General features: G+C 52.0%; 1 long non-coding RNA gene and 2 pseudogenes across 1 annotated transcript; 2 read left to right on the top strand and 1 right to left on the bottom strand.

Annotated features, from left to right (window-relative positions):
* The first annotated feature begins 3,410 nt into the window (after positions 1-3,410).
* Positions 3,411-3,835, top strand: LOC137468021 (uncharacterized). Its single transcript, XR_010995699.1, has 3 exons — positions 3,411-3,544; positions 3,657-3,738; positions 3,817-3,835. It is a non-coding gene; the product is annotated as an uncharacterized lncRNA (long non-coding RNA).
* Positions 3,836-25,987: 22,152 nt separating this feature from the next.
* On the top strand, positions 25,988-110,910 carry LOC137468024 (zinc finger protein 135-like; annotated as a pseudogene).
* Positions 57,471-63,848, bottom strand: LOC137468022 (zinc finger protein 418-like; annotated as a pseudogene).
* Positions 110,911-142,333: the final 31,423 nt, after the last annotated feature.

Genomic DNA, 142,333 nt, shown 5'->3' on the forward strand with positions numbered 1-142,333 from the left:
CCCGGGAGCCCCGCACCCCTTTCCTGGCCATGCCGCCCCTCCAGCCCCAGCACCCCCCATTGCCGGGGTGCCGGCACTGCCAGGGGTCCCCCCCCTCTCGGGGTCCCCGCTGGGGCTTCTGGGGCTCTTCTCTCTCTGGGCTCCGGCTCAGGGCAGCCACGGCTTTCCCGGGGCTCTCCAAAACCGGTGTCCCCCCGCCGGGGCTCTGCTGCCCTCACCGCCTACCGGGACCCCCGGAAAACACCTCCCGGGGACCCCCCGATGTCCCCCCGAGGACCAGCTGTGGCTCGGCTTTGGAGCCCTGCCAGCTCCAAACATCCCCCAAAAAAAAACCCAAAGCCAGGGAGCCCCGGGATATTTGGGCCGAGCTCCCCCTCCCCGGGCACCTGCGGGATGGGGGCGATGCTCCCGGGGTGCTGCGAGCTCAGGCAGCGCCAGGGCCACGCGATTCCTTCTCTCCTCTCCTCCGGCTGCTCCCTGCTGCCGCTGCGCCTCTTCCTCCCTCCCTCCTCCTCCTCCCCCGTTCCGGGATCCTGAACCGTGAGGGGAAAGGGCGCGAGGAAAGGACGGAACCGTGAGGGGAAAGGAGCGGGGCCAAGGGGACGCGCTGTCCTAAAAAAGCCCGGTTTGACCCAAAATCACCCAAAAGGGCATCAAATGTAGTCTATATCCACATGGTTCAGCCTGACATCAACCAAATGGGATTAAAAGTATCCAGAGGGCTCTAAATTCCAACCAAAGGGGCTTAAAACTGCCCCAAGTGTTTTATAACCCTCAAGAAATGGCTTAACATCACCCGTAAATCTTTCAAATGTGACTAAAATCCAGCCTGAAAGTATCTGGTCCAGCCTAAAATCATCCAAAGGTATCTAAAATCACCAAAATGTCCCTGACACCAACACAACAAGACCTAAAATCACCCTAAAAAGGCTTGGTTCAAACTAAAATTGCCCAAAGAAGCAAAAAACCCTACTTAAACGGGCCCAAAATACCCAAAAAAGGGACCTAAAATCACCCACACAGGATTAGGATTCACCCATATGGGCCCAGTTTTTCCTAAACTCACCCAAATGGCCCCAGCCCCACCCCCATGGGCCTAAAATCATCCAAAGGGGTCTGAAATCCCCCCTAAACCCCACCCGATTCGGCCTCAAATCAGCCACAGGGGCTGAAAATCCACCCGAAAAGGCTCGGGATCCCCGCAAGGGATCTGAAGCCCACCCTAAACCTGCCCGGTTCGGCCCAAAATCCTCCAAAGGGGCCGAGCCCGAGGCCGAGCCCGGGATCGGCTCCGGGGTCGCTCCGGGACCTCCGCGTCCGCTCCGGGCAGTTTTGGCCGCGGCCCCGGACGGGCCTGGGCGGGACCGGGAGGGACCAGGGAGGGCTCGGGAGGGGTTTGGGCATCTGGGGCTTTTTTGGGCTTTTGGGAATTGTGTTGGGAGTTTATGGGGAATTGTTGGGGTTTTTGGGGAGAATTATTGGGTTTGGAGGCAGTTGGGGGATTTTGGGGAGTTTGGATTTTGAGGGGTTTTATTGGTGCTTTGAGTGAGAAGTTGTTTTCCTGGGGGTATTTGGGGGTTAATTGAAATTTTTTGTGTTGTCTTTAGAATTTTGGAAGGTTTTACTGGGATTTTGTGGGGATTTTGTGGGATCCTCTGGAATTATTTCTGGGTTTTATTGGGATTTTTAGGGGATTTGGAGGCAATTTATTGGAATTGTGGGGGCATTTAATGGGATTCTTTGGGGAATTGGGTTTGTTAGGAATTTTAGTGGGGATTTGGGGGGGTTTGTAGGTTTTTTTTAGGTTGTTGTCGAGATTTCTTTGGTCTCGTGAGTATTTTGTGGGGCTTCTTGTGGTTTTGGAGACATTTTTGGTGGGGATTTGTGGGTTTAATTGGGATTTTGTGGGCTTTTATTGGGATTCGAGGGTGTTCTAATGGGAATTTGTGAAATTTAATTGCGATTTCATGGGGTTTATTGGGACTTTCAGGGGTTTAAAGGAGACTTTGGTGCCTCTCAGCTCTTCCCCACACCCTGGGACAACTCCAAAGCCCCCCAAAATTCCACTAAAACCCCCCAAAATCCCCCAAAAATCCCAATTAAAAACTCCTAAACACCAAAGAATCCCACAAAATCCCAATGGAACCCACCAAAAAAAAAAAAAAAAAAACCAACAAAAACAAACAAAAAAACCCGCCCAAAAATTTCAATAAACCCCCCAAAAAATAACCACCCCAAAACCCTAAAAAAATCCCTAAAATCCAAAATCCTCAAAACCCAAAAAACCCCCATAACCCCACAAACCCAGTAATTCTCTCCAAAATCCAGTAATTCCCCCTAATCTCCCAACAAAATCCCCCAAAGCCCATACATGCTGCCAAAATCCCCCCAAAATCCCCCCAGAGCCCCCCAGACTCACCGGGGGCCGTCCTGGATCAGGGGCCACCAGCCGGTGGAACAGGAGCCACTTCAGGGGGCCCGCGGAGCTTTTTGGGGAGGGGGCACCATGGGAAACCTCCCAAAAATGGGGGAGGGGAACCCCTGTGGCACCCCCTCCCCAGAAAGCCCCCTCCCCCGGTTCAGGAATAGCCAAATTCAAGAAAATGTAAACCAGGCTTGACTTTCCAGAAATTATTTTTGGCAGGGTTTAGCTGCACCCTCCAGGCTCAGGATCACCGGTGTATTTGCAGGTTTTGCTCTGCATCATCAGCCTGCCCAGACTCTGCTCGGTGTTTCACAAATGGAGAAGACAATGGACATTGTGCCAAGCTTCCTTGCAAACAGCAACACCTGCATCAGCATGACAGAAAAGAAGGAAAAAAAAAAAAAAAAGAAAATATTCACCAGTTAGAACAGAGCCAGTGTCCCACCATCTTCCCCTCCACTGTTATTATAGAGGCAAACCTGGGCCTAAAGCTTACACCTCCCAGTTCCTGATGCTATTTGACTTCAGCCTTGACTCCCCCTGATCTACCTGACTGCTGTCCAAGTGGGGCTGGGGATGCTCAGCCTGGAAAGAGGAGACACTGGGGAGGCCTCACTGCAGCTCTGCAGGACTGGAAGGGTCCCACGGGAAAGACGGGGACAGTGTTCAGCCGGGCCCGTGGCAACAGGACAAGGGGGGATGGCTTTCAACTGCAGGAGGCTGACTGAAGTTGGATCTGAGGAAGCTGCTCTTTTACACTGAGGCTGCTGAGGCACTGGCCCAGGCTGTGGATGCCCCATCCTTGGCAACAGGGCTGTGAGCAGCATGGGCTGGGGAAGATTGCTCAGCTCGGAACAAGAAGCTCTTTAGATCCACTGTGATGTCACAGATATGATGTTCCAGCAGGAACCTCCAGCGTCCAGCACAGAGCACAACACAACCACTGGCCCTTGTGTCAGCCCACCCTGTGCCAGCCCTCGTGCCAGCTCACCCTTCACCATGCTCCCTGTCACCCTTCTCGTCACCTGCGCGCTGATACTCCCATCAGTCCTGAAAGCTCTCTGTTGCCTGGATTTTGTCATCCGTCCCTGCAGGATGCTCACATTTGTCCTGAGGAAGGTACGGTGCCATTCCATGGAGGTGGACACCCCCCAGCTGCCCGGCTGGGCTGGAGTTCTGTGGGGATGGGGTAGGACAGGGACCCCACTCTGAGGTGTTGCTACCTCTGCAGGCTGTCCCAGACAGAGAGGACGAGATGGAGGTGGACATGCAGGCTGATAGAGAGGAGAAGATGGAAGTGGATGGAGAAGAGAGTGGAGACGATGCAATGGAAGTGGACATGGAGATTGATACAGAGGAGAAGATGGAAGTGGATGGAGAAGAGAGTGGAGAGGAAGAGATGGAGGTGGACATGCAGATGGATACGGAGGAGGATATGGAAGTGGATGAAGAAGAGACTGGAGAGGAAGAGATGGAGATAGATGTGGAAGAGGGGATGGACGTGGAAATGGAAGAGTACCTTGAGGACATGGACATTGATGAAAAAGATGAGGAAGAGGCCATGATCTTGGGATGAAGAGCAATACCAGCAGCAGGACAGGCATGTGGTCCCCACAGGCAGAGTGGGTCCCCTGCTGCCAGGCTGGGACTGGGCTGGGTGGTCCCTGCTCAGGGATGTGGGACCCAGTGCATTGGGTTCTGGTGGCCATCCCCAGCCTGTGCTGCGCTTGCTGGGCCAGCCTGGGGGCACATGGAAGAGCCCTCTCTGCCTGATTGGAGTGACTGTGCCTCTTGCTTTTCCTCAAGGACCGATGGAGATCCTGGACAGAGACGCCTCCCTTTTGTACATACGTTGTAGAGTTTGTTGTTGTCTTTAGGCCATAGGTTTCAGGGCTTCTTTTTGGCTTCTGTAAATATGTTTCATTGACTTTTGTTGGATATGCTGTTGTGGTTTGACATGGAAGTGAATTCTTTCAGGAAGTTGGGTCAAACCAATCAGTAGTCAAGTTTGGATATTGGCACCTAAAGTGGCCACTAAAGGTGTGGATACGCCTCTGAGAACACAGGGGGTTAAAAGCAGGAACTCCCAAGAGCTCGCTCTCTTTGGTTCCGGTCAGGGTGCAGTGCAGATCTCCCCTGCCCAGCCATGGGGCTGGGTGGGGGAGGGGAAGCCATGTGGCCTGGTCGAGGTGAGCCGAGGGGGCTGAAGGACTGGAAACGAGCCAGCTCCTGTGGATGGAAGGGTGGAGAGAAGTGGAGATGTCTTTGTCATCACCCCCAGCGGGAAGAGGCAGAAAGTGCGGATGGCACCTGTAACTTTGTCGGCGTGGAGGAGAAGGAGAGGGGGGGGAAGGTGCCCAGCCTTGGCCTTGGGAATCGGCTGCTGGGCAGAGATATCAGCCGTCCAGGGAGTCTGAGCTTTTAACCCTTTCCTGAGAAATGAAGGCTTTGTAAAATATTACTCCTCCTTGATTTGAAGTAGAAGAGAGACAGTCTGGGATCCGAGATGATGGAAGAAGAAATTCTTGAGTTGGAAGGAGATGATGGAGTGGCTTGTGGCTGGACTTTTCTTGTTAGCCATAGACTGAACCAAATTCTCCGGACAGAAGCTGCACTTAGGGGGGTGGTTTGGTGAGCCAAGAGACCTTTTTCAGTGATTACCAGCAGAGGATTAGAGAGAACAGAGGAGAGTTGAAGAAGGTGTGGAGAAGCCCTCTGTCTTCGGGGAAGAAGAAGAGGAGAAGAAGACCTCTGTTCTTGGACCCTCAGCCCCAGGGGAAAATGGGGGGGACTGTAGTCCTGCAATGAGAAACTGAACTGTTGTCTCTTTTGGTCCATGGCAAAGCATCCTTAAAGGAGCCCTATGAGCAGTCTGTCCATGCACGGTGGTGAGAGCACTGTGACATGGAGAGGAGAGTTTCACCACGGCAGATTTTCTCTGGGCAGTTGCCATGTGTGACATGGAAACACAAGGGTGGCAATTGTGTTTCCTGGGGGGTCTGTGGCACAGGGGAGACTCCTGTCTCCCTTGAAAGATTGAGTATTTGAATATCTGAAGGGTGGCAACTTGATCAGGATCCCGGGTGGTGTCTCACTGTGGTTCCATTTGGAAATTAGGTGGGAATTAGTTGGGAGGAGGAAGAGTGTTTTGGAAGGTCTTTGTCCAGGATTGAGTGTCTGTGTTTTTATAGTAGTAGTAGTTTAATAAAGTTCTTTTCTTTGTTATTAAGCTTGAGCCTGTTCTGCTCTGTTCCTGATCACATCTCACAGCAATTATTTTAAAAAGTGCATTTTCATGGGAGTGCTGGCATTGCGCCAGCGTCAAACCATAACATATGTACTTAGGTATATATGTTCTATAGATTGTTGTTGTTACAAATATTCTTACAATGTAAATGTGTTCTGTGTTTTCACTGCTGTTTTTCTGAAAATAAACAAGCTTTATTTTTCACACCCCAGTTCTCTTTCCATTTGCTAAAGGCACAGGATCCCGAGAGGATCTGGGGGTACCCGGGTGATGCCGATGATGGTGATGGGGATCCCGTGCTGGGTATAAATTTCATGATGAATTCCTGGGGGGGTTTTGTCTATCTCCAGGGTTTTTGTGGTCCCGGTGGATTTTTGGGGGTTTCCAGGGGGGTTTTCAGGATTCCCAAAGAGGGGGATTGGGCAATCCCAGGGGGAACCCAAGGCTGGTTCGGGGTACCTGCCAGTGACAGAGATGGGGACCCTCTGCCATGTAAGAACCTTCTCAGGGGCATCTGGGGGTGCTGGGAGCTCTTGTGGGAATTTTGATGTCCTGGGATGGTTTGGGGGGTGTCTGTGTGGGGTTTTTGTGAGCTTGGGGAGTTTTTGGAGGGCCCAGGGATGGTTTGGGGTCCCAGGGAGGTCGGGGCGTCCCGGGGGATTTGGGGGTTCCCGGGAGGGTTTGGGGGTTCCTGGGCAATGCCGGTGACAGAGCTGGGACCCCGTGCCGGGTATGAACCTTCTCACTACGCACGGGCAGTGTCAGCGTGTTCAGGGAGATCCTGGGGGGCCCGGGGGTCACCCCAAAACCCAGGGGATCCCAAATGCTCAGGGACATCCCCCCAAACTCCCCTCCCCGCTGGATCTGCTGCAGGTAGGGGGGCGCCAGCACTCGGCCCCCACCCCCACCATCACAGGGGGCTGTGGAAGAAATCTGGGGGTGCACGGACAGGTCGGGGGGCCCCCCAAAGTCCTGGGAAACGGGGAACACAGGGGAACTCCCAGGAATCCCCACTGGGGGCTTAGGGGAGATCCAGGAGGAGTTTGGGCGAGCTTAATTGTGTCACTATCGTCAGGAAAGGGGACTCCAAGGGTCCCCGGTGTCCCCATTCCCTGCAAAAGGTGGGAAAACCCAGGCTGGCTGGGAATAGGGGTCCCGGGCGTCCTCGGTGTTGAGGAAAGGAGGGTCTGGGCGCTGGGAAAGGCAGGAATAGGGGTCCAGGGGTTCTCTGGGTGAAGGAAAACTGGGCTCTGGGGGTTGGGAGAAGCGGCATGGCCGGGAAAGGGGAGCGGGGGTTGCCGGTGCCGGATAAAGGGGGTGCGGGGTGGAATCCCAGCCGGGAATGGGGGTGCAGGGGGATGGTGGTGCCCGGGAATGGGGGTTCAGGGGCCCCTCGGTGGTCCGGAATGGGCGACCAAAGAGTCCCGGTGCCGGGGGTCCCCCTCACCTCTCGCTGCCCCCCCGGGGCCCCAGGAACGCCCCCAGCCCCAGCGCTGGAGCCATCGCGCTGCTCCTCCTCACTCCCAGTACGATCCCAGTATGATCCCAGTAGAACTCGGTCACCCAGGAGCCGCTCCCAGTATGATCCCAGGACAGCCCAGGCACTGCCACTCCTGGCATCCCCCCAGCCCTCTCTGCGTTCCGATCTGTCCCGGCTCCATCCCCGCACCTCCCGCGGATTCGGGGGCTTCTGGAGCGGGGGAGGAGGAGGAGGGAGGGAGGAAGAGGCGCAGCGGCAGCAGGGAGCAGCCGGAGGAGAGGAGAGAAGGAATTGCGTGGCCCTGGCGCTGCCTGAGATCGCAGCACCCCAGGAGCATCGCCCCCATCCCGCAGGTGCCCGGGGAGGGGGAGCTCGGCCCAAATATCCCGGGGCTTCCTGGGTTTGGGTTTTTTTGGGGGATGTTTGGAGCTGGCAGGGCTCCAAAGCCGAGCTGCAGCTGGTCCTCGGGGGGACATCGGGGGGTCCCCGGAAGGTGTTTTTCGGGGGTCCCGGTGGGCGGTGAGGGCAGCAGAGCCCCGGCGGGGGGACACCGGTTTTGGGGAGATCCAGGAGAGCCGCGGCTGCCCTGAGCGGGAGCCCAGAGACAGAAGAGCCCCAGAAGCCCCAGCGGGGACCCCGAGAGGGGGGGACCCCTGGCAGTGCCGGCACCCCGGCAATGAGGGCTGCTGGGGCTGGAGGGGCGGCATGGCCGGGAAAGGGGTGCGGGGCTCCCGGGGCCGCCAGGGGCTGCTCCCAGCAGGAGCCCAGTTGCTGCCAGTCAGTCCCCGTTATGATACAATTTGCCCCCAGCATAGTCCCTGTTGCTCCCACTTTCATCCAGTGTGTTCCCAATTGCTCCCAGTCACACCCAGTATGGGGGATGATGTGCCTGGTGTGTTACCAGTCACTCTCAGACACTCCCAGTATTAGTCCAGTCCTTCCCAGTATGGTCCAGAGATGAGCCCAGTGTGCTCCCAGTCACTGCCAGTATGAACCAGTTGTGCCCCACATGGTTCCAGTTGCTCCCTTTCACCCTCACTTTTGTTCCAGTCACTCCCAGTCTCTCCCAGTGCACCCCAGTTCCTTCCAGCATACTCCCAGTCACTCCCAGTTCCTTCCAGCATGATCCCATTTGTTCACAACCACTCCCACTCAGCCTCAGTGTAGTTGCACTCACTGCCAATATGATCCCTGTCACCTCCAGCATGATCCCAGTTGATCCCAGTAAAAGCCCAGTTGTTTCCAGTCACCCCCAGCATGCGCCCAGTGACTCTCAGTTCCTCCCACTTGCTCATAGCATGATCCCAGTTGCTCACAGTTGCTCCCAGTCAAACTCAGAATGATCCCAGTCACTCCCAGTGTATCCTATTTGCGGCAGCATGGTCTCAATTGCCCGCTGCAGGCTCCTACTCTGTCCCAGTGTGATCCCAGTATGATCCCAATATGATCCCAGTCTCCCTCAGTGTGACCGCAGTCTGCCCCAGCATGGGCCCAGCTGCTCCCAGTATGATCCCAGTACGATGCCAGTATAAAAAAGTCACTCCCAGTGCTGCCATTCCTGGGATCCCCCAGCCCTCTCTGCGTTCCCCCCTCCCGGATCTCCCGAGAGGAGCCCCAAGGGCTGGCAGTCCCCTGGCAGGGTCCCCAGCAAGGCCCAGTTTGGATGTGCAGCCCCCAGTTTTCCCAGTTTGCCTCTCCTTTTGCCCGGGCCGGGTTCCCCCCGCCCCCAGCGGGTGGGAGCAGCCGTGAGCCCCGCGCTGCCCATCCCGACCCGTCCCGGCTCCATCCCCGCTCCTGCCGCAGGCTGTCAGGGCTGCGGGAACGGGGCACCAAGGGTGTCAGTGCTTCTGGGGGACGAGAAGGAGGGAGGGAAGAAGAGGGATGGAGGAGGAGAGCCAGAAGGGATGGAAGTAGGAGAAGGAGGTGGGCTTAGGGAGGAGGAGGAGGGATGGAAGAGGAGGAGTGGGACGAAGAGGAAGAGGAGGGACAAAGGAGGATCAGGAAAAGAAAAAGGAACCACGAGGTCGAGCCCTTCCTGAATTCACAGCCCTGCTGGGACCATCAGCCCCCATCCCATGGGTGACCAGGGATGGGGAGCTTGGCCCAGATATCCTGGGGGGGTCCCTGGGTTGGGTTTTTTGGGGGGATGTTTGGAGAATGAAGAACTGCAAAGCTGAGCGGAAAAGGCCCCTTGGGGGGACACTGGGGAGTCCCAGTGGCAGCTGCTGGCAGAGGCAGCCTGGAGGAGCAGAGCCCTGTGTCCCCCAGGAGCCCAAAGTGGGGAGCCCAGAGAGGGGGGAGCACCGTCATTGGCAGGACCCTCAACAGCCTGGAGAGGGGCAGGGGGGACTCCTTGGAGCCCCTGCAGCCCAAAGCAGAGAAGGAGGGGAGAAGGCACCCCGGGAGCCCAAAAAGCCCTGGCATCCTGTGCCAGGAAGGTGGACAGAGCTTCAGCCAGAGCTCGGAGCTGGTGGGCCATGAGCAGGTTCACCATGGGGAGAAGCCCTACAAGTGCTTGGAGTGTGGGAAGAGCTTCAGGCAGAGCTCCCAGCTGATCCAGCACCAGATGATCCACACCGGGGAATGGCCCTACGAGTGTGGGGAGTGTGGGAAGGGCTTCAGCTGCAGCTCCCACCTCGTCACCCACCAAGGCATGCACACTGGGGAGAGGCTCTACGAGTGTCCCCAGTGTCAGAAGAGGTTTCAGACCAGCTCCAGTCTCCTCAGGTACCAGCGGATTCACACGGAGGAGAGGCCTTTCCGCTGCCCCAACTGTGGGAAGGGCTTCAAACAAAAGTCCCACCTTGTCACCCACCAGCGCATCCACACTGGGGAGAGGCCCTACGAGTGTCCCCAGTGTGGGAAGAGCTCCAGAAGCTCTACCTTGACCCAACACCAACGGAGGCACCGGTAAGGGAAGCCCTGCAAATGCCTCAGCTGTGGGAAGAGCTTCGTGCCCTGCTCCAACTCCATCCCCCATGGGAGGACCCACTTTGGTCAGAGCCCTGGTGACCCACATTCCCAGTGATCCCTGCTGAGAAGACACCTGGAAGGTGGTCTCCACGTCCTCCTGGATCCCCATAGGCACCTGTATGAACACAGGGGCAGGAACATCCATCAGGACTCTGATCTAAACTGGAAATTCACTGGCAGAAAGCGATTTGTTGACTTTACACCCCAAATAAATCTCACCCGCTCTGTCCAGTTATTTCTTCTGGTGGCATCAAGCAGTGCTGCATGATCTTGGAGGTCTTTTCCTTTTCAATAATTTCTTTCTTCACCCTGTCTAAACAACCAAAACTGTGGTGAAAATAAAAAATTGAGCAAAGAGATCTAAAGCTGCACCATTTACCTGGATTTGGGGGTGAATTTAGGGTTGGTTCAATAGAATATTTGGGAGGATTTGGGTGTTCTGAAGCTATCAAAGGCAGGGGACATGTCCACAATCTCATAGGTGTGCCGGCAAAAGGTGTCCACCTGAGCCCGCCTGTTCTCTAAGAATTCTAATTGTCTGTCCCAGTCCCTGGCCTGGCTCTCCCTATCCGGGATGTTCCCCCAAAGTGCCCAAATCACTGCTGAAGTGCCCGAGCTGATCCTGGCTGTAAATGTTCCTGTCCACCAAGCTCTCCTGGTCAGTGCCATGGGAGGTGGGAGTTTAGGGGCTCCTGGGGGGACTGGGAAGGGCTTCTGTCAATCCTGTGGGCATTTGTGGTGCTGGGAGGGGGCTTGGCAGGGTCTATGAGGGAGATTTGTGTCCCTGACAGGGCTGTGTGGCTTGCAGAGAATTTGGGTGGGTCCTGGGGGAGATGGAAACGGGTTTTGGTGGTTCTTGGGGTCATTTATCTTGCAGGGAGTAGTTGGGGGGGGTCCTGGCTGGGAGCTGTGGGGTGGTTTGAGGAGTCTGGGAGTGGCTGTGGGGCTGGGAGGGCGTTTTTGGGTGGTTGTGACTCCCCCAGACTCCCAAAGCTGCCACCAGACCTCACCCCCCAAGATACTGCCAGAGGTCAGTGGCTCCATGGTGGGGTTCATCGTCCTGGCTCTGCAGAAGATATGGGGGGGTCCCCGGGGCCGTGCGTGTCCCCCCAGAGCGTGTGTGACACCCCCCATCCCATTGTCACCCCCTTGTCCCTCCCCACAGGGCTCCAGCCCCAGCTCCTGCTCCCCCAGAGGGAATTTGGGGAGGGGGCAGGGGGGTGTGCAGCCCCCGCCGGGGGATGGCCCCGGCTCAGCCCCTTTGTTCAGCACCAAGCTGGGCTCGGGGCCGCAGGAGGAAGAGGCCGGTGGGAAGCAGATCCTGCAGCTGGGACAGTGCTGGGGGTCAGGGCAAGGGCCTGCCCTGCACACCTGGCTCAGGTGTGACCCTGGCCCGGCAAGGGAGCGGGACATTCCCATCCCCAGGGATCAGGGCTGGGAGCAGCACTTGGGGCACGGACATGGAAACACTGGGAGCGACTGGGAGCACACTGAGGGCGTGAATTATTCCCCCGCCTCCACCTTCTCTGGCCGCCCTGCCAGCTGAGAAATGCTCGCTGGGCCTCGGCCTTGGCCAACAGCCCCTGGGCTCAGCCCCTTGGAGCTCATCACAAACACTGTCTGCTCCAGGCACTGCTGCTGCCCAACCAGCTCCTGGCTGCTTTAGGAGCAGCCCCGGGAAGTGTTTTTGTTCCCTCGGTGGCACAACAGCCCTGTTCTCACCCTGCCAAAGAAAGCTGTGGATGCCAAGTGCGGCCAGGATGAAACATTGCTGGCACTGAAGCCCCTCTCTTGGGGCCCTACAGACAGCGCTCCAAAAGGAGCCCCTTGGAGCTCTCCTGGGCCAGCGACTCCCTCGGAGTGGGGCCTCTCCGAGCCGGGAACTCTCCCGTTTGCTGCACTCGGGGATCCCCAACAACGAGGGAGCCTGGGCCGATCCCCCCACTCCTCCAGGCTCAGTCCTTCCCCCGCTGGAGAGATGCCAAAGCATCGGCAGGGAGCATTTCCCTGCCCTCAGGGGAATTTCTCACAGGGGCCTTGCACTGACTCTTTGTGTCTGTGTGCACACAGGAGTGCCTGTGCTCGGGAAATGTGGCAGAAATGCTGCTCTCTGAGGGGTCTGAGTGCCTTGGATAGCTGAGCCAGTCAGGCCTGTCAGTAGGGTTAAATCACAAGGTCTAAGCTAAGTTAATTTGTGCTAAGAGTTGTTCTTTGCTAAGTTGTTAGGTTTAAAATATAAGCCAAGTTGAATATTGTTAAATGTTATTTCTCAGTGAAATTGCAAAGTCATAGGTTATAAGTTTGGTTAAATACTGTAAAGTGCTGTTCTTTTGCTAAATTGTGAAGTTGAAGGTGGAAGTTAAGGTTAAGGTATAAGTCAAGTTCTGTTAAGTTTGAGCTCTGTAAGCTCTTGGGCCTGTATTCCTTTTATCCTTGCCCTCATTTCCTTGTGTCTCACACACTCACAGGGACAGTTCTTGGTTCATTTCTGGTTTGATTGCCTGGATTCTGTTTGGTTTTGTTGTTGCTTTGTTTCCTTGGTGTGCCTGAAGTGTCCAGTCAGGAGCAGAGTGACTCTTGCCAAGGAACTTTGTGGTGCTGTTGCTCAATATTAAATCTGGTTTTTGCTGCTCCCTTGCCGGGGATTTTTTCAGCGCTCTCAAGCCCTCGTTGGTAACAGGGTGCCCACCAGATTTGGGCGGGGAGAGGGGGAATAACTGGGTTCTTAGGGGGGAATTTCTGGATTTTGGGGGGAAAATACCAGATTTGGGGGGGGGGAGGAAATACTGGACTTCTTAGGGGGGAATTTCTAACGTTTTGGGGGGGAGTTACTAGTTTTTGGGGAGGTATTTCTAGATTTTTTTGAGGGGGAATTTCTGGATTTTTTTGGGAATGTTTCTGGATGGGGAACGGGGTTTGGTTTGGATTTTTTTGGAGGGGAATATTTCTCGATTTTCTGGAGGATTTTCCTAGTTTGTTGGGAATGTTCCAGGATTTTTTGGAGCATCATTTCTGGATTTCTTTGGGGAAAATTTCTGAATATCTGGGGGAATATTTCAGGAATTTTTTTTTTTTTTTTTTGAGAGCATTTCTGGATTTGTGGGGAACATTCCCGGGTGTCTGGGGGAAGGTTCCCAGCTGTCTGGGGGAAGGTTCCCGGGTGTTTTCGGGCTCTCCTGACCCCGTTCCCATCCCAGGTTCCCGGGTTCAGGAGCTGCGCTGGTGCCCGGGCGCCGCGACATCGCCTTGATGCAGTTGGACACCGGGGTGCAGGCGGGCGCCGCCTGCGAGGCCCTGCAGGGCTTCAGCATCACCCAGAGCAACGCCATGGAGATCTTCACCAAAAAGTTACCCAAAATGCCCAAACCCCTCAAAAATAACCCCAAACTAAAAAAAGGGGCCTGAAATACCCAAAAATCCCAAAAAAACACATCAAACCCACACCTAAATAGCCAAAAACTGCCCCAAGCACCCCAAATCCCACCAAACCACCCCCAAATCCCATAGAAATGTCCTGAAATCCCACCAAACCACCCCAAAACCCCTCAAAACTGCCCCTGAATACCCTAAAGCTGCCCCAAATCCTTCAAGCTGCCCCAAAATCCCATAGAAACACCCTAAAGACCCTCCAGACCAGCCCAAAATCCCATAGAAATACCCTGAAATCCCTCAAAACCACCCCAAATCCTTCCCTGTCCACCCCAAATCCCCTTTTCCCACCCAGGATTTTTCCCCATCCTGAATCCCCCAATTCCCAACCCAATCCCCCTTTTTTCCCCAGCGTTGGACCCAGGGTCTCTCTGCAGACATTGCACCTGGAGCTGCCCCAAACAAACACCAAATAAACCCAACAAACTCTAAACAAACCCCAAACAACCCAAACAAACCCCAAATCACCCCAAATAAACCCCAAATAACCCCAAACAAACCCCAAATAAACACCAACAAACCAAAACCTCAAATAGTCCAAACAGACCCCAAATAAACCCAAACCCCAAATAAACCCCAAATAACCCCAAACAAACCCCAAATAAACACCAACAAACCCCAAATAAAGCCAAACAAACTCCAAAAAAACCCCAAATAACCCCAAACAAACCTGAAATAATCCAAACAGACCCCAAATGAACCCAAAAAAAACCCCAAATAAACCCAAACAAACTCCAAATAAACCCAAATAACCCCAAACAGACCCCAAATAAACCCAAACCCCACTGTGCCCCCCAGGCTGGAGTGGGTTTTGGGGAGGGTGGGGGATTGGGGACTGGGGGGGTCATGACCCCAAACTTTGGGGATTGGGGGTGTTTGATCCTAAAATTTGGGGTTTGGGGGGGGGGTTGACACCAGGGTTTGGGATTTGGGGTTTTTGACCCCAGGATTTGGGGATCAGGGGGTTTGACCCCCAAACTTTGGGATCAGGGCGGTTGGGCACCCCAGATGTTTCAAACCCCAGGATTTGGGGTCGGGGGGATTTAACCCCATCGTTTGGGAATTGGGGAGTGTTTGACACCCCAGGATCTGGGATTTGGAGGGTTTGATCCTAAAATTTGGGGTTCGGGGCTGGGGGGGTGGGGTAGGGCTTGACATCCCAGAGTTTGGGTTTGAGGGTGTTTGAACCCCCAGGATTTGGGGTCGGGGGGAGTTGACCCCAGGATCTGGGGTGTTTGACCCGCTGGGTTTGGGGTCGGGGTTGAGAGCAGAGCCATATCCTGGAAACAGCGGCGGGACCGGGACTGGGAACAGGATCGGGATCAGGAATGGGAGTGGGATCGGGGTCGGGAATAAGATCGGGAACGGGAACAGAAATGGGAATGGGATTGGGATCGGGAACAGGATCAGGAACGGGATTGGGCTCGGGAAGGGGAGAGGCCCTGGCCCAATAATGGACCCCTCCCCCAGGGAGCGACCCTGCCCCAACCCCGGGATGGACCAATCCCCTCAATCCCAGACCCCTCCCCAATTCCCAAACCCTCCCCAATGCCAGCCCCTCCCCCAGTGCCAGACCCCTCCCCAGTCGCTGAACGGACCCTCCCTCAATCCCAGCCCGCCCCGATCCGGATCGGAGCCATCCCCGGAGCCTCCCCCATTCCCGGACCGGACCCTTCAATCCCTTTTTGGGGCGGCTCCTGCCGCTTCCAGCCCATTTTTGGGGGATCCAAACGGCTCCGGGGACCCTCCCCACTTTGGGGGTGTTGGGGTGGCCCCAGGGCCGCCCCGAGGGCCGAGGGGGGATGGAAACCCCCAAAGCCGGGGGGCTCCGGGGGGTCCCCAGTTCCTCCCGTCCCCACCCCAAAACAGCTCCTGGCCAATCAGAGCGCGCGGCGCTGCTGACAACTCAGTTGCCGGGCCGGCGATTTTCAGCCAATCAGCGCCCGGGTAGCTCTGACTCATCGGTTGCCAGGCAGATCACAGCGCTTCTCAATGCGCTAGCCAATCAGAGACTGCGCGGGGCCATTTCTAGCCAATCAGAGCGCTTGTTCTCGATGACTCCTCAGTCGCCAGGCGGACCCGCAGCGCCCAGCGCTCCCCGGGAGCGGAATTTGGGGAGGGGGGAGGTGACCCCGGGGATGGGGATGGGGCGTGCGGGGGCAGCTGGGGCCGGACTGGTGGCACTGGTGGTGCTGAGAGCCCCCCCGGCCGCGGGGGTCGCGGTGAGAAGGGGTCGGGGGCCCCAAATTAAACCAAAGAGGGATCAGGACCCCCCCACGGAGCAGGAGGGGCCTGGAACCCCCAAAACCAAACACGGGGGAGGGGAGCGGGGATTGGGGGAACGATGGGGAAGGCGGGGGAAAGAGGGGGATGGGACACCCAAAAAGGATCAAGACAACTTGAGGTGGCCACCTTTATATGTGGATGGTAGCCAATGGTAGCCAATGCTTTTTCCCAGTCCATGGGATCCCAGTCTGTGCAATCCCAGTCCATGTGGTCCCAGTCCATATAATCTCAACCCAGTTTATCCCAGTGTGTACCGTCCTGATCCCTATGGTCCCATTCCATATGGTCCCAGTCCATAGGATCTCAGTCCAGGTGATCCCAGCCCATGTTTGATCCCAGTCTGTGTGGTTCTGCACACACTGCCAGGGTCTGAAATTCCAGTCACCAGCCAGGAAAAAATGTTCCTACCCTTGAATGTCCTTGCTGTCCTCTCAACGAGTTATAATAAAACTAAAAATCAATAAATTTTAATTTAAATAAAATAGAATAAAAATGAAATTTAAAAATTTCAACTCTTACTTACAGTACTCCAATAATGATTTAACCCAAAACCACCTTTTGCTGGGAATGGAGACACCGGGGACCCTTAGAGTCCCCTTTGCTGACGATAGTGACACAATTAAGCTCGCCCAAACTCCTCCTGGATCTCCCCTAAGCCCCCAGTGGGGATTCCTGGGAGTTCCCCTGTGTTTACCCTTTCCCAGGACTTTGGGGGTCCCCCCGACCTGTCCGTGCACCCCCAGATTTCTTCCACAGCCCCCTGTGATGGTGGGGGTGGGGGCCGAGTGCTGGTGCCCCCCTGCCTGCAGCAGATCCAGCGGGGAGGGGAGTTTGGGGGGGTCCCTGAGCATTTGGGGTCCCCTGGGTTTTGGGGTGACCCCCGGCCCCCCCAGGATCTCCCTGAACACGCTGACACTGCCCGTGCGCAGTGAGAAGGTTCATACCCGGCACGGGGTCCCAGCTCAGTCACCGGCATCGCCCAGGAACCCCCAAACCCTCCTGGGACCCCCAAACCCCCCGGGACACCTCGACCTCCCCGGGACCCCAAAACCATTTCCAGGCCCTCCAAAAACTCCCCAAGACCGCAAGAACCCCACACAGACACCCCCCAAACCCTCCCAGGACATCAAAATTCCCACAAGACCTCCCAGCACGCCCCAGACTCCCCTGAGAAAGTTCATATCTGGCAGGGGGTCCCCATCTCTGTCACTGGCAGGTACCCCAAACCAGCCTTGGGTTCCCCCTGGGATCGCCCGATCCCCACCTTTGGGAATCCCGAAAACCCCCCTGGGAATCCCCCCAAAATCCACCAGGACCCGAAAAACCCTGGAGATAGACAAAACCCCCCCAGGAATTCTTCAGGGAAGTTTATACTCAGCACGGGGTCCCCATCACCATCATTGGCATCACTCGGGTACCCCCAGATCCTCTCGGGATCCTGTGCCTGATGCAAATGGAAAGAGAACTGGGGTGTGAAAAATAAAGGGGGAGTCAAGGCTGAAGTCAAATAGCATCAGGAACTGAGAGGTGGAAGCTTTAGGCCCAGGTTTGCCTCTATAATAACAGTGGAGGGGAAGATGGTGGGACACTGGCTCTGTTCTAACCGGTGAATATTTTCTTTTTTTTTTTTTTTTCCTTCTTTTCTGTCATGCTGATGCAGGTGTTGCTGTTTGCAAGGAAGCTTGGCACAATATCCATTGTCTTCTCCATTTGTGAAACACCGAGCAGAGTCTGGGCAGGCTGATGATGCAGAGCAAAACCTGCAAATACACCGGTGATCCTGAGACTGGAGGATGCAGCTAAACCCGGCCAAAAATAATTTCTGGAAAGTCAAGCCTGGTTTACATTTTCTTGAGTTTGGCTATGCCAACTTCACCAGTCATTCATAAAAAAGCAAACATAAAGCTCAAACCAAAACAGCCAAAAACCCAAACAAACAAACCCACGCAAACCAATCAAACAAATAGATAAAAAAACCTAATAAAACCAAAGAGAATGAGGAGTTAGTATTAGTTGTGAGGATATCACAGCAGGCAAATGGCTGCTTCCCACAGGATCACCATGAAAAGCCACATATAACAGCTGCTCCAAGATATAGCCAACAGGAGAACTGTAAAAGTGATACATGGCCACTTTGGGGGCAGATCCACATTAAGGTGAAGGATGAGCACACAGTGGTACAGATCCAGCATTCCCCACCCTCCAGGCTGCTGTGTGCTCCTGATGATGCAACTGAGAGCTTGGATAGCAGCAATGACAAACCTGCCTCTAGAATCAAAGTAGCCCCTCCTTTCTCCCCTGAACAATCAGCAAATTCTTGGTTCACTGACGCCTCTGCCAAACGAGAGGGGAAGGTGTGGAGATACAGGGCAGCAGCCCCCCACATTTCCTCTGGTGACCTAGTTATTACTGGGGGAGAAAGAAGTGCTCAGGCTGGGGAGCTGATAGCTGTTTGGAGTGTTTCCCAGCGTGTGGTACAGAATACCTCTCTTGTCTGTATCTACTCTGACTCCTCTGCTGTGCACCAAATGATCCTAACAATCCAGCACATTACCCTGGCCAACCTGTGCTGCTGGACCTCCCTTACTCTAGGGCTAGTACCACTTGTGCTAACACCCCCTCTGAATAAATATGCATGGGAAGCCTCTGGTGCTCTAGGGAAAGAGCATCGCATCAATACATGCTGGATAATTCCATCATTCTAACTTTTCTGCCTCTCGGGGGCAGGATTCTGTTGTGTTTACTTTTACGGAAGAACTTCTCCCGGTGGAACCTAGTGAACTTTACCTATGACCCCACCACAAACATAGCCACAGCTTTTGTGTTAACCGTACGTGATACCTCAAATGCATTTGGTATTCCCCATCATTGCACTAGGACTGGGACACATATGGAGCCACTGGGAATGTGCTGGGGGCAACTGGGACCACGCTGGGGGCACCTGGGGACAAGGGTGAGCGACTGGGGCCCTGCTGGGAGAGACTGGGATCATACAGGACTCATACTGGGATCTTACTGGGAGTGACTGGGACTATTCTAGGGGCAGCTGGGAGAACTGGGAAAACACTGGATGGCACTGGGAACAACGGGGACAGCGCTGGGGGCAAATTGTATCATAATGAGGAATGACTGGCAGCAACTGGGCTCCTGCTGGGAGCAGCCCCTGGCAGCCCTGGGAGCCCCGCACCCCTTTCCCGGCCATGCCGCCCCTCCAGCCCCAGCACCCCCCATTGCCGGGGTGCCGGCACTGCCAGGGGACCCCCCTCTCGGGGTCCCCGCTGGGGCTTCTGGGGCTCTCCTCTCTCTGGGCTCCCGCTCAGGGCAGCCGCGGCTCTCCTGGGGCTCCCCAAAACCGGTGTCCCCCCGCTGGGGCTCTGCTGCCCTCACCGCCCACCGGGACCCCCAGAAAACACCTCCCGGGGATCCACCGATGTCCCCCCGAGGGGCAGCTGCGGCTCGGCTTTGGAGCCCTGCCAGCTACAAACATCCCACGCAAAAAAACCCCCAAACCCAGGGAGCCCCGGGATATTTGGGCCGAGCTCCCCCTCCCCGGGCACCTGAGGGATGGGGGCGATGCTCCCGGGGTGCTGCGAGCTCAGGCAGCACCAGGGCCACGCGATTCCTTCTCTCCTCTCCTCCGGCTGCTCCCTGCTGCCGCTGCGCCTCTTCCTCCCTCCCTCCTCCTCCTCCCCCGCTCCCAGATCCTGAACCGTGAGGGGAAAGGGGGCGAGGAAAGGACGGAACCATGAGGGGAAAGGAGCGAGGAAAGGGCGGAACCGTGAGGGGAAAGGGCCGGGGCCAAGGGGACGCGCTGTCCTAAAAAAGCCCGGTTTGACCCAAAATCACCCAAAAGGGCATCAAATGTAGTCTACATCCACATGGTTCAGCCTGACATCAACCAAATGGGATTAAAAGTATCCAGAGGGCTCTAAAATCCAACCAAAGGGGCTTAAAACTGCCCCAAGTGTTTTATAGCCCTCAAGAAATGGCTTAACATCACCCGTAAATCTTTCAAATGTGACTAAAATCCACCCTGAAAGTATCTGGTCCAGCCTAAAATCATCCAAACGTATCTAAAATCACCAAAATGTCCCTGACACCAATACAACAAGACCTAAAATCACCCTTAAAAGGCTTGGTTCAAGCTAAAATTGCCCAAAGAAGCAAAAAACCGTACTTAAATGGGCCCAAAATACCCAAAAAAGGGACCTAAAATCACCCACACAGGATTAGGATTCACCCATATGGGCCCAGTTTTTCCTAAACTCACCCAAATGGCCCCAGCCCCACCCCCATGGGCCTAAAATCATCCAAAGGGGTCTGAAATCCCCCCTAAACCCCACCAGACTCAGACTCAACTCAGCCACAGTGGCTGAAAATCCACCCAAAAAGGCTCGGGATCCCCGCAAGGGATCTGAAGCCCACCCTAAACCTGCCCAGTTCGGCCCAAAATCCCCCAAAGGGGCCGAGCCCGAGGCCGAGCCCGGGATCGGCTCCGGGGTCGCTCCGGGACCTCCGCTCTCGCTCCGGGCAGTTTTGGCCGCGGCCCCGGACGGGCCTGGGCGGGACCGGGAGGGACCAGGGAGGGCTCGGGAGGGGTTTGGGCATTTGGGGCTTTTTTGGGCTTTGGGGAATTGTGTTGGGAGTTTACGGGGAATTGTTGGGGTTTTTGGGGAGAATTATTGGGTTTGGAGGCAGTTGGGGGATTTTGGGGAGTTTGGATTTTGAGGGGCTTTATTGGTGCTTTGAGTGGGAAGTTGTTTTCCTGGGGGTATTTGGGGGTTAATTGAAATTTTTTGTGTTTTCTTTAGAATTTTGGAAGGTTTTACTGGGATTTTGTGGGGATTTTGTGGGATCCTCTGGAATTATTTCTGGGTTTTATTGGGATTTTTAGGGGATTTGGAGGCATTTTATTGGAATTGTGGGGGCATTTAGTGGGATTCTTTGGGGAATTGGGTTTGTTAGGAATTTCAGTGGGGATTTGGGGGGTTTTGTAGGTTTTTTTTAGGTTGTTGACGAAATTTCTTTGGTCTCGTGAGAATTTTGTGGGGCTTCTTGTGGTTTTGGAGACATTATTGGGGGGGGATTTGTGGGGTTTAATTGGGATTTTGTGGGCTTTTATTGGGATTCGAGGGTGTTCTAATGGGAATTTGTGAAATTTAATTGTGATTTCATGGGGTTTATTGGGACTTTCAGGGGTTTAAAGGAGACTTTGGTGCCTCTCAGCTCTTCCCCACACCCTGGGACAACTCCAAAGCCCCCCAAAATTCCACTAAAACCCCCCAAAATCCCCCAAAAATCCCAATTAAAAACTCCTAAACACCAAAGAATTCCACAAAATCCCAATGGAACCCACCAAAAAAAAAAACAAAAAAAAAAAAAAAAACAAACAAAAAAAACCGCCCAAAAATTTCAATAAACCCCCCAAGAAATAACCACCCCAAAACCCTAAAAAAATCCCTAAAATCCAAAATCCTCAAAACCCACAAAACCCCCATAATCCCACAAACCCAGTAATTCTCTCCAAAATCCAATAATTCCCCCTAATCTCCCAACAAAATCCCCCAAAGCCCATACATGCAGCCAAAATCCCCCCAAAATCCCCCCAGAGCCCCCCAGACTCACCGGGGGCCGTCCTGGATCAGGGGGCACCAGCCAGTGGAACAGGAGCCACTTCAGGGGGCCCGCAAAGCTTTTTGGGGAGGGGGCACCATGGGAGACCCCCCAAAAACAGGGGAGGGGAACCCCTGTGGTACCCCCTCCCCAGGAAAGCCCCCTCCCCCGGTTCAGGAATAGCCAAACTCAAGAAAATGTAAACCAGGCTTGACTTTCCAGAAATTATTTTTGGCCGGGTTTAGCTGCACCCTCCAGGCTCAGGATCACCGGTGTATTTGCAGGTTTTGCTCTGCATCATCAGCCTGCCCAGACTCTGCTCGGTGTTTCACAAATGGAGAAGACAATGGATATTGTGCCAAGCTTCCTTGCAAACAGCAACACCTGCATCAGCATGACAGAAAAGAAGGAAAAAAAAAAAAAAGAAAATATTCACCGGTTAGAACAGAGCCAGTGTCCCACCATCTTCCCCTCCACTGTTATTATAGAGGCAAACCTGGGCCTACAGCTTCCACCTCTCAGTTCCTGATGCTATTTGACTTCAGCCTTGACTCCCCCTGATCTACCTGACTGCCGTCCAAGTGGGGCTGGGGATGCTCAGCCTGGAAAGGGGAGACACTGGGGAGGCCTCACTGCAGCTCTGCAGGACTGGAAGGGTCCCACAGGAAAGACGGGGACAGTGTTCAGCCGGGCCCGTGGCAACAGGACAAGGGGGGATGGCTTTCAACTGCAGGAGGCTGACTGAAGTTGGATCTGAGGAAGCTGCTCTTTTACACTGAGGCTGCTGAGGCACTGGCCCAGGCTGTGGATGCCCCATCCTTGGCAACAGGGCTGTGAGCAGCATGGGCTGGGGAAGATTGCTCAGCTCGGAACAAGAAGCTCTTTAGATCCACTGTGATGTCACAGATGTGATGTTCCAGCAGGAACCTCCAGCGTCCAGCAAAGAGCACAACACAACCACTGGCCCTTGTGTCAGCCCACCCTGTGCCAGCCCTCGTGCCAGCTCACCCTTCACCATGCTCCCTGTCACCCTTCTCGTCACCTGCGCCCTGATACTCCCATCAGTCCTGAAAGCTCTCTTTTGCCTGGATTTTGTCATCCGTCCCTGCAGGATGCTCACATTTGTCCTGAGGAAGGTACGGTGCCATTCCATGGAGGTGGACACCCCCCAGCTGCCCGGCTGGGCTGGAGTTCTGTGGGGATGGGGTAGGACAGGGACCCCACTCTGAGGTGTTGCTACCTCTGCAGGCTGTCACAGAGAGAGAGGACGAGATGGAGGTGGACATGCAGGCTGATAGAGAGGAGAAGATGGAAGTGGATGGAGAAGAGAGTGGAGACGATGCAATGGAAGTGGACATGGAGATTGATACAGAGGAGAAGATGGAAGTGGATGGAGAAGAGAGTGGAGAGGAAGAGATGGAGGTGGACATGCAGATGGATACGGAGGAGGATATGGAAGTGGATGAAGAAGAGACTGGAGAGGAAGAGATGGAGATAGATGTGGAAGAGGGGATGGACGTGGAAATGGAAGAGTACCTTGAGGACATGGACATTGATGAAAAAGATGAGGAAGAGGCCATGATCTTGGGATGAAGACCAATACCAGCAGCAGGACAGGCATGTGGTCCCCACAGGCAGAGCGGGTCCCCTGCTGCCAGGCTGGGACTGGGCTGGGTGGTCCCTGCTCAGGGATGTGGGACCCGGTGCATTGGGTTCTGGTGGCCATCCCCAGCCTGTGCTGTGCTTGCTGGGCCAGCCTGGGGGCACATGGAAGAGCCCTCTCTGCCTGATTGGAGTGACTGTGCCTCTTGCTTTTCCTCAAGGACCGATGGAGATCCCGGACAGAGACGCCACCCTTTTGTACATACATTGTAGAGTTTGTTGTTGTCTTTAGGCCATAGGTTTCAGGGCTTCTTTTTGTCTTCTGTAAATACGTTTCATTGACTTTTGTTGGATATGCTGTTGTGGTTTGACATGGAAGTGAATTCTTTCAGGAAGTTGGGTCAAACCAATCAGTAGTCAAGTTTGGATATTGGCACCTTAAGTGGCCACTAAAGGTGTGGATACGCCTCTGAGAACACAGGGGGTTAAAAGCAGGAACTCCCAAGAGCTCGCTCTCTTTGGTTCCGGTCAGGGTGCAGTGCAGATCTCCCCTGCCCAGCCATGGGGCTGGGTGGGGGAGGGGAAGCCATGCGGTCTGGTCGAGGTGAGCCGAGGGGGCTGAAGGACTGGAACCGAGCCAGCTCCTGTGGATGGAAGGGTGGAGAGAAGTGGAGATGTCTTTGTCATCACCCCCAGCGGGAAGAGGCAGAAAGTGCGGATGGCACATGTAACTTTTTCGGCGTGGAGGAGAAGGAGAGGGGGGGGAATGCACCCAGCCTTGGCCTTGGGAATCGGGTGCTGGGCAGAGAAATCAGCCGTCCAGGGAGTCTGAGCTTTTAACCCTTTCCTGAGAAATGAAGGCTTTGTAAAATATTACTCCTCCTTGATTTGAAGTAGAAGAGAGACAGTCTGGGATCCGAGATGATGGAAGAAGAAATTCTTGAGTTGGAAGGAGATGATGGAGTGGCTTGTGGCTGGACTTTTCTTGTTAGCCATAGACTGAACCAAATTCTCCTGACAGAAGCTGAACTTAGGGGGGTGGTTTGGTGAGCCAAGAGACTTGTATTAGTGATTACCAGCAGAGGATTAGAGAGAACAGAGGAGAGTTGGAGAAAGTGTGGAGAAGCCCTCTATCTTCAAGGAAGAAGAAGAGGAGAAGAAGACCTCTGTTCTTGGACCCTCAGCCCCAGGGGAAAATGGGGGGGACTGTAGTCCCGCAATGAGAAACTGAACTGTTGTCTCTTTTGGTCCATGGCAAAGCATCCTTAAAGGAGCCCTATGAGCAGTCTGTCCATGCACGGTGGTGAGAGCACTGTGACATGGAGAGGAGAGTTTCACCACGGCAGATTTTCTCTGGGCAGTTGCCATGTGTGACATGGAAACACAAGGGTGGCAATTGTGTTTCCTGGGGGGTCTGTGGCACAGGAGAGACTCCTGTCTCCCTTGAAAGATTGAGTATTTGAATATCTGAAGGGTGGCAACTTGATCAGGATCCCGGGTGGTGTCTCACTGTGGTTCCATTTGGAAATTAGGTGGGAATTAGTTGGGAGGAGGAAGAGTGTTTTGGAAGGTCTTCGTCCAGGATTGAGTGTCTGTGTTTTTATAGTAGTAGTAGTTTAATAAAGTTCTTTTCTTTGTTATTAAGCTTGAGCCTGCTCTGCTCTGTTCCTGATCACATCTCACAGCAATTATTTTAAAAAGTGCATTTTCATGGGAGCGCTGGCATTGCGCCAGCGTCAAACCATAACATATGTTCTTAGGTATATACGTTCTATAGATTGTTGTTGTTACAAATATTCTTACAATGTAAATGTGTTCTGTGTTTTCATTGCTGTTTTTCTGAAAAGAAACAAGCTTTATTTTTCACACCCCAGTTCTCTTTCCATTTGCATCAGGCACAGGATCCCGAGAGGATCTGCGGGTACCCGGGTGATGCCAATGATGGTGATGGGGATCCCGTGCTGGGTATAAATTTCATGATGAATTCCTGGGGGGGGTTTTGTCTATATCCAGGGTTTTTGGGGTCCCGTTGGATTTTTGGGGGTTCCCAGGGGGGTTTTCAGGATTCCCAAAGGGGGGGATCGGGCGATCCCAGGGGGAACCCAAGGCTGGTTTGGGGTACCTGCCGGTGACAGAGATGGGGACCCTCTGCCATGTAAGAACCTTCTCAGGGGCATCTGGGGGTGCTGGGAGCTCTTGTGGGAATTTTGATGTCCTGGGATGGTTTGGGGCTGTCTGTGTGGGGTTTTTGTGGTCCTGGGGAGTTTTTGGAGGGCCCAGGGATGATTTTGGGGTCCCGGGGAGGTCGGGGTGTACCGGGGGATTTGGGGGTTCCCGGGAGGGTTTGGGGGTTCATGGGCAATGCTGATGACAGAGCTGGGACCCCGTGCCGGGTATGAACCTTCTCACTACGCACGGGCAGCATCAGCGTGTTCAGGGAGATCCTGGGGGGCCCGGGGGTCACCCCAAAACCCAGGGGACCCCAAATGCTCAGGGACCCCCCCAAACTCCCCTCACCGTTGGATCTGCTGCAGGCAGGGGGGCACCAGCACTCGGCCCCTACCCCCACCATCACAGGGGGCTGTGGAAGAAATCTGGGGGTGCACGGACAGGTCGGGGGGACCCCCAAAGTCCTGGGAAAGGGGGAACACAGGGGAACTCCCAGGAATCCCCACTGGGGGCTTAGGGGAGATCAAGGAGGAATTTGGGTGAGCTTAATTGTGTCACTATCGTCAGCAAAGAGGACTGCAAGGGTCCCCGGTGTCCCCATTCCCTGCAAAAGGTGGGAAAACCCGGGCTGGCTGGGAATAGGGGTCCCAGGTGTCCTCGGTGTTGAGGAAAGGAGGGTCTGGGCGCTGGGAAAGGCAGGAATAGGGGTCCAGGGGGTCTCTGGGTGAAAGAAAAGGGGGCTCTGGGGGTTGGGAGAGGCGGCATGGCCGGGAAAGGGGTGCGGGGGTTGCCAGTGCCGGATAAAGGGGGTGCGGGGTGGAATCCCGGCCGGGAATGGGGGTGTGTGGGGGGATGGTGGTGCCCGGGAATGGGGGTTCAGGGGCCCCTCGGTGCTCTGGAATGGGCGACCAAGGAGTCCCGGTGCCGGGGGTCCCCCTCACCTCTCGCTGCCCCCCCCGGGGCCCCAGGAGCGCCCCCAGCCCCAGCGCTGGAGCCATCGCGCTGCTCCTCCTCACTCCCAGTACGATCCCAGTATGATCCCAGTAGAACTCGGTCACCCAGGAGCCGCTCCCTGTATGATCCCAGGACAGCCCAGGCACTGCCACTCCTGGCATCCCCCCCAGCCCTCTCTGCGTTCCGACCTGTCCCGGCTCCATCCCCGCACCTCCCGCGGCTGCGGGGGCTTCGGGAACGGGGGAGGAGGAGGAGGGAGGGAGGAAGAGGTGCTGCGACACCAGGGAGAGACCGGAGGAGAGGAGAGAAGGAATCGCGTGGCCCTGGCGCTGCCGGAGCTCGCAGCACCCCGGGAGCATCGCCCCCATCCCGCAGGTGCCCGGGGAGGGGGACCTCGGCCCAAATATCCCGGGGCTCCCTGGGTTTGGGTTTTTTTGGGGGGGATGTTTGGAGCTGGTAGGGCTCCAAAGCCGAGCCGCAGCTGGCCCTCGGGGGGACATCGGTGGATCCCCGGGAGGTGTTTTCTGGGGACCCGGTGGGCGGTGAGGGCAGCAGAGCCCCGGCGGGGGGACACCGGTTTTGGGGAGCCCCAGGAGAGCAGCGGCTGCCCTGAGCGGGAGCCCAGAGAGAGAAGAGCCCCAGAAGCCCCAGCGGGGACCCCGAGACGGGGGGACCCCTGGCAGTGCCGGCACCCCGGCAATGGGGGGTGCTGGGGCTGGAGGGGCGGCATGGCCGGGAAAGGGGTGCGGGGCTCCCGGGGCGCCAGGGGCTGCTCCCAGCAGGAGCCCAGTTGCTCCCAGTATAAGCCCAGTTGTTTCCAGTCACCCCCAGCATGCACCCAGTGACTCCCAGTTCCTCCCACTTGCTCATAGCATGATCCCAGTTGCTCACAGTTGCTCCCAGTCAAACTCAGAATGATCCCAGTCACTCCCAGTGTATCCTATTTGCGCCAGCATGGTCTCAATTGCCCGCTGCAGGCTCCTACTCTGTCCCAGTGTGATCCCAGTATGATCCCAATATGATCCCAGTCTCCCTCGGTGTGACCGCAGTCTGCCCCAGCATGGGCCCAGCTGCTCCCAGTATGATCCCAGCACGATCCCAGTATAACAAAGTGACTCCCAGTGCTGCCATTCCTGGGATCCCCCAGCCCACTCTGCATTCCCCCCTCCCGGATCTCCCGAGAGGAGCCCCAAGGGCTGGCAGTCCCCTGGCAGGGTCCCCAGCAAGGCCCAGTTTGGATGTGCAGCCCCCAGTTTTCCCAGTTTGCCTCTCCTTTTGCCCGGGCCGGGTTCCCCCCGCCCCCAGCGGGTGGGAGCAGCCGAGAGCCCCGCGCTGCCCATCCCGACCTCTCCCGGCTCCATCCCCGCTCCTGGCGCGGGCTGCCAGGGCTACGGGAACGGGGCACCAAGGGTGTCGCTGCTCCTGGGGAAGGAGGAGGAGGGAGGGAAGAGGAGGCATGGGACGAAGAGGAAGAGAAGGGACAAATGAGGATCAGGGAAAGAAAAAGGAATCATGAGCTGGAGCCCTCTCTGAATTCGCAGCCCCTCTGGGACCATCACCCCCTCATCCCATGGGTGACCGGGGATGGGGAGCTCGGCCCAGATATCCTGGGGGGGTCCCTGGGTTGGGTTTTTTGGGGGGATGTTTGGAGAATGAAGAACTGCAAAGCTGAGTGGAAAAGGCCCCTTGGGGGGACACTGGGGGGTCCCAGTGGCAGCTGACAGCAGAGGCAGCCTGGAGGAGCAGAGCCCTGTGTCCCCCAGGAGCCCAAAGCGGGGAGCCCAGAGAGGGGGGAGCGCCGTCATTGGCGGGACCCTCAACAGCCTGGAGAGGGGCAAGGGGGACTCCTTGGAGCCCCTGCAGCCCAAAGCAGAGAGGGAGGGGAGAAGGGACCCCGGGAGCCCAAAAAGCCCTGGCATCCTGTGCCAGGAAGGTGGACAGAGCTTCAGCCAGAGCTCGGAGCTGGTGGGCCATGAGCAGGTTCACCATGGGGAGAAGCCCTACAAGTGCTTGGAGTGTGGGAAGAGCTTCAGGCAGAGCTCCCAGCTGATCCAGCACCAGATGATCCACACCGGGGAATGGCCCTAGGAGTGTGGGGAGTGTGGGAAGGGCTTCAGCTGCAGCTCCCACCTCGTCACCCACCAAGGCATGCACACTGGGGAGAGGCTCTACGAGTGTCCCCAGTGTCAGAAGAGGTTTCAGACCAGCTCCAGTCTCCTCAGGCACCAGTGGATTCACACGGAGGAGAGGCCTTTCCGCTGCCCCAACTGTGGGAAGGGCTTCAAACAAAAGTCCCACCTTGTCACCCACCGGCGCATCCACACTGGGGAGAGGCCCTACGAGTGTCCCCAGTGTGGGAAGAGCTTCTCCAGGAGCTCTACCTTGACCCAACACCAACGGAGGCACCGGTAAGGGAAATCCTGCAAATGCCTCAGCTGTGGGAAGAGCTTCGTGCCCTGCTCCAACTCCATCCCCCATGGGAGGACCCACTTTGGTCAGAGCCCTGGTGACCCACATTCCCAGTGATCCCTGCTGAGAAGACACCTGGAAGGTGGTCTCCACATCTTCCTGGATCCCCATAGGCACCTGGATGAACAGAGGGGCAGGAACATCCATCAGGACTCTGATCTAAACTGGAAATTCATTGGCAGAAAGTGATTTGTTGACTTTACACCCCAAAAAAATCTCACCCGCTCTGTCCAGTTATTTCTTCTGGTGGCATCAAGCAGTGCTGCATGATCTTGGAGGTCTTTTCCATTTCAATAATTTCTTTCCTCACCCTGTCTAAACAACCAAAACTGGGGTGAAAATAAAGAAATTGAGCAAAGAGATCTAAAGCTGCACCATTTACCTGGATTTGGGGGTGAATTTGGGGTTGGTTCAATAGAATATTAGGGAGGATTTGGGTGTTCTGAAGCTATCAAAGGCAGGGGACATGTCCACAATCTCATAGGTGTGCCGGCAAAAGGTGTCCACCTGAGCCCGCCTGTTCTCCAAGAATTCTAATTGTCTGTCCCAGTCCCTGGCCTGGCTCTCCCTATCCGGGATGTTCCCCCAAAGTGCGCAAATCACTGCTGAAGTGCCCAAGCTGATCCTGGCTGTAAATGTTCCTGTCCACCAACCTCTCCTGGTCAGTGCCATGGGAGGTGGGAGTTTAGGGGCTCCTGGGGGGACTGGGAAGGGCTTCTGTCAATCCTGTGGGCATTTGTGGTGCTGGGAGGGGGCTTGGCAGGGTCTATGAGGGAGATTTGTGTCCCTGACAGGGCTGTGTGGCTTGCAGAGAATTTGGGTGGGTCCTGGGGGAGATGGAAACGGGTTTTGGTGGTTCTTGGGGTCATTTATCTTGCAGGGAGTAGTTGGGGGGGGGGTCCTGGCTGGGAGCTGTGGGGTGGTTTGAGGAGTCTGGGAGTGGCTGTGGGGCTGGGAGGGCGTTTTTGGGTGGTTGTGACTCCCCCAGACTCCCAAAGCTGCCACCAGACCCCACCCCCCAAGATACTGCCAGAGGTCAGTGGCTCCATGGTGGGGTTCATCGTCCTGGCTCTGCAGAAGATATGGGGGGGTCCCCGGGGCCGTGCGTGTCCCCCCAGAGCGTGTGTGACACCCCCCATCCCATTGTCACCCCCTTGTCCCTCTCCACAGGGCTCCAGCCCCAGCTCCTGCTCCCCCAGAGGGAATTTGGGGAGGGGGCAGGGGGGTGTGCAGCCCCCGCCGGGGGATGGCCCCGGCCCAGCCCCTTTGTTCAGCACCAAGCTGGGCTCGGGGCCGCAGGAGGAAGAGGCCGGTGGGAAGCAGATCCTGCAGCTGGGACAGTGCTGGGGGTCAGGGCAAGGGCCTGCCCTGCACACCTGGCTCAGGTGTGACCCTGCCCCGGCAAGGGAGCGGGACATTCCCATCCCCAGGGATCAGGGCTGGGAGCAGCACCTTGGGCACGGACATGGAAATACTGGGAGCGACTGGGAGCACACTGAGGGCGTGAATTATTCCCCCGCCTCCACCTTCTCCGGCCGCCCTGCCAGCTGAGAAATGCTCGCTGGGCCTCGGCCTTGGCCAACAGCCCCTGGGCTCAGCTCCTTGGAGCTCATCACAAACACTGTCTGCTCCAGGCACTGCTGCTGCCCAACCAGCCCCTGGCTGCTTTAGGAGCAGCCCCGGGAAGTGTTTTTGTTCCCTCGGTGGCACAACAGCCCTGTTCTCACCCTGCCAAAGAAAGCTGTGGATGCCAAGTGCGGCCAGGATGAAACATTGCTGGCACTGAAGCCCCTCTCTTGGGGCCCTACAGACAGCGCTCCAAAAGGAGCCCCTTGGAGCTCTCCTGGGCCAGCGACTCCCTCGGAGTGGGGCCTCTCCGAGCCGGGAACTCTCCCGTTTGCTGCACTCGGGGATCCCCAACAACGAGGGAGCCTGGGCCGATCCCCCCACTCCTCCAGGCTCAACCCTTCCCCCGCTGGGGAGATGCCAAAGCATCGGCAGGGAGCATTTCCCTGCCCTCAGGGGAATTTCTCACAGGGGCCTTGCACTGACTCTTTGTGTCTGTGTGCACACAGGAGTGCCTGTGCTCGGGAAATGTGGCAGAAATGCTGCTCTCTGAGGGGTCTGAGTGCCTTGGATAGCTGAGCCAGTCAGGCCTGTCAGTAGGGTTAAATCACAAGGTCTAAGCTAAGTTAATTTGTGCTAAGAGTTGTTCTTTGCTAAGTTTTTACATTTAAAATATAAGCCAAGTTGAATATTGTTAAATGTTATTTCTCAGTTAAATTGCAAAGTCATAGGTTATAAGTTTGGTTAAATACTGTAAAGTGCTGTTCTTTTGCTAAATTGTGAAGTTGAAGGTGGAAGTTAAGGTTAAGGTATAAGTTAAGTCCTGTTAAGTTTGAGCTCTGTAAGCTCTTGGGCAGAATCTGCTCTATGGCCTCATACCCAACTCTGTGATGTCACAGTCCACTCTCTGATGTCACAAAACCCTCCCTGTGATGTCATACTGCCACTCTGTGATGTCACAGCACACACTTTGACCTCACTGCCCGCTCTATGATGTCATACAGCCATGCCATGATGTCACAGCCTGCTCTGTGATGTCACACAGTCCCCTCTATCACGCCTTAGCTGCTTGATGACCTCACACAACAAACTCTGTGATGCCATAACCCAATCTGTGACAGCAGCACCTCTGTGGCTGTGTCATGGAGGCACAGAGCAGCTGTGATGTCAGAGAGGGGCTGTGTGACACCACAGCGTGGGTTGTGTGAGGTCACAGATTGGGCTGTGACATCACAGAGTTTGTTGCATGAGGTCATCCTCACGAGGGGATCCTGCGGCCCGAGCATAGCATTCCTTTGCACTGCGCTGGCCGCCAAACGAGCCCACTTGGCCTCAAAACCTCAAACTGCACAGAGTCAAAAAGAGCACGTGCCGCAGAACGGATGTCGGAAGGTGTCAGCATCTCAGCAAGGAGCATTCCGATCGTCTGCATAACTTCAGCAGACCCGACACCATGCTGGGCAACGGTGTCACGGATTTCTTTCACCATCTTAAACGATAAAGGCTGATGGGTGCTGTGAGTAACGCCCCTAAGCACAGGGAAAGCCTGGGGACCCCCTGGCAAGGTCGCATCACCTGCCGTGTCCCGTCCTGTGGGCTCCACAGGGACAGCAGCAGCCGCCTGACTGCGAGGCAGCGCAGCATCACTTGACACCACGCTCCCCGCAGCAGCAGCAGAGCCAGAGGAGCCTCCTCCGCGATCCTGCAGGCGCTGCGAGGAGGCAGAGTCGCACATCTCCTCAGCCTTACCCAGGACCTCCTGCCAAAACCGCCCGCGGTGCCTCGGACGCACGGTCACCTGGCAGGCGGGGAGGGTCCACAGAGCCGACGGGGAGGGTCCGCGGCCACGGGAACCCACCGGTCTCCCGCCGGCCGCGTCAGCAGCCGCGCTCAAGGTGAACAGCCCCGCGCCCCGCCGCAGCCTCAGCCCCCGCGGCAGGCGGGGGAGCGGGGCCGAAGCAGCCGGCAGCTCGGCGGTGCCGCCCGCCGCAGCGCTGGCAGAGGGCACCGCGGCGGACACAGGCGCCGGCGCGGAACGCAGACCCGGCGCGGCGCCCCCCGCCCCCGGCGCGGGGCAGGGATGGGGCGCAGAGAGAGACGCGGTGTGCGGAGCCGCGGCACCGCGGGCCGACACGAGGGAGCCCGGCACGGCCCAAGGAGCGGCGGAGCCGTGCCGCGGAGCCGCGCAGCGGGCACCGCCCCCGCCGGGCGGAGCGGGGCGGGCTGCCCGCCTGCTGGGCCGGGGCCCGACGGAACAGCGGCCAGCGCCCCGGCTCCGGCGGCTCCCACTGCCGCCGCACGCCCAGCAGGCTGCGCAGGCTCGGGAACGGGAGACGCCGCTGCCCCGCAGGACGAGCCCGGGGTCGGAGCGGGCGAGCCCGCTCCCGCCGCCCCCAGGGCTATGTCGTGGAAACATTGACATGACAGCTTTTACTGAGTAAAGCTCTGTGGAAAATCAGAAGTGTGGCAGCTTCACCATTTGTTAACTAGAACAGAAACTCAAGGGGAGAATGACTTGCAAGAGAAACTGTTTTGAAGGCCCAAATAGCTGTTTTTTCACCACTCTGACCCCTTCCCCTGCTGAGCAGATTGATAGCCCAGATCCCAAGGTGCACTATTTCCACTCAAGCACAGCCTCCTGAAGGTGTTAATGGCTGACAACGTTTTCGTGTGGAGCAAGGAGATGTCTCCTCCCTGTTAATTGCAATCGATGTACGATGTTTCTCTATCAAGCACTGAAATGCTTTAAAGAGAAGTGTTTGATTCCTGGTTTAAAGAACTGTTTCAGCCATGACCTGGGAGGCAGAAGGTGTCTCAAGGAATGCTCTGGAGTGCTTTATGTAGGAGTCAGATAACGGGATTGCAGTGGCCCCGCTCAGGGAGGAGGTAGGGTGGATGTTTGCTGCTGTTTTAAAGGTGTGAACAGGCGATAAGGAGCAGCAGAAACACGGGGTTTACAGATCCATTGATTATGCGATCACTCCATTCAGCCAAGTAAAGGTTTTTGTGATTTAGACAATTTACCTTTGAAAGGAAGAAAAAAAAAAAAAAAAAGGTTGAAGAAGATACAGATGGGCACAAACACAGGAGATGAGCACTGATTTTAGGGTATGGGGAGAAGCAGAAGAAGGCAATTTGAAGGAAGATGAGGGAAGCTCTCAGGGTGTCAAGAGGCCCTTGAAAGGGACCCATCTGTCTGCAATTTCCTGCCCTCTCAGGTGGAAGGAGTGATTAATGACCAGGAAGGGATATGAGGGATGTGTAGAGAGCTGAGGGTCTTTTGCAGAAGTTTGTGAAGCTTTAAGTAGTCTGCTGAGTTTCTTGCAGCAGAGAAGCTGAGCCTTGGTTGTTGGTAAGCTTTGAGAAGCTGATGTTGAGCTATCTCAATTGAAAGAAAATCTGCTGTGGTCTGAAATGTTTTCTACCACTGAAGAACCAGTACTGGGGTAGAAATGTGTTCTAACCAGGTAGGAAGCTTTTCTCTTTGTGGGGCAATGTGAAGTGGAGAATGAGAGAAGACCTAGTAAAACTGGGAGGGGATAAGGCTGGAAAACTGTGTGCTGAGATGTTGATTGGAAAATACAGGGATGGGGCAGCAAATGGAAGTTGCTGTTGGAGAAGAATAATATGATTGTGTTAGAAAGCTAAGTTTTTGGGACATGGCCTAGAGAAATGAAAGAGCAGGCAGGGGGAAATGTGGGAGAAGGTGAGGTTTGTGCATTGGGGCAGTACAATCCAAATAATAGGTTTTAATAGTGGTTTAAGATCCAGGACTGGCTCAAAAGTCACTCTAGAAGAAAAAGAACATTTCACTCTTTTAGATGTAAATAGCTGGATTGATTTCATGCAAAGAGAGAAAGATGATCTTTTTGAGAAAAAATGTTGGTTTTGTTCTATTGGGGATTTTGGACTTACCTGATGTAGAAGCACTGGCTGGTAACAAGAGATGCAGACAGAGGATCAGAGCCAGGATAGAAGTAAAACAGCCTGATTATGTCTTGGTAAAAGAGCTTGGTGGAGATGATAAGGAAACACATTGGCAGATATTAACACTGTTAATTAACATTCAGCCTTCATCTGCATGAAGAGCTATCTCACAGTAATTTGGTAGTGGCAATGGAGATGAAGAATAGAGGCAAGATTGGATGCAGCTGGCAAAGAGCACCCTAGATCCTCAGGATGAAGGATAGTCTGCTGGCTGTGATGCAAGGCATCAAGGGGAAGAGGAGCTGTAATAGGAGGGATCTGGCACTTGAATTAAGAGAATCAATCAGTGGTTGGTAACTGGCCATGGTAGACATCTGGCAGCATGACTGTACAGCTGTGACCCTTGCATCTGGAGACAGTTACATGGGTTTGTGTCCAAAGCAGGAGTTTCAACAGGAATCTGAACTCGAGTGCAAAGTCATTCCTCACTGATTGATGGGTGTGCAGTAAGTCAAGGGTGCACCAGAGCAAAGCTCCCCCCTGGCTGTCTGTTCTGGCAGTTTTAGGATCATGTTGGCCAAAGCAGCAAGCCTGAGGGTGCCATCACGCTGGGGATATATCTGGCATGGTGGAGGTGGATTCAACTCCAGACCTGTCACCTGTCCCCACTCCTTGGTGATGAGCAGTGACACAGCCATGGCTTTGCCTGTGGATTTGTGGCTTTCCAACCTTCCTTTGCTTGTCCTTAGAAGAAAGACAAGAGATGATTCTTGTTCTAAAATTAAATAGCTTTGTTCCATTGCCAGTGAAGAAAAAAGCAAGAGTTCATTTTTTTCATCTCCCTTAAAGGATGCCAAACATGGACTGAATTCCTCAGGGCATCTGTAGCACTGCCACTCTGTCTTCTTGTTACTCTGACCATCTTCATCACCACATTTGATGTGCAAATGTGGAAAGCAAGGCTTGGGTTTATAATGGCTAATGGCTGATTCTTTTTAACTGCTCTACTCTATTAGAAAAGGAAAAACATGTTGGCGAGTTGTTTTTTTTTTTTTTCCTTCCTGAGCTGCTCACAAAGTGGAGTGAGACAGATACCTTCTGGTCATACACCTCACAGAATGGTTGAGCAAATGTAAAAAGAGCTGTACATACTGACTAGGCAAAGAAAATCAGCTCAAGCTGCTTCTTGGGACTGTCCTTATTAGTTTGAGGGTTGTCTGGACTCTGATGCTAATGGTGCACAATGTTTTGGGAAGCGTTTAGGCCAGCTGGATTAAGATACATTAGTGTTCCCAACCAATGACAGGACCAGTCTTGCTGGCACTTGCTCACCAGTTATTTCTGATTCAGTGAGATGAAAAAAAATCAGGTGATAGGGAAACCTGTAGGTTATCTTTTGTCATAACTAGTATTAATTATTACTGATCAAAAGAAAGATGATGTAACAAACCCATTTTGCACCATAGTATACCCATTAACAACCCATTTTGTATCATCCATGTGAATGTAAGTGCTAAAAATGAAAATAGCCACAGCCCCAGGGACATAGGTCTGAAAAAAATTAATCTTTAACAACAAAATGGAGACGGAGTAGAAGTAAGCATGGAAATGAATTTTTTGAGAAGGATTTGCTAGCATCAATATGTTATAGACACAGTTCTGGCAGAAGCACAGCTGTCCAGCTTTCAAGGTCTGCCTGCTGCAGCACCAGGCAGAGGGACCTGCAGGGAATGTGCCCTTTGTAGCAAGGGACTCAAATTACACTAATTATTCCTGTTTCTTGAAAGGGCTAATTAGCTCAAGAGTTGTGCAGAAGGGCTACCTGCCTTCCAGGGGCCTCCTCAGGCCCCTTGGTTTCACCTGAGGCCATTTGGACATAATGGCTAATTGAAGCAGAGTGGGTTCAGATACCTGTGTATCATGGAGCTTTGCCCCTAGCAATTGTCAGCTTTCAGAAAAAGAACAAACAACGAGTAATTGGCCACTTTTTACAGACTGATTGTTCTAAGGGACCTAAGCAGAGTGGTTTCTTTAAATTCAGGATGGACAGGTGCATCTGCCAGTTACTTCTCACCTAGGAGAAGTATCCAGCAAGCACTTGTCTTTGCTCATATTGCATATTTTTGAGTAATTAATTTGGCATTAAATTTTTGGTGGTTGTGTTCTGCATACTGGTATATGTTTTCTTGGGAAAAGCAAAACCCATATTGCCTGTTTAGGTAGTTAAATCAGAAAGTTTGACTGTGTGGCTGAGGAAGAATTGCTGTGGTGGACTCTTCCTCGTGGATAACTCTTCTTGAGTCTGCTGCCATTGCTGTCTGCATCCTTACCATGTCATGACATTGCAGTTTGATAATGCATGTGATTGTGAAAGTGGAAAAGTGTGACCTTGAGAAGGGTGCAGTAGGATAGGGAAAGAAATATGGAGTTGAGGGGACAATAAAGAATTGTGAGTAAATATGAATCTTCAAAACGACACATTTTCTGCCTTGAGATTTTGTATGCATGTGCGCCGTCCATGTACATCTAGCTGGTCTTGTTTTGGTTTTTTTGGGGGTATTTTTTTTTTGTGTTGTTTTATGTTTTTTTGGGTGGGTTTTTTTTTGTTTTGGTTGGTTTTTTTTTTTTTTTTTTTGTCTTATGGGCTTCAGATAGTGATTCTCAAGAGAAATAACACTGGTTGGAAACAAAATTGGATGTCTTTGAGCTCCAGGACTGATGAGTAGTGAATAGTTGTTTCATTCCATATTTTTGTTACATTATTTATAATCTCTTAAAACCTTACTTTGTGCTTTAAATGACAGGGGAAAAAATCAGTTATTTGGGCTGATGTTTTCCTGTAGCTTCTGATTTGGTGTATTAACCAGAGGCAAAAATGTTATGTTTTGCAAAACACTAAAAAAACAAAAAAGATTAACCTATTTCTTATGTGTAGTTGAATTAGGACAAATACAAATATTTTGATGAATGGAAACAGTGAAGAGCTCAGTCCTTTAAAAAAGATATGCTATTTTGAAACATTCAAATTTCTGATATTAAAAAAATGTGGAATTGTAGAAAAGTAGAGCTGGAAGACATCATGAGAGCTTATACTGCTGATTTCTTCCCTGTGGCCAGAGCAACTCAACCTGAACTATTTGGGACAGAAATGTATCCAGCCTATGCTTCAGAAGGTCTGGGCTACTGAGAATAGAAAATTTCAGGAACCTGTTCTCACACATCATTGCTATTGCTGTCAGGAACTTTTCTCTTAATACTCAGTTTGCATTTTCTTTGTAGGGACTGCAGGTTTTGATTCCTCTCCTGCCCATGACAAACCTGAAAAGAAATTTGTTCCCTTTTTGAAACAGCCCTGCTCAAACCCGTCCTAGATGGGATTAGGATAATATATTAGGATGATTTAAAGCATTTGAAACAATTCTAAATTCCTTTTTTCTTTGTGGGCTGAATACTCAGCTTTAAGAAGATGCAGTGTGGGAAAGGAAAGAGAAGCACCAAGAACTGAGCAGGCTTATGCAGCTCAACAAAGCCAAAAGCAGAGAAGAGCCTTCTTAACTCCAGATTTGATTCCTGGTTTGTTACACAGACCATCTTCCTTACCTAAGAAGTACTGAGCTTCTCACAAGGGACACTTGTCATTTAAAGCAGCATAATTTAGAGACATTGGTCAGTTTTGAATCCAGCTGCTCGTGGTTCCGTGTGAGCCGGTTTCCGTGAGATTGGATCAAGACTCTTTGCAGTGTCTCTGGTAGATGGGATATGCAAAGGGGCACATGGTTTATATATGGTGAAGAGAAGCACTGAAAAGAGATGCTGCGAAAACCCTAAAAGCTGTCTCTGAAATTCCATTGTTTTTTACTGCATAATTAAGCACTTTTGCTGACACATGCTCCCTTATGATTCCCTTTAAGGTGGAGCATCTGGCCGGGTGTTGCACAAGAGCCCAGTTTTCTTCTCCCTATACAACAGGGTTTTGATTAATTAATCATTGCTTCTGTTTGAATAATACATTAAAGATGCACTTGAATGTTCTAGGACAAAAGTAAAATTAAAAAAAAGAATGCACACAAAGGGAAATACTGCTCTGTTTTGTGAAATGACACGTTCTCTTCAAATGGCAGGACTGTTCTAAATGTGTTACTGGTCAGGCTGTATTTCTTTTCCTGCTTGTTTCTTTTCATGTCCATTTCACATGGTGATAGTCACTTGCCTCAGCAGGCTTTTAAGTCACCAAAATGTTGAATTTTAACATGATATGGAAGAATGCTACAGTTAGGACAAATATGCTTTTTGAGACAATGCTTTGCTATATTAAAAACCAAGGAATTATGAAGCTTTCATGTTGTTGGCTGCTGTCCATTTTTATTCATGACTTCACAAGAGCAGCTTCGTGCTGATATGACCAGAGCAAGTTGAGTAGTTGTACTTCTACAAATTTCACTATGGTTTCAAAAGTGCAGGGTTTGTGTTTGCTCAGCGCTGAACCTGCCCCTTCACAGGAGTTATTGCTGTTTTTGGGTTTCTGTAAGGACCTTAGTTCTACTCTGTGCATGTCCTCCACAGTCTGGAAGCAGTGAGACAAGATCTGAAGCCACAGAGAAACACTGTCTTGTATCCAAAAGCCAGGCTGTCCTGGTGCTGTGCTTTTCCCCAGTATCTCAATGCTGTCAGGATCTCCAAAGGAGGACAAAGCCCTGCAGTTGCTCTCATCCTTCATGCAGTCTTTAACATTGTGAATACTTGTTTCTTGAACACTGGATGTCAGCTCTTGGTCTGAGATTTTTTAAAAAAATACTGAGGGTTGGACTAAGCTTGCCTTCATGTAATTTGAGCTTTTTGGAGTTGCTCAGTGTTTCCTGTGCATGCTACTGAAGCAGCATGCTGATGTTGGATCATGCATGTTCAGTGTGTCTGGTAAATAGAGCTCTTTGCAATCCTGTTCTATTGACACTTTTTAAAGAGGTCTTAGTAGCAGTGACAGAAGAGAGAATTTGGTGCTGTGTGTTGAAGTGAGAGCGAGGGCCTGGCTAGCTCTTACTGCTGAAGAGCTGGGGTGTGAGAGGAGACCACTGCTGAAATCCTGGCTGTGCAAAGCTAAGGCAGCTTCTGTCCCTGGCCTAAAGAGACAAAGTGCTGCATTTTCCCCAAATGAAGGACCATGGGGAAATCAAGATTTCATGAAATTGTTTCTGTGTCTCTCAAGTGGTGATAGCAGTAAAGCACAGGGTGCACCTGCAGCCTCATTTGGGTCTGCCTTCCTAGGTGACTGAGCAGGAGAGCTTTCCAGTCTTTATATGCTGTCAGATGTGACACTTGGCCAAAAGCCCCTACTCTGAAAATGTAACAAAGTGAAGCCCATATGACTGCTGAGATCTCACTAGATGGAGCAGGGAAGCACTGCTGGATGTTATCCATGGAGGCTCTTTCAAGAGCTTTTCTCCCTTTCTGCCCCCTTTAATCCATTTTCAAGCCTAGCAATGCCTCATGTTTACCCAGCAGGCCCACATGAAAAGGTCACTTCTATTTCTTTGACCTTTTTCAGCTCAGTAAACATTGGCAGCTGGAAATCCTTTCTGTTGACATGTGAGCTGCAGTGAAATGGTGCTGCAGGTAGTGACATGCATACAGAGCATCTCTGACCTCTGATGTTGTTTTCCCAACATTTTAGTCCTTGTGACACCAATTGCTCTCAGGAGCTTGTGGAAGGGTTTTCTTTCCCTTTTCCCTTGGCATTGTTTGGGTGCTCTCCTTATTTTGAAATGAGATAGTAAATATTTGCAATCTTGAATTTGTAGATGTGCCGGTTATCACTAATGTGTGGTCATGGGTTTTATATCCCTCAGGTGTTAGTACCAGTTTGTTGGGATGGGAGGAAAATCTTTTCCTGACAGTTTCTTTCCTAAATTTTTCTGTGAACTGGGAGACCATGTCTAAGACCTGGATGAACTAGTTTTGGTGAGGATGAAGGGGAAGGAGAACAGCAACCTACAGGCTGAATCTTGAATTGTGACCTTATACCCAACATCCACCAGAACCAACTGCTGAAATTAATGCCCCTGCTGTGGAAACACAGACACAGTGTGTGCACCATGAGTAGAGCTTTGTCCTGCTTTGGTTTAAGAAGTTAGGTTCTAGTAGCTCTAGTCCAGCTTTGGATGTTCTTTCTAAAACAGAAGTTAAACTACAACGTGTCTCTCCAATGCCAGCCTTAAGCCATGGCCAGGTATTGCCATCAGTCTCTGCTGCAAATCCTGGAGAGTCTCATTAGCCAGAAGGCTCGTGGGAAGTGATGAAAAGCAAGTTGTCATGTTGTGTTCAAATTATAAGTGCTTTTGGGTGGAGCATTAGCTACACAATTCCCATGAGGCAGGTGATGTTTTTCTGCACATCCTGTGCAAAGCTGAACCTCATTTCCCCTTATTTTAGCAATTTGGCCTTGTTTTTTGAGTTTTTCATAATACTCTCAATGTGTAAGAAAGTTTTCATAGGGAAGTATTTGTGCAATCTTGCTGCCTCTGGGAATTGTTACAGGTGGTTGTAAACCGTAGGCTGTGATTTGTACTTGCCCTATGAACTCTGCATCTATCACACCGGGTAATACAATTACTCCTTTTTACTTGTTGACGACCTGGCAAGTAAAAGTCCTCCGACTCGAGACTCAGCACTGAGCACAGGGCCTTTTACTTCAGCTGGAATCAATGTTACCTCTTTGTTGCTCAGGGTTGCCTCTACTGTGGTTGCCACGTCCACTCCGAGACTCCCTCGGGTGGCTGGGACGCGCTGGTATAGGAAACTGTATTTTTCATCTGTGTCAAAGGGGTGTGCTGGATCAAAGGGGTCTGTACTTGTGTCTTCACACGGAGACCCCTCATGCTGCTCTGCGTGTTTCCCGACAGTCTGCGAGTACAGGCAGCAGTAGCATGAGCATCAGAGTTACACACACGACACCAAACAGTTTTGGAACAGGTTCGCCACATATGACCAAATTCAGCACATCAGAAGCGGGTACCAGTTTCAATCTTTTTGTTACTTTGACCTTTTATTTTAGTTTGCTTGCCTCCGCTTCCAGACAGAGCAGCTGCAATTACATGACTATTGGGGTTCCCAATATTCCGACAGAGACCTGCCCGGGCTTGCCTTGCTGCTGAGTCCAATGGCGGCAGCTGGGATGTTTCCTCCCCAGTGACACCCTTGGGTTACTCAGAGGCTGCGAGCGATATTCCTCAGTGGAGAGGCTTCAGGCAATGGTGAAGAAAGGAGGCACTTCCGCTAGAGCTTGATCCAGAGTCTTTATTTCAGCTACAGAGTTGTGGACCTGGTGGCAGCTCCAACAGAAGGGGCGGCCACGTGGCTGGATTGTCCTTTTAACCCGGGGGTAAGGGGAGGGGCAGGGACAGGTAGCCACCAACCAGGTGAGGGGGGCGTGCCAGGGGAGAAGGGGCACTTAGGTCTACCAATAGCCACAGGGGGCAGGGGGTATCTTCAAATCTGCCAATCACTCGACCCCCTGGATCCCCTGTCTCACAGCCAGGGCTCATGGGTGTTGGGGTGGGGGGAGAGGGTTACCTTTGGGAGGAAGGAGACACACCGCAACACATGACCTTGTTCCTTTAATGTTTCTTTCATCGCTGCCGTGGAGGCGGCTGTCTGATTATTCTGTTCTGCCCGAGTGGCTCTCATAAGCATTTCGTCAACTGGGCTCCCTTGTGGTAATGTTGCCAGGATTGCTCTTGTTCTAGGATTTGCTCCTTCAAAAGCCAGAGTGTGGAACATATGTTCCTGGAGTTCAGGTGGCAAATCTGCATTTTCTTTTATTGCTGCTGACAAACGGTCTAGGAATTGTCCACAGGGCTCTGTGCTTCCCTGACGGACAGTGGTATAGGGTACAGTTTTCTTCTTATCAGGTACAGACAAAAGAGCTCGGTGGGCTAAAGTCTGTACAATTTGGTGCATTTGAATAGGATATTGTAGCTGAACTTGTGTGTTAGAATAGGGTCCTTGCCCAGTTAGCATATCTGCTTGTATACCATACAGAGGGTCTCCTACTATTAAATGTTTATTTGCTTCTTCAACTGCTAATCTTTTCCATTCTCTTTCAAACAACAAATACTGAGACGGAGTGAGGAGAAGGGAAGCAACTCTTGCACAGTCAGCAGGGGCAAGGACATCTGCTGTAAAAATCAACTGAGTAATTTGTCGGGCAGCTTCTGATCGAATACCATGGGTAGTAACTGTTTGTTTTGCTTGTTGCAGTATTTTCCAATCATGAGGTTCCCAATTTGCTTGATTATTACTGATTATTACAGAGCAAGCAAGAGAACTGGCAGCCTGCCACTCACTTTCTATGACAGCATCTCGAATCACACCCGACCATCGTTGTTGAATTGGATTTTTTCTGGCCTTGGTGCCTGCAGGGGTATTGCAAGGCATCTGGGCATCGGTGGAGCAGTAGGCTCCACAGGGGGTGTCACTGGGATTGGGACAGAAAGGGGTGTAGGAATAGTTTTTAGCACTGGCACAGTCTCTGTTTTTCTAACTGTTCCTGCGGTATGGATAATTCTGCTAATTTCTTTAAGACTTCTTGAATGGAGTCATTAGAATTTGATTTTTTTAACTTTGGTCTTAGATTCAGAGCATTTTGACCTTCTAACTGTATCTTTTTCCTCTCCCTCGGACTCAGCCGACGGCATAGATTCATCTGACGCTTTGTGAGGCAAAGGAGGGTACAGGGAAGGGCGGCATTCTTTTCTTTTTCCTTTCTGCCCACAAGCTGAAACTCCCTTTTTCAGCCTTGAATCACCCTCTGCCTGAGGAAATTCTTCTATTACTCCTGCTTCAGGCACTGCTTCCATATCTATTGCTTCTCCTGAAGGGGGATCGGTTACTTTTTCTAATTTTGGATCAGCTGCAGCAGACTCTGATGGGGCAGCCTCCTCTTTTTGTGATGGATTATTTAGCAACTGTTGCAAATTAGAGCAAACAGGGGCAGAGATTCCTTTCATGGGGACATTTCCAACTCCAAAAAAGTTAGCAAGACGTGACAGTTTGGAAGGAACTGGTTTTACATCGCCTCCCAAAGCCTCAATGGCTGTGGCAGCCACCTTTTTCTCAGCTTTCATAGTCTCTAAAGTTTTGATGATGGATTTCCAAGTAACTCCTAACTCTCTGGCTTCTTTTCCATTTTTTCCACCTTCTATCATAATGCCCCTGAGGTAGTTTCCTACCTCTTGCCACTCAGATTCACTAAACAGCACAGCAGGGTCAGAAACTTTCCTTTTTTATGTGGCCATTTTATTAGGGCTATGACATCTTCTTCTTTGGTGTCCTCACCTCTCTTAGAGAAGATAGTTGTCAGTAATTTAATTGCCGTGTCTAATTCCATCGTGGTCTTACCTCAGCAGGGACTTGATCAGCCGCTTAAGCTCTGGACTCTGGTCTCCTTCTTCACCAGGCCTCTCCTGCCTCCAGCTCTCTGGCTCCCAAATCAGGTGCTTGCCTGATGCTTCAGAGTCTTCTGCATTTAAGCAATCCGCATTTAAGCAAAGGTGTCCCTGTTCATGGCACCAGTATGAAGAGGGTCCCACGGAGAGCCGGCCGGAGTAATGACACTCAAACCACTGTGGAACCCCTGGGACCAAATGATAATACAGGACAACAGATTAAAGAGCTACCACGGGATGTGTTGATTGACATCAAGAATGCAGCATGCAATGCAATTTTACAAACTCCATCAGCAGGAACACCTGAAAACATCTACACAGGGATCAGGCGAGGACCTTCAGAACCTTTTACTTCATTCCTTGAGCGTCTCACACAAGCAGTGAACAGGCAAGTGAATGAAGAAACAGCAAAACCACACCTGATTTGGGGTCTTGCATTTGCAAATGCCAACACAAAATGCAGACAAATCATCAACACGCTGCCTGGTCAACCCTCGTTGGAAGAAATGGTGAGGGCCTGCAGAAGGAATGATACACCTCAACACACTGCATCCATTCAGGCAAACATCTGAGGAGAGCAACTTGAAAGGATCCTCCAAGTTCGGGATGGAAGATTTCTCAGAGCACTTCAATTACTGTTTCAACGAAACAACTTTACAGATGACACATGAAGATTGTGGAAGAGGACCAGAAGAAAGAATCACAATTACTTGTTTCTTTGTTGTGGGACAGGTTATCATTGTGTGGGATACACACTGTGAGAAAGGGACATCTTATCATAATGAAAATTGAAATAGAAAATTAAATAGCATAAATTTTTAGTAATTTATTATATTAAGGTTTAAGTTAGGTCGTATTTTAATATTTTATTGATGATGGCCTTGATTTTTATATAGTTTGGTTTGAGTTTAAGTATTGTTTAATTAGAGTATATCACTTGAAGTTTTATTTTAGGTTTGGGCCCTGAAGAAGTTAAGTTTTATAAAAGTTTAATTGATAATGAATTTATATATTATTAATTTGATATATATGGATTTTATAAAGTTAATATAATTTAGGAATTTTTTACCAAGATATTTTTTATATTGAGTTTCAGTACTGTTTGATTGAAAAATTATTTTAAGTTTTTTCAAAGATCAAATTTATTTAGCTAACAAAGTTTAATTGTTTTTCTTTAATGATGGGAGGATTTCAACTGAAAAGGAAGTCATGAGACATTGATGAACATTGATTTAAGGAGGAGACACAGTTTGTTGAATCCTTGGTTTTGTTTCAGTCTTCTGTGTTTTATTATAAGTTTATCAATATATAAGAGTCTTAAAGGAATTTGTTTTGGGTTTTCTGAGATTGATTTCATCATTTAATAGTCAGTTTTTATAGTCTGTTATTTCTTTATATAATGATACAAAGGGTGTTTGTTGTTTTCAAATCCTTTCTTTTATTTTTTAACTATTTAAGTGTTTTATAAATATTAGTGTTAAGAAATTTTATCTTATTACTAGCTGAAGCCTTGTGCTTTGTTCTTTCATAGCAAATTTTCATATGTTTTAATGTCCTTTATGCAATCTTATCCAGGTTGCATGCCATTTTGAAGTCTCATTTTGGTTTCTAACTGTATTGTGCATTTTTCTAGGTGGACCTTCTGGTTTGTTTTTATATCTCTTGTGAGTGGAATCATTTCTATTTTTTATCATTCTCAAATGTTTTTCAGAAGATCTCAAAGGGAGATGTCTGAAACATTTTGTCAGCCTTTTGTCAACTGTTGATCTTATGATTTTGTCCAATTGACATCCTTTTTCCCTCAAAGAAGTTTCAAGGAAAATGAATCCTTGTGTCATCTGATCGATTTACCCTCTTGAACTTCAAGTGTTTATTTTATGTGACAATGTTATGATAGGTTGTTATGTTTTAAGTATCATATATGTGTTGTTGGTACAAGCTTGGTTTTAGATAATATGTTAGGGAACATCAATCCAGTTTAAAGTTTGGGCCCTGGCCAGGCTCTGATTTTAACTTGGACAGATGAGTTTGCCAGCAAAATCCAGAGGTTTCTGCACAAAAAATGAATAATATGCAGGTCATTTTGACCTACCAATTCGATCCTACAGATGGAACAGCTGAGGCAGCTTTGAGGTGAAACTTGTCAGCCTTGCCCGGGAAAGGATGCCGAGGATTTTCACTGGAAACAAATGCTGCAGCTGTTTGCAGACTCTGAAGTGCTGGCACAATGTTTCTAATGATTATGCTTTGTTCAATTTTATATATGTTATTTAGAATCTCTTTCTTTTGAATCTTCTTGATTTTTTGTCAGTTTTGATAAGTTTTATGCATTTTATCATTGAGGTATTTTGTCTTATTTTATATTATGTTTTATATTTTTCAACCTTCCTGTTTAAAAAAAAAAAAAAAAGAAGGAGAGAAAGGTGAAGAAGTGCCTGAAATAAGGCTGGAATGAGGTTGGAGATGTTGTGTATTTTAATCTTTTGAAATAATTCTTTTGTAAAGCGCACTTCACTGATCATCGAGTGAAACGTGAGGAGAGTCCCAGACACTGGAGAGATCAAATTGAAAAAACCACTCAAATTAATAACTTTGGGAAAGAATTGTGTTTGTGTTTTCACAGGGGTTGAAAGTACGCGTGAGATCTTGTTGAGTTCAGAGGAGAGCAGATCCTGACTCCAGAAGCAGAGAAGTCAGCACGCAGACGTGAGCAGGTGTCAAGACAGCGGACATCTCTTCGTTCTACATGCAAAAAGAGGACTCTGGGACTTGGGTTTCTTTTGGGACTTGAGTTGTCGTCTTTCCATTTCAGGAAAGGGAGATGATGGTGTTGCATTCCAGATTCCCATGGGGAATGAGGCCTGCAGTTTAATCAAGTGTTATACTTGTGCCTCATCTTCTCACTGATTGCCTTGGGCAATGGGGTGGTTTTGTTCATGTTTCAACCAAGGGAAATGTTTGGAAAACTCGGGGCAACACATCAGGGTTGACACTATCAGTCTGAAACACTCAAGGCCAGAAAAGCCCTTTTCAACATGTTTGAATTTGCCAGGGAACAAATGGCTGATTCCAAAAGATATCCCTCCAACAATTTTGCAATTTGGAGAATGGAGGTGGTGTTTGGATGGGGTTTCTTGCTGCAGCTCCTTATGAGACTTGAGAACTGGAAAGTTGTGGCAAAAATTATTTTTTATATAACATTTTGGCTTTTCGGAGTGGCACAAAACAAAGATAAAACAGTCGGAAGTCACTCCAAACCACAGAATTTGCAAAGAAGCATCATCTTGGTGTATCTACACTAAGATGTCGAACAAACCATCCAACCAGGTTTCAAAATAATTGCCACGAGAGATCTTTTTCATTTGTAAGAAGACAGTTTGATTTGCTATCCCTACAGATATCAGGGACAGTCCATGCAGCATTGGCAAATATTTTGTTAACACGCAGCATGACTTTGATAAAAGAGCAAGAAGGAAAAAAACGAATGAGTGAAGTGATCCAGATTGTGACAATGATAATGTTAACACATGGAAAAAAGGCTGGGAAAACTGGGATGGTTCTGCTTTCACAGCAGGTGGCATCAAAAAGAGCCTTGGCACAGCTGGATCAAAAGAGGTTGTGGGCAGAGTAAAGATGCCCACGCCGTTTCTTTTGCATTGAATGATTTGTTAGCTAGGAGTGTGAAATGAGAACAAAGCAGCAATTGAACATCTATTGTGGGCACATGGACACAAGAGTGATAAATGTGAAGAGGTATCATGAGAGAAAACACACCTGGAGGGAAACTAAATCTTAGATGGATGCTGTGTTCAATTTGTTTAACCTTTCACAGTTGTAGAAGGAAATTTTGAAAACAGTTGTATATCTTTACAGGGTATTGTAATTCTTGTGATGCTTGTGCCGTGCATGCTTTAGCGCATGCGGCAAACCACGGACAGAGCTGTCACGGAAGTGTTCTTGGTTCAAGAAGGAGGGGGAGATGTGGGAATCCAGGGCATCCCTCTGGCTGCCCTGGAAGGTCTGGGACCCTGGCAGGGGGTCAGGAACCCCCCTGTACAGAGCCCCAAGAGACACTGTCTCCGTTCTCTGTCCATGCAAACGATTTTTCAATCTTTCAGGATGAATTACAAGCTCTGACTGTTTGATTTAAATAGTAATTAGTGTGGCACGGGTGCAAAAGTAGAATTTTAGCATTCTAGATAAGGGGTTCAAAGGGGGCAAGGGGGCAAGATGGAGGAAACTGGGCGTGCCTTGTCCTTTTTCTTCTTCTTCATGCCCTCCATGTTTCACTGTGGTGTTGGCATTTTTCTATGGGTTTAGGCTGGGGACACACTGTTCAACATGGGTGATAGGTATTGGCTCATTATTGTAAATATAGCACACGTAGTTTTTGGTATATAATGTTTGTAACATCCCACTGAGGGGCAGCGCCCCACACACTGTCCTGCAAGACAGACCTGCTGCAGGTCAGAAAGAAAATATTTTAGAGAAGAAGAAATAAACAACCTTGAAAACCAGCAGAGATGAATTACGACTCCTTCTTTGGCAGCGGGGCTGAAAGACAGAGACTTTCTACAATCTTGGGAGCATCTACATATCACAGATCCCGACAGGTTTTGGTTCGGGTTTTTTGTTTTTGCTTTGGGTTTTTTTTTTCATTTTGTTTTGATTTTGTGCTTTGGTTTGATTTGGTTTGGTTTTAGGTTTTTGGGTTTTATTCCCCCCCCTTTTTCTTTTCTCTTCTCTTGAAGGAATGGCTCTTCTATTTGCTTGGAACAAGAAACTTGTCCGGAAAAGAAATTTTCTTGGCAAATTTTATTTCGTTTCCTTTAGTATCCAGAGCACTCCCAGACCGAGCTGACGGGCAGCCCGTGCCCTGTGCTCGGCCTGCTGGCACGCCGAACTGTCGAAACGGCCTCCCCACCGCCCCTTGCCCAGGACCCTACAAACCCTCCCCTGCAAAACAGAATCTCAGCGGGGCCAGCGGGGAAGAGAAGCACGTACGTGCGGCGGAAATCAGCAGCAGCCGCCGGCCCCCGATGCGACTCGGCCCACCCTGCCCCACCGCAACGCCGGCGGCAAGCGGCCGGCCGCTTTTGGGCAGGTTCTTTGACGGCCCGCAGAGGTCTTCGGCCCTCGGTGGGGGCCTGGGGGGTCACGGGGTATCGGTGCTGAGGGACGGTATTAAATTCTGGGTTTTTTTTGTCGTGTAGAGGCACATGTTTCTGAAATAGAGCTGTCTTTTTAAACTATTATTTCTGTTTGCTCCAAGAGGATGTTAACAGACTACATAAATTCGAGGGGAGTTATACTTGAACCACTCCGAGCTGCATTGGAGATATTTCCATGTGGCTGGTGGGGATGATGTGAGACATGGAGGACATTCACATCTTCCTAGAGCATCAGAGAAGGTTGAGAGCGCTGCCTCAAGTGTTTCAAGGGGACTGACATTTATTTTTGTAATTCTTTTTCTATCACTACGTTGGTATGTTAAACTCCACATATGTGGTTTTCTTTCTCCTTGCCTCTTTGGATCACCAAATCGTGTTTCTCTGTGGAATTTCTTAGTCTTGTGTGTAGTTCTTGTTGGGAATGGTATCTGAGGAGTTTCAACACAGACACATTTATGTATTAATGGACAATTTTTTAAAGGAGATAGATTTCTTGTTGCTTTGAATGTAGATTACACCTCCACAGGCACAGAGATGTGACACTGATGCTGTCTTCTTCAGCTAAAACAAATGCTCTCCAGTTAGTTACGTTTCATCTATGTCAGCACCCTGCCCTTACGGGAGCTATTTCTGCTCTGTTTTTCAAACTTATGTCTTCCTATGCATGGCAGAATTGCACTCAGGATGGTGTGATGGGACAGGCTGTAAACCCTTCATCGGGGCTTATGATACGTTTGTCATGAGTTTAGCACCCAGATGAATTTAATGAGTAAGCAGAATGACATGCTATTTATTTACAAGCTTCTCTTTTGCTAGATTTGCATGCCACTGTGCATGCTATTCCACTGTGTAGAGATGTGTTTGGATGTGTTTGTGTGAGAGAGACGAAGGAAGCAAGATCAAGGGATCTTGACAACATTTTTAAAAATTCAGGAAACAGTTGCACTCACTGAAGCCAATGAATACAGAAACTGAAAACCTGACATGAGTTATGAAAGTTAGCAGTAAAACCCTCCTAACATACAGCCAGCCTTCTCACAGCTAGGCCTTTTGAGATAATTCCCAAAAGCAGCATATACCATATGGAAATGGCATTTATTGTGGATTTGACACTCACGATTAGTGAATTCCTCTCAACTTCAAAAGCAGATAGCCTTTGGCAAAATCCTGATGGATGCATCTGGCAGGTAGAGAGGGGGAGAAAAAAAATACTGAGGTCAACACAGGAAAAAAAGAAATGTCTGAAATCTTAGTTTAGAATAGTGGCAGAGACCTGCTGGGAGTGGTTGGGAAAATGCCTGAGCTCGTTTAAAAAGACAATGAGCAGATGATTGATATTTAGGCCCTGACCCAAACTTTTATTAGCAACTTTATAAACCTTTCAGTTTGGCTTGAGGGATACCGTTTCCTGTCCAAACTTATCCACCTATATCCCTGTAGGGGGGAAAGCAACAACAGATACAGATGCAAAATAGCACATAAATCTTAATTTGGAGAGCTGTGATGGAACTCAAAAACCAGAAGAAAGAGAATTACGAGAATTTATTGTGCCTTGTCTTACTTTTCTTGGGGGGGTGGAAGGTGTGTATTTTTCCACATGGATCAAGAAAAAATTCATTGCAGTTTTTTCACACTTACGTATTGTAAATGATACCAGTATGGCTTATCATAATTAAACCATATTTTTGTTGTTGATATCAGGATGTCAGATGTACTGAATATTCAATAAAGTTGTCAGAATTAAGTCCATCTTCCTTCCCCCAAGTGTTTCAGACAAAATAATTCCAAGGTTTCTGTAAGATGTAGGAGAAATGAGCTGTCTTGCCAGTTCTCATAAGATTGTTAGTCATGTCACTGACAAGTCCTGGCATCTCTGTTCTTTGGAATTAAGACTTGAAATATCATGAGGAGGAGAATACAAGGTTCTTTCCCTTCTTTGTGGAAAACAGACGAAAACTGGCAACATCAGGCAGTTCCAGAAACCTGGTCACATGTGTGTGTTTGAAGGGAAGTTTTCACTCTCTTCCAGGTGCAGTGTGTTTATGGCATAGGTCCATCTTCCCAGAGGAGCTGAGCATTTGCTGGGGCAGGAGAGCTGAAAGTAAGCAAGATTTTGTTCCACAGTTACTGAATCTCCCAGCTGCATCAGTCAGTGGTGGATGGGGAAGAGGGAGAGGGTGGGGTAGTTAAAGATGTGTCTGTGACTGCAGGAGTGCTTCAAGAAACCACAGCATGTCACAGCTCCTTTGTGTTCAGACAGCAATTAAAATTTTAGACCTTCTCTTAATGGCAGTTACAGGTTTTCATCTTCTCTGGGTTTTCATCTTCAGAAGTGGGAATCTGTGCTGGAAATGTTAAGATATTCCAGGGAGTCATGTGGGGATCAATGCAATACAATGCATTTCCTTTATTGCATGCCCTACTCTAAAAATGTGTTCTAAAAAATTGTGCATGTATAAAACTAAAGCTACACACAACTCAATTGAAATATGTTGTAATACAGAATCAAAGTCATATATTCTCCACCTCTGTTTATATAATACACTGTGATCTTTAATCACATATCCTTTGTTCCCACATTTTCCCTGATCCATTAGTTGAAAAATTCTCTTCTTCACTTATACTTAACTTTTAGATACTGATTCATGTCATTACTATCCCAGAAATTGTCACTGCTTGCTCTTGTGATGTTTTTAGGGTGCTCGCTCTGCATAGACCTTACTTAATCTATGCATCTTAGATACAAGTTTGAGGTGCTTCTATTATTATGTTATAGCTTTAATACATGGAGGAGCTAACAAACTGTCTTCTAATAGAAGACTGACATCTTTAGAAAACCAGGGGATGAATTATTCCTGATTTTCATACTCTTTGTCTAGCTCTGCTTTCAGTCTAAGAGAACTGTGTGTATTTATCATTCATTTTCGTGCACCTGGACATAGCCTGTGACCTTCATCCAAACTGCAGAACTCCTTAAGCACAGAAGTGACATTCAGCTTCCCTAAGAAGTGCATCCTCCTTGTCTGCTGCATCATTTAACATGCTCATTCCAACGTCTAGAGCAGATGCAGAAGGTTTTCATATACCAGTCTCATTCATTAATGTCATTTTCAGGACAGCATCAGTTTTGTTACTAAAGAATGGAAGACTCTGTGTCCTAATTCATATAAGTTCAATTCATACAGTGTAGACAGTCGTGTCTCTATCTTCTGGGTAATAATATTTTTTAATTAATTGAGAGGTACTTCCATACATATTTTCTGAGTGTATCTCTAGGTTCTACTTTATAGGGAAAAGTAGACTATAGCCAAACCAGGAGATTGATTGCTGTCTCAGGAAAAAAAAAAAAACATTTGCATTTTGCAGCTGTGCTTGATCTGCTGGAAGAAGGAAGCAAAACCAGACAAAGCCCTGCTCCTGTGGTAGCATCAGCAGCTGTAAATCTGAATGCTTATGAAAAACAAGGAAAGTGTGTTGAGTGAAGAAATGGTGTTTTCCTCTTGTTAGTTATTTATTTAATTTTTGGTGGTTTGTTATCTCTCAGAAAAATCTATCTCAGATTCCTTTGCGGAAAAACATGAAGTGTTTATGTGAGAGTGAAGATCCTACTACTGGAAGATTGTATAGTTACGCAAAAGAATTTGCCTGTTTTGCTTCAAAAATGCTTTCTGGAGGCAGTTATCATTGAGACTTATAATATACCCGAGACTGATGATGGATGGGCACTGCTGTCCATGCAAGGAAAGGCTCTTGTATGTGCATGAACTAAATATAAATGTGAAGGCATTTATAAATAGAAAAACCAGCAAATTTCTTACAGACTTTTTTTTCTTTTTTTAAGCTAGTGAACTTGAAGGTCAGATCCAACTATATGTTGCATTTTCTGTCATATAATTATCATATATATAAGTTCCTGGAGAGCAGCTTCCAGTCACTGACATCAACAGTTTACATAGCAGATGAACTAAGAATAACCTGGGAGAACTGACCCATATCAACCTCTTAAGTGTAAACTGTAGCTCACAACAGTTTTTGTGTTTTCATGGTCACAGAAGGGCCTCAGTTGGGTAATAGAAGAATTGTGTTCAAAAAATACAGAACTATTCTGCTGAGTGTTCACTTTATTAAATCTTGGAAAATGAGAGGAAACAAATCTGGAAGAGTGATACTTGGCAAATAATTTTTGCTCCCTTGTAAAAAGAAGGAAGGGACAACATCAAAAACAGCTTCCCTAGAAGAATGCGGGGAAGATACATGATAAGTGGCATCAGCTCGGAAGAGAGTTTAAAACTCTTTATTGGAATACTTTTACTAATGACATCTGTTAAGCAAATCCAATTCAGAGCAGTTTTAGCAATCCCAACATTATTCTGCTACACACCAATGGGCGAGCGTGATCAGCCTGACGTCAGTGTCTGTCTAGCAGTGGCCATCTGTGGACACGATGCAGGTACTCAAGTCACATCCTGCTTCCCTTTCCTCCCTCCCCATTTCTGCAGTTCCATTTAGAGATGAGTTCCCCAAAGAAAGGTCGAGGAGTATAATCTCTCCTGTACTCACAGTCCTTTGGAGATAAATACACAAAGAGATGGCAGAAAGAGACAGAAGTTCCTTTCTCAGTTAAAGAGATTGGCTAAGACTGTTTAAGGGAGACAATTTTGAAGATGGTGGGAGTGACAGAGGTACATCTTTGCACCAATTTGAAAACACAGACATTCTACTTTCAGAACAAAATCCTGGCTATACCAGAATTTTGCACGGTGTTGAACCACAGAGTTTGAGAGCTAAGAGGTTATTGAAGGCATCAAAATTTTGTAATTAAATTATTTGGCCTTTTTAGGATGGTATTAACTCTTCCTGTGCATCATTCAAGCAGCCTGGATTTCTTCCAGAAAGAAAGAAATCTCACTAAATCTGTAACAGAGCATTAGCTTACATGGCATCCTACCCCAAAGTAATAAGTATAAATACTACTAATAAAAAATGTCCCCCACCAGTATTAAATAAAAGCCTACACTTGTACACTGAGAACATCCATGGGTCATGTCACCCAGATTTGAATTTGACAAGGGTTGTGTGTGAGGGTGCTTGTGCCTGCTCTGTCAAGGGAAGCTCTGGTGTTCCCAGGTTCCCGAGTGATGGATCTGCACTTGGTGTCTGTTGGGGCTCGGGGTGCCCAGGGCCACGATGAGTTCCCTGGCCGGGCTGGGGACGGCGGGCGGGGCTGGCCTGTGCCGCGCTCTGGGTTCTGTGACATCGCAGGCGCCGTGTCACAATGGGGGCAGCTAGAAAAGGCCCCAGCGGGTGCCGCTGCCCCAGTAGAGCCTGGGCAAGCGGTGAGTGCACAGCAGTGAGGAGACGGGGCTGGGGGCTGGAGGAGGGCTGGGGGAGAAGCGCCGGTACCTGGGGCTGCCCCCGCATCCAGGGCCCAGCCCCGGCAGGAGCGCCTCGCTGAGGGCGCGCTGCTTGCTGGGGCAGCGGTGCAGGCCTTGCCAGCTGCCGGGGGCCCTCTCCTTCCTGCCGCCACATCCCTGCTGCTCCTGCCCCTCATTGTCCGTCTCCATTCCGGCCCCACTGAACCCCTTCTGTGTGTCCTCCTGCAGACCATGGCTTTACTGTCACTGCTCTTCGTGCTCGTGCAAAGCCTGATCCAGTACCCCCAGCCGGCTGGGGATGGGCTGGATGAGGCCACGCACCAGCGAATGAAGGAGCGTCAGGAGCTGCTGGACCGTGAGATGGCTCAGCTGCTGCAGGAGCTGGAGCGGGGGCCCCTGGAGCAGCAGGACGAGGGCTGGGGAGCCGTGCTCTTTGGTGCCCTGCAGCAGTGGCCGGTCTGGGTTCTTGCTGGCGTCCTGCTCTTCTTGGGCCTGTGGTTTAGCTGCAGGAGAAGGAGCTGTGACACCAGCAGCAGCAGCAAGGACCAGAGCTCCTGCAAGACCTTGGGAGATGAGAAAGGAACAGAACAGAAAGAAGACAGCACTGATCCAGAGGAAGGTGGAGAAAACACTGACGTGACTGTGGAGGCAGATGACAGCAGCACTGAAAATGACAGAGGAGGCAGTCCTGTGGCTGTAGATGAAGGAGACAGTGATGATGCCATTGAAGGCAATGACGATGTGAAGGTGAAGGAAGACAGCGATGTTCACAGAGACAATGGACATGATTTAAAGAAAGATGAGGGACGGAGTGATGGGGATGTGCCAGGAGACAGTCGTGGTGACGAAAATGAAGAAGAACCTGGCCATGTTGTTGGAAATAAAGAAGACCTAGATGAAGCAAATGAAGGAGAACACAAGGATGTGCGGGTGGAGCAAGACAAGGACACTGGAAAGGAAGAAGAAGGAGATGAAAATGAAGAAAAAAACAATAGTGTGACTATAAAGGTGGGCAACAACAATGACGTAAATGAAGGTGAAGACAACATAGATAGACAGGAAAAATACATGGATGTGAAGGTGCAGGAAAGCAGTGATGCCAGTGAACAGAGAAGCAGAGATGTGACTGAGCAGGAAGATAGCAGTAAATGCGGGAATGAAAGTGCCCTTAATGGTTTTGCTGGACCTGAGAAAGAAAATAAGGATGTTACAGAAGAAGATGGCAATGATAGAAACAAGGTTGAAGAACAGGGTGATGTGAATGTGGAGGGAAACAAGAACAAGGATAGAAAAGAAGACAAACAAGGTAACGTGGCTGCCAGTGAAAAAGTTGGCAGTGATGGTGGCAAGGAAGAGAGCGGCAATGGTGGACCCGAAGGCAGAGAAGACACTCAGGATGCTGGGAATGAGCAAGGCATCCTTTTAGTGGATGGCATACAGTGGCCTGTGGAGGACCTGGAGAGAGGTTGCTCAGTGGTAGCTGAGCTGATGGAGAGCTTCACGCGTGTTTTTGTGGACAGCGTGAGCAATAGCTTCTACCTGGTGCCTCAAGAAGCCATCGGGGTGGGCAGTGCCTTTGAGGGCTGGAGTCCCTGTGGGTGGGATGGTGTGTACCACGTGCTGGTCCCACTGAATCCCCCGCCAGGGCATGTCTTCCACCTAGAGCTGAACAGTGCAGGGCAGATGGCAACAAGGACCTTCAGCGTCCGTGTGGAGCTTGCGTGCTTGTGCGAGAGGGAGCGGCTGGGCGAGAAGCTGTCGTGCTTCCTGCACCACTCGCAGGAGGAGCTGTGGCGGGAGCAGAAGCGCAGCCTCCTAGAGACACTCTGCACCGGCTCCTACCTGGATGTGGAGAAAACCTCCCGCTGGTTCTACCAGTTGGTGAGATGCTCGTGGCTGCACGTGCCTCAGTCATACTCATGGCACTTGGTGTTTCAGCCCTGCAGCCGGTCCTGCCAATTCCAGCTGAGCAAAGGCAAGAAGAGCCTGACGGTGGAGATGCTCTTTGGGGTGCGCCAAGGGGACTCTGACATCTTTGTGGCCAGCCATCCCACAGAGGCCCAGAAAGGCAACTCCAGCATCTTTGTGAGCAGTCAGCCCGCCGAGGCCAACATCATCGCAAGCACAGCGTGGCCTGAGACATATGATGTGGCAGAGGCAAAATTCTTGCAGCACATTGCCAGGCAGATGCCGTGCGAGAGCTTGCACCTGAAATGCCTGCAGGTCTTCACCTGCATCCTGAGGGGCACAGGTTTTTCCAGCTCTACCTGGAAGACTGTGGTCATGCACGTGCTGACCACCGTACCGCTGTCCCGGTGGCGCAGGAGGGAATTTGCACAGCGGCTGTGGGACGTCATGGCGTACCTGCGCCGCTGCCTGCACTTGAAACACCTGGAGCACTTTGTGCTAGGCAACGGGAGGCTTCCTGCAGAGATCAGCTTGCCGCCAGCAATGCGAAGGCTTCAGCCGCTCAACCTCTTTGAGCACCTGGCCCGAGATCCTGCTGCCCACCTAGAGGCACTGAAAGCTTATGGTCGGCTGCGATTTCGCCTCCGAACGCTGCTCTCCAGCCACTGAGAGGAGTTCCCTGCACAGAGCTGTGCTGGGGGGGTCACACCCGATGGCAGCCACGTGAACGCTGCGTAATTGTTGCATTTGTCACTGGCAATCCTGAAGCTGCTCTCCTGCTCCTGCGAAAGGAAGATGCTGCAGCACATGGATTCGTTGTGCAGACACATCTCTGAGTGGCCTTGCCCTTCACCTTCCAGTTATGACGGTGCTGTTGCCAAAGTCTATGAGGCAGAAACTGGCTCCACCTGCACATCCTCACAGAAGAAGAGTGAAGTTGATGGAGGTTGCTTGAAATATCTCGAAGACAGCAACCTAGTCTGTTAGGGACTTAGTGTAGTCATTTAATGAGCTGTAGCTTTAATTAGACTTGTTTCTTAGCATTCCTTCCAGATGCCCTTTAGTCTTGTCAGTGTATAACTATTCTGCAAAGTTACCCTTAGTGTAGAGAAATACCCTACTGTAGTTGCTTGTCTGCTTTTAAATAATATTTGAATATCTATGTTTGAGAAATTAATAAAAGAAAATAAGTTTCTCAAATTGCCTGAAATGGGTCATTCTTTGCATTTAACCCTCTGTATTTAGAGAATGTCCTTCCTATACCCCTATCTGAAATAAAAACTTGTTGCAAACAGAGATGTTGGATATATGAAGTATGCTGTCTCTCAAGCATTTCCATAGAAACGCTTGAAGCTTGAAGTGAAAATGCCCTGAAGTGCCTGAAATTTTGCAGCAGAGTACTCCTGAATTTTTAGGAATATTTGGAAAAGTTTTCTTCACACAGTCACTTCTATACGCTCCTGGGGAACAATTTAGTCCAAAGAGTTGAAGTCAGAGAAGTCCCTAACTGCAAAACATGTGGTTCAATACATTTTTTTTTTGTCTTCTCATAACCAAGGTTTTGGCACAAAATTGTGACAGTAGAAAGTCATTTTTCTGTTTTTCTCTTTTCTCTATTCCTGGTTATCTGTGTCCTTTCGGAGAGGCCCTGCTGGTCTATTAATATAACCTTTTCCACCAGGCCTATATAATATTGTCTAGCAGTGAGAGCCACTTTCCATGCACAGCTTTATCCATGGTCAGCTGCAGCTAAACAAAATATGATTTACTTCTTGCCATACATAGTAGAGATTCATGGTAGTTTGGAAGCATTTATTCTCTTTGCCTTTGTACCAACACATCAAAGAACAAACAGTGACATTGCAGGGTGACATCTCAGAGTCTTCTGTGACATCACAGAGCAGCTGTCTGACATCACAGGGTGACATCTCAGAGTTGTCTCTGTGACCTCACAGGGGCTGTGTGACATCACAGGAGGTTGTATGACATCACAGGGTCTGTGTGACATCACCGTGGCTGTGTGAGGTCACTGGGGAGGTGACTCTGCCCCAGCCCCCCCTCCCAGTTCCCCCAGAGAAGTCCAACGCTGCTCGTGCACAGCGGGGTCCCCTGTCCCCCCGGGTCCCCCCGCCCCGGCGCCGCAGCCTCCCCCAGAGGATGTTCCACGAGATCGAGCCCAGAGCCTGACACAGGACCATGGGGGGCGGGACAGGGGACAGGGACCCCCCGGCAGCGTCCCCGTATTCCCCAGGGCCAGAGCCTGGCCCAGGGCTCCTTCACCCTGTTACCAACGAGGGCTTGAGAGCGCTGAAAAAATCCCCGGCAAGGGAGCAGCAAAAACCAGATTTAATATTGAGCAACAGCACCACAAAGTTCCTTGGCAAGAGTCACTCTGCTCCTGACTGGACACTTCAGGCACACCAAGGAAACAAAGCAACAACAAAACCAAACAGAATCCAGGCAATCAAACCAGAAATGAACCAAGAACTGTCCCTGTGTGAGTGTGAGACACAAGGAAATGAGGGCAAGGATAAAAGGAATACAGACCCAAGAGCTTACAGAGCTCAAACTTAACAGGACTTAACTTAAAGCTTAACCTTAACATCCACCTTCAACTTCACAATTTAGCAAAAGAACAGCACTCTACAGTATTTAACCGAACTTATAACCTATGACTTTGCAATTTAACTGAGAAAAAACAGTTAACAATATTCAACTTGGCTTATTTTTTAAATGTAAAAACTTAGCAAAGAACAACACTTAGCACAATTTAACTTAGCTTAGACCTTGTGATTTAACCCTACTGACAGGCCTGACTGGCTCAGCTATCCAAGGCACTCAGACCCCTCAGAGAGCAGCATTTCTGCCACATTTCCCGAGCACAGGCACTCCTGTGTGCACACAGACACAAAGAGTCAGTGCAAGGCACCTGTGAGAAATTCCCCTGAGGGCAGGGAAATGCTCCCTGCCGATGCTTTGGCATCTCCCCAGCGGGGGAAGGGCTGAGCCTGGAGGAGTGGGGGGATCGGCCCAGGCTCCCTCGTTGTTGGGGATCCCCGAGTGCAGCAAACGGGAGAGTTCCCGGCTCGGAGAGGCCCCACTCCGAGGGAGTCGCTGGCCCAGGAGAGCTCCAAGGGGCTCCTTTTGGAGCGCTGTCTGTAGGGCCCCAAGAGAGGGGCTTCAGTGCCGGCAATGTTTCATCCTGGCCGCACTTGGCATCCACAGCTTTCTTTGGCAGGGTGAGAACAGGGCTGTTGTGCCACCGAGGGAACAAAAACACTTCCCGGGGCTGCTCCTAAAGCAGCCAGGAGCTGGTTGGGCAGCAGCAGTGCCTGGAGCAGACAGTGTTTGTGATGAGCTCCAAGGAGCTGAGCCCAGGGGCTGTTGGCCAAGGCCGAGGCCCAGCGAGCATTTCTCAGCTGGCAGGGCGGCCGGAGAAGGTGGAGGCGGGGGAATAATTCATGCCTCCAGTGTGCTCCCAGTCGCTCCCAGTATTTCCATGTCCGTGCCCCAAGTGCTGCTCCCTGCCCTGATCCCTGGGGATGGGAATGTCCCGCTCCCTTGCCGGGGCAGGGTCACACCTGAGCCAGGTGTGCAGGGCAGGCCCTTGCCCTGACCCCCAGCACTGTCCCAGCTGCAGGATCTGCTTCCCACCGGCCTCTTCCTCCTGCGGCCCCGAGCCCAGCTTGGTGCTGAACAAAGGGGCTGGGCCGGGGCCATCCCCCGGCGGGGGCTGCACACCCCCCTGCCCCCTCCCCAAATTCCCTCTGGGGGAGCAGGAGCTGGGGCTGGAGCCCTGTGGGGAGGGACAAGGGGGTGACAATGGGATGGGGGGTGTCACACACGCTCTGGGGGGACACACACGGCCCCGGGGACCCCCCCATATCTTCTGCAGAGCCAGGACGATGAACCCCACCATGGAGCCACTGACCTCTGGCAGTATCTTGAGGGTGGGGTCTGGTGGCAGCTTTGGGAGTCTGGGGGAGTCACAACCACCCAAAAACGCCCTCCCAGCCCCACAGCCACTCCCAGACTCCTCAAACCACCCCACAGCTCCCAGCCAGGATCCCACCCCAACTACTCCCTGCAAGATAAATGACCCCAAGAACCACCAAAACCCGTTTCCATCTCCCCCAGGACCCACCCAAATTCTCTGCAAGCCACACAGCCCTGTCAGGGACCCAAATCTCCCTCATAGACCCTGCCAAGCCCCCTCCCAGCACCACAAATGCCCACAGGATTGACAGAAGCCCTTCCCAGTCCCCCCAGGAGCCCCTAAACTCCTACCTCCCATGGCACTGACCAGGAACAGGGCACGAAGCTCTTCCCACAGCTGAGGCATTTGCAGGGCTTCCCCTACCGATGCCTCCGTTGGTGTTGGGTCAAGGTAGAGCTCCTGGAGAAGCTCTTCGCACACTGGGGACACTCGTAGGGCCTCTCCCCAGTGTGGATGAGCCGGTGGGTGACGAGGTGGGACTTTTGTTAGAAGCCCTTCCCACAGCTGGGGCAGCGGAAAGGCCTCTCCTGCGTGTGAATCCGCTGATGTACAAGGAGACTTGAACTGGTCTGAAACCTCTTCTGACACTAGGCACACTCATAGGGCCTCTCCCCAGTGTGGATCATTTGATGGATGATCAGCTGGGACTTTTGGCTGAAGGTCATCCCACATTCCCCACACTTGTATGGTCTTTCCCCAGTGTGGATCCTCTGGTCACTGATCAAGGGGGACCGCTGGCTGAAGCTCTTCCCACATTCCCCCCACTCATAGGGCTGTTCCCCAGTGTGGATCCTCTGGTGGCAGATCAAGTGGGATCTGTAGCTGAAGCTCATCCCACATTCCCCACACTCGTAGGGCCTCTCCCAGGTGTGGATGCGCTGGTGGGTGACGAGGTGGGACTTTTGTTTGAAGCCCTTCCCACAGTTAGGGCAGCGGAAAGGCCTCTCCTCCGTGTGAATCCGCTGGTGCCTGAGGAGACTGGAGCTGGTCTGAAACCTCTTCTGACACTGGGGACACTCGTAGGGCCTCTCCCCAGTGTGCATGCCTTGGTGGATGACGAGGTGGGAGCTGCAGCTGAAGCCCTTCCCACACTCCCCACACTCGTAGGGCCATTCCCCGGTGTGGATCATCTGGAGCTGGATCAGGTGGGAGCTCTGCCTGAAGCTCTTCCCACACTCCAAGCACTTGTAGGGCTTCTCCCCATGGTGAACCTGCTCATGGCCCACCAGCCTCGAGCTCTGGCTGAAGCTCTGTCCACCTTCCTGGCACAGGATGCCGGGGCTTTTTGGGCTCCTGGGGTCCCTTCTCCCCTCCCTCTCTGCTTTGGGCTGCAGGGGCTCCAAGGAGTCCTCACTGCCCCTCTCCAGGCTGATGAGGGTCCCGCCAATGACGGCGCTCCCCCCTCTCTGGGCTCCCCACTTTGGGCTCCTGGGGGACACAGGGCTCTGCTCCTCCAGGCTGCCTCTGCCGGCAGCTGCCACAGGGACCCTCCAGTGTCTCCCCAAGGGGCCTTTTCCGCTCAGCTTTGCAGTTCTTCATTCTCCAAACATCCCCCCCAAAAACCCAACCCAGGGACCCCCACAGGATATCTGGGCCGAGCTCCCCATCCCTGGTCACCCATGGGATGAGGGGGTGATGGTCCCAGCGGGGCTGCGAATTCAGGGACCTCATGATTCCTTTTTCTTTCCCTGATCCTCCTATGTCCCTCCTCTTCCTCTTCCTCCCATGCCTCCTCTTCCCTTCCTCCTCCTCCTTTTCCAGGAGCAGCGACACCCTTGGTGCCCCGTTCCCGTAGCCCTGGCAGCCCGAGGCAGGAGCAGGGATGGAGCCGGGACAGGTCGGGATGGGCAGCACGGGGCTCTCGGCTGCTCCCACCCGCTGGGGGCGGGGGGAACCCGGCCCGGGCAAAAGGAGAGGCAAACTGGGAAAACTGGGGGCTGCACATCCAAACTGGGCCTTGCTGGGGACCCTGACAAGGGACTGCCAGCCCTTGGGGCTCCTCTCAGGAGATCCGGGAGGGGGGAACGCAGAGAGGGCTGGGGGATCCCAGGAATGGCAGCACTGGGAGTGACTTTTTTATACTGGGATCGTACTGGGATCATACTGGGAGCAGCTGGGCCCATGCTGGGGCAGACTGCGGTCACACCGAGGGAGACTGGGATCATATTGGGATCATACTGGGATCACACTGGGACAGAGTAGGAGCCTGCAGCAGGCAATTGAGACCATGCTGGCACAAATAGGATACACTGGGAGTGACTGGGATCATTCTGAGTTTGACTGGGAGCAACTGTGAGCAACCGGGATCATGCTATGAGCAAGTGGGAGGAACTGGGAGTCACTGGGTGCATGCTGGGGGTGACTGGAAACAACTGGGCTTTTACTGGGATCAACTGGGATCATGCTGGAGGTGACAGGGATCATATTGGCAGTGAGTGCAACTACACTGAGGCTGACTGGGAGTGGTGGTGAACAAATGGGATCATGCTGGAAGGAACTGGGAGTGACTGGGAGTATGCTGGAAGGAACTGGGGTACACTGGGAGAGACTGGGAGTGACTGGCACAAAAGTGAGGGTGAAAGGGAGCAACTGGAACCATGTGGGGCACAACTGGTTCATACTGGCAGTGACTGGGAGCACACTGGGCTCATCTCTGGACCATACTGGGAAGGACTGGACTAATATTGGGAGTGTCTGAGACTGACTGGGAAAACACCAGGCACATCATCCCCCATACTGGGTGTGACTGGGAGCAACTAGGAACACACTGGATGAAAGTGGGAGCAACAGGGACTGTGCTCGTGCAAATTGTATCATAACGGGGAATGACTGGCAGCAACTGGGCTCCTGCTGGGAGCAGCCCCTGGCGCCCCGGGAGCCCCGCACCCCTTTCCCGGCCATGCCGCCCCTCCAGCCCCAGCACCCCCCATTGCCGGGGTGCCGGCGCTGCCAGGGGTCCCCCCCTCTCGGGGTCCCCGCTGGGGCTTCTGGGGCTCTTCTCTCTCGGGGTTCCTTCTCTGGGCAGCCGCGGCTCTCCTGGGGCTCTCCAAAACCGGTGTCCCCCCGCCGGGGCTCTGCTGCCTCACCGCCCACCGGGACCCCCGAAAAACACCTCCCGGGGACCCCCCGATGTCCCCCCGAGGACCAGCTGCGGCTCGGCTTTGGAGCCCTGCCAGCTCCAAACATCCTCCCAAAAAAGTCCCAAACCCAGGGAGCCCCGGGATATTTGGGCCGAGCTCCCCCTCCCCGGGCACCTGCGGAATGGGGGCGATGCTCCCGGGGTGCTGCGAGCTCAGGCAGCACCAGGGCCACGCGATTCCTTCTCTCCTCTCCTCCGGCTGCTCCCTGCTGCCGCTGCGCCTCTTCCTCCCTCCCTCCTCCTCCTCCTCCGCTCCTGAAGCCCCCCAGCCGCGGGAGGGGCGGGGATGGAGCCGGGACAGGTCGGAACGCAGAGAGGGCTGGGGGGGATGCCAGGAGTGGCAGTGACTGGGCTGTACTGGGATCATACTGGGAGCGGCTCCTGGGTGACCGAGTTCTACTGGGATCATACTGGGATCGTACTGGGAGTGAGGAGGAGCAGCGCGATGGCTCCCAGCGCTGGGGCTGGGGGCGCTCCTGGGGCCCCGGGGGGGCAGTGAGAGGTGAGGGGGACCCCCGGCACCGGGACTCTTTGGTCGCCCATTCCGGAGCACCGAGGGGCCCCTGAACCCCCATTCCCGAGCGCCGCCATCCCCCCGCACCCCCATTCCCCGGCCTGGGTTCCACGCCGCACCCCCTTATCCGGCACTGGCAACCCCCGCTCCCCTTTCCCGGCCATGCCGCCTCTCCCCAGCCCCCCGAGCCCCCTTTTCCTTCACCCAGAGACCCCCTGGACCCCTATTCCTGCCTTTCCCAGTGCCCAGCCCCTCCTTTCCTCAACACCGAGGACACCCGGGACCCCCTATTCCCAGCCAGCCTGGGTTTTCCCACCTTTTGCAGGGAATGGGGACACCGGGAACCCTTGGAGTCCCCTTTCCTGACGATAGTGACACAATTAGGCTCGCCCAAACGACTCCTGGATCTCCCCTAAGCCCCCAGTGGGGATTTCCTGGGAGTTCCCCTGTGTTCCCCCTTTCCCAGGACTTTGGGGGTCCCCCCGACCTGTCCGTGCACCCCCAGATTTCTTCCACAGCCCCCTGTGATGGTGGGGGTAGGGGCCGAGTGCTGGCGCCCCCCTGCCTGCAGCAGATCCAGCGGGGAGGGGAGTTTGGGGGGGGTCCCTGAGTATTTGGGGTCCCCTGGGTTTTGGGGTGACCCCCGGGCCTCCCAGGATCTCCCTGAACACGCTGACACTGCCCGTGCGCAGTGGGAAGGTTCCTACCCGGCACGGGGTCCCAGCTCTGTCACCGGCATCGCCCAGGAACCCCCAAACCCTCCCGGGAACCCCCAAATCCCCGGGACACCCAGACCTCCCCGGGACCCCAAAATCATCCCTGGGGCCCTCCAAAAACTCCCCAAGACCACAAAAAACCCCACACAGACACCCCCCAAACCATCCCAGGACATCAAAATTCCCACAAGACCTCCCAGCACCCCCAGACACCCCTGAGAAGGTTCTTACATGGCAGAGGGTCCTTTCTCTGTCCACTGGCAGGTACCCCAAACCAGCCTTGGGTTCCCCCTGGGATCGCCCAATCCCCCCCTTTGGGAATCCTGAAAACCCCCCTGGGAACCCCCAAAAATCCACCGGGACCCCAAAAACCCTGGATATAGACAAAACCCCCGTCAGGAATTCATCATGAAATTTATACCCAGCATGGGATCCCCATCACCATTATCGGCATCACCCGGATACCTCCAGATCCTCTTGGGATCCTGTGCCTGATGCAAATGGAAAGAGAACTGGGGTGTGAAAAATAAAGCTTGTTTCTTTTCAGAAAAACAGCAATGAAAACACAGAACACATTTACATTGTAAGAATATTTGTAACAACAACAATCTATAGAACGTATATACCTAAGAACATATGTTATGGTTTGACGCTGGCGCGATGCCAGCGCTCCCATGAAAATGCACTTTTAAAAATAATTGCTGTGAGATGTGATCAGGAACAGAGCGGAGCAGGCTCAAGCTTAATAACAAAGAAAAGAACTTTATTAAACTACTACTACTATAAAAACACAGACACTCAATCCTGGACAAAGACCTTCCAAAACACTCTTCCTCCTCCCAACTAATTCCCACCTAATTTCCAAATGGAACCACAGTGAGACACCACCCGGGATCCTGATCAAGTTGCCACCCTTCAGATATTCAAATACTCAATCTTTCAAGGGAGACAGGAGTCTCCCCTGTGCCACAGACCCCCCAGGAAACACAATTGCCACCCTTGTGTTTCCATGTCACACATGGCAACTGCCCAGAGAAAATCTGCCGTGGTGAAACTCTCCTCTCCATGTCACAGTGCTCTCACCACCGTGCATGGACAGACTGCTCATAGGGCTCCTTTAAGGATGCTTTGCCATGGACCAAAAGAGACAACAGTTCAGTTTCTCATTGCGGGACTACAGTCCCCCCCATTTTCCCCTGGGGCTGAGGGTCCAAGAGCAGAGGTCTTCTTCTCCTCTTCTTCTTCCTTGAAGATAGAGGGCTTCTCCACACTTTCTCCTCCAACTCTCCTCTGTTCTCTCTAATCCTCTGCTGGTAATCACTAATACAAGTCTCTTGGCTCACCAAACCACCCCCCTAAGTGCAGCTTCTGTCAGGAGAATTTGGTTCAGTCTATGGCTAACAAGAAAAGTCCAGCCACAAGCCACTCCATCATCTCCTTCCAACTCAAGAATTTCTTCTTCCATCATCTCGGATCCCAGACTGTCTCTCTTCTACTTCAAATCAAGGAGGAGTAATATTTTACAAAGCCTTCATTTCTCAGGAAAGGGTTTAAAAGCTCAGACTCCCTGGACGGCTGATATCTCTGCCCAGCAGCCGATTCCCAAGGCCAAGGCTGGGTGCATTCCCCCCCCCCTCCTTCACCTCCGCGCCGAAAAAGTTACAGGTGCCGTCTGGACTCTCTGTCTCTTCCCTCTTGGCGGGGGGAACGACAAAGGCATCTCTGCTTCTCTCCACCCTTCTGTCCACAGGAGCTGGCTCGGTTCCAGTCCTTCAGCCCCCTCGGATCACCTCGACCAGACCGCATGGCTTCCCCTCCCCCACCCAGCCCCATGGCTGGGCAGGGGAGATCTGCACTGCACCCTGACCGGAACCAAAGAGAGCGAGCTCTTGGGAGTTCCTGCTTTTAACCCCCTGTGTTCTCAGAGGCGTATCCACACCTTTAGTGGCCACTTAAGGTGCAATATCCAAACTTGACTACTGATTGGTTTGACCCAACTTCCTGAAAGAATTCACTTCCATGTCAAACCACAACAGCATATCCAACAAAAGTCAATGAAACGTATTTACAGAAGACAAAAAGAAGCCCTGAAACCTATGGCCTAAAGACAACAACAAACTCTACAACGTATGTACAAAAGGGTGGCGTCTCTGTCCGGGATCTCCATCGGTCCTTGAGGAAAAGCAAGAGGCACAGTCACTCCAATCAGGCAGAGAGGGCTCTTCCATGTGCCCCCAGGCTGGCCCAGCAAGCGCAGCACAGGCTGGGGATGGCCACCAGAACCCAATGCACCGGGTCCCACATCCCTGAGCAGGGACCACCCAGCCCAGTCCCAGCCTGGCAGCAGGGGACCCACTCTGCCTGTGGGGACCACATGCCTGTCCTACTGCTGGTATTGCTCTTCATCCCAAGATCATGGCCTCTTCCTCATCTTTCTCATCAATGTCCATGTCCTCAAGGTACTCTTCCATTTCCACGTCCATCTCCTCTTCCACATCTACCTCCATCTCTTCCTCTCCAGTCTCTTCTCCATCCACTTCCATATCCTCCTCCGTATCCATCTGCATGTCCACCTCCATCTCTTCCTCTCCACTCTCTTCTCCATCCACTTCCATCTTCTCCTCTGTATCAATCTCCATGTCCACTTCCATTGCATCGTCTCCACTCTCTTCTCCATCCACTTCCATCTTCTCCTCTCTATCAGCCTGCACGTCCACCTCCATCTCGTCCTCTCTCTCTGTTACAGCCTGCAGAGATAGCTACACCTCAGAGTGGGGTCCCTGTCCCACCCCATCCCCACAGAACTCCAGCCCAGCCGGGCAGCCGGGGGGTGTCCACCTCCATGGAATGGCACCGTACCTTCCTCAGGACAAATGTGAGCATCCTGCAGGGACGGATGACAAAATCCAGGCAACAGAGAGCTTTCAGGACTGATGGGAGCATCAGGGCGCAGGTGACAAGAAGGGTGACAGGGAGCATGGTGAAGGGTGAGCTGACACAAGGGCTGGCACAGGGTGGGCTGACACAAGGGCCAGTGGTTGTGTTGTGCTCTGTGCTGGATGCTGGAAGTTCCTGCTGGAACATCACATCTGTGACATCACAGTGGATCTAAAGAGCATCTTGTTCCAAGCTGAGCAATCTTCCCCAGACCATGCTGCTCACAGCCCTGTTGCCAAGGATGGGGCATCCACAGCCTGGGCCAGTGCCTCAGCAGCCTTCGTGTAAAAGAGCAGCTCCCTCAGATCCAACTTCAATCAGCCTCCTGCAGTTGAAAGCCATCCCCCCTTGTCCTGTTGCCACGGGCCCGGCTGAACACTGTCCCCGTCTTTCCTTTGGGACCCTTCCAGTCCTGCAGAGCTGCAGTGAGGCCTCCCCAGTGTCTCCTCTTTCCAGGCTGAGCATCCCCAGCCCCACTTGGACGGCAGTCAGGTAGATCAGGGGGAGTCAAGGCTGAAGTCAAACAGCATCAGGAACTGAGAGGTGGAAGCTTTAGGCCCAGGTTTGCCTCTATAATAACAGTGGAGGGGAAGATGGTGGGACACTGGCTCTGTTCTAACCGGTGAATATTTTCTTTTTTTTTTTTTTTTCCTTCTTTTCTGTCATGCTGATGCAGGTGTTGCTGTTTGCAAGGAAGCTTGGCACAATGTCCATTGTCTTCTCCATTTGTGAAACACCGAGCAGAGTCTGGGCAGGCTGATGATGCAGAGCAAAACCTGCAAATACACCGGTGATCCTGAGCCTGGAGGATGCAGCTAAACCCGGCCAAAAATAATTTCTGGAAAGTCAAGCCTGGTTTACATTTTCTTGAGTTTGTCTATGCCAACTTCACCAGTCATTCATAAAAAAGCAAACATAAAGCTCAAACCAAAACGGACAAAAACCCAAACAAACAAACCCACGCAAACCAATCAAACAAATAGATAAAAAAAAACCCTAATAAAACCAAAGAGAAATAGGAGTTAGTATTAGTTGTGAGGATATCACAGCAGGCAAATGGCTGCTTCCCACAGGATCACCATGAAAAGCCACATATAACAGCTGCTCCAAGATATACCCAACAGGAGAACTGTAAAAGTGATACATGGCCACTTTGGGGGCAGCTCCACATTAAGGTGAAGGATGAGCACACAGTGGTACAGATCCAGCATTCCTCACCCTCCAGGCTGCTGTGTGCTCCTGATGATGCAACTGAGAGCTTGGATAGCAGCAATGACAAACCTGCCTCTGGAATCAAAGTAGCCCCTCCTTTCTCCCCTGAACAATCAGCAAATTCTTGGTTCACTGACACCTCTGCCAAACGAGAGGGGAAGGTGTGGAGATACAGGGCAGCAGCCCCCCACATTTCCTCTGGTGAACTAGTTATTACTGGGGGAGAAAGCAGTGCTCAGGCTGGGGAGCTGATAGCAGTTTGGAGTGTTTCCCAGCGTGAGGCACAGAATACCTCTCTTGTCTGTATCTACTCTGACTCCTCTGCTGTGCACCAAATGATCCCAACAACCCAGCACATTACCCTGGCCAACCTGTTCTGCTGGACCTCCCTTACTCTAGGGCTAGTACCACTTGTGCTAAAACCCCCTCTGAATAAATATGCATGGGAAGCCTCTGGTGCTCTAGGGAAAGAGCATCGCATCAATACATGCTGGATAATTCCATCATTCTAACTTTTCTGCCTCTCGGGGGCAGGATTCTGTTGTGTTTACTTTTACAGAAGAACTCCGAGGGACATGAAGACCACCTAAACCATGATAAAACTGGTGATAGTTTTCTGCATCCTGCCACAACCCCATGGCCAGAAACCAGCTGAGTGGTCTGAAATAATTGTGGTAGCATGCAGAAAAAAAGTAAAAGGATCTTTTGAAGCACAAAAAGGTTTGTACTGGCACAATTTCACATTAACACAAACTCTAGAAGAATTTTGGCTTTGGTCTAAAAATACTGAATGGCTTTTTTTTTTTTTTTAAGTTTAAAGTATTGATTTAAATCCTGGGGAGAACTTGATGTTAATGTTGTGACACCTACCACCCAACCACCAGTTACGCTTGGCCTGAAAATTTTTGGAATTGGACCATACATAATCAGGAAAACAGGTCAACAACAAATATTCTTTAATCCAGCGTGGTCTCTCAAACAAGTCAAATTGCTGATGCAAAAAAATGTCTCAGAAATTCAGCCAGCTTGTTCACCTTTTTTGTAAACTTCTTTTCAGGATTGGACGACCTGGTTGCGACAGCGCAACCCTTCTAAAAGACGGATGCTAAGAGACATAACCGGTGCTGTGGGAACAGGATTGGGAATTCTAAATAGCATTGATTCAGAAGTATTAATGAATACATTGGCTGCCACCACCAGAGATTTGACCAGATTCCAACAACCACTGCAGTCGTCCTTATTGGCCTTGGGAAGACATCAGTGCTTGCTATCAAACATATTACCAAGTTGGGAGGAAGCAAGCGTAAATGATCACAAATTGGTAATTGATGCACTCGGTGCCACACAAAAGAACCTTTCTTTAGCTCTCAGCTGTATCCAGGCTCAATTATGGATGCAGTCGGTTGCTGCCTCGATTATAAGAGAAGGTGAAGAAGGCACTTTTCCTACTGAGATTCGGAAAATAGTTTGGGACAGTGCTGCTGATTTTGAAAAGGAATTCCAATCCCGGTGGAACCTAGTGAACTTTACCTATGACCCCACCACAAACATAGCCACAGCTTTTGTGTTAACCGTACGCGATGCCTCAAGTGCATTTGGTATTCCCCATCATTGCACTAGGACTGGGACACATATGGAGCCACTGGGAATGTGCTGGGGCCAACTGGGACCACACTGGGGGCAACTGGGGACAAGGGTGAGTGACTGGGGCCCTGCTGGGAGAGACTGGGATCATACTGGACTCATACTGGGATCTTACTGGGAGTGACTGGGACTATTCTAGGGGCAGCTGGGAGAACTGGGAAAACACTGGATGGCACTGGGAACAACGGGAACAGCGCTGGGGGCAAATTGTATCATAACGGGGAATGACTGGCAGCATCTGGGCTCCTGCTGGGAGCAGCCCCTGGCGCCCCGGGAGCCCCACACCCCTTTCCCGGCCACGCCGCCCCTCCAGCTCCAGCACCCCCCATTGCCGGGGTGCCGGCACTGCCAGGGGTCCCCCCCTCTCGGGGTCCCTGGTGGGGCTTCTGGGGCTCTCCTCTCTCTGGGCTCCCGCTCATGGCAGCCACGGCTCTCCCGGGGCTCTCCAAAACCGGTGTCCCCCCGCCGGGGCTCTGCTGCCCTCACCGCCCACCGGGACCCCCGAAAAACACCTCCCGGGGACCCCCGATGTCCCCCCGAGGACCAGCTGCGGCTCGGCTTTGGAGCCCTGCCAGCTCCAAACATCCCACCCCAAAAAAAACCCCAAACCCAGGGAGCCCCGGGATATTTGGGCCGAGCTCCCCCTCCCCGGGCACCTGCGGGATGGAGGCGATGCTCCCGGGGTGCTGCGAGCTCAGGCAGCGCCAGGGCCACGCGATTCCTTCTCTCCTCTCCTCCGGCTGCTCCCTGCTGCCGCTGCGCCTCTTCCTCCCTCCCTCCTCCTCCTCCCCCGCTCCGGGATCCTGAACCGTGAAGGGAAAGGGGGCGAGGAAAGGGCGGAACTGTGAGGGGAAAGGAGCGGGGCCAAGGGGACGCGCTGTCCTAAAAAAGCCCGGTTTGACCCAAAATCACCCAAAAGGGCATCAAATGCAGCCTACATCCACATGGTTCAGCCTGACATCAACCAAATGGGATTAAAAGTATCCAGAGGGCTCTAAAATCCAACCAAAGGGGCTTAAAACTGCCCCAAGTGTTTTATAGCCCTCAAGAAATGGCTTAACATCACCCGTAAATCTTTCAAATGTGACTAAAATCCACCCTGAAAGTATCTGGTCCAGCCTAAAATCATCCAAAGGTATCTAAAATAACCAAAATGTCCCTGACACCAACACAAGAAGACCTAAAATCACCCTAAAAAGGCTTGGTTCAAACTAAAATTGCCCAAAGAAGCAAAAAACCGTACTTAAACGGGCCCAAAACACCCAAAAAAGGGACCTAAAATCACCCACACAGGATTAGGATTCACCCATATGGGCCCAGTTTTTCCTAAACTCACCCAAATGGGCCCCAGCCCCACCCCCATGGGCCTAAAATCATCCAAAGGGGTCTGAAATCCCCCCGAAACCCCACCAGATTCGGCCTCAAATCAGCCACAGGGGCTGAAAATCCACCCGAAAAGGCTCGGGATCCCCGCAAGGGATCTGAAGCCCACCCTAAACCTGCCCGGTTTGGCCCAAAATCCCCCAAAGGGGCCGAGCCCGAGGCCGAGCCCGGGATCAGCTCCGGGGTCGCTCCGGGACCTCCGCGTCCGCTCCGGGCAGTTTTGGCCGCGGCCCCGGACGGGCCTGGGCGGGACCGGGAGGGACCAGGGAGGGCTCGGAAGGGGTTTGGGCATTTGGGGCTTTTTTGGGCTTTGGGGAATTGTGTTGGGAGTTTATGGGGAATTGTTGGGGTTTTTGGGGAGAATTATTGGGTTTGGAGGCAGTTGGGGGATTTTGGGGAGTTTGGATTTTGAGGGGTTTTATTGGTGCTTTGAGTGAGAAGTTGTTTTCCTGGGGGTATTTGGGGGTTAATTGAAATTTTTTGTGTTTTCTTTAGAATTTTGGAAGGTTTTATTGGGATTTTGTGGGGATTTTGTAGGATCCTCTGGAATTATTTCTGGGTTTTATTGGGATTTTTAGGGGATTTGGAGGCATTTTATTGAAATTGTGGGGGCATTTAGTGGGATTCTTTGGGGAATTGGGTTTGTTAGGAATTTTAGTGGGGATTTGGGGGGGGGTTTGTAGGTTTTTTTTAGGTTGTTGACGGAATTTCTTTGGTCTCATGAGTATTTTGTGGGGCTTCTTGTGGTTTTGGAGACATTTTTGGCGGGGATTTGTGGGGTTTAATTGGGATTTTGTGGGCTTTTATTGGGATTCGAGGGTGTTCTAATGGGAATTTGTGAAATTTAATAGCAATTTCATGGGGTTTATTGGGACTTTCAGGGGTTTAAAGGAGACTTTGGTGCCTCTCAGCCCTTCCCCACACCCTGGGACAACTCCAAAGCCCCCCAAAATTCCACTAAAACCCCCCAAAATCCCCCAAAAATCCCAATTAAAAACTCCTAAACACCAAAGAATCCAACAAAATCCCAATGGAACCCATCAAAAAAAAAAAAAAACCAAAAAAAAAAAAAAAAAAAAAAACAAAAAAAACCCGCCCAAAAATTTCAATAAACCCCCCAAAAAATAACCACCGCAAAACCCTAAAAAAATCCCTAAAATCCAAAATCCTCAAAACCCACAAAACCCCCATAACCCCACAAACCCAGTAATTCTCTCCAAAATCCAATAATTCCCCCTAATCTCCCAACAAAATCCCCCAAAGCCCATACATGCCACCAAAATCCCCCCAAAATCCCCCCAGAGCCCCCCAGACTCACCGGGGGCCGTCCTGGATCAGGGGGCACCAGCCGGTGGAACAGGAGCCACTTCAGGGTGCCCGCGGAGTTTTTGGGGAGGGGGCACCATGGGAAACCTCCCAAAAATGGGGGAGGGGAACCCCTGTGGCACCCCATCCCCAGAAAGCCCCCTCCCCCGGTTCAGGAATACCCAAACTCAAGAAAATGTAAACCAGGCTTGACATGTGTTAGCACAAGTGGTACTAGCCCTAGAGTAAGGGAGGTCCAGCAGCACAGGTTGGCCAGGGTAATGTGCTGGATTGTTGGGATTATTTGGTGCACAGCAGAGGAGTCAGAGTAGATACAGACAAGAGAGGTATTCTGTGCCTCACGCTGGGAACCACTCCAAACTGCTATCAGCTCCCCAGCCTGAGCACTGCTTTCTCCCCCAGTAATAACTAGTTCACCAGAGGAAATGTGGGGGGCTGCTGCCCTGTATCTCCACACCTTCCCCTCTCGTTTGGCAGAGGCGTCAGTGAACCAAGAATTTGCTGATTGTTCAGGGGAGAAAGGAGGGGCTACTTTGATTCTAGAGGCAGGTTTGTCATTGCTGCTATCCAAGCTCTCAGTTGCATCATCAGGAGCACACAGCAGCCTGGAGGGTGGGGAATGCTGGATCTGTACCACTGTGTGCTCATCCTTCACCTTAATGTGGAGCTGCCCCCAAAGTGGCCATGTATCACTTTTACAGTTCTCCTGTTGGCTATATCTTGGAGCAGCTGTTATATGTGGCTTTTCATGGTGATCCTGTGGGAAGCAGCCATTTGCCTGCTGTGATATCCTCACACCTAATACTAACTCCTATTTCTCTTTGGTTTTATTAGGGTTTTTTTTTATCTATTTGTTTGATTGGTTTGCGTGGGTTTGTTTGTTTGGGTTTTTGTCCGTTTTGGTTTGAGCTTTATGTTTGCTTTTTTATGAATGACTGGTGAAGTTGGCATAGCCAAACTCAAGAAAATGTAAACCAGGCTTGACTTTCCAGAAATTATTTTTGGCCGGGTTTAGCTGCATCCTCCAGGCTCAGGATCACCGGTGTATTTGCAGATTTTGCTCTGCATCATCAGCCTGCCCAGACTCTGCTCGGTGTTTCACAAATGGAGAAGACAATGGATATTGTGCCAAGCTTCCTTGCAAACAGCAACACCTGCATCAGCATGACAGAAAAGAAGGAAAAAAAAAAAAAAAGAAAATATTCACCGGTTAGAACAGAGCCAGTGTCCCACCATCTTCCCCTCCACTGTTATTATAGAGGCAAACCTGGGCCTAAAGCTTCCACCTCTCAGTTCCTGATGCTATTTGACTTCAGCCTTGACTCCCCCTGATCTACCTGACTGCTGTCCAAGTGGGGCTGGGGATGCTCAGCCTGGAAAGGGGAGACACTGGGGAGGCCTCACTGCAGCTCTGCAGGACTGGAAGGGTCCCACAGGAAAGACGGGGACAGTGTTCAGCCGGGCCCGTGGCAACAGGACAAGGGGGGATGGCTTTCAACTGCAGGAGGCTGATTGAAGTTGGATCTGAGGGAGCTGCTCTTTTACACGAAGGCTGCTGAGGCACTGGCCCAGGCTGTGGATGCCCCATCCTTGGCAACAGGGCTGTGAGCAGCATGGGCTGGGGAAGATTGCTCAGCTTGGGACAAGATGCTCTTTAGATCCACTGTGATGTCACAGATGTGATGTTCCAGCAGGAACCTCCAGCATCCAGCAAAGAGCACAACACAACCACTGGCCCTTGTGTCAGCCCACCCTGTGCCAGCCCTCGTGCCAGCTCACCCTTCACCATGCTCCCTGTCACCCTTCTCGTCACCTGCGCCCTGATGCTCCCATCAGTCCTGAAAGCTCTCTGTTGCCTGGATTTTGTCATCCGTCCCTGCAGGATGCTCACATTTGTCCTGAGGAAGGTACGGTGCCATTCCATGGAGGTGGACACCCCCCGGCTGCCCGGCTGGGCTGGAGTTCTGTGGGGATGGGGTGGGACAGGGACCCCACTCAGAGGTGTTGCTACCTCTGCAGGCTGTCACAGAGAGAGAGGACGAGATGGAGGTGGACATGCAGGCTGATAGAGAGGAGAAGATGGAAGTGGATGGGGAAGAGACTGGAGACGATGCAATGGAAGTGGACATGGAGATTGATACCGAGGAGAAGATGGAAGTGGATGGAGAAGAGAGTGGAGAGGAAGAGATGGAGGTGGACATGCAGATGGATACGGAGGAGGATATGGAAGTGGATGAAGAAGAGACTGGAGAGGAAGAGATGGAGGTGGACATGCAGATGGATACGGAGGAGGAGATGGAAGTGGATGGAGAAGAGACTGGAGAGGAAGAGATGGAGGTAGATGTGGAAGAGGAGATGGACGTGGAAATGGAAGAGTACCTTGAGGACATGGACATTGATGAAAAAGATGAGGAAGAGGCCATGATCTTGGGATGAAGACCAATCCCAGCAGCAGGACAGGCATGTGGTCCCCACAGGCAGAGTGGGTCCCCTGCTGCCAGGCTGGGACTGGGCTGGGTGGTCCCTGCTCAGGGATGTGGGACCCGGTGCATTGGGTTCTGGTGGCCATCCCCAGCCTGTGCTGCGCTTGCTGGGCCAGCCTGGGGGCACATGGAAGAGCCCTCTCTGCCTGATTGGAGTGACTGTGCCTCTTGCTTTTCCTCAAGGACCGATGGAGATCCCGGACAGAGACGCCACCCTTTTGTACATACGTTGTAGAGTTTGTTGTTGTCTTTAGGCCATAGGTTTCAGGGCTTCTTTTTGTCTTCTGTAAATACGTTTCATTGACTTTTGTTGGATATGCTGTTGTGGTTTGACATGGAAGTGAATTCTTTCAGGAAGTTGGGTCAAACCAATCAGTAGTCAAGTTTGGATATTGGCACCTAAAGTGGCCACTAAAGGTGTGGATACGCCTCTGAGAACACAGGGGGTTAAAAGCAGGAACTCCCAAGAGCTCGCTCTCTTTGGTTCTGGTCAGGGTGCAGTGCAGATCTCCCCTGCCCAGCCATGGGGCTGGGTGGGGGAGGGGAAGCCATGCGGTCTGGTCGAGGTGAGCCGAGGGGTAGAAGGACTGGAACCGAGCCAGCTCCTGTGGACAGAAGGGTGGAGAGAAGTGGAGATGCCTTTGTCGTTCCCCCCGCCAAGAGGGAAGAGACAGAGAGTCCAGACGGCACCTGTAACTTTGCTGGCGCGGAGGAGAAGGAGGGGGATAAGGTGCCCAGCCTTGGCCTTGGGAATCGGCTGCTGGGCAGAGATATCAGCCGTCCAGGGAGTCTGAGCTTTTAACCCTTTCCTGAGAAATGAAGGCTTTGTAAAATATTACTCCTCCTTGATTTGAAGTAGAAGAGAGACAGTGTGGGATCCGAGATGATGGAAGAAGAAATTCTTGAGTTGGAAGGAGATGATGGAGTGGCTTGTGGCTGGACTTTTCTTGTTAGCCATAGACTGAACCAAATTCTCCTGACAGAAGCTGCACTTAGGGGGGTGGTTTGGTGAGCCAAGAGACCTTTTTCAGTGATTACCAGCAGAGGATTAGAGAGAACAGAGGAGAGTTGGAGGAGAAAGTGTGGAGAAGCCCTCTATCTTCAGGGAAGAAGAAGAGGAGAAGAAGACCTCTGTTCTTGGACCCTCAGCCCCAGGGGAAAATGGGGGGGACTGTAGTCCCGCAATGAGAAACTGAACTGTTGTCTCTTTTGGTCCATGGCAAAGCATCCTTAAAGGAGCCCTATGAGCAGTCTGTCCATGCACGGTGGTGAGAGCACTGTGACATGGAGAGGAGAGTTTCACCACGGCAGATTTTCTCTGGGCAGTTGCCATGTGTGACATGGAAACACAAGGGTGGCAATTGTGTTTCCTGGGGGGTCTGTGGCACAGGAGAGACTCCTGTCTCCCTTGAAAGATTGAGTATTTGAATATCTGAAGGGTGGCAACTTGATCAGGATCCCGGGTGGTGTCTCACTGTGGTTCCATTTGGAAATTAGGTGGGAATTAGTTGGGAGGAGGAAGAGTGTTTTGGAAGGTCTTTGTCCAGGATTGAGTGTCTGTGTTTTTATAGTAGTAGTAGTTTAATAAAGTTCTTTTCTTTGTTATTAAGCTTGAGCCTGCTCTGCTCTGTTCCTGATCACATCTCACAGCAATTATTTTAAAAAGTGCATTTTCATGGGAGCGCTGGCATCGCGCCAGCGTCAAACCATAACATATGTGCTTAGGTATATACATTCTATATATTGTTGTTGTTACAAATATTCTTACAATGTAAATGTGTTCTGTGTTTTCATTGCTGTTTTTCTGAAAAGAAACAAGCTTTATTTTTCACACCCCAGTTCTCTTTCCATTTGCATCAGGAACAGGATCCCGAGAGGATCTGGGGGTACCCGGGTGATGCCGATGATGGTGATGGGGATCCCATGCTGGGTATAAATTTCATGATGAATTCCTGACTGGGGTTTTGTCTATATCCAGGGTTTTTGGGGTCCCGTTGGATTTTTGGGGGTTCCCAGGGGGGTTTTCAGGATTCCCAAAGGGGGGGATCGGGCGATCCCAGGGGGAACCCAAGGCTGGTTTGGGGTACCTGCCAGTGACAGAAATGAGGTCCCTCTGCCATGTAAGAACATTCTCAGGGGTGTCTGGGGGTGCTAGGAGGTCTTGTGGGAATTTTGATGTCCTGGGATGGTTTGGGGGGTGTCTGTGTGGGGTTTTTGTGGTCTTGGGGAGTTTTTGGAGGGCCCAGGGATGATTTTGGGGTCCCGGGGAGGTCTGGGTGTCCCGGGGGATTTGGGGGTTCCCGGGAGGGTTTGGGGGTTCCTGGGCAATGCCGGTGACAGAGCTGAGACCCCGTGCCGGGTATGAACCTTCCCACTGTGCACGGGCAGCGTCAGCGTGTTCAGGGAGATCCTGGGAGGCCCGGGGGTCACCCCAAAACCCAGGGGACCCCAAATGCTCAGGGACCCCCCCCAAACTCCCCTCCCCGCTTGATCTGCTGCAGGCAGGGGGGCGCCAGCACTCGGCCCCCACCCCCACCATCACAGGGGGCTGTGGAAGAAATCTAGGGGTGCACGGACAGGTCGGGGGGACCCCCAAAGTCCTGGGAAAGGGGGAACACAGGGGAACTCCCAGGAATCCCCACTGGGGCCTTAGGGGAGATCCAGGAGGCGTTTGGGCGAGCCGAATTGTGTCACTATCGTCAGCAAAGAGGACTGCAAGGGTCCCCGGTGTCCCCATTCCCTGCAAAAGGTGGGAAAACCCAGGCTGGCTGGGAATAGGGTCCCGGGTGTCCTCGGTGTTGAGGAAAGGAGGGGCTGGGCACTGGGAAAGGCAGGAATAGGGGTCCAGGGGGTCTCTGGGTGAAGGAAAAGGGGGCTCGGGGTGCTGGGAGAGGCGGCATGGCCGGGAAAGGGGAGCGGGGGTTGCCGGTGCCGGATTAGGGGGTGCGGGGTGGAACCCAGGCCGGGAATGGGGGTGCGGGGGGATGGCGGCGCCCGGGAATGGGAGTTCAGGGGCCCCTCGGTGCTCCAGAATGGGCGACCAAAGAGTCCCGGTGCCGGGGGTCCCCCTCACCTCTCGCTGCCCCCCCGGGGCCCCAGGAGCGCCCCCAGCCCCAGCGCTGGAGCCATCGCGCTGCTCCTCCTCACTCCCAGTACGATCCCAGTATGATCCCAGTAGAACTCGGTCACCCAGAAGCCGCTCCCAGTATGATCCCAGGACAGCCCAGGCACTGCCACTCTTGGCATCCCCCCCAGCCCTCTCTGCGTTCCGACCTGTCCCGGCTCCATCCCCGCCCCTCCCGCGGCTGCGGGGGCTTCGGGAGCAGAGGAGGAGGAGGAGGGAGGGAGGAAGAGGCGCAGCGGCAGCAGGGAGCAGCCGGAGGAGAGGAGAGAAGGAATCGCGTGGCCCTGGCGCTGCCTGAGCTCGCAGCACCCCGGGAGCATCGCCCCCATCCCGCAGGTGCCCGGGGAGGGGGAGCTCGGCCCAAATATCCCGGGGCTCCCTGAGTTTGGGACTTTTTTGGGGGGATGTTTGGAGCTGGCAGGGCTCCAAAGCCGAGCCGCAGCTGGTCCTCGGGGGGACATCGGGGGGTCCCCGGGAGGTGTTTTTCGGGGGTCCCGGTGGGCGGTGAGGGCAGCAGAGCCCCGGCAGGGGGACACCGGTTTTGGGGAGCCCCAGGAGAGCCGCGGCTGCCCTGAGCGGGAGTCCAGAGAGAGGAGAGCCCCAGAAGCCCCAGCGGGGACCCCGAGAGGGGGGGACCCCTGGCAGTGCCGGCACCCCGGCAATGGGGGGTGCTGGGGCTGGAGGGGCGGCATGGCCGGGAAAGGGGTGCGGGGCTCCCGGGGCCGCCAGGGGCTGCTCCCAGCAGGAGCCCAGATGCTGCCAGTCATTCCCCGTTATGATACAATTTGCACGAGCACAGTCCCTGTTGCTCCCACTTTCATCCAGTGTGTTCCCAGTTGCTCCCAGTCACACCCAGTATGGGGGATGATGTGCCTGGTGTTTTCCCAGTCAGTCTCAGACACTCCCAGTATTAGTCCAGTCCTTCCCAGTATGGTCCAGAGATGAGCCCAGTCTACTCGCAGTCACTCCCAGTATGAACCAGTTGTGCCCCACATGGTTCCAGTTGCTCCCTTTCACCCTCACTTTTGTTCCAGCCACTCCCAGTCTCTCCCAGTGTACCCCAGTTCCTTCCAGCATACTCCCAGTCACTCCCAGTTCCTTCCAGCATGATCCCATTTGTTCACCACCACTCCCAGTCAGCCTCAGTGTAGTTGCACTCACTGCCAATATGATCCCTGTCACCTCCAGCATGATCCCAGTTGATCCCAGTAAAAGCCCAGTTGTTTCCAGTCACCCCCAGCATGCACCCAGTGACTCCCAGTTCCTCCCACTTGCTCATAGCATGATCCCGGTTGCTCACAGTTGCTCCCAGTCAAACTCAGAATGATCCCAGTCACTCCCAGTGTATCCTATTTGCGCCAGCATGGTGTCAATTGCCCGCTGCAGGCTCCTACTCTGTCCCAGTGTGATCCCAGTATGATCCCAATATGATCCCAGTCTCCCTCAGTGTGACCGCAGTCTGCCCCAGCATGGGCCCAGCTGCTCCCAGTATGATCCCAGTACGATCCCAGTATAAAAAAGTCACTCCCAGTGCTGCCATTCCTGGGATCCCCCAGCCCTCTCTGCATTCCCCCCTCCCGGATCTCTTGAGAGGAGCCCCAAGTGCTGGCAGTCCCCTGGCAGGGTCCCCAGCAAGGCCCAGTTTGGATGTGCAGCCCCCAGTTTCCCCAGTTTGCCTCTCCTTTTGCCCGGGCCGGGTTCCCCCCGCCCCCAGCGGTTGGGAACCAGCCGAGAGCCCCGCGCTGCCCATCCTGACCCGTCCCGGCTCCATCCCCGCTCCTGCCGCAGGCTGTCAGGGCTGCGGGAACGGGGCACCAAGGGTGTCGCTGCTCTTTGGGGAGGAGGAGGAGGGAGGGAAGAAGAGGGATGGAGGAGGAGAGCCAGAAGGGATGGAAGTAGGAGAAGGAGGTGGGCTTAGGGAGGAGGAGGAGGGATGGAAGAGGAGGAGTGGGACGAAGAGGAAGAGGAGGGACAAAGGAGGATCAGGAAAAGAAAAAGGAACCACGAGGTCGAGCCCTTCCTGAATTCACAGCCCTGCTGGGACCATCAGCCCCCATCCCATGGTTGACCAGGGATGGGGAGCTTGGCCCAGATATCCTGTGGGGGTCCCTGGGTTGGGTTTTTTGGGGGGATGTTTGGAGAATGAAGAACTGCAAAGCTGAGTGGAAAAGGCCCCTTGGGGGGACACTGGGGGGTCCCGGTGGCAGCTGCCGGCAGAGGCAGCCTGGAGGAGCAGAGCCCTGTGTCCCCCAGGAGCCCAAAGTGGAGAGCCCAGAGAGGGGGGAGCGCCGTCATTGGCGGGACCCTCAACAGCCTGGAGAAGGGCAGGGGGGACTCCTTGGAGCCCCTGCAGCCCAAAGCAGAGAAGGAGGGGAGAAGGGACCCTGGGAGCCCAAAAAGCCCTGGCATCCTGTGCCAGGAAGGTGGACAGAGCTTCAGCCAGAGCTCGGAGCTGGTGGGCCATGAGCAGGTTCACCATGGGGAGAAGCCCTACAAGTGCTTGGAGTGTGGGAAGAGCTTCAGGCAGAGCTCCCAGCTGATCCAGCACCAGATGATCCACACCGGGGAATGGCCCTACGAGTGTGGGGAGTGTGGGAAGGGCTTCAGCTGCAGCTCCCACCTCGTCAACCACCAACGCATGCACACTGGGGAGAGGCCCTACGAGTGTCCCCAGTGTCAGAAGAGGTTTCAGACCAGCTCCAGTCTCCTCAGGTACCAGCGGATTCACATGGAGGAGAGGCCTTTCCGCTGCCCGAACTGCGGGAAGGGCTTCAAACAAAAGTCCCACGTCGTCACCCACCAACGCATCCACACTGGGGAGAGGCCCTACGAGTGTCCCCAGTGTGGGAAGAGCTCCAGAAGCTCTACCTTGACCCAACACCAATGGAGGCACCGGTAAGGGAAGCCCTGCAAATGCCTCAGCTGTGGGAAGAGCTTCGTGCCCTGCTCCAACTCCATCCCCCATGGGAGGACCCACTTTGGTCAGAGCCCTGGTGACCCACATTCCCAGTGATCCCTTTTGGGAAGACACCTGGAAGGTGGTCTCCACGTCCTCCTGGATCCCCATAGGCACCTGGATGAACAAAGAGGCAGGAACATCCATCAGGACTCTGATCTAAACTGGAAATTCACTGGCAGAAAGTGATTTGTTGACTTTACACCCCAAAAAATCTCACCCGCTCTGTCCAGTTATTTCTTCTGGTGGCATCAAGCAGTGCTGCATGATCTTGGAGGTCTTTTCCATTTCAATAATTTCTTTCTTCACCCTGTCTAAACAACCAAAACTGGGGTGAAAATAAAAAATTGAGCAAAGAGATCTAAAGTTGCACCATTTACCTGGATTTGGGGGTGAATTTAGGGTTGGTTCAATAGAATATTTGGGAGGATTTGGGTGTTCTGAAGCTATCAAAGGCAGGGGAAATGTCCACAATCTCATAGGTGTGCCGGCAAAAGGTGTCCACCTGAGCCCGCCTGTTCTCCAAGAATTCTAATTGTCTGTCCCAGTGCCTGGCCTGGGTCTCCCTATCCGGGATGTTCCCCCAAAGTGCCCAAATCACTGCTGAAGCGCCCGAGCTGATCCTGGCTGTAATGTTCCTGTCCACCAACCTCTCCTGGTCAGTGCCATGGGAGGTGGGAGTTTAGGGGCTCCTGGGGGGACTGGGAAGGGCTTCTGTCAATCCTGTGGGCATTTGTGGTGCTGGGAGGGGGCTTGGCAGGGTCTATGAGGGAGATTTGGGTCCCTGACAGAGCTGTGTGGCTTGCAGAGAATTTGGGTGGGTCCTGGGAGAGATGGAAACGGGTTTTGGTGGTTCTTGGGGTCATTTATCTTGCAGGGAGTAGTTGGGGGGGGGGGGGGGGTCCTGGCTGGGAGCTGTGGGGTGGTTTGAGGAGTCTGGGAGTGGCTGTGGGGCTGGGAGGGTGTTTTTGGGTGGTTTTGACTCCCCCAGACTCCTAAAGCTGCCACCAGACCCCATCCTCAAGATACTGCCAGAGGTCAGTGGCTCCATGTTGGGGTTCATCGTCCTGGCTCTGCAGAAGATATGGGGGGGTCCCCGGGGCCGTGTGTGTCCCCCCAGAGCGTGTGTGACACCCCCCATCCCATTGTCACCCCCTTGTCCCTCCCCACAGGGCTCCAGCCCCAGCTCCTGCTCCTCCAGAGGAAATTTGGGGAGGGGGCAGGGGGGTGTGCAGCCCCCGCCGGGGGATGGCCCCGGCACAGCCCCTTTGTTCAGCACCAAGCTGGGCTCGGGGCCGCAGGAGGAAGAGGCCGGTGGGAAGCAGATCCTGCAGCTGGGACAGTGCTGGGGGTCAGGGCAAGGGCCTGCCCTGCACACCTGGCTCAGGTGTGACCCTGCCCCGGCAAGGGAGCGGGAAATTCCCATCCCCAGGGATCAGGGCTGGGAGCAGCACTTGGGGCACGGACATGGAAATACTGGGAGCGACTGGGAGCACACTGAGGGCGTGAATTATTCCCCCGCCTCCACCTTCTCCGGCCGCCCTGCCAGCTGAGAAATGCTCGCTGGGCCTCGGCCTTGGCCAACAGCCCCTGGGCTCAGCTCCTTGGAGCTCATCACAAACACTGTCTGCTCCAGGCACTGCTGCTGCCCAACCAGCTCCTGGCGGCTTTAGGAGCAGCCCCGGGAAGTGTTTTTGTTCCCTCGGTGGCACAACAGCCCTGTTCTCACCCTGCCAAAGAAAGCTGTGGATGCCAAGTGCGGCCAGGATGAAACATTGCTGGCACTGAAGCCCCTCTCTTGGGGCCCTACAGACAGCGCTCCAAAAGGAGCCCCTTGGAGCTCTCCTGGGCCAGCGACTCCCTCGGAGTGGGGCCTCTCCGAGCCGGGAACTCTCCCGTTTGCTGCACTCGGGGATCCCCAACAACGAGGGAGCCTGGGCCGATCCCCCCACTCCTCCAGGCTCAACCCTTCCCCCGCTGGGGAGATGCCAAAGCATCGGCAGGGAGCATTTCCCTGCCCTCAGGGGAATTTCTCACAGGTGCCTTGCACTGACTCTTTGTGTCTGTGTGCACACAGGAGTGCCTGTGCTCGGGAAATGTGGCAGAAATGCTGCTCTCTGAGGGGTCTGAGTGCCTTGGATAGCTGAGCCAGTCAGGCCTGTCAGTAGGGTTAAATCACAAGGTCTAAGCTAAGTTAATTTGTGCTAAGAGTTGTTCTTTGCTAAGTTGTTAGGTTTAAAATATAAGCCAAGTTGAATATTGTTAAATGTTATTTCTCAGTGAAATTGCAAAGTCATAGGTTATAAGTTAGGTTAAATACTGTAAAGTGCTGCTCTTTTGCTAAATTGTGAAGTTGAAGGTGGAAGTTAAGGTTAAGGTATAAGTTAAGTCCTGTTAAGTTTGAGCTCTGTAAGCTCTTGGGCAGAATCTGCTCTATGGCCTCATACCCGACTCTATGATGTCACAGTCCACTCTCTGATGTCACAAAACCCTCCCTGTGATGTCATACTGCCACTCTGTGATGTCACAGCACACACTTTGACCTCACTGCCCGCTCTATGATGCCATACAGCCATGCCATGATGTCACAGCCTGCTCTGTGATGTCACACAGTCCCCTCTATCATGCCTTAGCTGCTTGATGACCTCACACAACAAACTCTGTGATGCCATAGCCCAATCTGTGACAGCAGCACCTCTGTGGCTGTGTCATGGAGGCACAGAGCAGCTGTGATGTCAGAGAGGGGCTGTGTGACAGCACAGCGTGGGTTGTGTGAGGTCACAGATTGGGCTGTGACATCACAGAGTTTGTTGCATGAGGTCATCCTCACGAGGGGATCCTGCGGTCCGAGCATAGCATTCCTTTGCACTGCGCTGGCCGCCAAACGAGCCCACTTGGCCTCAAAAACCTCAAACTGCACAGAGTCAAAAAGAGCATGTGCCACAGAACGGATGTCGGAAGGTGTCAGCATCTCAGCAAAGAGCATTCCGATCGTCCGCATAACTTCAGCAGACCCGACACCATGCTGGGCAACGGTGTCACGGATTTCTTTCACCATCTTAAACGATAAAGGCTGATGGGTGCTGTGAGTAACGCCCCTAAGCACAGGGAAAGCCTGGGGACCCCCTGGCAAGGTCGCATCACCTGCCGTGTCCCGTCCCGTGGGCTCCACAGGGACAGCAGCAGCCGCCTGACTGCGAGGCAGCGCAGCATCACTTGACACCACGCTCCCCGCAGCATCAGCAGAGCCAGAGGAGCCTCCTCCGCGATCCTGCAGGCGCTGCGAGGAGGCAGAGTCGCACATCTCCTCAGCCTTACCCAGGACCTCCTGCCAAAACCGCCCGCGGTGCCTCGGACGCACGGTCACCTGGCAGGCGGGGAGGGTCCACAGAGCCGACGGGGAGGGTCCGCGGCCACGGGAACCCACCGGTCTCCCGCCGGCCGCGTCAGCAGCCGCGCTCAAGGTGAACAGCCCCGCGCCCCGCCGCAGCCTCAGCCCCCGCGGCAGGCGGGGGAGCGGGGCCGAAGCAGCCGGCAGCTCGGCGGTGCCGCCCGCCGCAGCGCTGGCAGAGGGCACCGCGGCGGACACAGGCGCCGGCGCGGAACGCAGACCCGGCGCGGCGCCCCCCGCCCCCGGCGCGGGGCAGGGATGGGGCGCAGAGAGAGACGCGGTGTGCGGAGCCGCGGCACCGCGGGCCGACACGAGGGAGCCCGGCACGGCCCGAGGAGCGGCGGAGCCGTGCCGCGGAGCCGCGCAGCGGGCACCGCCCCCGCCGGGCGGAGCGGGGCGGGCTGCCCGCCTGCTGGGCCGGGGCCCGACGGAACAGCGGCCAGCGCCCCGGCTCCGGCGGCTCCCACTGCCGCCGCACGCCCAGCAGGCTGCGCAGGCTCAGGACCGGGAGACGCCGCTGCCCCGCAGGACGAGCCCGAGGTCGGAGCGGGCGAGCCCGCTCCCGCCGCCCCCAGGGCTATGTCGTGGAAACATTGACATGACAGCTTTTACTGAGGATAGCTCTGTGGAAAATCAGAAGTGTGGCAGCTTCACCATTTGTTAACTAGAACAGAAACTCAAGGGGAGAATGACTTGCAAGAGAAACTGTTTTGAAGGCCCAAATAGCTGTTTTTTCACCACTCTGACCCCTTCCCCTGCTGAGCAGATTGATAGCCCAGATCCCAAGGTGCACTATTTCCACTCAAGCAGAGCCTCCTGAAGGTGTTAATGGCTGACAACGTTTTCGTGTGGAGCAAGGAGATGTCTCCTCCCTGTTAATTGCAATCGATGTACGATGTTTCTCTATCAAGCACTGAAATGCTTTAAAGAGAAGTGTTTGATTCCTGGTTTAAAGAACTGTTTCAGCCATGACCTGGGAGGCAGAAGGTGTCTCAAGGAATGCTCTGGAGTGCTTTATGTAGGAGTCAGATAACGGGATTGCAGTGGCCCCGCTCAGGGAGGAGGTAGGGTGGATGTTTGCTGCTGTTTTAAATGTGTGAACAGGCGATAAGGAGCAGCAGAAACACGGGGTTTACAGATCCATTGATTATGCGATCACTCCATTCAGCCAAGTAAAAGTTTTTTGTGATTTAGACAATTAACCTTTGAAAGGAAGAAAAAAAATAAAGGTTGAAGAAGATACAGATGGGCACAAACACAGGAGATGAGCACTGATTTTAGGGTATGGGGAGAAGCAGAAGAAGGCAGTTTGAAGGAAGATGAGGGAAGCTCTCAGGGTGTCAAGAGACCCTTGAAAGGGACCCATCTGTCTGCAATTTCCTGCCCTCTCAGGTGGAAGGAGTGATTAATGACCAGGAAAGCATATGAGGGATGTGTAGAGAGCTGAGGGTCTTTTGCAGAAGTTTGTGAAGCTTTAAGTAGTCTGCTGAGTTTCTTGCAGCAGAGAAGCTGAGCCTTGGTTGTTGGTAAGCTTTGAGAAGGTGATGTTGAGCTATCTCAATTGAAAGAAAATCTGCTGTGGTCTGAAATGTTTTCTACCACTGAAGAACCAGTACTGGGGTAGAAATGTGCTCTAACCAGGTAGGAAGCTTTTCTCTTTGTGGGGCAATGTGAAGTGGAGAATGAGAGAAGACCTAGTAAAACTGGGAGGGGATAAGGCTGGAAAACTGTGTGCTGAGATGTTGATTGGAAAATACAGGGATGGGGCAGCAAATGGAAGTTGCTGTTGGAGAAGAATAATATGATTGTGTTAGAAAGCTAAGTTTTTGGGACATGGCCTAGAGAAATGAAAGAGCAGGCAGGGGGAAATGTGGGAGAAGGTGAGGTTTGTGCATTGGGGCAGTACAATCCAAATAATAGGTTTTAATAGTGCTTTAAGATCCAGGACTGGCTAAAAAGTCACTCTAGAAGAAAAAGAACATTTCACTCTTTTAGATGTAAATAGCTGGATTGATTTCATGCAAAGAGAGAAACATGATCTTTTTGAGAAAGAGTGTTGGTTTTGTTCTATTGGGGATTTTGGACTTACCTGATGTAGAAGCACTGGCTGGTAACAAGAGATGCAGACAGAGGATCAGAGCCAGGACAGAAGTAAAACAGCCTGATTATGTCTTGGTAAAAGAGCTTGGTGGAGATGATAAGGAAACACATTGGCAGATATTAACACTATTAATTAACATTCAGCCTTCATCTGCATGAAGAGCTATCTCACAGTATAATTTGGTAGTGGCAATGGAGATGAAGAATAGATGCAAGATTGGATGCAGCTGGCAAAGAGCACCCTAGATCCTCAGGATGAAGGATAGTCTGCTGGCTGTGATGCAAGGCATCAAGGGGGAGAGGAGCTGTAATAGGAGGGATCTGGCACTTGAATGAAGAGAATCAATCAGTGGTTGGTAACTGGCCATGGTAGACATCTGGCAGCATGACTGTACAGCTGTGACCCTTGCATCTGGAGACAGTTACATGGGTTTGTGTCCAAAGCAGGAGTTTCAACAGGAATCTGAACTCAAGTGCAAAGTCATTCCTCACTGACTGATGTGTGTGCAGTAAGACAAGGGTGCACCAGAGCAAAGCTCCCCCCTGGCTGCCTGTTCTGGCAGTTTTAGGATCATGTTGGCCAAGGGAGCAAGCCTGAGGGTGCCATCACGCTGGGGATATATCTGGCATGGTGGAGGTGGATTCAACTCCAGACCTGTCACCTGTCCCCACTCCTTGGTGATGAGCAGTGACACAGCCAAGGGGTGAAAGGCCCTGCTTGGAGTTGCCAGGCCCAACTCGTGGCAGGCCCAGGGAGAAAGGGAGAGGGAGAGAGCGAGGGTTCCAGGTGAGGGTCCCAGGGGAAGGTCCAAGAGAGCATCCAGTCCCTCGGGCACACCTTATCAGGGGGCTTCAAGGTGGGCTGGAGCAGGTCTTGGGCCAGTGGGGTCACAGATATCTGATACTTCAGGGGAGGATCACAGGTGTGGGATGAACCATACATTGGGGGTGAGACAGAGCATTCCATTTGACCTTTGGACCTATCTGCAGGTGAAGGGCGTTGTTTAATCAGAAGGGGGGATTGCTTTCAGCCTGGCTATACTATTATTTTCTAGTTATTCAGTAGTCAAGGTTTGTTATTTCAAATCTAGTTCTCATCTCAATGTCTGTATTTTCCAAATCTTTTGCCAGGCAATCATATTTATAAGGTTTTCCTATTTCATCTTCCCCAACAAGTGACCCCAAAACCTGAGGGACTGAGGGGACTTGTGGGATTTCAGAGAGGTTTTATGGGATTTTAGTGAGAACTTAAGGGATTTCAATGGGATCTTATGGGATTTTAATGAGGTTTGATGGGATTTTTTGGGGGATCTGATGGGATTTTAATGGGATTTAAGGGATTGGGATTAGGGACCAATTCCCGTCAGAGCCCTTGAGTCCAGACATATGGGATTTTATGGGCGGAATATTTATGGGAGGTTTTCACTGGAATTTTTGGGAGGGTTTATTGGGGATTGTGAGGAGGATTTTGGAGGATTTTTGCAGGAATTTTTTTGAGTGATCTTTGTGGGATTTTTGGGGTGGATTTTGTGAGATTTTGTTGGGGTTTGGTGGGATTTTGAGGGAAGTTTTTGTAGGGATTTTTGGTTGGATTTTCTCAGACTTTGGGTGGGATTTGAAGGGACTTGGGAGCATTTTTGGGGGATTTGAGAGGGGTTTGCTGGGATTTTGGTGCAGATTTTTTGAGTGGATTTTTGGTGGAGTTTGGGGGGTTTCTGGGGAAATTTTTGTGGGATATTTTGGGCAATTTGGAGGGATGTTATGTGAGGATTTTGTGTGCTTTGGAGATTTTTGGGGGGATTTTTGTGCAGATTTTTCTGTGTGGATTCTGTGGGATTTTAGCGGGGATTTAGTGGGACTTTTTGAGAGATTTTTCTGTGGGATTTAGGGGGGATTTGGGTCTGATTTTCGTTGGGATTTTAAAGGATTTGTGTGGGCTTTGGGGCGATTCTTGTGGGGATTTTTAGTGGGAGGATTCTATGGGGGATTTTGGGGCACTTTTGTGGAATTTTTGGTGGGGCTTTACCTGGAATTTTGGGTGGATTTTGTGGGATTTTTGAGGATTCTTTGTGAAAGTTTTGCGGGCATTTGAGGGGATTTTTGTGGAATTTTGTTGTGAATTTTTTAGTGGGATTTTTGATGGGATTTTTGGTGAGGATTTTGAGGAGATTTTTATTGGATTTAGGTGGGGTTTCTGTGGGGTTTGGGAAAGACTTTTGTGCGATTTTGGGGTGATTTTTGTGGTTTTTTTTGGGATTTTGGGCGATTTTTGTGGGTGTTTTTTTTAGGATTTTGGGGGATTTTGGACAGATTTTTTTGGTGTGTATCCAGAGTGACTTTGGGCATATTTTGGGCCTGATTGGGGCAGCTTTGGGGCTGATTTTGGGGTTTTTCTCCCGTTTCCCCCAGCTGTGGGAAGCCCCGAAGCACATCCTGTTTCTGCCCGAGCTCCCTGAGCAGCCCCAGGAGCTGATGCTCTCTGTGCTCCTCAGCCAGTGAGGTCTGGGGCAGTCCTGGCATTCCGGGCATTCCGGGGATTCCGGCCGGGCTTTGGGGCACTTGGGGATTTTGGGGCTCGGGGGGGGAGAGAGGATGAGGGGGGCTTGGGGCTGGATGTTTTGGGAAAATATCGGGATTTTTGGGGGGAATATCTGGTTTTTAGAGGGGAATTTCTGGATTTTGGGGGGAAAATACCAGATTTGGGCGGGGAGGGGGGGAATAACTGGGTTCTTAGGGGGGAATTTCTGGATTTTGGGGAGAAAATACCAGATTTGAGGGGGCGGAGGAAATACTGGACTTCTTAGGGGGGAATTTCTAACGTTTTGGGGGGGAGTTACTAGTTTTTGGGGAGGTATTTCTAGATTTTTTTGAGGGGGAATTTCTGGATTTTTTTGGGAATGTTTCTGGATGGGGAACGGGGTTTGGTTTGGATTTTTTTGGGGGGGAATATATCTCGATTTTCTGGAGGATTTTCCTAGTTTGTTGGGAATGTTCCAGGATTTTTTGGAGCATCATTTCTGGATTTCTTTGGGGAAAATTTCTGAATATCTGGGGGAATATTTCAGGAATTTTTTTTTTTTTTTTTTTTTTTTTTTTTTTTTTTGAGAGCATTTCTGGATTTGTGGGGAACATTCCCGGGTGTCTGGGGGAAGGTTCCCGGGTGTTTTCGGGCTCTCCTGACCCCGTTCCCATCCCAGGTTCCCGGGTTCAGGAGCTGCGCTGGTGCCCGGGCGCCGTGACATCGCCTTGATGCAGTTGGACACCGGGGTGCAGGCGGGCACCGCCCGCGAGGCCCTGCAGGGCTTCAGCATCACCCAGAGCAACGCCATGGAGATCTTCACCAAAAAGTTACCCAAAATTCCCAAACCCCTCAAAAATAACCTCAAATTAAAAAAAGGGCCTGAAATACCCAAAAATCCCCAAAAAACACATCAAATCCACCCCTAAATAGCCAAAAACCGCCCCAAGCACCCCAAATCCCACCAAACCACCCCCAAATCCCATAGAAATGTCCTGAAATCCCACCAAACCACCCCAAAACCCCTCAAAACTGCCCCTGGATACCCTAAAGCTGCCCCAAATCCTTCAAGCTGCCCCAAAATCCCATAGAAACACCCTAAAGACTCTCCAGACCAGCCCAAAATCCCATAGAAATACCCTGAAATCCCTCAAAACCACCCCAAATCCTTCCCTGTCCACCCCAAATCCCCTTTTCCCACCCAGGATCTTTCCCCATCCTGAATCCCCCAATTCCCAACCCAATCCCCCTTTTTTCCCCAGCGTTGGACCCAGGGTCTCTCTGCAGACATTGCACCTGGAGCTGCCCCAAACAAACACCAAATAAACCCAACAAACTCTAAACAAACCCCAAACAACCCAAACAAACCCCAAATCACCCCAAATAAACCCCAAATAACCCCAAACAAACCCCAAATAAACACCAACAAACCTCAAATAGTCCAAACAGACCCCAAATAAAGCCAAACAAACCCCAAATAAACCCCAAATAACCCCAAACAAACCCCAAATAAACACCAACAAACCCCAAATAAAGCCAAAAAAAACCCCAAATAAACCCCTAATAACCCCAAACAAACCTGAAATAATCCAAACAGACCCCAAATAAACCCAAAAAAACCCCAAATAAACCCAAACAAACTCCAAATAAACCCAAATAACCCCAAACAGACCCCAAATAAACCCAAACCCCACTGTGCCCCCCAGGCTGGAGTGGGTTTTGGGGGGGGTGGGGGATTGGGGACTGGGGGGGTCATGACCCCAAACTTTGGGGATTGGGGGTGTTTGATCCTAAAATTTGGGGTTTGGGGGGGGTTTGACACCAGGGTTTGGGATTTGGGGTTTTTGACCCCAGGATTTGGGGATCAGGGGGTTTGACCCCCAAACTTTGGGATCAGGGCGGTTGGGCACCCCAGATGTTTCAAACCCCAGGATTTGGGGTCAGGGGGATTTAACCCCATCGTTTGGGAATTGGGGAGTGTTTGACACCCCAGGATCTGGGATTTGGAGGGTTTGATCCTAAAATTTGGGGTTCGGGGCTGGGGGGGTGGGGTAGGGCTTGACATCCCAGAGTTTGGGTTTGAGGGTGTTTGAACCCCCAGGATTTGGGGTCGGGGGGAGTTGACCCCAGGATCTGGGGTGTTTGACCCGCTGGGTTTGGGGTCGGGGTTGAGAGCAGAGCCATTTCCTGGAAACAGCGGCGGGACCGGGACTGGGAACAGGATCGGGATCGGGAATGGGAGTGGGATCGGGGTCGGGAATGAGATCGGGAACGGGAACAGAAATGGGAATGGGATTGGGATCGGGAACAGGATCAGGAACGGGATTGGGCTCGGGAAGGGGAGAGGCCCTGGCCCAATAATGGACCCCGCCCCCAGGGAGCGACCCTGCCCCAATCCCGGGATGGACCAATCCCCTCAATCCCAGACCCCTCCCCAATTCCCAAACCCTCCCCAATGCCAGCCCCTCCCCCAGTGCCAGACCCCCTCCCCAGTCGCTGAACGGACCCTCCCTCAATCCCAGCCCGCCCCGATCCGGATCGGAGCCATCCCCGGAGCCTCCCCCATTCCCGGACCGGAGCCTTCAATCCCTTTTTGGGGCGGCTCCTGCCGCTTCCAGCCCATTTTTGGGGGATCCAAACGGCTCCGGGGACCCTCCCCACTTTGGGGGTGTTGGGGTGGCCCCAGGGCCGCCCCGAGGGCCGAGGGGGGATGGAAACCCCCAAAGCCGGGGGGCTCCGGGGGGTCCCCAGTTCCTCCCGTCCCCACCCCAAAACAGCTCCTGGCCAATCAGAGCGCGCGGCGCTGCTGACAACTCAGTTGCCGGGCCGGCGATTTTTAGCCAATCAGCGCCCGGGTAGCTCTGACTCATCGGTTGCCAGGCAGATCACAGCGCTTCTCAATGCGATAGCCAATCAGAGACTGCGCGGGGCCATTTCTAGCCAATCAGATCGCTTGTTCTCGATGACTCCTCAGTCGCCAGGCGGACCCGCAGCGCCCAGCGCTCCCCGGGAGCGGAATTTGGGGAGGGGGGAGGTGACCCCGGGGATGGGGATGGGGCGTGCGGGGGCAGCTGGGGCCGGACTGGTGGCACTGGTGGTGCTGAGAGCCCCCCCGGCCGCGGGGGTCGCGGTGAGAAGGGGTCGGGGGCCCCAAATTAAACCAAAGAGGGATCGGGACCCCCCCACGGAGCAGGAGGGGCCTGGAACCCCCAAAACCAAACACGGGGGAGGGGAGCGGGGATTGGGGGAACGATGGGGAAGGCGGGGGAAAGAGGGGGATGGGACACCCAAAAAGGATCAAGACAACTTGAGGTGGCCACCTTTATATGTGGATGGTAGCCAATGGTAGCCAATGCTTTTTCCCAGTCCATGGGATCCCAGTCTGTGCAATCCCAGTCCATGTGGTCCCAGTCCATATAATCTCAACCCAGTTTATCCCAGTGTGTACCGTCCTGATCCCTATGGTCCCATTCCATATGGTCCCAGTCCATAGGATCTCAGTCCAGGTGATCCCAGCCCATGTTTGATCCCAGTCTGTGTGGTTCTGCACACACTGCCAGGGTCTGAAATTCCAGTCACCAGCCAGGAAAAAATGTTCCTGCCCTTGAATGTCCTTGCTGTCCTCTCAACGAGTTATAATAAAACTAAAAATCAATAAATTTTAATTTAAATAAAATAGAGTAAAAATGAAATTAAAAAATTTCAACTCTTACTTACAGTACTCCAATAATGATTTAACCCAAAACCACCTTTTGCTGGGAAGGGAGACACCGGGGACCCTTGGAGTCCCCTTTCCTGACGATAGTGACACAATTAAGCTCGCCCAAACTCCTCCTGGATCTCCCCTAAGCCCCCAGTGGGGATTCCTGGGAGTTCCCCTGTGTTCCCCCTTTCCCAGGACTTTGGGGGTCCCCTCGACCTGTCCGTGCACCCCCAGATTTCTTCCACAGCCCCCTGTGATGGTGAGGGGTGGGGGCCGAGTGCTGGCGCCCCCCTGCCTGCAGCAGATCCAGCGGGGAGGGGAGCTTGGGGGGGTCCCTGAGCATTTGGGGTCCCCTGGGTTTTGGGGTGACCCCCGGGCCCCCCAGGATCTCCCTGAACACGCTGACACTGCCCGTGCGCAGTGAGAAGGTTCATACCCGGCACGGGGTCCCAGCTCTGTCACCGGCATTGCCCAGGAACCCCCAAACTCTCCCGGGAACCCCCAAATCCCCCGGGACACCCCGACCTCCCCGGGACCCCAAAACCATTTCTGGGCCCTCCAAAAACTCCCCAGGACCACAAAAACCCCACACAGACACCCCCCAAACCCTCCCAGGACATCAAAATTCCCACAAGAGCTCCCAGCACCCCCCAGACCCCCCTGAGAAGGTTCATACCTGTCAGGGGGTCCCCATCTCTGTCACCAGCAGGTACCCCAAACCAGCCTTGGGTTCGCCCTGGGATTGCCCAATCCCCCCCTTTGGGAATCCTGAAAACCCCCCTGGGATCCCCCCAAAAATCCACCGGGACCCCAAAAACCCTGGAGATAGACAAAACCCCCCCAGGAATTCATCATGAAATTTATACCCAACACGGGGTCCCCATCACCATCATCGGCATCACCCGGGTACCCCCAGATCCTCTCGGGACTCCCAAACCCTCCTGGGACCCCCAAACCCTCCCAGGTACCCCTACATCTTCCCAGGACTCCCAACCCTCCCTGGGCTCCGCTGCCAGAATCAGCAGGGGTGGTGTTGGCCTCTTCAGGGGAGTTAGAGTGGGACCCGACCACAGCGGGGGCCCTTAAACCCCAAAAATCCACCCTGGGGGGCAAAACATCCCCTACAGCGGCTTGGAGTGAGTCCCCCAGAAAAATGTCACTTAAAGCCGTCATGATCACCCCTGAAAAGGGGCTTGTGGGGCTGCAGCCCCACAAACACCCAAAAATGGGGAGGAAAAAAGCACCCTTGGAGTGGTGAGGTCCCCCCATAAACCCCTAAAAAGAGAAAAACTCCTCTTCAGAGGGGCCTGAAGACCCTTCAGGGCCCTCGAGGAGGGACAAGATCCCCTCCTCTGCTGGGGCCTCTCTGAGCCGGGAGCTCTCCCGTTGGCTGCCCTCGGGGGAGCTCCGAACGACGGCGGCTCCTGGGCTGAGCCCCCCTCAGCCGGGGCTGCAGAGGGAACTGGGGGGCCTGGGACGGGGCCTGGGGGTCCTGGGGTGACCTGGGGGAGCCTCAGTGGGTCCCACCTCCCCCTGTGCCCCCTCTCCCACCCCCTTCCAATTGTTCCCCCCAAACCTCCGCTCCCCCAGCTGGGTTTGGGGGTGCTGCTCCCAACACCCTGACCCACAGCGTGTCAGGTCGTGTTCTGACTCTGTCAGCAGTTTGGGGTTTTTTGTTTGTTTGTATTATTGCAGTTATCTTTTAAATTTTCCTAGCAAAGAGCTGTTATTCCTATTCCCATATCTTTGCCTGAGAGCCTTTTAATTTCAAAATTATAATAATTTGGAAGGAGGGGGTTTACATTTTCCATTTCCAGGAAGGCTCCTGCCTTCATTAGCGGACACCTGTCTTTTCAAACCAAGACAGATTTTGGTGCCCAACCTGCAGCACGAGGGCATCGAGAGGAAAAGGGAATAACAGTTCTTGAGGAACCTAATTTTTGTGTGCTGCTCTAGAAACCTCGTTAAGCGACACCATGTGGTCCAGCTTACCCTGGTTTGGGTAGCAGCACATGGTTGTGGCTGTGCCAGCGCCCCCACCGACTTCCAGCCCTGGGAACCTGGAGCAAGCGGAAACCACAACTTTGCAAATGCTACCTGTGCCTGAAGCAAATGGAAAGAGAACTGGGGTGTGAAAAATAAAGCTTGTTTCTTTTCAGAAAAACAGCAAAGAAAACACAGAACACATTTACATTGTAAGAATATTTGTAACAACAACAATCTATAGAACGTATATACCTAAGAACATATGTTATGGTTTGACACTGGCGCGATGCCAGCGCTCCCATGAAAATGCACTTTTTAAAATAATTGCTGTGAGATGTGATCAGGAACAGAGCAGAGCAGGCTCAAGCTTAATAACAAAGAAAAGAACTTTATTAAACTACTACTACTATAAAAACACAGACACTCAATCCTGGACGAAGACCTTCCAAAACACTCTTCCTCCTCCCAACTAATTCCCACCTAATTTCCAAATGGAACCACAGTGAGACACCACCCGGGATCCTGATCAAGTTGCCACCCTTCAGATATTCAAATACTCAATCTTTCAAGGGAGACAGGAGTCTCCCCTGTGCCACAGACCCCCCAGGAAACACAATTGCCACCCTTGTGTTTCCATGTCACACACGGCAACCGCCCAGAGAAAATCTGCCGTGGTGAAACTCTCCTCTCCATGTCACAGTGCTCTCACCACCGTGCATGGACAGACTGCTCATAGGGCTCCTTTAAGGATGCTTTGCCATGGACCAAAAGAGACAACAGTTCAGTTTCTCATTGCGGGACTACAGTCCCCCCCATTTTCCCCTGGGGCTGAGGGTCCAAGAACAGAGGTCTTCTTCTCCTCTTCTTCTTCCTTGAAGATAGAGGGCTTCTCCACACTTTCTCCTCCAACTCTCCTCTGTTCTCTCTAATCCTCTGCTGGTAATCACTAATACAAGTCTCTTGGCTCACCAAACCACCCCCCTAAGTGCAGCTTCTGTCAGGAGAATTTGGTTCAGTCTATGGCTAACAAGAAAAGTCCAGCCACAAGCCACTCCATCATCTCCTTCCAACTCAAGAATTTCTTCTTCCCTCATCTCGGATCCCAGACTGTCTCTCTTCTACTTCAAATCAAGGAGGAGTAATATTTTACAAAGCCTTCATTTCTCAGGAAAGGGTTAAAAGCTCAGACTCCCTGGACGGCTGATATCTCTGCCCAGCAGCCGATTCCCAAGGCCAAGGCTGGGTGCATTCCCCCCCCCTCCTTCTCCTCCGCGCTGACAATGTTACAGGTGCCGTCTGGACTCTCTGTCTCTTCCCTCTTGGCGGGGGGAACGACAAAGGCATCTCTGCTTCTCTCCACCCTTCTGTCCACAGGAGCTGGCTCGGTTCCAGTCCTTCTACCCCTCGGCTCACCTCGACCAGACCGCATGGCTTCCCCTCCCCCACCCAGCCCCATGGCTGGGCAGGGGAGATCTGCACTGCACCCTGACCGGAACCAAAGAGAGCGAGCTCTTGGGAGTTCCTGCTTTTAACCCCCTGTGTTCTCAGAGGCGTATCCACACCTTTAGTGGCCACTTTAGGTGCCAATATCCAAACTTGACTACTGATTGGTTTGACCCAACTTCCTGAAAGAATTCACTTCCATGTCAAACCACAACAGCATATCCAACAAAAGTCAATGAAACATATTTACAGAAGCCAAAAAGAAGCCCTGAAACCTATGGCCTAAAGACAACAACAAACTCTACAACGTATGTACAAAAGGGTGGCGTCTCTGTCCGGGATCTCCATCGGTCCTTGAGGAAAAGCAAGAGGCACAGTCACTCCAATCAGGCAGAGAGGGCTCTTCCATGTGCCCCCAGGCTGGCCCAGCAAGCGCAGCACAGGCTGGGGATGGCCACCAGAACCCAATGCACCGGGTCCCACATCCCTGAGCAGGGACCACCCAGCCCAGTCCCAGCCTGGCAGCAGGGGACCCGCTCTGCCTGTGGGGACCACATGCCTGTCCTGCTGCTGGGATTGGTCTTCATCCCAAGATCATGGCCTCTTCCTCATCTTTCTCATCAATGTCCATGTCCTCAAGGTACTCTTCCATTTCCACGTCCATCTCCTCTTCCACATCTACCTCCATCTCTTCCTCTCCAGTCTCTTCTTCATCCACTTCCATCTCCTCCTCTGTATCCATCTGCATGTCAACCTCCATCTCTTCCTCTCCAGTCTCTTCTCCATCCACTTCCATCTCCTCCTCTGTATCAATCTCCATGTCCACTTCCATTGCATCGTCTCCAGTCTCTTCCCCATCCACTTCCATCTTCTCCTCTCTATCAGCCTGCATGTCCACCTCCATCTCGTCCTCTCTGTCTGGGACAGCCTGCAGAGGTAGCAACACCTCAGAGTGGGGTCCCTGTCCCACCCCATCCCCACAGAACTCCAGCCCAGCCGGGCAGCTGGGGGGTGTCCACCTCCATGGAATGGCACCGTACCTTCCTCAGGACAAATGTGAGCATCCTGCAGGGACGGATGACAAAATCCAGGCAACAGAGAGCTTTCAGGACTGATGGGAGCATCAGGGCGCAGGTGACGAGAAGGGTGACAGGGAGCATGGTGAATGGTGAGCTGGCACGAGGGCTGGCACAGGGTGGGCTGACACAAGGGCCAGTGGTTGTGTTGTGCTCTTTGCTGGACGCTGGAAGTTCCTGCTGGAACATCACATCTGTGACATCACAGTGGATCTAAAGAGCATCTTGTCCCAAGCTGAGCAATCTTCCCCAGCCCATGCTGCTCACAGCCCTGTTGCCAAGGATGGGGCATCCACAGCCTGGGCCAGTGCCTCAGCAGCCTCAGTGTAAAAGAGCAGCTTCCTCAGATCCAACTTCAATCAGCCTCCTGCAGTTGAAAGCCATCCCCCTTTGTCCTGTTGCCACGGGCCCGGCTGAACACTGTCCCCGTCTTTCCTGTGGGACCCTTCCAGTCCTGCAGAGCTGCAGTGAGGCCTCCCCAGTGTCTCCTCTTTCCAGGCTGAGCATCCCCAGCCCCACTTGTACAGCAGTCAGGTAGATCAGGGGGAGTCAAGGCTGAAGTCAAATAGCATCAGGAACTGAGAGGTGGAAGCTTTAGGCCCAGGTTTGCCTCCATAATAACAGTGGAGGGGAAGATGGTGGGACACTGGCTCTGTTCTAACTGGTGAATATTTTATTTTTTTTTTTTCCTTCTTTTCTGTCATGCTGATGCAGGTGTTGCTGTTTGCAAGGAAGCTTGGCACAATATCCATTGTCTTCTCCATTTGTGGAACACCGAGCAGAGTCTGGGCAGGCTGATGATGCAGAGCAAAACCTGCAAATACACCGGTGATCCTGAGCCTGGAGGATGCAGCTAAACCCGGCCAAAAATAATTTCTGGAAAGTCAAGCCTGGTTTACATTTTCTTGAATTTGGCTATTCCTGAACCGGGGGAGGGGGCTTTCTGTGGAGGGGGTGCCACAGGGGTTCCCCTCCCCCATTTTTGGGAGGTTTCCCATGGTGCCCCCTCCCCAAAACACACCGCGGGCCCCCTGAAGTGGCTCCTGTTCCACCGGCTGGTGCCCCCTGATCCAGGACGGCCCCCGGTGAGTCTGGGGGGCTCAGGGGGGATTTTGGGGGGATTTTGGCGGCATGTATGGGCTTTGGGGGATTTTGTTGGGAGATTAGGGGGAATTATTGGATTTTGGAGAGAATTACTGGGTTTGTGGGGTTATGGGGGTTTTGTGGGTTTTGATGATTTTGGATTTTAGGGATTTTTTTAGGGTTTTGGGGTGGTTATTTTTTGGGGGGTTTATTGAAATTTTGGGCGTTTTTTATTTTGTTTGTTTTTTTTTTTTTTTTTTTTTTTTGGTGGGTTCCATTGGGATTTTGTGGGATTCTTTGGTGTTTAGGAGTTTTTAATTGGGATTTTTGGGGGATTTTGGGGGGTTTTAGTGGAATTTTGGGGGGCTTTGGAGTTGTCCCAGGGTGTGGGGAAGAGCTGAGAGGCACCAAAGTCTCCTTTAAACCCCTGAAAGTCCCAATAAACCCCATGAAATTGCAATTAAATTTCACAAATTCCCATTAGAACACCCTCGAATCCCAATAAAAGCCCACAAAATCCCAATTAAACCCCACAAATCCCCCCAAAAATGTCTCCAAAACCACAAGAAGCCCCACAAAATACTCACGAGGACAAAGAAATCTCGACAACAACCTAAAAAAAACCTACAAAACCCCCCCAAATCCCCACTAAAATTCCTAAAAAACCCAAATCCCCAAAGAATCCCACTAAATGCCCCCACAATTCCAATAAATTGCCTCCAAATCCCCTAAAAATCCCAATAAAACCCAGAAATAATTCCAGAGGATCCCACAAAATCCCCACAAAATCCCAGTAAAACCTTCCAAAATTCTAAAGAAAACACAAAAAATTTCAATTAACCCCCAAATACCCCCAGGAAATCAACTTCTCACTCAAAGCACCAATAAAACCCCTCAAAATCCAAACTCCCCAAAATCCCCCAACTGCCTCCAAACCCAATAATTCTCCCCAAAAACCCCAACAATTCCCCGTAAACCCCCAACACAATTCCCCAAAGCCCAAAAAAGCCCCAGATGCCCAAACCCCTCCCGAGCCCTCCCTGGTCCCTCCCGGTCCCGCCCAGGCCCGTCCGGGGCCGCGGCCAAAACTGCCCGGAGCGGACGCAGAGGTCCCGGAGCGACCCCGGAGCCGATCCCGGGCTCGGCCTCGGGCTCGGCCCCTTTGGGGGATTTTGGGCCGAAGCGGGCAGGTTTAGGGTGAGCTTCAGATCCCTTGCGGGGATCCCGAGCCTTTTTGGGTGGATTTTCAGCCCCTGTGGCTGATTTGAGGCCGAATCTGGTGGGGTTTAGGGGGGATTTCAGACCCCTTTGGGTGATTTTAGGCCCATGGGGGTGGGGCTGGGGCCATTTGGGTGAGTTTAGGAAAAACTGGGCCCATATGGGTGAATCCTAATCCTGTGTGGGTGATTTTAGGTCCCTTTTTTGGGTATTTTGGGCCCATTTAAGTACGGTTTTTTGCTTCTTTGGGCAATTTTAGGTTGAACCAAGCCTTTTTAGGGTGATTTTAGGTCTTCTTGTGTTGGTGCCAGGGACATTTTGGTGATTTTAGATACCTTTGGATGATTTTAGGCTGGACCAGATACTTTCAGGGTGGATTTTAGTCACATTTGAAAGATTTACGGGTGATGTTAAGCCATTTCTTGAGGGTTATAAAACACTTGGGGCAGTTTTAAGCCCCTTTGGTTGGATTTTAGAGCCCTCTGGATACTTTTAATCCCATTTGGTTGATGTCAGGCTGAACCATGTGGATGTAGACTACATTTGATGCCCTTTTGGGTGATTTTGGGTCAAACCGGGCTTTTTTAGGACAGCGCGTCCCCTTGGCCCCGCTCCTTTCTCCTCACGGTTCCGCCCTTTCCTCACCCCCTTTCCCCTCACGGTTCAGGATCCCGGAGCGGGGGAGGAGGAGGAGGAGGGAGGGAGGAAGAGGCGCAGCGGCAGCAGGGAGCAGCCGGAGGAGAGGAGAGAAGGAATCGCGTGGCCCTGGCGCTGCCTGAGCTCGCAGCACCCCGGGAGCATCGCCCCCATCCCGCAGGTGCCCGGGGAGGGGGAGCTCGGCCCAAATATCCTGGGGCTTTCTGGGTTTGGGGTTTTTTTTGGGTGGGATGTTTGGAGCTGGCAGGGCTCCAAAGCCGAGCCGCAGCTGGCCCTCGGGGGGACATCGGTGGATCCCCGGGAGGTGTTTTCCGGGGGGTCCCGGTGGGCGGTGAGGGCAGCAGAGCCCCGGCGGGGGGACACCGGTTTTGGAGAGCCCCGGGAGAGCCGTGGCTGCCCTGAGTGGGAGCCCAGAGAGAGGAGAGCCCCAGAAGCCCCAGCGGGGACCCCGAGAGGGGGGGACCCCTGGCAGTGCCGGCACCCCGGCAATGGGGGGTGCTGGGGCTGGAGGGGCGGCATGGCCGGGAAAGGGGTGCGGGGCTCCCGGGGCCGCCAGGGGCTGCTCCCAGCAGGAGCCCAGTTGCTGCCAGTCACTCCCCGTTATGATACAATTTGCCCCCAGCACTGTTCCCGTTGTTCCCAGTGCCATCCAGTGTTTTCCCAGTTCTCCCAGCTGCCCCTAGAATAGTCCCAGTCACTCCCAGTAAGATCCCAGTATGAGTCCAGTATGATCCCAGTCTATCCCAGCAGGGCTCCAGTCACTCACCCTTGTCCCCAGTTGCCCCCAGCGTGGTCCCAGTTGCCCCCAGCACATTCCCAGTGGCTCCATATGTGTCCCAGTCCTAGTGCAATGATGGGGAATACCAAATGCACTTGAGGTATCACGTACGGTTAACACAAAAGCTGTGGCTATGTTTGTGATGGGGTCATAGGTAAAGTTCACTAGGTTCCACCAGGATTGGAATTCCTTTTCAAAATCAGCAGCACTGTCCCAAACTATTTTCCGAATCTCAGTAGGAAAAGTGCCTTCTTCACCTTCTCTTATAATCGAGGCAGCAACCGACTGCATCCATAATTGAGCCTGGATACAGCTGAGAGCTAAAGAAAGGTTCTTTTGTGTGGCACCGAGTGCATCAAATACCAATTTGTGATCATTTACGCTTGCTTCCTCCCAACTTGGTAATATGTTTGATAGCAAGCACTGATGTCTTCCCAAGGCCAGTAAGGACGACTGCAGTGGTTGTTGGAATTTGGTCAAATCTCTAGTGGTGGCAGCCAATGTATTCATTAATACTTCTGAATCAATGCTATTTAGAATTCCCAATCCTGTTCCCACAGCACCGGTTATGTCTCTTAGCATCCGTCTTTTAGAAGGGTTCCGCTGTCGCAACCAGGTCGTCCAATCCTGAAAAGAAGTTTACAAAAAAGGTGAACAAGCTGGCTGAATTTCTGAGACACTTTTTTGCACCAGCAATTTGACTTGTTTGAGAGACCACGCTGGATTAAAGAATATTTGTTGTTGACCTGTTTTCCTGATTATGTATGGTCCAATTCCAAAAATTTTCAGGCCAAGCGTAACTGGTGGTTGGGTGGTAGGTGTCACAACAATAACATCAAGTTCTCCCCAGGATTTAAATCAATACTTTAAACTTAAAAAAAAAAAAAAAAAGCCATTAGGTATTTTTAGACCAAAGCCAAAATTCTTCTAGAGTTTGTGTTAATGTGAAATTGTGCCAGTCCTGTACGCTTGGGTGCGTACAAACCTTTTTGTGCTTCAAAAGATCCTTTCACTTTTTTTCTGCATGCTACCACAATTATTTCAGACCACTCAGCTGGTTTCTGGCCATGGGGTTGTGGCAGGATGCAGAAAACTATCACCAGTTTTATCATGGTTTAGGTGGTCTTCATGTCCCTCGGAGTTCTTCCGTAAAAGTAAACACAACAGAATCCTGCCCCCGAGAGGCAGAAAAGTTAGAATGATGGAATTATCCAGCATGTATTGATGCGATGCTCTTTCCCTAGAGCACCAGAGGCTTCCCATGCATATTTATTCAGAGGGGGTGTTAGCACAAGTGGTACTAGCCCTAGAGTAAGGGAGGTCCAGCAGCACAGGTTGGCCAGGGTAATGTGCTGGATTGTTGGGATCATTTGGTGCACAGCAGAGGAGTCAGAGTAGATACAGACAAGAGAGGTATTCTGTACCACACGCTGGGAAACACTCCAAACAGCTATCAGCTCCCCAGCCTGAGCACTTCTTTCTCCCCCAGTAATAACTAGGTCACCAGAGGAAATGTGGGGGGCTGCTGCCCTGTATCTCCACACCTTCCCCTCTCGTTTACAGAGGCATCAGTGAGCCAAGAATTTGCTGATTGTTCAGGGGAGAAAGGAGGGGCTACTTTGATTCCAGAGGCAGGTTTGTCATTGCTGCTATCCAAGCTCTCAGTTGCATCATCAGGAGCACACAGCAGCCTGGAGGGTGAGGAATGCTGGATCTGTACCACTGTGTGCTCATCCTTCACCTTAATGTGGAGCTGCCCCCAAAGTGGCCATGTATCACTTTTACAGTTCTCCTGTTGGCTATATCTTGGAGCAGCTGTTATATGTGGCTTTTCATGGTGATCCTGTGGGAAGCAGCCATTTGCCTGCTGTGATATCCTCACAACTAATACTAACTCCTCATTCTCTTTGGTTTTATTAGGTTTTTTTATCTATTTGTTTGATTGGTTTGCGTGGGTTTGTTTGTTTGGGTTTTTGTCTGTTTTGGTTTGAGCTTTATGTTTGCTTTTTTATGAATGACTCGTGAAGTTGGCATAGCCAAACTCAAGAAAATGTAAACCAGGCTTGACTTTCCAGAAATTATTTTTGGCCGGGTTTAGCTGCATCCTCCAGGCTCAGGATCACCGGTGTATTTGCAGGTTTTGCTCTGCATCATCAGCCTGCCCAGACTCTGCTCGGTGTTTCACAAATGGAGAAGACAATGGATATTGTGCCAAGCTTCCTTGCAAACAGCAACACCTGCATCAGCATGACAGAAAAGAAGGGAAAAAAAAAAAAAATATTCACCGGTTAGAACAGAGCCAGTGTCCCACCATCTTCCCCTCCACTGTTATTATAGAGGCAAACCTGGGCCTAAAGCTTCCACCTCTCAGTTCCTGATGCTGTTTGACTTCAGCCTTGACTCCCCCTGATCTACCTGACTGCCGTCCAAGTGGGGCTGGGGATGCTCAGCCTGGAAAGAGGAGACACTGGGGAGGCCTCACTGCAGCTCTGCAGGACTGGAAGGGTCCCACAGGAAAGATGGGGACAGTGTTCAGCCGGGCCCGTGGCAACAGGACACGGGGGGATGGCTTTCAACTGCAGGAGGCTGATTGAAGTTGGATCTGAGGGAGCTGCTCTTTTACACGGAGGGTGCTGAGGCACTGGCCCAGGCTTTGGATGCCCCATCCTTGGCAACAGGGCTGTGAGCAGCATGGGCTGGGGAAGATTGCTCAGCTTGGAACAAGAAGCTCTTTAGATCCACTGTGATGTCACAGATGTGATGTTCCAGATGGAACTTCCAACGTCCAGCAAAGAGCACAACACAACCACTGGCCCTTGTGTCAGCCCACCCTTTGCCAGCCCTCGTGCCAGCTCACCCTTCACCATGCTCCCTGTCACCCTTCTCGTCACCTGCGCCCTGATGCTCCCATCAGTCCTGAAAGCTCTCTGTTGCCTGGATTTTGTCATCCGTCCCTGCAGGATGCTCACATTTGTCCTGAGGAAGGTACGGTGCCATTCCATGGAGGTGGACACCCCCCGGCTGCCCGGCTGGGCTGGAGTTCTGTGGGGATGGGGTGGGACAGGGACCCCACTCTGAGGTGTTGCTACCTCTGCAGGCTGTCCCAGACAGAGAGGACGAGATGGAGGTGGACATGCAGGCTGATAGAGAGGAGAAGATGGAAGTGGATGGGGAAGAGACTGGAGACGATGCAATGGAAGTGGACATGGAGATTGATACCGAGGAGGAGATGGAAGTGGATGGAGAAGAGAGTGGAGAGGAAGAGATGGAGGTGGACATGCAGATGGATACGGAGGAGGATATGGAAGTGGATGAAGAAGAGACTGGAGAGGAAGAGATGGAGGTAGATGTGGAAGAGGAGATGGACGTGGAAATGGAAGAGTACCTTGAGGACATGGACATTGATGAAAAAGATGAGGAAGAGGCCATGATCTTGGGATGAAGACCAATCCCAGCAGCAGGACAGGCATGTGGTCCCCACAGGCAGAGTGGGTCCCCTGCTGCCAGGCTGGGACTGGGCTGGGTGGTCCCTGCTCAGGGATGTGGGACCCGGTGCATTGGGTTCTGGTGGCCATCCCCAGCCTGTGCTGCGCTTGCTGGGCCAGCCTGGGGGCACATGGAAGAGCCCTCTCTGCCTGATTGGAGTGACTGTGCCTCTTGCCTCTCCATCAAGGACCGATGGAGATCCCGGACAGAGATGCCACCCTTTTGTACATACGTTGTAGAGTTTGTTGTTGTCTTTAGGCCATAGGTTTCAGGGCTTCTTTTTGGCTTCTGTAAATATGTTTCATTGACTTTTGTTGGATATGCTGTTGTGGTTTGACATGGAAGTGAATTCTTTCAGGAAGTTGGGTCAAACCAATCAGTAGTCAAGTTTGGATATTGCACCTTAAGTGGCCACTAAAGGTGTGGATACGCCTCTGAGAACACAGGGGGTTAAAAGCAGGAACTCCCAAGAGCTCGCTCTCTTTGGTTCCGGTCAGGGTGCAGTGCAGATCTCCCCTGCCCAGCCATGGGGCTGGGTGGGGGAGGGGAAGCCATGCGGTCTGGTCGAGGTGAGCCGAGGGGTAGAAGGACTGGAACCGAGCCAGCTCCTGTGGACAGAAGGGTGGAGAGAAGTGGAGATGTCTTTGTCATCCCCCCCAGGGGGAAGAGGCAGAAAGTGCGGATGGCCCCTGTAACTTTGTCGGCGCGGAGGAGAAAGGGTGGGGGAAGGTGCCCAGCCTTGGCCTTGGGAATCGGCTGCTGGGCAGAGATATCAGCCATCCAGGGAGTCTGAGCTTTTAACCCTTTCCTGAGAAATGAAGGCTTTGTAAAATATTACTCCTCATTGATTTGAAGTAGAAGAGAGACAGTCTGGGATCCGAGATGATGGAAGAAGAAATTCTCGAGTTGGAAGGAGATGATGGAGTAGCTTGTGGCTGGACTTCTCTTGTTAGCCATAGACTGAACCAAATTCTCCTGACAGAAGCTGCACTTAGGGGGGTGGTTTGGTGAGCCAAGAGACCTTTTTCAGTGATTACCAGCAGAGGAGTAGAGAGAACAGAGGAGAGTTGAAGAAGGTGTGGAGAAGCCCTCTGTCTTCGGGGAAGAAGAAGAGGAGAAGAAGACCTCTGCTCTTGGACCCTCAGCCCCAGGGGAAAATGGGGGGGACTGTAGTCCCGCAATGAGAAACTGAACTGTTGTCTCTTTTGGTCCATGGCAAAGCATCCTTAAAGGAGCCCTATGAGCAGTCTGTCCATGCACGGTGGTGAGAGCACTGTGACATGGAGAGGAGAGTGTCACCACGGCAGATTTTCTCTGGGCAGTTGCCGTGTGTGACATGGAAACACAAGGGTGGCAATTGTGTTTCCTGGGGGGTCTGTGGCACAGGAGAGACTCCTGTCTCCCTTGAAAGATTGAGTATTTGAATATCTGAAGGGTGGCAACTTGATCAGGATCCCGGGTGGTGTCTCACTGTGGTTCCATTTGGAAATTAGGTGGGAATTAGTTGGGAGGAGGAAGAGTGTTTTGGAAGGTCTTCGTCCAGGATTGAGTGTCTGTGTTTTTATAGTAGTAGTAGTTTAATAAAGTTCTTTTCTTTGTTATTAAGCTTGAGCCTGCTCTGCTCTGTTCCTGATCACATCTCACAGCAATTATTTTAAAAAGTGCATTTTCATGGGAGCGCTGGCATCGCGCCAGTGTCAAACCATAACATATGTTCTTAGGTATATACGTTCTATAGATTGTTGTTGTTACAAATATTCTTACAATGTAAATGTGTTCTGTGTTTTCATTGCTGTTTTTCTGAAAAGAAACAAGCTTTATTTTTCACACCCCAGTTCTCTTTCCATTTGCATCAGGCACAGGATCCCAAGAGGATCTGGGGTTACCCGGGTGATGCCGATGATGGTGATGGGGATCCCGTGCTGGGTATAAATTTCATGATGAATTCCTGGGGGGGGGGTTGTCTATATCCAGGGTTTTTGCGGTCCCGGTGGATTTTTGGGGGTTCCCAGGGGGGTTTTCAGGATTCCCAAAGGGGGGGATCTGGCGATCCCAGGGCGAACCCAAGGCTGGTTTGGGGTACCTGCCAGTGACAGAGATGGGGACCCTCTGCCATGTAAGAACCTTCTCAGGGGCATCTGGGGGTGCTGGGAGCTCTTGTGGGAATTTTGATGTCCTGGGATGGTTTGGGGGGTATCTGTGTGGGGTTTTTGTGGTCCTGGGGAGTTTTTGGAGGGCCCAGGGATGATTTTGGGGTCCCGGGGAGGTCGGGGTGTCCCGGGGGATTTGGGGGTACCCGGGAGGGTTTGGGGGTTCCTGGGCAATGCTGATGACAGAGCTGGGACCCCGTGCCGGGTATGAACCTTCTCACTGCGCACGGGCAGCGTCAGCATGTTCAGGGAGATCCTGGGGGGCCCGGGGGTCACCCCAAAACCCAGGGGACCCCAAATGCTCAGGGACCCCCCCAAACTCCCCTCCCCGCTGGATCTGCTGCAGGCAGGGGGGCGCCAGCACTCGGCCCCCACCCCCACCATCACAGGGGGCTGTGGAAAAAATCTGGGGGTGCACGGAAAGGTCGGGGAGACCCCCAAAGTCCTGGGAAAGGGGGAACACAGGGGAACTCCCAGGAATCCCCACTGGGGGCTTAGGGGAGATCCAGGAGGCGTTTGGGCGAGCTTAATTGTGTCACTATCGTCAGGAAAGGGGACTCCAAGGGTCCCCGGTGTCCCCATTCCCAGCAAAAGGTGGGAAAACCCGGGCTGGCTGGGAATAGGGGTTCCAGGTGTCCTCGGTGTTGAGGAAAGGAGGGTCTGGGCGCTGGGAAAGGCAGGAATAGGGGTCCAGGGGGTCTCTGGGTGAAGGAAAAGGGGGCTCTGGGGGTTGGGAGAGGCGGCATGGCCGGGAAAGGGGTGCGGGGGTTGCCGTTGCCGGATAAAGGGGGTGCGGGGTGGAATCCCGGCCGGGAATGGGGGTGAGTGGGGGGATGGTGGTGCCCGGAAATGGGGGTTCAGGGGCCCCTCGGTGCTCCGGAATGGGCGACCAAGGAGTCCCGGTGCTGGGGCTCCCCCTCACCACTCGCTGCCCCCCCGGGGCCCCAGGAGCGCCCCCAGCCCCAGCGCTGGAGCCATCGCGCTGCTCCTCCTCACTCCCAGTACGATCCCAGTATGATCCCAGTAGAACTCGGTCACCCAGGAGCCGCTCCCAGTATGATCCCAGAACAGCCCAGTCACTGCCACTCCTGGCATCCCCCCCAGCCCTCTCTGCGTTCCGACCTGTCCCGGCTCCATCCCCGCCCCTCCCGCGGCTGCGGGGGCTTCGGGAGCGGGGGAGGAGGAGGAGGGAGGGAGGAAGAGGCGCAGCGGCAGCAGGGAGCAGCCGGAGGAGAGGAGGGAAGGAATCGCGTGGCCCTGGCGCTGCCTGAGCTCGCAGCACCCCGGGAGCATCGCCCCCATCCCGCAGGTGCTCGGGAAGGGAGAGCTCGGCCCAAATATCCCGGGGCTCCCTGAGTTTGGGATTTTTGGGGGGATGTTTGGAGCTGGCAGGGCTCCAAAGCCGAGCCGCAGCTGGTCCTCTGGGGGACATCGGGGGGTCCCCGGGAGGTGTTTTTGGGGGGTCCCGGAGGGCGGTGAGGGCAGCAGAGCCCCGGCGGAGGGACACCGGTTTTGGAGAGCCCCGGGAGAGCCGTGGCTGCCCTGAGTGGGAGCCCAGAGAGAGGAGAGCCCCAGAAGCCCCAGCGGGGACCCCGAGAGGGGGGGACCCCTGGCAGTGCCGGCACCCCGGCAATGGGGGGTGCTGGGGCTGGAGGGGCGGCATGGCCGGGAAAGGGGTGCGGGGCTCCCGGGGCCGCCAGGGGCTGCTCCCAGCAGGAGCCCAGTTGCTGCCAGTCACTCCCCATTATGATACAATTTGCCCCCAGCATAGTCCCTGTTGCTCCCACTTTCATCCAGTGTGTTCCCAGTTGCTCCCAGTCACACCCAGTATGGGGGATGATGTGCCTGGTGTGTTCCCAGTCACTCTCAGACACTCCCAATATTAGTCCAGTCCTTCCCAGTATGGTCTAGAGATGAGACCAGGTTGCTCCCAGTCACTGCCAGTATGAACCAGTTGTGCCCCACATGGTTCCAGTTGCTCCCTTTCACCCTCACTTTTGTTCCAGCCACTCCCAGTCTCTCCCAGTGTACCCCAGTTCCTTCCAGCATACTCCCAGTCACTCCCAGTTCCTTCCAGCATGATCCCATTTGTTCACAACCACTCCCAGTCAGTCTCAGTGTAGTTGCACTCACTGCCAATATGATCCCTGTCACCTCCAGCATGATCCCAGTTGATCCCAGTATAAGCCCAGTTGTTTCCAGTCACCCCCAGCATGCACCCAGTGACTCCCAGTTCCTCCCACTTGCTCATAGCATGATCCCAGTTGCTCACAGTTGCTCCCAGTCAAACTCAGAATGATCCCAGTCACTCCCAGTGTATCCTATTTGCGCCAGCATGGTCTCAATTGCCCGCTGCAGGCTCCTACTCTGTCCCAGTGTGATCCCAGTATGATCCCAATATGATCCCAGTCTCCCTCAGTGTGACCGCAGTCTGCCCCAGCATGGGCCCAGCTGCTCCCAGTATGATCCCAGTACGATCCCAGTATAACAAAGTGACTCCCAGTGCTGCCATTCCTGGGATCCCCCAGCCCTCTCTGCGTTTCCCCCTTTCCGGATCTCCTGAGAGGAGCCCCAAGGGCTGGCAGTCCCCTGGCAGGGTCCCCAGCAAGGCCCAGTTTGGATGCACAGCCCCCAGTTTTCCCAGTTTGCCTCTCCTTTTGCCCGGGCCGGGTTCCCCCCGCCCCCAGCGGGTGGGAGCAGCCATGAGCCCCGCGCTGCCCATCCCGACCTGTCCCGGCTCCATCCCCACTCCTGCCGCAGGCTGTCAGGGCTGGGGGAACAGGGCACCAAGGGTGTCACTGCTCCTGGGGGAGGAGGAGGAGGGAGGGAAGAAGAGGGATGGAGGAGGAGAGCCAGAAGGGATGGAAGTAGGAGAAGGAGGTAGGCTTAGGGAGGAGGAGGAGGGATGGAAGAGGAGGAGTGGGACGAAGAGGAAGAGGAGGGACAAAGGAGGATCAGGAAAAGAAAAAGGAACCACGAGGTCGAGCCCTTCCTGAATTCACAGCCCTGCTGGGACAATCAGCCCCCATCCCATGGTTGACCAGGGATGGGGAGCTTGGCCCAGATATCCTGTGGGGGTCCCTGGGTTGGGTTTTTTGGGGGGATGTTTGGAGAATGAAGAACTGCAAAGCTGAGTGGAAAAGGCCCCTTGGGGGGACACTGGGGGGTCCCGGTGGCAGCTGCCAGCAGAGGCAGCCTGGAGGAGCAGAGCCCTGTGTCCCCCAGGAGCCCAAAGTGGGGAGCCCAGAGAGGGGGGAGCGCCGTCATTGGCGGGACCCTGAACAGCCGTGAGAGGGGCAGGGGGGACTCCTTGGAGCCCCTGCAGCCCAAAGCAGAGAGAGAGGGGAGAAGGGACCCCGGGAGCCCAAAAAGCCCTGGCATCCTGTGCCAGGAAGGTGGACAGAGCTTCAGCCAGAGCTCGGAGCTGGTGGGCCATGAGCAGGTTCACCATGGGGAGCAGCCCTACAAGTGCTTGGAGTGTGGGAAGAGCTTCAGGCAGAGCTCCCACCTGATCCAGCACCAGATGATCCACACCGGGGAATGGCCCTAGGAGTGTGGGGAGTGTGGGAAGGGCTTCAGCTGCAGCTCCCACCTCATCACCCACCAAGGCATGCACACTGGGGAGAGGCTCTACGAGTGTCCCCAGTGTGGGAAGAGGTTTCAGACCAGCTCCAGTCTCCTCAGGCACCAGCGGATTCACACGGAGGAGAGGCCCTTCCGCTGCCCCAACTGTGGGAAGGGCTTCAAACAAAAGTCCCACCTCGTCACCCACCGGTGCGTCCACACTGGGGAGAGGCCCTACGAGTGTCCCCAGTGTGGGAAGAGTTTCTCCAGGAGCTCTACCTTGACCCAACACCAACGGAGGCACCGGTAAGGGAAATCCTGCAAATGCCTAAGCTGTGGGAAGAGCTTCGTGCCCTGCTCCAACTCCATCCCCCATGGGAGGACCCACTTTGGTCAGAGCCCTGGTGACCCACATTCCCAGTGATCCCTGCTGAGAAGACACCTGGAAGGTGGTCTCCACATCTTCCTGGATCCCCATAGGCACCTGGATGAACACAGGGGCAGGAACATCCATCAGGACTCTGATCTAAACTGGAAATTCATTGGCAGAAAGTGATTTGTTGACTTTACACCCCAAAAAAATCTCACCCGCTCTGTCCAGTTATTTCTTCTGGTGGCATCAAGCAGTGCTGCATGATCTTGGAGGTCTTTTCCATTTCAATAATTTCTTTCCTCACCCTGTCTAAACAACCAAAACTGGGGTGAAAATAAAGAAATTGAGCAAAGAGATCTAAAGCTGCACCATTTACCAGGATTTGGGGGTGAATTTGGGGTTGGTTCAATAGAATATTTGGGAGGATTTGGGTGTTCTGAAGCTATCAAAGGCAGGGGACATGTCCACAATCTCATAGGTGTGCCGGCAAAAGGTGTCCACCTGAGCCCGCCTGTTCTCCAAGAATTCTAATTGTCTGTCCCAGTCCCTGGCCTGGGTCTCCCTATCCAGGATGTTCCCCCAAAGTGCCCAAATCACTGCTGAAGTGCCCGAGCTGATCCTGGCTGTAAATGTTCCTGTCCACCAAGCTCTCCTGGTCAGTGCCATGGGAGGTGGGAGTTTAGGGGCCCCTGGGGGGATTGGGAAGGGCTTCTGTCAATCCTGTGGGCATTTGTGGTGCTGGGAGGGGGCTTGGCAGGGTCTATGAGGGAGATTTGGGTCCCTGAGAGGGCTGTGTGGCTTGCAGAGAATTTGGGTGGGTCCTGGGGGAGATGGAAACGGGTTTTGGTGGTTCTTGGGGTCATTTATCTTGCAGGGAGTAGTTGGGGGGGGGGTCCTGGCTGGGAGCTGTGGGGTGGTTTGAGGAGTCTGGGAGTGGCTGTGGGGCTGGGAGGGCGTTTTTGGGTGGTTGTGACTCCCCCAGACTCCCAAAGCTGCCACCAGACCCCACCCCCCAAGATACTGCCAGAGGTCAGTGGCTCCATGGTGGGGTTCATCGTCCTGGCTCTGCAGAAGATATGGGGGGGTCCCCGGGGCCGTGTGTGTCCCCCCAGAGCGTGTGTGACACCCCCCATCCCATTGTCACCCCCTTGTCCCTCCCCACAGGGCTCCAGCCCCAGCTCCTGCTCCCCCAGAGGGAATTTGGGGAGGGGGCAGGGGGGTGTGCAGCCCCCGCCGGGGGATGGCCCCGGCCCAGCCCCTTTGTTCAGCACCAAGCTGGGCTCGGGGCCGCAGGAGGAAGAGGCCGGTGGGAAGCAGATCCTGCAGCTGGGACAGTGCTGGGGGTCAGGGCAAGGGCCTGCCCTGCACACCTGGCTCAGGTGTGACCCTGCCCCGGCAAGGGAGCGGGACATTCCCATCCCCAGGGATCAGGGCTGGGAGCAGCACTTGGGGCACGGACATGGAAACACTGGGAGCGACTGGGAGCACACTGAGGGCGTGAATTATTCCCCTGCCTCCACCTTCTCCGGCCGCCCTGCCAGCTGAGAAATGCTCGCTGGGCCTCGGCCTTGGCCAACAGCCCCTGGGCTCAGCTCCTTGGAGCTCATCACAAACACTGTCTGCTCCAGGCACTGCTGCTGCCCAACCAGCTCCTGGTGGCTTTAGGAGCAGCCCCGGGAAGTGTTTTTGTTCCCTCGGTGGCACAACAGCGCTGTTCTCACCCTGCCAAAGAAAGCTGTGGATGCCAAGTGCGGCCAGGATGAAACATTGCTGGCACTGAAGCCCCTCTCTTGGGGCCCTACAGACAGCGCTCCAAAAGGAGCCCCTTGGAGCTCTCCTGGGCCAGCGACTCCCTCGGAGTGGGGCCTCTCCGAGCCGGGAACTCTCCCGTTTGCTGCACTCGGGGATCCCCAACAATGAGGGAGCCTGGGCCGATCCCCCCACTCCTCCAGGCTCAGCCCTTCCCCCGCTGGGGAGATGCCAAAGCATCGGCAGGGAGCATTTCCCTGCCCTCAGGGGAATTTCTCACAGGGGCCTTGCACTGACTCTTTGTGTCTGTGTGCACACAGGAGTGCCTGTGCTCGGGAAATGTGGCAGAAATGCTGCTCTCTGAGGGGTCTGAGTGCCTTGGATAGCTGAGCCAGTCAGGCCTGTCAGTAGGGTTAAATCACAAGGTCTAAGCTAAGTTAATTTGTGCTAAGAGTTGTTCTTTGCTAAGTTTTTACATTTAATATATAAGTCAAGGTGAATATTGTTAAATGTTATTTCTCAGTTAAATTGCAAAGTCATAGGTTATAAGTTCGGTTAAATACTGTAAAGTGCTGTTCTTTTGCTAAATTGTGAAGATGAAGGTGGAAGTTAAGGTTAAGATATAAGTCAAGTCCTGTTAAGTTTGAGCTCTGTAAGCTCTTGTGCAGAATCTGCTCTATGGCCTCATACCCGACTCTATGATGTCACAGTCCACTCTCTGATGTCACAAAACCCTCCCTGTGATGTCATACTGCCACTCTGTGATGTCACAGCACACACTTTGACCTCACTGCCCGCTCTATGATGTCATACAGCCATGCCATGATGTCACAGCCTGCTCTGTGATGTCACACAGTCCCCTCTATCACGCCTTAGCTGCTTGATGACCTCACACAACAAACTCTGATGCCATAGCCCAATCTGTGACAGCAGCACCTCTGTGGCTGTGTCATGGAGGCACAGAGCAGCTGTGATGTCAGAGAGGGGCTGTGTGACAGCACAGCGTGGGTTGTGTGAGGTCACAGATTGGGCTGTAACATCACAGAGTTTGTTGCATGAAGTCATCCTCACTAGGGGATCCTGCGGCCCGAGCATAGCATTCCTTTGCACTGCGCTGGCCGCCAAACGAGCCCACTTGGCCTCAAAAACCTCAAACTGCACAGAGTCAAAAAGAGCATGTGCCACAGAACGGATGTCGGAAGGTGTCAGCATCTCAGCAAGGAGCATTCCGATCGTCCGTATAACTTCAGCAGACCCGACACCATGCTGGGCAACGGTGTCACGGATTTCTTTCACCATCTTAAACGATAAAGGCTGATGGGTGCTGTGAGTAACGCCCCTAAGCACAGGGAAAGCCTGGGGACCCCCTGGCAAGGTCGCATCACCTGCCGTGTCCCGTCCCGTGGGCTCCACAGGGACAGCAGCAGCCGCCTGACTGCGAGGCAGTGCAGCATCACTTGACACCACGCTCCCCGCAGCATCAGCAGAGCCAGAGGAGCCTCCTCCGCGATCCTGCAGGCGCTGCGAGGAGGCAGAGTCGCACATCTCCTCAGCCTTACCCAGGACCTCCTGCCAAAACCGCCCGCGGTGCCTCGGACGCACGGTCACCTGGCAGGCGGGGAGGGTCCACAGAGCCGACGGGGAGGGTCCGCGGCCACGGGAACCCACCGGTCTCCCGCCGGCCGCGTCAGCAGCCGCGCTCAAGGTAAACAGCCCCGCGCCCCGCCGCAGCCTCAGCCCCCGCGGCAGGCGGGGGAGCGGGGCCGAAGCAGCCGGCAGCTCGGCGGTGCCGCCCGCCGCAGCGCTGGCAGAGGGCACCGCGGCGGACACAGGCGCCGGCGCGGAACGCAGACCCGGCGCGGCGCCCCCCGCCCCCGGCGCGGGGCAGGGATGGGGCGCAGAGAGAGACGCGGTGTGCGGAGCCGCGGCACCGCGGGCCGACACGAGGGAGCCCGGCACGGCCCAAGGAGCGGCGGAGCCGTGCCGCGGAGCCGCGCAGCGGGCACCGCCCCCGCCGGGCGGAGCGGGGCGGGCTGCCCGCCTGCTGGGCCGGGGCCCGACGGAACAGCGGCCAGCGCCCCGGCTCCGGCGGCTCCCACTGCCGCCGCACGCCCAGCAGGCTGCGCAGGCTCGGGAACGGGAGACGCCGCTGCCCCGCAGGACGAGCCCGGGGTCGGAGCGGGCGAGCCCGCTCCCGCCGCCCCCGGGGCTATGTCGTGGAAACATTGACATGACAGCTTTTACTGAGGATAGCTCTGTGGAAAATCAGAAGTGTGGCAGCTTCACCATTTGTTAACTAGACCAGAAACTCAAGGGGAGAATGAATTGCAAGAGAAACTGTTTTGAAGGCCCAAATAGCTGTTTTTTCACCACTCTGACCCCTTCCCCTGCTGAGCAGATTGATAGCCGAGATCCCAAGGTGCACTATTTCCACTCAAGCACAGCCTCCTGAAGGTGTTAATGGCTGACAACGTTTTCGTGTGGAGCAAGGAGATGTCTCCTCCCTGTTAATTGCAATCGATGTACCATGTTTCTCTATCAAGCACTGAAATGCTTTAAAGAGAAGTGTTTGATTCCTGGTTTAAAGAACTGTTTCAGCCATGACCTGGGAGGCAGAAGGTGCCTCAAGGAATGCTCTGGAGTGCTTTATGTAGGAGTCAGATAACGGGATTGCAGTGGCCCCGCTCAGGGAGGAGGTAGGGTGGATGTTTGCTGCTGTTTTAAATGTGTGAACAAGCGATAAGGAGCAGCAGAAACACGGGGTTTACAGATCCATTGATTATGTGATCACTCCATTCAGCCAAGTAAAGGTTTTTTTGTGATTTAGACAATTTACCTTTGAAAGGAAGAAAAAACATAAAGGTTGAAGAAGATACAGATGGGCACAAACACAGGAGATGAGCACTGATTTTAGGGTATGGGGAGAAGCAGAAGAAGGCAGTTTGAAGGAAGATGAGGGAAGCTCTCAGGGTGTCAAGAGGCCCTTGAAAGGGACCCATCTGTCTGCAATTTCCTGCCCTCTCAGGTGGAAGGAGTGATTAATAACCAGGAAGGGATATGAGGGATGTGTAGAGAGCTGAGGGTCTTTTGCAGAAGTTTGTGAAGCTTTAAGTAGTCTGCTGAGTTTCTTGCAGCAGAGAAGCTGAGCCTTGGTTGTTGGTAAGCTTTGAGAAGCTGATGTTGAGCTATCTCAATTGAAAGAAAATCTACTGTGGTCTGAAATGTTTTCTACCACTGAAGAACCAGTACTGGGGTAGAAATGTGCTCTAACCAGGTAGGAAGCTTTTCTCTTTGTGGGGCAATGTGGAGAATGAGAGAAGACCTAGTAAAACTGGGAGGGGATAAGGCTGGAAAACTGTGTGCTGAGATGTTGATTGGAAAATACAGGGATGGGGCAGCAAATGGAAGTTGCTGTTGGAGAAGAATAATATGATTGTGTTAGAAAGCTAAGTTTTTGGGACATGGCCTAGAGAAATGAAAGAGCAGGCAGGGGGAAATGTGGGAGAAGGTGAGGTTTGTGCATTGGGGCAGTACAATCCAAATAATAGGTTTTAATAGTGGTTTAAGATCCAGGACTGGCTAAAAAGTCACTCTAGAAGGAAAAGAACATTTCACTCTTTTAGATGTAAATAGCTGGATTGATTTCATGCAAAGAGAGAAACATGATCTTTTTGAGAAAGAATGTTGGTTTTGTTCTATTGGGGATTTTGGACTTACCTGATGTAGAAGCACTGGCTGGTAACAAGAGATGCAGACAGAGGATCAGAGCCAGGATAGAAGTAAAACAGCCTGATTATGTCTTGGTAAAAGAGCTTGGTGGAGATGATAAGGAAACACATTGGCAGATATTAACACTATTAATTAACATTCAGCCTTCATCTGCATGAAGAGCTATCTCACCATATAATTTGGTAGTGGCAATGGAGATGAAGAATAGATGCAAGATTGGATGCAGCTGGCAAAGAGCACCCTAGATCCTCAGGATGAAGGATAGTCTGCTGGCTGTGATGCAAGGCATCAAGGGGGAGAGGAGCTGTAATAGGAGGGATCTGGCACTTGAATTAAGAGAATCAATCAGTGGTTGGTAACTGGCCATGGTAGACATCTGGCAGCATGACTGTACAGCTGTGACCCTTGCATCTGGAGACAGTTACATGGGTTTGTGTCCAAAGCAGGAGTTTCAACAGGAATCTGAACTCAAGTGCAAAGTCATTCCTCACTGACTGATGTGTGTGCAGTAAGACAAGGGTGCACCAGAGCAAAGCTCCCCCCTGGCTGCCTGTTCTGGCAGTTTTAGGATCATGTTGGCCAAAGAAGCAAGCCTGAGGGTGCCATCATGCTGGGGATATATCTGGCATGGTGGAGGTGGATTCAACTCCAGACCTGTCACCTGTCCCCACTCCTTGGTGATGAGCAGTGACACAGCCATGGCTTTGCCTGTGGATTTGTGGCTGTCCAACCTTCCTTTGCTTGTCCTTAGAAGAAAGACACGAGATGGCTTTGTTCTAAAATTAAATAGCTTTGTTCCATTGCCAGTGAAGAAAAAAGCAAGAGTTCATTTTTTTCATCTCCCTTAAAGGATGCCAAACATGGACTGAATTCCTCAGGGCATCTGTAGCACTGCCACTCTGTCTTCTTGTTACTCTGACCATCTTCATCACCACATTTGATGTGCAAATGTGGAAAGCAAGGCTTGGGTTTATAATGGCTAATTGCTGATTCTTTTTAACTGCTCTGCTCTATTGGAAAAGGGAGAACAAGTGTTTGAGTTTCTTTTTTTTCCTTCCTGAGCTGCTCACAAAGTGGAGTGAGACAGATACCTCCTGGTCATACACCTCACAGAATGGTTGAGCAAATGTAAAAAGAGCTGTACATACTGACTAGGCAAAGAAAATCAGCTCAAGCTGCTTCTTGGGACTGTCCTTATTAGTTTGAGGGTTGTCTGGACTCTGATGCTAATGGTGCACAATGTTTTGGGAAGCGTTTAGGCCAGCTGGATTAAGATACATTAGTGTTCCCAACCAATGAAAGGACCAGTCTTGCTGGCACCTGCTCCCCAGTTATTTCTGATTCAGTGAGATGAAAAAAAAATCAGGTGATAGAGAAACCTGTAGGTTAGCTTTTGTCATAACTAGTATTAACTATTACTGATCAAAAGAAAGATGATGTAACAAACCCATTTTGCACCATAGTATACCCATTAACAACCCATTTTGTATCATCCATGTGAATGTAAGTGCTAAAAATGAAACTAGCCACAGCCCCAGGGACATAGGTCTGAAAAAAATTAATCTTTAACAACAAAATGGAGAAGGAGTAGAAGTAAGCATGGAAATGAATTTTTTGAGAAGGATTTGCTAGCATCAATATGTTATAGACACAGCTCTGGCAGAAGCACAGCTGTCCAGCTTTCAAGGTCTGCCTGCTGCAGCACCAGGCAGAGGGACCTGCAGGGAATGTGCCCTTTGTAGCAAGGGACTCAAATTACACTACTTATTCCTGTTTCTTGAAAGGGCTAATTAGCTCAAGAGTTATGCAGAAGGGCTACCTGCCTTCCAGGGGCCTCCTCAGGCCCCTTGGTTTCACCTGAGGCCATTTGGACATAATGGTTAATTGAAGCAGAGTGGGTTCAGATACCTGTGTATCATGGAGCTTTGCCCCTAGCAATTGTCAGCTTTCAGAAAAAGAACAAACAACGAGTAATTGGCTTCACTTTTTTACAGACTGATTGTTCTAAGGGACCTAAGCAGAGCGGTTTCTTTAAATTCAGGATGGACAGGTGCATCTGCCAGTTACTTCTCACCTAGGAGAAGTATCCAGCAAGCACTTGTCTTTGCTCATATTGCATATTTGTGAGTAATTAATTTGGCATTAAATTTTTGGTGGTTGTGTTCTGCATACTGGTATGTGTTTTCTTGGGAAAAGCAAAACCCATATTGCCTGTTTAGGTAGTTAAATCAGAAAGTTTAACTGTGTGGCTGAGGAAGAATTGCTGTGGTGGACTCTTCCTCGTGGATAACTCTTCTTGAGTCTGCTGCCATTGCTGTCTGCATCCTTACCATGTCACGACATTGCAGTTTGATAATGCATGTGATTGTGAAAGTGGAAAAGTGTGACCTTGAGAAGGATGCAGTAGGATAGGGAAAGAAATACGGAGTTGAGGGGACAATAAAGAATTGTGAGTAAATATCAATCTTCAAAATGACACATTTTCTGCCTTGAGATTTTGTATGCATGTGCACTGTTCATGTACATCTAGCTGGTCTTTTTTTGGTTTAGGTTTTGTTTTTTTGGTGGCTATTTTTTTGGTGTTCTTTTATGGTTTTTTGGGTGGGTTTTTTTTGTTTTGGTTTGGTTTTTTTTTTTTCTGTCTTATGGGCTTCAGATAGTGATTCTCAAGAGAAATAACACTGGTTGGAAACAAAATTGGTGGTCTTTGAGCTCCAGGACTGATGAGTAGTGAATAGTTATTTCATTCCATATTTTTGTTACATTATTTTTAATCTCTTAAAACCTTACTTTGTGCTTTAAATGACAGGGGAAAAAAATCAGTTATTTGGGCTGATGTTTTCCTGTAGCTTCTGATTTGGTGTATTAACCACAGGCAAAATTGTTATGTTGTGCAAAACACTAAAAAAACAAAAAAGATGAACCTATTTCTTATGTGTAGTTGAATTAGGACAAATACAAATATTTTGATGAATGGAAACGGTGAAGAGCTCAGTCCTTTGAAAAAGATATGCTGATTTGAAACTTTTAAATTTCTGATATTAAAAAAATGTGGAATTGTAGAAAAGTAGAGCTGGAAGACATCATGAGAGTTTATATTGCTGATTTCTTCCCTGTGGCCAGAGCAACTCAACCTGAACTATTTGGGACAGAAATGTATCCAGCCTATGCTTCAGAAGGTCTGGGCTACTGAGAATAGAAAATTTCAGGAACCTGTTCTCACACATCATTGCTATTGCTGTCAGGAACTTTTCTCTTAATACTCAGTTTGCATTTTCTTTGTAGGTACTGCAGGTTTTGATTCCTCTCCTGCCCATGACAAACCTGAAAAGAAATTTGTTCCCTTTTTGAAACAGCCCTGCTCAAACCCGTCCTAGATGGGATTAGGATAATATATTAGGAGGATTTAAAGCATTTGAAACAATTCTAAATTCCTTTTTTCTTTGCGGGCTGAATACTCAGCTTTAAGAAGATGCAGTGTGGGAAAGAACAGAGAAGCACCAAGAACTGAGCAGGCTTATACAGCTCAACAAAGCCAAAAGCAGAGAAGAGCCTTCTTAACTCCAGATTTGATTCCTGGTTTGGTACACAGACCATCTTCCTTACCTAAGAAGTACTGAGCTTCTCACAAGGGACACTTGTCATTTAAAGCAGCGTAATTTAGAGACATTGGTCAGTTTTGAATCCAGCTGCTCGTGGTTCCGTGTGAGCCGGTTTCCGTGAGATTGGATCAAGACTCTTTGCAGTGTCTCTGGTAGATGGGATATGCAAAGGGGCACATGGTTTATATATGGTGAAGAGAAGCACTGAAAAGAGATGCTGCGAAAACCCTAAAAGCTGTCTCTGAAATTCCATCGTTTTTTACTGCATAATTAAGCACTTTTGCTGACACATCCTCCCTTATGATTCCCTTTAAGGTGGAGCATCTGGCCGGGTGTTGCACAAGAGCCCAGTTTTCTTCTCCCTATACAACGGAGTTTTGATTAATTAATCATTGCTTCTGTTTGAATAATACATTCAAGAGGCACTTGAATGTTCTAGGACAAAAGTAAAATACAAAAAAGAATGCACACAAAGGGAAATACTGCTCTGTCTTGGGAAATGACACGTTCTCTTCAAATGGCAGGACTGTTCTAAATGTGTTACTGGTCAGGCTGTATTTCTTTTCCTGCTTGTTTCTTTTCATCTCCATTTCACATGGTGATAGTCACTTGCCTCAGCAGGCTTTTAAGTCACCAAAATATTGAATTTTAACATGATATGGAAGAATGCTACAATTAGGACAAATATGCTTTTTGAGACAATAATTTGCTATATTAAAAACCAAGGAATTATGAAGCTTTCATATTGTTGGCTGCTGTCCATTTTTATTTATGACTTCACAAGAGCAGCTTCGTGCTGATATGACCAGAGCAAGTTGAGTAGTTGTACTTCTACAAATTTCACTATCGTTTCAGCTCTTGGTCTGAGATTTTTTTTTTTTAAATACTGAGGGTTGGACTAAGCTTGCCTTCATGTAATTTGAGCTTTTTGGAGTTGCTCAGTGTTTCCTGTGCATGCTACTGAAGCAGCATGCTGATGTTGGATCATGCATGTTCAGTGTGTCTGGTAAATAGAGCTCTTTGCAATCCTGTTCTATTGACACTTTTTAAAGAGGTCTTAGTAGCAGTGACAGAAGAGATAAGGTGGTGCTGTGTGTTGAAGTGAGAGCGAGGGCCTGGCTAGCTCTTACTGCTGAAGAGCTGGGGTGTGAGAGGAGACCACTGCTGAAATCCTGGCTGTGCTAAGCTTAGGCAGCTTCTGTCCCTGGCCTAAAGAGACAAAGTGCTGCCTTTTCCCTAGATGAAGGACCATGGGGAAATCAAGGTTTCATGCAATTGTTTCTGTGTCTCTCAAGTGGTGATAGCAGTAAAGCACAGGGTGCACCTGCAGCCTCATTTGGGTCTGCCTTCCTAGGTGACTGAGCAGGAGAGCTTTCCAGTCTTTATATGCTGTCAGATGTGACACTTGGCCAAGAGCCCCTACTCTGAAAATGAAACAAAGTGAAGCCCATATGACTGCTGAGATCTCACTAGATGGAGCAGGGAGGCACTGCTGGATGTTATCCATGGAGGCTCTTTCAAGAGCTTTTCTCCCCTTCGGCCCCCTTTAATCCATTTTCAAGCCTAGCAATGCCTCATGTTTACCCAGCAGGCCCACATGAAAAGGTCACTTCTATTTCTTTGACCTTTTTCAGCTCAGTAAACATCGGCAGCTGGAAATCCTTTCTGTAGACATGTCAGCTGCAGTGAAATGGTGCTGCAGGTAGTGACATGCATACAGAGCATCTCTGATCTCTGATGTTGTTTTCCCATCAACACAGAAGTTTTCCCAACATGTTAGTCCTTGTGACACCAATTGCTCTCAGGGAGCTTGTGGAAGGGTTTTCTTTCCCTTTTCCCTTGGCATTGTTTGGGTGCTCTCCTTATTTTGAAATGAGATAGTAAATATTTGCAATCTTGAATTTGTAGATGTGCCGGTTATCACTAATGTGTGGTCATGGGTTTTATATCCCTCAGGTGTTAGTACCAGTTTGTTGGGATGGGAGGAAAATCTTTTCCTGACAGTTTCTTTCCTAAATTTTTCTCTGAACTGGGAGACCATGTCTAAGACCTGGATGAACTAGTTTTGGTGAGGATGAAGGGGAAGGAGAACAGCAACCTACGGGCTGAATCTTGAATTGTGACCTTCTACCCAACATCCACCAGAACCAACTGCTGAAATTAATGTCCCTGCAGTGGAAACACAGACACAGTGTGTGCACCATGAGTAGAGCTTTGTCCTGCTTTGGTTTAAGAAGTTAGGTTCTAGTAGCTCTAGTCCAGCTTTGGATGTTCTTTCTAAAACAGAAGTTAAACTACAACGTGTCTCTCCAATGCCAACCTTAAGCCATGGCCAGGTATTGCCATCAGTCTCTGCTGCAAATCCTGGAGAGTCTCATCAGCCAGAAGGCTCGTGGGAAGTGATGAAAAGCAAGTTGTCACATTGTGTTCAAATTATAAGTGTTTTTGGGTGGAGCGTTAGCTACACAATTCCCATGAGGCAGGTGATGTTTTTCTGCACATCCTGTGCAAAGCTGAACCTCATTTAATACCTTTGATTTCTGATGAACATGACTGTCTTTACTGACTGAATTATATCCAGCATTCCATCTGCAGGGTGTTTTTCATCTTCTGGAATATAGTAAAGAATTTGTTTTAATAAATTTGGAAAAAATTTTGACAAATTGTACAGCTGGATTAGTGCCGCTCAAAAACTAGGACTGTTTTTGGGAAGTTTCTGCTCTGTGTCAAATTAATGATCTGTTACAAAACTTTCAAAAAGCACAATAACTGTAAAAATAATTTCTGGGTAATGATAGGAACACCACTGGGTACTCTCTAAATCTTTTTGTCCCCTGTTAATACCTCATTTTGATTGTTGCATTTTGAATACTTGGATTAGGACAGTGACATGTTCTGATAATTTCTGTTGAATGCATGAACATCTGGATTTGTTGTGTTTTAGTGTTGTTTGCTGTTGGCTAAGGATGAAAGAAGAGATCAGATGGTTTGAAGTTGACTTTTTTTTGTTTTTCAAAGTTGTCTTTGTTCATAGGCAGCAATCCAGGAGCTGAGCAATGGTTCTAATTGTGACTGACAAGCCATGATGGAAGGAGGAAAATGGGAGTGATGATATATTGGCTGTGCTAGCTCAGCAGTGAGAGAAAAAATCTGAAAATTGCTCCTTAAAATTGTCCATGCTTTGCCTAAAGGAGAGATGAGGTTGCAAAAAGAAGGTACTTTATTATGCATCGAGCAGTCTTGAGTATGCCATGTGCAGATTCGAGACCTGCTGCTTGCCCAGAAAATAAGAAGTATTTGGCACCTGCAGCCTGGTGACCCACGAAGGAGGGCATGGTCTCTCTGACCTGTGCCAGCTTAAAGGGGTAAAAAGTGAACCCCCTGTGCCCATGGATTATTGGAACCTGAGCAGAAGCCATCGCCCCATTAACAGGCCACAGTTAATAGGTTTACCCCCTTGTCCCTTCCCTCTGTTTTGAATATTTTGGGATTTCATACAGTAACTTGATGGCTATCACCTTGTGCCATTAAACAGTAATGTCAAGGAAAGGATGTTCCATGGGGTGTATTTAATGACAGGAATATTGTTTCATGCAGTGTGCTGCATGCAGCTGGCTGAGCGTTCCTTTAAATAGTTCCCACATCTCTCATGTTTGTTGGAGGGACTGTGCTGCCAGCTCTGAAGAATGGAGAGATTAATCTCTGCTACACTTGCTCTGGACAAATACCTTTTTAAATTAAAACACCTCTTCTGTGTTAAAAGTTAGAGAAGAAAAAACATCTGTACTGTAAAAACTAGTGCCTGAGCTCCTGCTAGGAGGTGATGCAACTTGCAAAGGGTGAGCCAGGAAATGTCTTGAATGTTTCTTTAAAGACCTTTCCCTCTAGGAGTGCCTCACCATTTTCCTGGTCATGTCCACATGACCAGGTTTCATTCCTGAAGTTTAGCTTAATTTCCAAGAGGTGAATTCTACCTTAGTGAATAACAACCTTCCTGTACATAAAATAATTGCAATTAAAAATGAGGCTGAAGGAGGGAAGATGCAAGTGTACCATCTCCCTGAATCTTGAAGCTGGGGTTTGGTGCCAAGAGTCCTGGATGGTGCAGTGTGGTGTCTGCACACTCAAGTGCCACTCACTCCTCACCTAGGATTTGTCTTCTGTACTCTCTCTGGTAAAAGTCACATTGGTCTCAGGCTTGGGTTTTTTTCCTTCTTGTGCTTGGGGAGATGCTAACTTAACATTGACTAATGTGTGTTTGCTTCAGCTTACTCAGGAAATTCTTAGCACTTTGAGGATATTCAGTCTAGTGTTGACAAAAGCCCTCTTTCCACTCTGCATGTGGCATTGCACCATCCCCTGCTGAAATGACACAGGGCAATGCTGCTGCTAAAAGAGAAAGGAGTGCACCGTGTTCCCAATACAGCAAGCAGAGAACCTGGGGGAAGAACAGAATAAACATGCTGGTGCTGTTACATAGGGATGATTTTTGTCTGCTTAGGCCCTGTTGAAACAAAGGGAGGAATTTGCAGAGGTAAATAGCAATTATCTCGGTGGGAATATGGCCAGGGCATCAGGATTAACATTAATGAAAAAATGCAGTAGGAGTGGTCCTTAATGCTTCTTGGGATTAGGGCATTGGCTTGGCTTCACATCTGATCTGAAAGGTAACAGTTCCTGAAGCACAGCACAAGATGGCTTGGTTCAGCACTGGATGAAAAAATGATGTTATTTTGTAAATAAAAATTTAAAAATTCTGCTGGCTGTCCTTACACTGCAGGGTACTGGAAGGAAACACCAAGTGAAGTACTGCCATGCCTTTTTGGACGTGTTCCATCCCAGCTGGCAGCTGGACATGCACGGTGCCTTTGCTCTGTCCTGCTCTTGCAGTTGCACTGTGTTCTTAGGGACATGTTTCTAAATACCACAACGTGTCTGAAGCTGGTCACCCTTGTCCTTGCAGGTGTGCCCAGTGGCTGTAGTGACTCTCCTGTCATTATTGTAAACACAAGTTTGCTCCTCCCATCCGTGGGTTAGAGATGTACCAGTTCCATGATACTGGAATCATGCTCTTCAAAGTTTGCCACCCTCTCTGGGGAAAACCAAACTTGCTGAGCAGTTCATTTTCACACAGGGAGGTTCCCAGTTATTATCCCTAAGGAAACGTTTAGAAGAGCCTCAGCATCTCTGAGTATTGGGCTGCAAAACCTCAAACCTCGTCCATTGAAAGCTTCCTTGGACCTGATCAATTCATTTGTAGCCACTCTAACCATGAATATAAATGTTGCTCACCTGATTAGCCTGTTTTATAGCACTTCAAAAGCCTTGATAAGACGGGTCAATGGAATAAAGACCTAATGAGTGCTGAGACTCCTTCCTTGCAAATAAATAAATAAAGAATAGCACAACCTCTAGGTAATGCTTTCAATCAATCAGCAGAAATCCTTCTTTGTCGGCAAAGATGAAGCCTGAGATGATAAAATGGAGTTGCTTTGGATGTGCTACATTGAATATGTTATTTTTTTCTCCCTCACAGTAATAAGGACAAACACAAGTCTCTTCTCTTCCAGCTTAAATGCAGTTTGCTGGCAGTTTCACATCCTCTTCTAGTCTGTAGTACTTGCAGCATTGCTATTTTAATGATTTACAGGAGTGTGGCCTGCTGGTACTGAGTTTACTGGTTTCTATTGCTTTTAACAGGTACAGTCAGTGGTGGGTAGGTTGGGACTGCGGAATGGAAAGCTTTTCTTTTCGGGTGGTTCTGTTGCCATTCCTTAACTCTCACGCCCCCACAGCCACTCACACGGAGATCTTGTTGGTACTAGCAGTTTGGTTTTGGAATGCAGATTTAGAGCCATAATAAAACATGGCAGCAGAGGATGCTGTCTTGATAATTGCTGTAGGAAAATACTTGAGAGAATGCTGGAACTCCTAAAGAAGGGGGCACTTTAATGTTCATCCCTCTGATCTCTTCTTATTGTGGCTAAGAAAGACCAACATGGTGCCGGTACTCTAGAAGCAAAAAAAGTGTTCTCAGCACGGTTCATGATGGCTGATGGTCCACACTGCCTTTGGTCCCTCGTTTTGACCTTTCCTGGGCACTGCACTGTGCATTGACACATTTGGTTCTTTCTCGGCAGCTCAGGTTTACGGGTGATTTACTGAAATCCTGTGCGTGTTACGATGAAACCACACAAAAAGTGGCTGTGCCCATTCCTGCTGGGGGTCTGAAAGATCTGCTGAATTGATCTAGGACTCTAACAGTGAGGATAAAAGCACTTGCTTTTAAGCAGAGTGATTTATATCCCATGCTTGATTTGATTCTGTTTCTCTAAACCCTTATTTCAGTAGCACAGTTAACACGCTGGCTGGGTCCAGTTGGAACAATAACAAAACTGGGGAAGATTTTAAACAGATCTCAGGTCAGAGTGCAGCCTCAGCCTGTTCCCCTGTAGCCACCTGTGTACTCAGAGTGGCAAAGGCAGCAGTGAAAACACTGCACTTCCACTGAATGTGATTCAATCAGATCTTTGTGAAATCCCTGGATTTTTTTGCTGCCTAATAATGACTGTGAACCGCTTGTTCTTCATAAGCACAGAGTTTGGCCCTTTTCTCTCATCTTCAGATCTTACTGAGAATTCACTTTCAACATTCTTCTTCTTTGGCTAGGTTTAGCATAAATTAACAATCTTTTTTCCTCCTTTTTCAGGTATAGGAGCCTTTTAAAGGTAGCGGGTATTGTCTCGAGTTTTCCTCAGCATCATAATATATGGATATGAATGTCAGGTTCTTCAAATCTTAGAACCTATGTGTAACTTCAGTAGTAAAATTGCAAATCTTTTTATGACACCTTTTAGGTAATTCCATGAGTAATCCAACCTTCTGCAATATGACTAATTAAAGAATGAAGCAGCAGACTTCCAAGCTGGAAGAAAGTATTCATATTTTCCTGGCTTTTTCTAACAAGAATAATTTTTGTCTGGCAACTCCCATGGTTTCTCAAGTTAATTAAGGTTCCGACAAATTGTTCTAAATCTCTCTACACCAGAAAAACAAAAGTTTTATCTTTAAAACTACAAAAAAAAATTATCACTGCAGTGCTGGCATGGAAATGAATTGTTTCAGATGGGAAAATTAATTTTTTTTTCCATGAACATGGAAAGGAGGAATGTCAGTGGGGTTTGCATTGATTTAACAAGTCTTTTTTCACACACAAGTGTAGATTTATATAAATGTTTTTACGTGCATGTACACATGTGCACAAGTGTCTAGACAAGTTAGCAATTGCAGGTCAAGAGTGAAGCATATCTGTCTCTAGGAAAAATATTAATGTATAGGTTGGCTTGGGTTATTCACTGCACTGAAACTAATAGTAGGAAAAATGTTCTTTTTTTTAAAAAAAAGTGTTGTTTGTTTGTATGTGTGTTTTGCCCTTTTCCTGGGAAACCATCCTGGTTAATAGCCTGCCTTTAGATGGGATGAAACCTAAGCACAGCAATGTTCTTTGGCTAACAGAGAATGTAAAGGGAAAACAAAACCCTGTCACATTGGTTGTAATCTAATGCTGAAGTTGATTCTGTTTCCAGTGCAACAGCTGCTCTCTCTTCTGGCAGAAGCTGTACCTTTAGGCAACCTTTCCTCTGACTGGGACAATCTGCTTGTCTGGGTGCAAAGACTGTCACTGTTTGTCCTGACTGTTCTGATGCTATCCTTAACAGGCTTTGAAATGACCATGCCAATCTATAAGACAGCAGCAGAGACAGAAAACTTAGTTTGTAAAGAATTTCTTTTCATGCACTGGTGTCTTTTTTGTTTAGTTTTGTCCCGAATGGTTTATCCGAATCCTCTGGCATGGGTTCAGGGATGTTTACAGATATTTATTTCTAGTAAATAAGCAGGTCACCAGAAGATGTTGTGGTCTGCCCTTGCCAGCTGATACCCAGCAGCTCAGCGTGGGCAACTGATCTGACAACAGCAAAGCAGGGTTGCTCCTACAGTAGTTAGGAACTAAAATGCTAGTAAACACCTGGGAATAATTTGCATCAAAAGTCTGAAGAATTGAACATCTTGGGGGCAGAATAAGTAAGGAAAAGGCCAACTTGATTAAAGCCTCCCTGATGTGACTCAGTCTGATGTCTGACAGTAGGCAGACCTGCACTGGGACACCTACTGAAAGGGTTAATGAACTGTGGGATTTCTTGCTGGAGGGTGAGTTGATAGCTTAAGGACTTGTGTACCTGTGATGCCCAGGCTAATAAATCAGGTTTGAGCTGCCGTTGCAGTTTTCTCTGCTGTCCTTGGAAGAGACTGTCATACAGATGCTTGGGAGGGAGCATAATGTTTTATGACTACAACACCTGCAGTCCTCTCGTGGAAGGAGTCCCCAGGAGATCCTAACCCTACAAAGCTAATGTTACTGAGCCACTGATAATATCAAGCTGCCAAGCTGAGTTACATGGATTGCTGTGGCAAGCGCCTGGCTGATTAATTTTAATTTAATGTAAACAGAAATGGTGTCAAGGATATATTATGTAACCAAGGGATGTCTTTACACAGGAAGGCATTAGTGGTGGACTGATGAGCTGAGATAGTGTGACCACCACATCCCTTGGTCTCATCTGACACAATTGCTGAGGTAAGGAAATGGAAAGTAGTGATAAAAGGATGTGAGGTGGGGCTCCTGAGGCTGATGGAAAAAGCTTGGTGGCAGAGTCAGCACAGCAGGCTCTGACTTCTTCTAGTGATTCTGGAGAGCACTGTGGGCTTTTTTTATTCCACCCAGCCCTATAAAATATTTTAGTGCCCTCCACTTTAACCCATGAACGAGTTGAGACGGGCTGAAGGGAAGTTGAGACTGTGAAGGGAACAGGGTGGCAAGCATGGTATGAAACCAGGTGATCCTTAAAGTCCCTTCCAACCCAACTGTCTTTGTGTTTATGGGAATTAATTCTCCTGAATTAACCCATCAGCTAACTTATTTCCTTTAAGCCCAGGGTGCAGAGAGAAACAATTAGGTGCAGGTTTATACTGCTGATGAAATCAGCTAACAAAGTGCTTCTATTGCTGTGGTAAGGAAACTGGGCTGATTTATGATGTACCCTGTCCCTCCCTCTGCCCCCCTGAAAAGCAAGAAATCTGAATATATATGTAAATTAGGTGAATCTCTTAAGCTTCTGTCAGGTTGCCAGTTCAAACCTCCTTACTACAGGCAGATCTCTCTTTATCATCAGAACCTGGTTGCTCTCTTTGGACCCAGTCCACAAACTTTGGTTTTTGCCTTTTAGGCTGTGCATACACAGTTAATCACCTTACAGCCAATACATGACTCCAAGGTGCAGTAGGTCATTAGATATAGATTTTTTTTAAGTAGGTCGTTCCTCTTTTTTTCTTTCTCCAGAGCATTCTGAGGGGAAAACTCTGCTGTGAATATTCATGAGAATACTTAAAGTAGGCAAGTGAGGAGATGGACATATTAGTTATATTTGAGGAAGAAACTGTAGCCTTGCTTTCATCATATTGACCTCTGGTAATTTGCCTACTGGACTGAAAGAATTTAGTTAGGTGGGTTATAGGATGAAAAGGATGTCTGCTGGCTAGGGTTATGGGCGCTCTGTTCTGTGCCATACACCTTGTTTGACCTGGGCAAATCATTCTCCTTTAGTTTTCCCACTTGTGCTAAATGTGGATTGTAATTACCCACTTCACTGAGGAGGGCATGTGGCTGAAATTAATTAATGTTTATAATGTACTTGGTTTTCCCGATGAGGTTTGTAGCCGTGTTGCTGAGTACAGTCATTTCTGGGTTTTGGCTTGTGTGTGTGCATGTGGGGTGCAAAGATTGGCTCCAGCAGAAAGGGTAGTAAAATACAGTCTTAAGAATAAAATTTCTTGGCACTTATATAAATGCAATTAATTCCTAAAGATTTTAAAGCATGAATACAGCTGGTGCTGGCTTTCCTACTGCAATGTCACTGCTCTGTGGAAAGCAAGAAGGTAAATAACAAGGCAGAAGGCTTCTGGTATTTTTTAATGGGAGCCAGAAAAATACTGGACCTCAAGGATAGCTCTTGGAGAAAAGAATTCTTTAGGACACTGAACATAGCTCGCCTGAAGTCTTGTGGGCTTGTGAAAAATAAAATCACTGTAACTTCTGGGAAGAAACTGAAATCCTGATCAAGCCTTAAACTCTTATTTTACAGTATGGTAGTAAGTGGAAGATGTTATCAATCATATCAATAGATAGAGAACAAATACTTAACACAGGGCAGACAGAGAAATACTCCTGGTGTCCTGGGTTTCCACATCATCCCTTCCTCCTTTATTCATGATACACAATTCACAAAGTTCAATTGTGACATTTGGGTCCTGGCCAGTCCTTTTCTGTAGGGTATTTAGTGTTACACTGAGCAGCCAAAGCTGACATATTAGCATTGTCAGCCTTATTTCACAGTATCAATTTATAATTCTATCTGAAAAATGTATAATCATGTTATATTTTTTATATAACTGTTATTAATGGCAAGAATAATAAGAATATTATATTTCACTTGCACAAATGAACCTGAGCTCAAGATTTAAACCTTCCTCTGTCCCTCCATGTGGGAGCATTCCAAAACCAATTCTTCCTTCTGTTGGTGCTGTTTCCAATGTGTCATTAAGAAAATTCTCCCTCATCTTCCCAAACCCACAAGTTCTTTTCCTTCTTCCATATGCAATTTTGGGATGCATTTGAAGACATCCAGGGGTTCAGCCTCTATTAGCCGAGTGCCCCACTGCTCACAGGGTGCTCTGACCTCAGCCCACTCCAGAGGCAGGGAACTCCAGGGAAGGGCTTCCCATCTGGGAATTTCTGATGGGACTGATTCCTCACATTTACATTTAAAAAGTGACATTTTGTTGTGATCTGGCCAGACTGTGCCAGTTTTGTTTCCCCAGTGGGCAGGGTCAACACCAAAGACACAGACACCAAATGAAGGACTCAGTGTCATTGACTGTAGCTCAAAGCAGCAAAGAATCACAAAAGGAGCAGCTCAGCAATGCACCCAGCCATCAGCACCAGAGATTGCAGCAGTGATTAAGAAAGATCCAGCCCCAGTTACCCTCAGGCTTTACCATGCCCCAGATCCACACAGCAGCTGGGGAAGCTGTCACAGCCAAGGGCTGCAGAGCCACTCCTGGACACTGGGAATTCCTGCAGGTGCCTCCAGCCACAGGCGAGGCTCCAGCCTCACTGGGAGAGGGCCCAGCTCTGACAGCGCTGAATGAACAAACTGACAGCGCTGCTGGTGCGGGAACATCTGGTTTCATCCTCCTCCTGGGTTCCTCCCAAAGCCTGACCAGGGCCCAAGAGGAGCCAAGGGAGGCGACTTTGCCCATTCAGCCCCAGACAAGGCCAGATGTCAGATTTCATGGCCTTGTCTGGCTTCTAAACACAGAAAGGTCAATCCATGTTTCACTAATGAGTGGATACATCTATCACAGCGCTAATGACCATGCATATTTCATTAGTGAGCAGATACAATAATAACCTTTGGTTGGAAGGTTCATCCAGAGGCCACCTTTGGCTCAGGGCCTCACTCAGGGCTGTTGTCCAGGCCTTGGCACTTCAGGGACGTGGTTTAGTGCTGGGCTCGACACTGCTGGGTGACCGGCTGGACTGGATGAGCTCAGAGGTCTTTTCCAACAGAAAGGATTCTGTGATTCCATGATTCCATCTGCTGCATTCAGCCAGGTCCATGTTAGCAGCATTCATTTGCTCACAGTGTCTCCTCAGGCCCAGCTCTTGAGGCCTGAGGCTTCAGCTCCTTCAGCTCCTGGTGCTCAGCCGCTCGTGCTGAACCAGACACTCGGAGAGAAGAGCACAGTCCATCCAATTCCTTCTGGGACACGGAGAGGGGAGGCTGTACAAACAGGAGCAGTGTTTGGTGTGGCCTCCTCTCTGCCCTGCACGCCTTTCAGCGCTTTGAACCAGCCAAGAGCTTTCTCCAAGAGTGCAATGGAGCAGCTGTTCCTGCTGCCGGGTCTGGCTCTCTCCAGTCTCTGACCTTGCCTGCTTTTGTCCCTCTTGCTGTGCCCTCTGCTCCCCCAGGGCTCGGTGGCTGCTGCCCAGGACTGTGGGACTGGCACAGATCCCGTGGTCGAGACCCTCCTTTCTCTGCCCTTGGAGCTGCCTGGGCACAGCAGCCTTTTCCATCTGGAAGCTCCCCATGGACAGGGAGTCCCCAGCTCCGCTCCTTGCACAAGCTCCAGGAGCCCAGGGCTGCCATCTCAAGTCCCTGCTGGCCCTGGGGGCTCCCAGGTCCCTCAGGCTGCTGTGACACCGCTGCACACGGGAGGCAAGAGTGGCAGGGGCTGTGCTGAAAGTCAGCTCCACGTGCTGCTGCTGCTGCTGCTGGGGGTCATTTGTCCAGCCCTGCCCCAGAGTCAGGGATCAGATCCAGGCCCTGCTGCTGCTCCCTCGGGATCAGCCCCACTTTGGGTGTTGCTGTCAGGGCCAGCAGAAGCGGTGGCTGGAGCAGCGGGTGCTGACGGTGCCCCAAGCCCCGGGGCTGGAGGGGTCCCTGGGCTGGGGCTGGCAGGGAGCTGCTCCAGCCCGGAGTGAACTGCTGAGTGCTGTGCTCTGGGGCTGGGGCTCCCCGCACAGGGGACTGGACTGGTGTGCCACAGGAGACAGAGAAGCTGCAGCTTCAGCATAACTGAGGTGGGTGCGTGGGCTGGGAAGAGTGGGGAGGCTCAAGGGGATTCACTGAGCTCATCCTCCTGCAAGGACGAGGAAAAGGGAGTGGGAACTCAGCAGTGAGGAGAGCTGAGGGCTGGAGAGCAGCTCTGAATGACACTAAAATCCCACTGGAGCTCTGAGACATTGCTGCTCCTCAGCCAGTGACAGGATGAGTCCCTAAGCCTGGGGCTCGGCCTTCCTCATGGTGAGGGGCACCAAGGAAGGCGACAGTGTGATGGAGACTGCCATGGGTTGGGAACTCACTGGGGGACAAGAGGGAGCAGTTGGGAAGTAAAAGGCAGGTGGGGGAGAGAACAGTTCAGAGAAGGGCTGAGCTACAGCTTGAGCAAGCTGCAAAATGTCATTTGGGGTCATCCCAGATTGATTTCATTTCAGAAGTTATTGAACAAGTTTAATTTTTGGGTGGTGTCATGTTTGCCCTTGGAGGTGTACACTCTGCACACTTGAGCTGTGTTGCTGAAATGCTCAAGCAGGTCTGTGCTGCAGGTCACCCCATTTCTTCTTTGGCTGATTGCGGCCCGGTGCTGAGCTCCAGCAGAGCCCTGGCAGAGCCCAGAGCAGCCTCAGCACCCGCAGAGCCCGGCTGCAAGGAGAGAAACCAGAAAGCGCCCGTCAGCTGAAGGCTCCTGTCCCCTTGTCCCAGCCGCCCGCGGTGCCCAGGCCATGCTGGCCGTGCCCAGAGCTGTGCCCAGAGCTGCCCATCCCTGCTGCCTTTGGGAGCAGAGCAGGAGGGCAGGACATGTGCCCAGCCTGCAGCCAGCCGCGGCACATCCAGCCCTCAGCAGCTGCCCAGAGCAGGATGCTCCTGTGCTCGCTGCCATCTCCCCAAAGCTCTGATCCCACCATGCCAAGCAGACAAGACCCACATCACGCTGGAAGAAAAGCTGGTCCCAAACGATGTCCTCAGCCTTCTCCAAGGGCACGGCCCATCCACGCCACAGCTGCTCCCAAGCACTTCCCCATCCAGACTGGACCCCACCTGGAAAGTTTCCTCTAGAAAAACACACAACAAATTATTGAAAATAGATTACAGACAAAAAGGGGAACAAGAAAAAAGGTCAAAAATCTTATCTCAGTCAGGGGCTTGAGGAAGGCCCAACCCCTGCATGCCAGGGAAAAACCCACCCACAGGTGAGGGAAGCCCAGGCTTGCTCCCTTCCCCCCTGCACTGCCCCCCAAAATAACGGTGATCCCAAGCAAACAGGGGCAGTGGAGCAGCCCAAGCCCTTCCTTGCCTGCAAAGCAAAGCAGCCCCTGCACAGGTTCTGGAGTCCCACCTCTGCTCCCACCATGGGGGTTTGTTTGTGTCGGGCTGGCTGCCCCAGCCCCAGCCCGGGGCACGGTGGGTGCTGGGGCTGTTGGCAGGGCCAGGAGCCCACTCCCATTTCATCAGCACCCCAGCCCATCCCCCCAGCCCTGCCAAAAGCAGCCTGGCAGCCGACTGAAGGATCAGCTGCATCCGCCCCAGCAAAGGGGGGAACCTTTGGTTCCTGGCCAGGCTGTGCAATGCCCAAATCTGGGAGCATCCCCCTGCGTGTGGACTCATCTGCACATTCCCTGTGCAGCCTGGCTTTGGAGAAGGTGCCAGAATTAAAGTCCATCATCCTCAGCTGCCGGTGACCAGGTGGAGGAAGAGGTTGTCATCCTTGATGTCATCCTCCGTGTCCCCAGCAGCAGCAGCCCCACCTGGTACAGCTTCTCCAGGGGCTCCTTCTCCTTCCCTGGGGTGAGCCCAGGCTGTCAGGGTTCTGCCCAGGGCCCCAGCTGTCAGGGAACCAGGACAAGCAAAACCAGCTCGGATGGTGGCCACCAGTGCTAGGCAGAGCAGCTGAGCTCCAGTACAAGGGCTGCGTGTTCCCATCTGATGACCCCTGGGCAGTGACACAGGCAGGACAAAATGTCTGGGTTCCTTTGCTTCTGATTGCCAAGGCATGTGTGGAGCTGTAACTTACCAGGGCCTTGCATCAAAGCGTGCCTGTGGCTCTCTCCCTTCTTCTAGGGCAGATCAATATCCTGCAGCCAGGGATCACAGAACAGCTCTTCTAAAGAGGGCCTGTCCAAGTCCAGCATGGATAAACACCGCCTGATCAGATCTTGGCACTCTGGGCAGAGAAACCAGAAACCGCCGGTCAGCTGGAGAAGGCTCCTGTTGGCTTTGCCCCACTATTCCCGTGCCCAGGCCATGCTGGATGTGCTCAGAGCTGGGCCTAAACGTCCCCATCAATTCCCTGTTTTGGAGGAGAGCAGGAGAGCAGGACATGTGCCACCTCCTCAGCAGCTGCCAGAGCGGGATGCTGACGAGCTGCTGCTGTCTCCCAGCACTGGTATTGCCCCCGTGGCCAGAGATGAGGATCCACCTTGAGAGAGCCGTTGTGGCAGCGAGAGTTGATGGTCCCAGCTGATGTTCTGGCTCCTCCTGAAAGGGTGCTCCCCGCAGACCATCTGGTGCAGCAGGATGCCCAGGGACCAGATGGTAGCTGGCTTGCCGTAGTACCAGCCAAATTGGGTCCATTCTGGTGGGCTGTATGACCGTGTTCCTATGGAATACAGATGGGGTTCATCAGGGGGACGCTGCTGCTCCCTGAGCCTGGCCCCAGCATCCCTGGGTGTGTGGGGGCTGCCCCAGTGGCACACGGGGTGACCGCTGCCCTCTCGCCAGCACCTGGGACTTGTGTACAGACTCGGGGATGGAAAAGAAGCCACTGGTGCTGGAAGAGGGCAGCAGAAGTCCTGTCAAGGCCCGACCATGACGGGAAAAAACCCACTCATTGCTTGGGAAAACCATGCCCTCATCCTCCCTGCCTGCACTGCCCCAAAAACATTATGAATCCAAACCAAACCAGGTGAGTGGAGCAGTCCAAGCCCTTTGTCACCTGCACACCAAACCGGCTGGGACACAGGTTCCGTCCCCCCTCTCTGCTACCCCCACCCACGGGTGTTTTGTCAGGCTGGCTGCCCCAGCCCCAGCCCCAGTCCTGGGCAGAGTGGTGGGCAAAGGCTGCCAGCAGGGCTGGAAGCTGGCTCCCCACCCAGCCCTGCTCAAAAGCAACGCAGCTGAAATCTCAGTGCCATGAAGGGCAGCAAAAGGGAGAATCCCCGCTGCCACACCCAGCTTGGGCTGTGAGGTGTTGGGCCATGAGATGACGGGACTGAGAGCACACCCCTGCGTGGGCTCACCTGCAAAACGAGTGTAGGCTGTGTCTTGCAGGTAGGTGCCGCAGCCAAAGTCAATCAGTTTGGCCTGCCCGGTGGCCAGGTCAACCAGGATGTTCTCTGGTTTGATGTCTCTGTGCAGGACCCCGCAGCTGGTGCAGTGCCGCACGGCCTCCAGCACCTGGCGGAACAGCTCCCGCGCCAACTCCTCAGACAGGAACCCCCGTTCCTGAATGAAATGGTGCAGGTCCTGGCAGCTCTCCGGGCGTTCCAGCACCATCAAGACGTCACTGGGGAGCTCCTTCCACTCCAGCAGCTGGATGACACCGGGGAAGCCAGTGGACACCTTGGCCAGCAGCACGACCTCCAGGGGTGCGCTGGTGCCGTCGGGCTGCAGGAGGAGCGCGATGCCGTCAGTGGGGCTGATGCCGTGCCGGGGGTCGGGAACCCCTCACCCGGCCCGGGATGCTCTGCGCCTTGCGCTGGCCCCACGCCTGCTCTCCCTCGAGGTGTCCTGGTGGCTTCCAGCCTGCCGGGCCTCGGCTCATCCCCGCCCAGCTTCTGCCGCTGGCCCCGCTCACTCACCAGCTCGCCCCAGTGCCGGACGCGGTTCCTTGGCACCCTTTTGATGGCCACCTGCAAGCCAAGAGCAGCAGCGGGCTGAGCTCGCCACCTGCCCTGCCCAGCACCATCCTCCCCCTCCTTCCCTCCTCCTCCACCTCCTCCTCCTCCTTCTTCCCCTCCTTCTACTCCTCCTCCCCCTCCTTCCCTTCCTCCTTCACCTCCTCCTCCTCCTCCTCCTCCGCCCCCTCCTCCTGTGCCCGCCGCCGGCCCCGCCGCTCACCGGGGCGCCGTCCGAGAGCCGCGTGGCTGCGAAGACGCTGCCGAAGCCGCCTCTGCCCAGCAGCGAACCCAGCCGGTACCGCTCCTTCAGGCCCTGCTGCGCCTTCCCTGCGGGCGGGACGCGGCTGTCAGCGGTCGGCCCGGGGCCAGGAGCGGCCCCCGAGCACCCCCCGAGCGCCCCGGGCCGGCCCCCCCGAGGCGTTCTGTCCCTGGAACGGGACAGCGGCGGCTCGGGGCCGGCGGCCGCGGTGCCGAGCGGCGGAGCTCGGGCCGGGGAAGCTGCAGCGGGGGTGGCGGGAGCGGCCGCGCCGCGTGTGTCCTCCGCGGGGCCCGGGAGGAGCCGGGGCCGGGGCCGGGACTGGAGCCTACGTCGGGGCCGGGGCCGGGCTCGGGCCAGGCGGAGCCAGAGGGCGGCGATGCTGCCCCAGCCCCAGGCACTGATGCCCGCCCAGCAGCGCCACCGCCAGCACGCCCAGAGCCGGGCGGAGGCGAGACCCCGGCGGGACGGCCGGGGACGGGGACGGGGACGGGAACCGGGGCGGGGACGGGGCCGGTGACGGGCTGGGGACATGGCCCAGGCCAGCAGGGGAGAGGGAGACTGGGAGAGGAGGGGACACCGTGAAAGGGAGAGCAGGAGAGGGTGCGGGACAGCGGGAGAGGGAGAGGAGTGCGAGGGGGTCGATAGACTATCTGCTTTCGCTGCTGCCGCTGCTGCCGCTGCTGCTGCCGCTGCTGCTGCCGCTGCAACTGAAGCTCCAGGGCCGTTTGTCCCCGTGTCCGTTTTTCCGTTGCCCGCTCGCCCCCGCGCCCAGCCCCCTGCTCCCCAGGGGCAGCCCCTGAGCCTGTCCAAACACGGGAACTTTGCCCTGTTCAGCCCAGACCCAGAGTCTGGACTCCTGCACAGGGGCATAGGTATCCCCTTGAGCGCTGCTGTGCCTTGTCCCTGCTGAGGATCAAACCCTATCGGAGCACATTCCCTGAATGCAGAATTTGTACCTTACCCAGGCACTGCACTTACCTCTCCAGCAATGATTAAAAAATCAAAAAAAACCAAAAAAAAACCCAAAAGAAAACAAAACAAAAGGAAAAAAAAAAAAAAAAAAAAAAAAAAAGAAAAAAAAAACCAAAAAAAAACCCCAAAGAAAACCCAAAAAAACCAAAACAAAAATGGGGAAGGCAAACTGTGAAACTGTGTGTAGCTCATGGTATTTTACAGGGTCTAAAATTCGCCAAGTAATGAATCTTAGAGATGAGATCCATTTGGATTAAGGGGATGGAGCAGTAGTTCAAGATGGAAAAGAGGAGCATAAAAAAAACAGAGAAAAACATCTTCAGTTGTTTCTTGCCATTTTCATTTCATTTCTTAAAAGCTGTTTCAGTTTTCCCAGAATCTTCTCCACACTCCTGTTTGCTCTTTCCAAGAACCTTTCCTGGAGAACGAGGTGCAGCTTCTGTCACAAGATGTGCCACCAGCTGCACTTTCTCATGGCTTTCCACAACGTGTGTGCAGCTCAACTCTTGCAGCATAGCAGGGCAAATGTTTGAAGGATTTGACAGCTTGTTCTTTCTTTTCCTTGTGGGCTGGGCAGTTGTGCCATTGGTAAGGTTTTCATTGTTACTGTTTTACCCTAAGAAACCATGAGGGGGTACCAGGAATTGTCAGGGAATGCAAGCCGGACTGAATGCAGAGAAAGAATCTGCAGAGCCTGCAGCCAGAAATGGAGAGCTGTGTGATAATCATTGCAACATCCCCATGGGCATCTTGAAAGTGATCTAGAAGATGAAAATGCTCTGACAGAGGGCATTTGTTTCTGAGTTCAGTGTAGAGGATTCCACATCTAGTGCATTGGTTCATAAATCAAGAGTTCAGTCAGTTCATGGAAAGCACCAGAACAAGCACTAGGACTGGGACACACTGGGAGCCACTGGAAATGTGCTGGGGGTAACTGGGACCACGCTGGGGGCAACTGGGGACAAGGGTGAGTGACTGGGGCCCTGCTGGGAGAGACTGGGATCATACAGGACTCATACAGGGATCGTACTGGGAGTGACTGGGACTAATTTAGGGGCAACTGGGAGAACTGGGAAAACACTGGATGGCACTGGGAACAACGGGGACAGCGCTGGGGGCAAATTGTATCATAATGGGGAGTGACTGGCAGCAACTGGGCTCCTGCTGGGAGCAGCCCCTGGCGGCCCCGGGAGCCCTGCACCCCTTTCCTGGCCATGCCGGCCCTCCAGGCCCCAGAGCCCCCTTTTCCTTCACCCAGAGACCCCCTGGACCCCTATTCCTGCCTTTCCTAGCGCCCAGCCCCTCCTTTCCTCAACACCGAGGACATCTGAGACCCCTATTCCCAGCCAGCCTGGGTTTTCCCACCTTTTGCTGGGAATGGGGACACCGGGGACCCTTGGAGTCCCCTTTGCTGACGATAGTGACACAATTAAGCTCGCCCAAACTCCTCCTGGATCTCCCCTAAGCCCCCAGTGGGGATTCCTGGGAGTTCCCCTGTGTTTACCCTTTCCCAGGACTTTGGGGGTCCCCCTGACCTGTCCGTGCACCCCCAGATTTCTTCCACAGCCCCCTGTGATGGTGGGGGTGGGAGCCGAGTGCTGGTGCCCCCCTGCCTGCAGCAGATCCAACGGTGAGGGGAGTTTGGGGGGGTCTCTGAGCATTTGGGGTCCCCTGGGTTTTGAGGTGACCCCCGGGCCCCCCAGGATCTCCCTGAACACGCTGACACTGCCCGTGCGCAGTGAGAAGGTTCATACCCGGCACGGGGTCCCAGCTCAGTCACCGGCATCGCCCAGGAACCCCCAAACCCTCCTGGGACCCCCAAACCCCCCGGGACACCTCGACCTCCCCGGGACCCCAAAACCATCCCTGGGACGTCCAAAAACTCCCCAAGACCGCAAAAACCCCACACAGACACCCCCCAAACCCTCTCAGGACATCAAAATTCCCACAAGACCTTCCAGCACGCCCCAGACCCCCCTGAGAAGGTTCAGTCCTGGCAGGGGTTCCCCATCTCTGTCACCAGCAGGTACCCCAAACCAGCCTTGGGTTCGCCCTGGGATTGCCCAATCCCCACCTTTGGGAATCCCTAAAACCCCCCTGGGAATCCCCCCAAAATCCACCAGGACCCGAAAAACCCTGGAGATAGACAAAACGCCCCCAGGAATTCTTCAGGGAAGTTTATACTCAGCACGGGGTCCCCATCACCATCATTGGCATCACCCGGGTACCCCCAGATCCTCTCGGGACTCCCAAACCCTCCTGGGACCCCCAAACCCTCCCAGGTACCCCTAAATCCTCCCAGGACTCCCAACCCTCCCCGGGCTCCGCTGCCAGAATCAGCAGGAGTGGTGTTGGCCTCTTCAGGGGAGTTAGAGTGGGACCCGACCAGAGCGGGGGCCCTTAAACCCCAAAAATCCACCTTGGGGGGCAAAACATCCCCTACAGCAGCTTGGAGTGAGTCCCCCAGAAAAATGTCACTTAAAGCCGTCATGATCACCCCTGAAAAGGGGCTTGTGGGGCTGTGGCCCCACAAACACCTGAAAATGGGGAGGAAAAAACACCCTTGAAATGGTGAGGTCCCCCCAAAAATCCTTAAAAAGAGAAAAACTCCTCTTCAGAGGGGCCTGAAGACCCTTCAGGGCCCTCGAGGAGGGACAAGATCCCCTCCTCTGCTGGGGCCTCTCTGAGCCGGGAGCTCTCCCGTTGGCTGCCCTCGGGGGAGCCCCGAACGACGGCGGCTCCTGGGCTGAGCCCCCCTCAGCCGGGGCTGCGGAGGGAACTGGGGGGCCTGGGACGGGGCCTGGGGGTCCTGGGGTGACCTGGGGGAGCCTCAGTGGGTCCCACCTCCCCCTGTGCCCCCTCTCCCACCCCCTTCCAATTGTTCCCCCCAAACCTCCGCTCCCCCAGCTGGGTTTGGGGTGCTGCTACCAACACCCTGACCCACAGCGTGTCAGGTCGTGTTCTGACTCTGTCAGCAGTTTGGTTTTTTTGTTTGTTTGTATTATTGCAGTTATCTTTTAAGTTTTTCAAGTAAAGAACTGTTATTCCTATTCCCATATCTTTGCCTGAGAGCCTTTTACTTTCAAAATTATAATAATTTGGAGGGAGGGGGTTTACATTTTCCATTTCCAGGAAGGCTCCTGCCTTCCTTAGCAGACACCTGTCTTTTCAAACCAAGACAAATTTTGGTGCCCAACCTGCAGCCCGAGGGCATCGAGAGGAAAAGGGAATAACAGTTCTTGAGGAACCTAATTTTTGTGTGCTGCTCTAGAAACCTCGTTAAGCGACACCATGTGGTCCAGCTTACCCTGGTTTGGGTAGCAGCACATGGTTGTGGCTGTGCCAGCGCCCCCACCGACCTCCAGCCCTGGGAACCTGGAGCAAGCGGAAACCACAACTTTGCAAATGCTACCTGTGCCTTTAGCAAATGGAAAGAGAACTGGGGTGTGAAAAATAAAGTTTGTTTATTTTCAGAAAAACAGCAAAGAAAACACAGAACACATTTACATTGTAAGAATATTTGTAACAACAACTATCTATGGAACATATATACCCAAGAACATATCTAACAAAAGTCTATGAAACGTATTTACAGAAGCCAAAAAGAAGCCCTAAAACCTATAGCCTAAAGACAACAACAAACTCCACAACGTATGTACAAAAGGGTGGCATCTCTGTCCGAGATCTCCATCATCCTTGAGGAAAAGCAAGAGGCACAGTCACTCCAATCAGGCAGAGAGGGCTCTTCCATGTGCCCCCAGGCTGGCCCAGCAAGCGCAGCACAGGCTGGGGATGGCCACCAGAACCCAATGCACCGGGTCCCACATCCCTGAGCAGGGACCACCCAGCCCAGTCCCAGCCTGGCAGCAGGGGACCCGCTCTGCCTGTGGGGACCACATGCCTGTCCTGCTGCTGGGATTGGTCTTCATCCCAAGATCATGGCCTCTTCCTCATCTTTCTCATCAATGTCCATGTCCTCAAGGTACTCTTCCATTTCCACGTCCATCTCCTCTTCCACATCTACCTCCATCTCTTCCTCTCCAGTCTCTTCTCCATCCACTTCCATCTCCTCCTCAGTATCAATCTCCATGTCCACCTCCATCTCTTCCTCTCCAGTCTCTTCTCCATCCACTTCCATCTCCTCCTCGGTATCAATCTCCATGTCCACCTCCATCTCTTCCTCTCCACTCTCTTCCCCATCCACTTCCATCTCCTCCTCGGTATCAATCTCCATGTCCACCTCCATCTCTTCGTCTCCACTCTCTTCTCCATCCACTTCCATCTCCTCCTCGGTATCAATCTCCATGTCCACCTCCATCTCTTCGTCTCCACTCTCTTCTCCATCCACTTCCATCTTCTCCTCTCTATCAGCCTGCATGTCCACCTCCATCTCGTCCTCTCTGTCTGTGACAGCCTGCAGAGATAGCAACACCTCAGAGTGGGGTCCCTGTCCCACCCCATCCCCACAGAACTCCAGCCCAGCCGGGCAGCTGGGGGGTGTCCACCTCCATGGAA

The sequence above is a fragment of the Anomalospiza imberbis genome, unplaced genomic scaffold (genome assembly GCF_031753505.1).
Source record: "Anomalospiza imberbis isolate Cuckoo-Finch-1a 21T00152 unplaced genomic scaffold, ASM3175350v1 scaffold_98, whole genome shotgun sequence".
Lineage (NCBI taxonomy): Eukaryota > Metazoa > Chordata > Aves > Passeriformes > Viduidae > Anomalospiza > Anomalospiza imberbis.